This window comes from Phoxinus phoxinus (genome assembly GCF_949152265.1).
Source record: "Phoxinus phoxinus genome assembly, chromosome: 20".
Taxonomy (NCBI): Eukaryota; Metazoa; Chordata; class Actinopteri; order Cypriniformes; family Leuciscidae; genus Phoxinus; species Phoxinus phoxinus.
In genome coordinates this window covers 31,370,452-31,514,630 of record NC_136895.1, presented here as the reverse complement: position 1 = coordinate 31,514,630, position 144,179 = coordinate 31,370,452, and the positions used below count along the sequence as shown (strand labels likewise).

The 144,179-nt window shown below is 40.4% G+C and overlaps 4 protein-coding genes across 9 annotated transcripts in view; 3 read left to right on the top strand and 1 right to left on the bottom strand.

Moving 5' to 3' along the window:
• The first annotated feature begins 499 nt into the window (after nt 1-499).
• On the top strand, nt 500-35,421 carry LOC306988521 (uncharacterized protein). The gene is made up of 7 exons (XM_079593573.1): nt 500-678; nt 1,231-1,311; nt 10,597-11,253; nt 14,686-15,300; nt 15,515-16,120; nt 30,090-31,352; nt 32,680-35,421. Exons 2-7 carry the CDS (start codon nt 1,296-1,298, stop codon nt 34,290-34,292), a joined length of 4,770 nt encoding a protein of 1,589 aa, XP_079449699.1. The 5' UTR covers nt 500-678; nt 1,231-1,295; the 3' UTR covers nt 34,293-35,421.
• A 4,288-nt stretch (nt 35,422-39,709) lies between these two features.
• On the top strand, nt 39,710-49,301 carry LOC306988522 (guanylyl cyclase-activating protein 1-like). The gene is made up of 5 exons (XM_079593574.1): nt 39,710-39,942; nt 45,091-45,418; nt 46,823-46,972; nt 47,060-47,150; nt 48,109-49,301. Exons 2-5 carry the CDS (start codon nt 45,221-45,223, stop codon nt 48,246-48,248), a joined length of 579 nt encoding a protein of 192 aa, XP_079449700.1. The 5' UTR covers nt 39,710-39,942; nt 45,091-45,220; the 3' UTR covers nt 48,249-49,301.
• A 4,244-nt stretch (nt 49,302-53,545) lies between these two features.
• On the top strand, nt 53,546-91,474 carry LOC306988520 (uncharacterized protein). The gene is made up of 7 exons (XM_079593572.1): nt 53,546-53,587; nt 66,438-67,124; nt 75,670-75,711; nt 75,859-76,533; nt 83,091-83,723; nt 83,896-85,116; nt 88,454-91,474. The coding sequence occupies exons 1-7, from the start codon at nt 53,572-53,574 to the stop codon at nt 90,238-90,240; spliced, it is 5,061 nt and encodes a 1,686-aa protein (XP_079449698.1). The 5' UTR covers nt 53,546-53,571; the 3' UTR covers nt 90,241-91,474.
• A 27,145-nt stretch (nt 91,475-118,619) lies between these two features.
• LOC306988307 (uncharacterized protein) overlaps nt 118,620-144,179 on the bottom strand; it is a 45,385-nt gene continuing 19,825 nt past the window's right edge. For 4 of the 6 annotated variants that reach the window (XM_079593192.1, XM_079593191.1, XM_079593193.1 and 1 more), the window contains 5 exons: nt 138,835-139,506; nt 135,754-136,413; nt 123,770-124,402; nt 122,158-123,561; nt 118,620-121,922 (listed from right to left, as the gene is read on the bottom strand). In XM_079593192.1, the coding sequence (XP_079449318.1) occupies nt 120,040-121,922; nt 122,158-123,561; nt 123,770-124,402; nt 135,754-136,413; nt 138,835-139,506 (5,252 nt within the window). In that variant the 3' untranslated portion in view covers nt 118,620-120,039. The remainder of the gene's footprint in view (nt 121,923-122,157; nt 123,562-123,769; nt 124,403-135,753; nt 136,414-138,834; nt 139,507-144,179) is intronic. The other 2 variants (XM_079593195.1, XM_079593196.1) reach the window with 1 other exon arrangement.

Here is a 144,179-nt window from a genome sequence, read left to right as displayed (position 1 = left end):
ATCTAACTTTCATCAACAATGCCTTCTCTCGTGGAAATTGTGTTTTGTCCATAGCTTTTCTCCCCACAATGTTCTCCTTTGGAACAACGCGGATATAACTGTTAGAAATAAATATCTCTTTTTTCCTAGATGGTTCAACAATAACTTTAATTGCATTCTATCTGTCTTTGGTAATATTCTAACTTAAGCAATTTTTGAATCTCCATAACTTTCCTGTTCCACCAAAGGAATATAATACATTGATAAAAGCTATCCCAACAGGCTTAATCCAATTCATTAAAAATCATCTTAACTTCACGTGCATCTTAACTGCATTTTCCTGCAGTTCCTGGATGTCAATGTTGAATTTACTGTCGAATTTGAAGGATTTTAATTGTGACAAGATGATTGACAGGGCAGTTTACTGACAGGATGCACACGACAGGGCTGTCCGTTAAAGATGAGGAAGTAGTATGTCCCAAAGCTTGCCTACACTTTTGCTACACACTCAAAAGTATGTACTTTTTCTTCACAAAAGGAGTACATACTTTTAGGGCGTAGTATAAGAGGCGAATTGGGATGTTTCGTCTTGCACTGGTTTACAGACGAAGGGCGTGGCTCAGATGAGCTATTGTCTTTAAGCGCTTTTCTTTCGGATTTGATTTAAAGTTGTTTGTGTTGAAATGGCGTCGAGTTCAGGTAAGAATTAAATTACATTCAAATATCAGCAGCATAGTTTCTTCAATTATTTATGCAAATATAAGTCAAATATTTATGAAATATTAGTCAACAGCAGCCTAGGCAAGTAATTACTTTGTTTAGTTTATTATTTAACTGCTCTCTTACATTTGTTTGGCATGAACAACCAAGAAACAACATTTTTTTATATAAAACTTTTAATTGCACATCAAATCTGTTATCTAGGCTACGTTTGTTTATTTATTTCACATTTGTTATTTAAAAAATGTTTTAGAATTTTGCTAAAAATTTCAGTTTCGTTTTTATTAGTTCCATTAATAATGTTGTTCTTATATTATGCCTCACCTTTATGGCCAGGAGCCGCTACTGTATTTATATAGGCTTATTAAAACAAGTTGCATATCATTTCTAGGATTTGTAATGAAATAAGAATTTTGAATAATGAAAATGAGTTTGTATATGCTTATTATATTCATCAGAATAATAAAAAAATGGGTGCAAAATCTAATTCACTCAAATAAATACCGAATCACATTTTTCCACCGTCTGCAGGCGTTGCACAGATGAACTCGTGACTTTCAGCATTTTACTTTCGGGGTTGATATCAAGCTGTTGAAATGGCGGGGTATTCAGGTAAGAATCAACAGACACAAATATTTGCAGCAAAATTCTCAATGATTAAGTATTTATAAAAAATATTAGCCATCAGTAGGCAATTGTTTAATGGTTTAATTGTTTAGTTAATTGTAATTGTTTTAGATAGCCATTTTTACATATAAAATGTTTCAATAGCTACTCATCAAATCTGTTGTTTATGATTTCCACTTTACTCTTTTACTTTCTCAAAATAACAAATTACTTCAAACAAAACACTTCAACAAATTATTATAAGAGATCCACTGCTCCAAAGACTCAGTTTAACACCCCTATAGATTATTACGTATGAGTTTACGTGCAATTTTGACATACAGAAGGTAAGTAAGTAAGAAAGAAAGGAATAGCCTATCACTAAGTATTTTCAAAATGTTACATAGCAAGGTGACCGATACAATGCAGAGTTTTAATCCAAACCATAATTGTGTTTGATATTGGCATTTCAATGTTTAAAGTATGTTGGTTCAGCATTGAAATGTTATTGAACGACAACATGGGTGGAGACCGTGAAAATGAACTGAAATCACGTTGTAACGGTAATTCAATGCAATTAGTGCTGATGCATCATCATTGACTTAACATTGCTTCAATGATTGCTTGCTATCTGGGAAATGTTGTTGTAATTAATGTAAAACGGCTAAACCACCTGTTTTCTCTCTGCCTCTTTGTTTGTATGTGTGTGTCTGTGTGATTTTTTGCTAGCATCGGCACATAGTTGTCCAGAATATGATCGTGTGCATTTAGTTTCCATGCTTATTGTGTTTCCACAACAATGTTAGTGAGTACACTCTAAAAAATGCTGGGTTGTATTAACCCAAGTTTGGGTCAAATATGGACAAACCCAGCCGTTGGGTCCAATTTTTAAATAGCATTTTTAATACAATGTTTGGGTTTGTCCATATTTGACCCAAAATTGGGTTAAAACAGCTGAGCATTTTTAATGCCGAAATAATCGTCAATAATCGCACAACGTATTAGTTATTCTATAATAAAATCTAATCGAATATTCGAAAATCGTGACTCATCCCTAGTGCAAACCAGTACAGAAGTAATCAATAAATGATCAGGGAGGGTCATGCGTTTTTTCACAATCATTTTGGAGGGTCATATAAAAATGTATTGCTGGCGAAGGGAGGCTCAAGTCTACTTTGACTATAGATCTCAAAACTCCTCCGGTGGCCCCTTACCCTTAACCCTTAAATAAAAAACTAACAGTCCCTTAGTAAATGAAATCACTGACAGTGATATTAAGCGGTCAACTTGAAACATTTGTTTTCTATTTTTATAAAACAATATGTATAAATCTCTGAAAAGGTCAGTGAATATTATGATTACAAAATATTCAGGTTTTTTTCAGTTAAAGTATTTTTTTAGTTACTTTCATGATGTTGTAAAATCAAACTGCTGTTTTTCATATTACAAAATGGATATTGATATTATTAATAAAAATAATATTAATCAACTTGAACATACAACTATTATGGTTATCAGGGAAAAGGAGAAGCGAGAATCTAATCGCAAACAGTATTTATTCCACAAACACACAAAGGCTTTCAGACTGCCAACATACATGTATCAAAAGACAACCAGAGGGAACTTGTTTTTCACCCCGTCTGGTTTCCGTTCCTTAATACTATGATCCCTCTGGGGTCTGAGGTGTTTTTGGGGCCCTTGAGATGTTTTGACATGCCCTGATATTTGTGCTTATCTCAGCTACTTACAACATTGGCCAACATGTAGTTATGCTGTATTCAGCACAAACTCTGCTACAATAGCAAAATGGAAGTTACATGTTTGCATTTTATAGAAAAAAATAATAATGCGTGGTTAGTAAGTTTTGGGGGAAGATATTGTCACCGCAATAAGGCCATATAACACATACTGAATAGTTGTCCACAAGACTTTTGAGTTACCATTCTTGTAGGCTAGAATATTTACTACAAAATGATGTGAAAATCATTTAAACTTTAAACTTTGTAAGTCAGTTTTTGTGCCAGCACTGCTTTATGCGTAGGGGTGTTGATGGCCATGAATATGAATGAGGGGAGACAATAGACACTCCCCCATCCATGGCTAATGCCCCCATCAAGTGCTGTGAGGCAGAGAGGAGAATCTGAGAATGAGAGGACATTCAAAGGTTTTGTTTTTTAATCTGTTTTTATTGTAATTCCTCTATGTGGAGGAACTAAATGTTGTGCCTCACAAGACCACAGTGCTACCGTACATATATAAACATATAGTACCAGTCAAACGTTTGGACACATTACCATTTTTAATATTTTTGGAAGAAGGCTGCATTTATTTGATCAAAAATACAGAAACAACAGTAATATTGTGAAATATTATTACAATTTAAAATAATGATTTTCTATTTTAATATACTTTAAAATATTATTTATTCCTGTGATCAAAGCTGAATTTTCTGCATCATTACTCCAGTCTTCAGTGTCACATGATCCTTCAGAAATCAGTATAATATGATGATTTGATAATCAGGTATTATCAATGTTGGAAACAGTTGTGCTGACAAATCTCACGAGAATCACGACTTGCTTTACGGCACGACGTCAGATACATCAACAACATATGAATCAGCCTCTATGGAAGACACTAGCACGCATTTCAGAAGTGAATCATGGCAGGGTCGACGAAGAAAACGCGATCAGAAGAAAAAAAGAAAACTCTCCTTGGTTTCAAACGGATTACATAAATTGAGAATATATATTTTTTTATATATATAAATTACTTCATTTAAAATAAGAGAATTCAAGCTTCATAAAGAAGTATCACTCGGACAAGTATTCACTGAGTTAAAGTTCATTTTCAGACGTGTTTCTGAATGGATTTCACTGACAGAGAGAAGGCAGAACTTGCATTATGTTTATTTTTCTTTATTTGGCAAAAAGCACAACACTTTGTTTTTATTGTGAGTATACACAAAATTGACATAACAGGATCGAATGATATATAACACTTATATGTAAGATCAAACTCAACAGTACAGTTGTTATTTTTTAGCCTGATAAGTTAATGGCTTCTGCAATGTTCAATTCAATACAGCAAACTTTGTTGATATTGTGATGCTTGATCCAATTTTGCGTTAAAGGGCTGTTAATCTTCGTGTATGACCGTGAATTGGACTCAAAGTATTTTGAGTCTCTTTTGCACTGATAAGAAAAAAAGCGAGCTGGTCACGCCGGCGTGATCGCCGACCCCAGAGGGTTAAGGAATTAATTTATCTGAAAAAGACTTTAACTTACCTGTGAGATTCTAGAACTATGTAAGCAACCTACTGTCGAATGAAAATCCTTTTGCCAGGGTATCTACTAATGACCTTGGGGGAATACATTTAAAAGCTGATGAGAAACCCACAAATACAATTTTAACATGAGTCTTTGGTTTCTCCAAATGTGAATACAGCAGATGTAATACAGTTAAAATGGTGTCATCTACCCCCCTAGAGAACTGGTATGCAAATAGCAGAGGATCTATGAGATTCTCTGTTCCAGATACAATGTACTTTTTTACTAAACGCTCAAAACATTTCATCACTAGAGATGTTAGTGCTATTGGTCGAAAATCATGTAATCCTAAAGGTCTGGAAACTTTTGCCACTGGAACTATTGTAGAAGTTTTCCATAAGGCAGGAACAATACCAGTATTATAAGATACTCTAGAAATCTCAGTAAAAACTGGCACTAACTGAGTCGCACAGTATTTTACAACATTACCGCATATCTTATCTGGACCTGGGCTTTTTCGAGGATTACATTTTAAAGATCTGTCTAACCACTATTTCATTGTAATAAAAACCAGCAGAAGATGTAGTCATAGGTGGTGGCGGCATCACTGAGACAGCATTACCGTCTCCCCTATCAAAACAACAGAAATATGAGTTGAGCTGATTGGCCATCTCTAGCTCCACCACAGGTAGTTTACCCTTATGGGGTACATTTGTCATATTCTTGGCCAGGCATATCGTGAATTGTCACATGTCAGAGATGCCTACATTTTTTGTTTGTACTTGTGCTTATTAGTATTTGTCTTTGAATCTGCTTCTGTATGCACCTCTGAGTTACCACATCCTGTTTTTTGTATGACTTCCTGCATATCTTGCACGCCACTCTCACCCACACTGACAGCAAGAACGGGAATTATGTAAGGCTGCTTTTTACAGACAATAGCTCAGCCTTCAACACTACAGTTCCCCACAGACCCCTCTGTGATTGGGTTCTGGACTTTCCCTCATGCAAACCACAGGTAGCGTGAGTGGGTCAGACCATTTCCAACATCATCACCTTGAGTACTGGAACACTACAAGGATGTGTTTTGAGTCCCCTGCTCCCTCTATACACATGATGTCCTCTCACAGAATCACATTTGCGGATGATACAGTGGGAATGGGCCTCTTTTCTGACAATGAGGCTGCCAATCTGGATGAGGTGGAGAAACTAGCATCATGGTGTCTCTTTCTGAACGCCAGCAAAACCAAGGAGACGGTTGTTGACTTCAGAAGGAGGCAGCAGCGGCACTACACCCCACTCAAATACATCATGCACATCTCTGAGGAATTGACCTGGACTCATCACATTCAAGCAAGTAAAGAAAGCCAGGCAAAGGATTTACCATCTGAGACTATTGAGGACATTCAGGGTTTCCCCTTCAATCTTAAAAACGTTCTATACGGGGGCTATGACTCAATGCATCTCACTATGGTATGGGAACTATCATAAAGCGCAACAGAAAGTGGTGTGCGCAGCCAAGCGTATAACTAGAACCGCTCTCCCTTCTCTGCATGACATTCACATCAGACGATGCAAAGTCAGGGCAGTCAAGATCCTCACGGACACCGCAGTCTAATGGCTAAAATGGAGAGGCTTACGAGGAGATTCTTTCCTCAGGCCATCAAACTACTCAACTCGCACATGAAAAACATTGCACTTTGAATTATTAAGTACACTGAACTGCACTTTATTTATACCTTGGTTATTTTAATACTATTTTAATATTGTTGTATCCTTTATATAATGTATTTTGTATATTTTTATTGCACAGTCCACAAATGAATGCTTATCTATTTGTATTTGTCTTTGAATCTGCTTCTGTATGCACCTCTGAGTTACCAGATCCTGTTTTTTGTATGACTTCCTGCATATCTTGCATATCTCGCACTCTCACCCACACTGACAGCAAGAACGGGAATTATGTAAGGCTGCTTCTTACAGACAATAGCTCAGCCTTCAACACTACAGTTCCCCACAGACCCCTCTGTGATTGGGTTCTGGACTTTCCCTCATGCAAACCACAGGTAGCGTGAGTGGGTCAGACCATTTCCAACATCATCACCTTGAGTACTGGAACACTACAAGCCGGCACGGCACCAGGATTCCAGTTTTGGATGGGCCAGACCAATTGTGGGTGGGCCTTAAATTAAAAACATTATCAAATCACTGTGTAACCTAATAAAAATGACTGACTAATATACTGTTATTATCTGTGCTTACATAATAGAGATTTTAATAGCTTGATGCTCTTTAGATATTTTGTTGCATTGTAAAAGTTTCGGTGCATAGGACGGACCTATCCGCGATCGCTCTCCTTGGTTCTGACCAAAGAAGAGCGCTTTGGAATCTCCATTACGCACCATTTCCTGGCTGTGCTTTAGCGCATCTCTCTATAGACCTAAGGCCTATAGACTCTAATATTTCCCCAAAACATAGTTTAGTTTTGCTCATATAACATGAGGCCAGAAATTTCACAATTCTGTTTTAATTGTTTTAAGTTTTCAACAATACAGATCAACAACACTACCCGACAGTTTCAATCAAATCTGGTCATAAGTGGCAATAGACCTGTTTGACGATTTCATACAACATTAATTTATTTAAATTTCATTAACAACAGTCTGAGCTTGGCTTATTATACAGAGAAAATGCATTAAAATGTAGCCTATAGGCTACTACGAGATAATAACAAATACAATAGGCCACCGCCAATTCACGGTCATACACTCTAAAAAATGCTGGCTTGTTTCAACCCAATTTTGGGTCAAATATGGACAAACCCAAACGTTGGGTTAAAAATTGTATTAAAAAATGTAACCCAACGGCTGGGTTTGTCCATATTTGACCCAAAATTGGGTTGAAACAACCCAGCATTTTTTAGAGTGTACACTAAGATTAACAGCCCTTTAACGCAAATTGAAACAAGCATCACAATATCAACAAAGTTTGCTGTATTGAAAAATCAAAAACATTTCAGAAGACATTAACTTATCAGGCTAAAAAATTACAACTGGGTAGGCTAAATGACACTCATATTTTTGCGCCAATAGGCAGGCTTAAAAGATTGGCAAACGTGAAAATAGATAGGCATGAGAAGAATATTCATTCATTGCAAATCAAATTGTTTAACAGAGTAGAAGGAAAAGGCATGCTAGGGCCTACCTATCTCTCCGAAAGTACAGGAGTAGTCGGGGGTTGCTCTTGAAAATGTCAATGATTTCATCCAAGTCGAGAGTTACTGTAAGCTTTCTCTCAAATGTCAACAGACAGAGGGACATAAGGCGAGAAGTAGAAGAGAAGAAATCTCTTCCTCTGAGTTCATCTTCTCCAACCCTCCTCTGCCAATAACGAACAGGAGTCTCAAACCTCTTCAGATCAGAAAAATAATTCCACACATCAACAGATTTTCCAAAGTTTACGTCCAAGAATTAATTAATTTAATCTAGTGAATAAACCTGCTCATAGCTTATTTGCTAAACATCTGACACGTCTGAGAAGTCAGACAATCCACCATCATTATCATCATCATCATCATCATCATCATCATCATCGTCATCATCAACCATTTCTGCCTGATCGACAACACATGTTTTAGAGCGGCATGTTTACAACCAAGTGAAACCGTTCTAATTTCACTGGCAAGCTTTCCAAAAGGAGAAAGCTCTCGCTCAATGTCGGCATCAGGAATAAAAGTCGGAACGTTAGAAACGGTCATTGAAACTAATGGTTGAACAGGAACAAATATGACACTTAACCAAATCCCGCTCTCGATCAAACTATGAACCAGATTTTCTTCCTTCAAAAATACCACTACGGCCTTGTTCATCCGAGACGATATTCTCATGGCCCACGCGCTCTGCCACATCCAGCAACACGTCCTCTACAGGCACACACCTAATCCCATTCCGGAGCGACAGGCCTGACGCCTGCAGAAATGGTTGATGACGATGATGATGATGATGACGACTGGCTACATCCGACACGAGACAACTCTCGTGGGAAAAGTTAGAGAGAGAGAGACCCAAGAAAGGGACCCAGAGAATAAGAAGAGCCAGAGCAACAGTTACAATCTTGTATTATCCTTACCCTGACCATGTGACTGACCCAAATGTGAGACATTCAGATAATTACAACTTCTCCCACTGTACTAAAGGTGTGACAATTAAATTCAATCTAAAGTACACACATCTTGGCCTGCAGGCCTAGATCCTTATCAGCACCTCTGTGACTTTGGGAACTCCAAATGGTCCTTGTGGTAGAAAGAGGGGATGGAAAACAGTAAAGCAAATGTCTTTGTTCATTTAAAATATCTTGGATTATTTTCAATACTACACTACATTGTGTTACCTTGTAAGATACATCGTTACAGTTTTGCACCCGTGAACGTCATGGCAACGTACAACACAAAGTACCTGGCAGGGGGAAACACTTAATTGTCACAAGACCACCCATGGGAAACCGGGATAGATCCAAAAGCAGTAATTTATATTTCAGGGTAATCCAAAATCGTAATCATCCAGGCAGGGGTCAAAATCCATATAATCAATCCAAACAAAACAAGAACAGGCTAGGAGACAGACCTCAGAAGTGGTGTGACAAATAACAACGACTCCGTGACAAACAATAACCAGACAGGGTATATATACACAGAAACTAACAATGTGACAGGGAACAGCTGAGTGCAGTGAACATTGATGAGTCCAGACAGGGATTGTGGGAAATGCAGTTCCAGAAGTAATGGTGACAGTATGGGGAAGAGACCTCTAGTGGACACCCGGGGAAACACAAACCAGACACTGTGACATAACCCCCCCCCCCCCCCCCCCCCCCCTCTACGAAACGGCTACCAGACGCTCCAAAACCCACACAAAACAAACCACGGCGTAGGCTCAGGAACAGACACCGGCTCAGGAGCAGGAACAGACACCGGCTCGGTGACCTGAACAGTCTCTGGATCGGCAGACGTGACCTGAAAAGTCTCTGGAGGGGTCACCAAACTCGGTCCTGGAGGGCCGCTGTCCTGCAGAGTTTAGACTAGGCATACTAGAAACTTTCAGGCAGGTGTGTTGGACCTGGTTGGAGCTAAACTCTGCAGGACAGCGGCCCTCCAGGACCGAGTTTGGTGACCCCTGCTGTAGAGCCTCAGTTTAAGCCGCTCGTGAACCGATCATCTCTTCCTTCTAGTTCATTTATAGCATCAAATAAACATGAATGAACATCAGAAGGAATGTTGTTTTAACCGCGGAAAGACGTCAGTACACTCCGCTTCTCAAGTTGGTAATCTCCAATGGTAATCTACTAACTCTCCTGACTGCTTTGTCCGACAAAATGGAAGATGGCGAAGTATCATTGGTCAGATCACCTGTCAATCAAGCTCCCTGCGAAGGGTCAATTCAGGATCTCGGGTATCTGAGCAGTGACATCGAGAAGACGAGCACCAGGAAAGCAGTGACTGCAGAAATGAATTATTTTAAAAATTATTGTCAATTAAACTATATTATCTGAGTTTTTATTAGTTATTTATCTGTAATTTCTTACTGTGTCTTTGTATAGTTTTATTGTATTAGCTTGTCTGGTAGAAACAGAATGATTAAGCTGATTAAGACTGCTTCCAAGGGTATTGGAGTTAAACAAGAAATTGCTTCAAGACATTTATCACATCCATTACACCAAGAGTTTGTCCTCCCATCAGGCCATAGACAAAGAGAAATTTGGGGGAGAACAAGGAGGTTTAAGAACTCATACCAGCTTGAACATGATAAATCGTCTGTAACCATGGGTAAAATGTTGATAACTACTTGAATTGATGGTTCCTGGCAAGCCACATGATTTCTGTAAAAGTGTGAAGTGTGGCTCTTAGGTTCCCGAGTGCTGGGTTACAGGCCAGAACACACAGTTTCTACAGTATAAAATCATTATATCTTTAGAAAGTACATAAAACGTTGAAACCCAATGTGTGTGCGTCTGTGCTCTTTTTCAGTGAGTGATCTGAGGATTGTTCTGCTGGGAAAGAATGTGTCAGAAAACAACCAAGTGGGAAACACTATACTGGGAACAGCAGTGTTTCACAGTGAAGCTCCATCCTATGAACAGCAGAAGAGTGTGAAGGTCAGTGTAACGGTGGAGAAGGGACAGATCACAGTCATCAACACTGCTCACCTGCTCCGGCCACAACTCTCACAGCATGAGACAATACAGAGAGTGAGAGAGTGTGTGTCTCTGTCTGCTCCAGGACCTCATGTGATCTTACTCGTCCTGCAGAATAATGACTTCAGAGAGGAGGACAGAAACAGAGTGATATATGTGCTGAACCTCTTCAGTGAGAAGGCCATTAAACACACTATAGTGCTGACTACTGATGAAGAGACACGCACATCCAAATGCACTTCTCTGGTAACGAATAACGTTATTCAAAATGTAATAAAGGAGTGTGGAGGAAGACATCAGTTTGATGCAAGAAACACAGGATGGCGCTCTGACATGTTCAGAAGGATAGAGAAGATACTCAAGGAAGAACATGAAGAATTTCTTGTCTGTGACATGTATGAGGCTGGAGGAACATCAGTGGATGATCCAGAGAATTCTGGAGGGGGTGGACAACCCTATCAGAGCGCAACAACAGGAAGTGATGGAGGAGGTTTGTCAAAGCCCCCCCCCCCCCCCCCAGAATAATACTAAGATTATGATAATTAACTATTTTTTGTCCTTTCATAGTTATAGTACAGTACAGACAGAAAAAATGACAAGGAGAAAAATTAGGAACTTGGGTCTCCCGCAGCACTACTGCATGACTTGACCTATTATTTATTCTCTTTTCTAATCTGTTCTCTTTCATAGGTTCACTCGACGCTGCATAGCGATGATGCAATGGGAACGCCCTCGGGGCGGTGCTGATTGTCTGAACCCGTATAGAATCACGCCAATTCATTGGCTGATGGCGCGGGCACCTCCTCAGCAGCGCTACATCACTCACTCTTAGACCGCATTTACACTGCAGGTCTTGATGCCCAATTCCGATTTTCTGACTATATCCGATTTTTTGAACGACCCGCTTACATCATCTTTTCCGATATTTGCATTTACACTATACACTGTCAAAACAACCAAATGTAGACGTTCTGCACCGGAAAATTAAGTAAAACAGCGCGATGTGCATTGGATGCAGAAGCAGACAAAATGATTATAGTGATGCGCGGATCGCGGTTATATCTGTGGGGGCTCTGCGGATAATCCGCGGATCTGGCGGTTCAAGTAGGCTAATTAAAATAACATTCTGATTAGGATTTGCGGGTGGGTCGCGGGTGGATATGATAAATCATTATTAACGAAAATATGAAATACATTCTCTAAAATATGAGCATGTTCCATTCCAGTTTACGTTTCAAGGGAGTAAAGCCTGTTTATGCCATTAAGAAAATGAAATTCTGTCAAATAAATTTTGTTTTAAAGAAATGTTTATTTCATTCATCATCGCTCATTCATCATTGTATTATGTTACCATTAGAGATGCGCGCATCAACCGTCACCGAGTCTGCTTTTGAAGGTGATGATCATCCATTTATCCTCACGAGTAACAACACATACGAATAATAGTAATTTGACCATCGGGTGAAGATACTTTTTTATTGGTGCGGGTGAGTGGCGGGTGGACAATTTGTTTTTGGCTGCGGATTCGGAGTTGAAGTTCATCCGCGCATCTCTAATTATCCAGTGTTTTGCTTTCTGCGCTATTTTCAAAGGTCAGCAAAACATTGCTCTCGTAAGGGGAGAAAAAATTACTCGGCTGTGTTCGTCCTCCATCGCGCCATTAATAAGTTATGTGATCACAGTTGGTGTCCACCTGAGTTGACGTCCCTTTTTTAATGGCGTACGACTCGCATTTACTGGGGAATATCCGATTTGTCTGCTTACATGGCAGACGCAAATGCACGTATCCGATTCATATCTGATTTATTTCCACGTATGAGTGAGGCCTGAAACCGATCTGAGAATATCGGAATCCATGTGCTTTTTTCCTGCTTACACGTTCGCCGGTCATATCCGATCTGTGCCACATGAGAGGAAAACATCGGAATTGGGTCAGTTGAACCATGCAGTGTAAATGGGGCCTTATACAGTGAACGCACCATCTGCTCCTGGCCCGTTCTAGTTAGCATACTTCATTCTGATTTTTCGTCTTTGTGCTTCAGCGATTGCATTCTGCGTCATTGCCAGCCTCTGTGCTTTCACTTCATTGCAAGCGACGACCCGCAAGATGAATCAGAGGATAGCTCACCGCGGCGTCTGATTCGGGGTGGCCAGGAAGCGCGTCCTTCTGCAGCCTACACTGAGCTTGCGGATGTGTTAACACGTGCTACTGAGAAACTTAGCATTGAGTGGCTGGATGAACCTCACGATTCTCAGTTTTCCAAGCTTGATGAGCGTTTTTTGAGTGGTCAATCCACTTCGTGGCTCTTTAGAAGAAAGCTGCCATTTTTCAGCGATCTTCACTGGGAGATTTCTAGGCCCTGGAAGCAGCCTTTCTCCATTCGGCTGCGGCTGCTGGCTTCACCAGCCTGGTTGGTTCTATGGGCTACAAGTGATCCACGTGTCAGAAGGGAGGGGCAGACCGCTGAAGCGTATCTGTTTCCCCTTGAGATGCTCTCCGGATCAAAATCTGTTATACCCCCGCCATGCACGCTTGGGGATACAGAGTCAGCCTGCCAAAACTATCTTCCTGTATTGATGGATGGAGGCTATCTCCCCTCAATACATCTTCTCGCTCCAGCTGTTTCACCCACTGAAGGTGACATATCTGGCTTTCTCCCCATGTTGAATGCCCCAGCCTCTATGCTAGAACCCCTCAGTGATCCCTGTGGGCCAATCTTCACAGTCAGAGCACGCCTCAGGCCATTCTCCAGCTGTTTTAGCTCTGTGCCCACCACCTCTCGCTGGCAGTCACACAGGGAGTCTGGTTCACCTCCTAGCAGCATGGAGACTTCTGCCAGGTGTATCGCGCTGGGTTCTTTGCACAATCCAATTCAGATACACTCTCCAGTTCCGCCGCAACCCTCCTTCGATGGGCTTCACCCCACTGTCACGAACAGTGCCCTAGAAGCTTCTGTTTTGAAGCAAGAAGTAACGTCCCTTCTACTGAAGGGAGTGATAGAGGAGGTATGACTCAGACCTGGTTATGTCCCCGAAGTTTTGTCCATGTCATTCCGCTCTCAAGTGGTCATGCTTCACTCTTTCTGTCCCCCTCCATTTTCCTTTGCTGAGGAGAAGAAGCATCATTTGCTTTGCCCTGTTTGGGCTTTAAAGGCATATGTGGAGCGTTCCGGCCAGTGGCTTAAGCCGTCTTAGTTGTTTTTATGCTTTGGGGCTAGCCGCCGAGGGCCCGCTGACTCTAAGCACGGGATCTCTCACTGGGTGATAGACACAATTTCTTTGGCTTATGAGGTGCGGAAACTTCCTTCACCTCTGGGCGTTAAAGCTCACTCTACTAGGAGTATCGCGTCTTCCCAGGCTCTTTTTAAGGGAATTTCTTTAGAAGATATTTGTGTGGCAGCAGGTTGGTCCTCTCTGCACACTTCCCGGGTTCTTTCCGTATGATTTTGTCGCTTAGGTCCTAGTTGAATTTGGTCTGACTTAAAAGTTAAAGAAGAGTTCCTTGTTGGACCAGATCCGGCAGCGCTTAGCTTGGTGTGTGTGGTATATCTTTCCCATTGCGTCATCGCTACACAGCGTCGAGTGAACCTATGAAAGAGAACGTCTTGGGTTACTTGCCCCAAAGGCGTTCCCATTGCGTCATCGCTATGCAGCGTCTCGTTCTATATTCAGAGATGTTTTGTTTTTGTTGAAAAACATATAAAAAGTTTGAAAATAAAAAAAATTATATTTTTGTAAGGAGTATTGAGACATTCACAGAAAGACAAGATATGCCGCTGAATACATTAATAATATTTGAGTAATAATGTGATTTTCTCCTAAAAAACATTTTACAATATAATAATTTGATGACGTTTAAGGAAATGTACCAAAAAAATTGTACCAAAGCTGAAGTGAGTCTACTGTCTCGAATTTGTTTTAGTGACTACTTCTGGAAAAACAAAGCTGAACATTGTGCTGTGTGGATATAATACAACACTCAAGAACTCTGTGTCTAAAATATTTAGAGGGGTAACGAGTAAACCTCATAAAGAGATGAGTAAAGTGTGTGTGAAGAAAGAGGAGAAGATTCATGGACGGCAGATCGCTGTAATAGAGCTTCCAGTTCTCACTCGGCTCTCAGAGGAGGAAGTGATGCGGGAGACTCTCCGCTGTGTGTCTCTCTGTGATCCTGGAGTTCATGTGTTCATCGTCGTTATTCCTGTCAGTCCACTTACTAATGAAGACAGAGCAGAAATGGAGAAGATTAAAAGAATATTTAACTCCAGTGAGCACTTCATGGTGCTCTTCACTACTGAACTCACTGTTAACAAGAGAGTGACAGATTTTGTAGCATCTGCAGAATCTCAGAAGGTTGTGAGGCTCTATGGGAGCTGGCACAGTGTGATGGTGTTAAAGGACAATAAAAACTCTGGACAGATCTCACAGATTCTGGGTTGTATAGAGAACATGAAGATTCAACCCTATTCACTTCAGATGTATATGAGAGCTCAAGAGAAAAGAATCAGAGATGAAGAGGAGAAACTGAGAGCAAAAGGTAAGTGCATGTTTACTTAAAAATAACAACAACAATAAAAAAAAACAATGTAGAAGGACACAAGAACATAATCACACCCATAAACACTTCCTCTAAATTACAGGAAAGTCATGATTTCATGACATGGTGTATAATTAATGTATAATACATAATGCATCATTAATCTGACTTTTACATTGAATCTTATTGTTAAACTACTCTATTCCTCTTTCAGAGGGTGTGAAGCTGAATCTGGTTCTGTGTGGGAATGACAGAAGATTAAAATCCTTCATATCAAATCTGATCCTGAACCCGGCAGACAGAAGACCCGAGCTCAGCTCTGAGTGTGTGAGGAGAGACGTGGAGCTTCATGGACGTCTGGTGTCTCTGGTGGAGCTTCCAGCTCTGATCAAAATCTCAGAGGAGGAAGTGATGCGTCAGACTCTCCGCTGTGTGTCTCTCTGTGATCCTGGAGTTCATGTTTTCATCCTCGTCATTCCTGATGGTCCACTTAATAATGAAGACAGAGCAGAAATGGAGAAGATCCAGAAGATATTCAGCTCAAGAATCAACAAACACATCATGATCCTCAAATACCAGGATTCAGAGGACAGGACAGCAGAACTAAATGAAGAAACACAGTCTGTCATTGACAGTTTTGGAGGACGACATCATCCAACATTAATTTGCCCCGACACACAAGTGTCTTTGTTGATGGGAAAACTGGAGCAGATGGTGGAAGAAAACAAACAAGAGTTTTTCTCTACAGAGACATTTCTGGAGGCACAGATGGAAAAAATGCTGCAATTTGAAGAAATGAAGAGAAGAATCCATTCACAAGGTAACGATCAGAAATCTGCATGGATTAAACACTTTTCATAACTGAAAAAGTCTATACTTGTGAGACAAAAAAATTACATTATATGCAAAATTCTGAAGAAATCATATGAGAAGCACATTATGCTTCAGTATAAATTATACGGAATATTCTCTTATCACCTACATGGCAATAGATGAAAAGGAGTGAGGGGTGACAAGGTAGCTAGCTTGAAGCCAATGGGGCTGTCGGCAAGATCAGGTTCAGTCTATTCACTCAGGTATCAAGGGTCTTTATTTCACCTCCAAGCAGGTATTGTAGTTGGGTGTATGTAGGTGTGTGTGTGTGTGTGTGTGTGTGTGTGTGTGTGTGTGTGTGTGTGTGTGTGTGTGTGTGTGTGTGTGTGTGTGTATGTGTGTGTGCGTGTGTGTGTGCGTATGGTTTCTACAAAAGAAAAGAGGAATACAGCATTTTTGTGTACAATAAACAATGCCAAATCAAATAAATGGTAACTGCCAATGTTACATTGAATTCACATGAAATAGAATATAAACAATACATGAGGCCATCTACTCATACTATAAGCTCAAACACATCTAAATAACTAAAGATAATGCCTAAGCTGGAAATATAACAAGCATAAAAATAAACACAGGGAAGGATGGTGTGATAACCAGAGCTCCGTTTGTTCTGACCTGGCTTCGGGAGGTAGGTCACAGATGACCTGAGGATCATTACTGGCCCATTGTCTGATTTCGAAGCCACCAGAGGAGAGGTTAGTGCGCAGGGTGTAATAGAGATCTCTGGCTTCCTCTGGGGTTGGTAGACTCTGTAAACAGTTATCCACGTAGAAGTGATTGTGTATGGAACGATGAATGCACTCATCTGCCTGAGCATCTTTGATGATCCTCTGGAGGATGTAAATGGCACAGCAAGGGCTTGAGGTTGTGCCAAAGGGGATAACTTGCCATTCATACACAGTTGGAGTGGCTTCACAGGAATCGCAGGAGATGTTTATCCTGGGGTAATAGGCGGTAAATGAATAATAAATCATTGATTTAATGTCTCCACTGATTGCAGTCTTGTGCTGGAGGGAAGGCCAGAGGATTGGTCTAGGAAGTAACTGTGAATTCAGGCACTGATTTCGGTAGGAGAAGGAACAATCAAACACAATGCAATCTTTACTATTGTGATGCACAATGTGGTGGGGTTTGAACCAGGACTCAGGGACATCTTCTTCTTCAGAGGATAACAACTTCTTAACATACCCAGCATTAACTAATTTCTGGACCTCTTTGGTATAGGTCTCTGCCTGTTGTGGGTTTTGAAGGAGTCGCCTTTCACAGCTACGGAGACGGGACATTACTGCCTTCTGGGGGGCCTTCAGTGGGGGCCAGAGGTGCCGCATATCGTAGGACGCCATCAACAGGTGTTCTGATGGTTTGGGTCTCAAGCTGGTGCATTGCCTCTTGATCCTGTTTGGAACGAAACACAGCTTTCATGCTTCTCTGAGGTAATGCATCCAGCTGCCACAGTTTCTGGACATGATGGTGGATGTCTTCAGGTGGGCATTTAAAGGAGATATAGTGAGAACAAGTAGAGGGAAAGCTAGAAAGATCTCTTGCAGGACCCTGCAGTGTCCAGCCGAGCAGGGTCTTGATTGCTACTGGGGCTCCAGGAGGGCCTAATTTGACAGGTTGTGTTGGGATGATAAGGCGTGTATGATCAGCCCCTAGAAGGAAGAGGGGTCTTACTTTATTAAGCTGTTTGAGATGGAGTTGACGGAGGTGTGAGTTTCGCCGCTGGAGGAAGTTCACAGAGTGAGAAGGTTCTGACAAGGATAGCTGGTTAGCAGTGAAGACTTGACTGATGACATAGGACCTATTAGTATGTGCTTTAGGAATAAGGGATAAGGAATAAGAGTCTGGACATCCTATCTCACAGTTCTCAGCTGTAGACTCTCAGATTCTCCTTTTAACTGAAGTGTTTGGGCAGCAGGGTGAAGGAGGATTGTTCTTTCAGACCCATCATCCAGTATGGCGTAAGTATCTAAGGATCTGTTTCCATTGCACAGGGACACTTCACACCTCAACTACCTTCAGTAGTACCTTATTGCTATCACTAGGGTGGTCAAGATATAGATTTTGCTCTTGCCTCTGGTTAATGTTGAATAGGATGTGTTGGAGTTGGAGGATGTCCCTTCAGGTCACATTGGGTTGCAAAGTGATCTCGTAAACATCGCCAACAACGTCTCTGTTCCTTGATCCAGTTAGGTTTCTGCTCTTTGGTGAGCTGGAGGAAATCACCACATTTACTGACATGATGTTGGGTAAAAGTACAGTAGGCACACACTGGATAGCATCCAGCTAAGGTGTTAAGAGGAGGTTAAATAACTTTAGGTGAGGGAACTTGGGCTCTGGAGGTCATATGAGGGGAAGTTTTGATGGTTGTACCTCTTAATGGGTAAGGAGGTGGAGGCCTCTGCCGGATAGGCTGACCGATAGGCTGATATGTTCTTTCTCTCCTGCTCCTGCTTCTCTCTAAAGATGTTGGGGTTGCGACTCAACGCCAAGAAGAGTGTGCTCCTCCCAGCTCAGAGGACCACTTTTCTAGGTGTGTTATAAAGATTTGCCGTAAATGGGGTAAAACTAGGCCAGTCCCTCACTGTGAAACAGTTTCAGACTGTTGGGTCTCATGGCAGCTGCTTCCAACGTAATTACTTTTGGCCTTCTGTACATGAGACCCCTGCAGTGGTGGCTCAGGACCAAGGGGTTTTCTCCGAGGGGAAATACGTTTTCGCATGATCAAGGCTATGCCTATGTGCCTCGGTCATGTGGAAGATCCTTGGTTCCTCGCCCAGGCCCAGTGTTGGGGGCTTCTTGTCGACACATAATGCTATCGATGGATGCTTCCCTCACAAGTAGGGGGTGATCATGAGTGGTCACTCGGCGAAGAGTCTTTGGCAGGACCATCTTCCTTTTTGCACATAATTGGCTAGAAGTGATGGCGGTATTCCGAGAATCTCAATACTTCCTGTCAGACCCGAGAGGTCACCATGTGCCTGTCCTTCCGGACAACACACTGATGGTCTCGTATATCAGAGCAGATATCCTGTTGAGGCAGGGGCTGAGGCCCGGGGAATGGACACTTCACCCCGAGGTGGTGGAGCTCCTTTGGGAGAACTTCTGTGAAAACTCAAGTCTACCTTTCGCATTGTTTTATACAACGCATTGCCCTATGTGGTTCTCCCAAGCGAGCTGGATGCGATGTATTAGGTGTGGTTGAGGCTACACCTGTACGCATTTCCCGATATCTTTGCTCCCGGGAGTTCTGGAGAGGGTTCACCGGGTAGGGGCTCATCTATTATTAGTAGCCCCATTCTGGCCGGGCCGAGTGTGTTTCTCAGACCTACTGTCCCTTCTAGATGGCTCTCCCTTGGAGATTCCGATAAGGAGGGACTTAGGGTGTACTCACACTAGGCACGGTTGCCATGAACCGGGCCCGAGTACGATTGTCCCCCCTCCCCACTCCCCCTCTGGCCTGCACTCACATAGGGTTTCAGCATTCGTGCCGGAGCACGCTTACGTCATTATGATGAGACGGTTTCGGGATAAACAGAGCGGCACTCTCTGAACACAATGGAGTCCATCGCTCTGTTTTCTTTGTGGATAATTTTGTGTCGTTTGGTCCACGGTGGTCCACAGCCCTCTCACAGCCTGTTGTTAAACAGATGTGTCGCCTTAAATTTTCACGTAATCGTGCTGCTCGTATGAGGAGGTTTGCAAGGTACCAGCTGAAGTGCAGCAAGGACTTTGCAGCTTTGATTACGGACTACAGTTCCCATTACACGCGTCCTGTTCCGTGCTCCAGCACGGTTAGCGCTCACACTGCATGCGAACCGCGCCCGAGTCCAACTGAACCGTGCTCTGGCCCACCTCTTCCAAGCGGGCCAGGGCCGGCTAATCGAGCCGCGCCCGGGCACGGTTCAGAGCACTCACACTAGTCAAACGAACCGCGCTTTGGTGGTCAAACGCACTCGGGCACGGTTCGAACTGGCTAGTGTGAGTACACCCTTAGTGTCCCAATCAGGGACACAATATTTCACCCTCTTCCGGAGTTATGGATACTGTGGGCTCGGCCTCTGAGGGGGCCCAGCTCATAGATTCAGGTCTCTCGACCGAGGTCATGGAGACCATACTCCAGTCTAGAGCTCCCTCCACGAGAATACTGAATATGCATTGAAATAGAAACTGTTCTCTGCCTGGTGCGGAGAACACCTTCTGAATCTTGCTATCTGCCCTGATGGTACAGTACTTGATTTCTGCAATGAATGTTTCTTTGCTGAGTTATCTCTGAGGAGAGATCCTTAATTCTGTTTTCTCCTTGGTAGATGAGGCTGAGGCCTGCACGTACTTGGATTTGCACCTGGTAGGGTTATATTTCTTCACCCCAGGCCGGGTTGTATTCCTAGGTCCCTACTAAATTTTCGGGTCATTTGTGCTGCAGGCCTTCTGTCCTCCACCTAATGCCCCAGATCAGGAAAAACGTCATCTGTTATGCCCTGTCCGGGCTTTGGATGTGTTGTGGTTTCAATCTTTTTATGAAATCACTTCTCAGAGATCTTTGATGCCAGAAATGTTAGACTTTATTCACAAACAAAGCCGAGCGCCCTTCTGCAGAAAAAGACGCTCCAGACATGTGGTCAGCTTCACATATATACCCACATCACTTCCAAAAATGGTAATACCTCCTATAGATATTTTTGGGCTGAAGTTTCACACCATGTGACACACTCAAATAGAATTATCTGCTGCACCAGCAGCTTGACCTTTCTTCAAGCCCCTAAAAGTACATCCAAAGTCACACACTCACAAAGTAAATAATAGTGTCTTAATATGTAGCTAAATTACTGATCTTCTAAATAATAAAATCTTCAACATTCCCTCCTCTGGGGCTTATCTAAGCCCCACTTTACTATCCCTTTCCCAGAGTGTAGTTTCACAATCCAGCCCTCTCAGTTATGCTACCTAGCAGTGGCGTAGGTTTGATTTTGAAATTGGTGGGGACGGGAACATATATTTTAAGGTTTGATCGAAATTATTGCTAGGGATATATGAGTGTCACTGGATATTGGTAGGGACACGTCCCTAGTGTCCCTACTAAATTCTACACCCCTGCTACCTAGTGAATCAATTAAGTCACTCAGTCACCTTTCCAATGACTAGGTTGTGCTACCACACTCTGGCGGAGTATTCGAGCCAAACATCTTTCTCCACATATTTTCTTTTCTTTCAGTTGTATTTTCTTTCTTTCAATGGAGAAAGTAAAAGACTTCGAATTCTCCCTATCAAAACAAAAAAGAGTAACACATTGTTATAAGCGTGAGCGTGTAGTTTGTTCTGCCTTGCCTGTGGTTGTCACAGTTATGTAGAATACATCAAAACATTAAACCATGCATTATACTATTAAAAGTTTTTCTTGTAGTGCAGAATTTCTCTTCGACCCAGACACTTTACGCATCGTAGAGGGTCACCCTTTGGGGAGAGGTTAGGCTAGCACATACACCCAGGGTCTGGCTCGTCAATCATCTTCTCCTTCCTCACTTGAATCATTGTCCAATGCTTGTAAAATCCAATTTGTTTGGCCTGGGTAATCCTTTGGGTAATGTACTTTTGTTGCCCTCTAAGTTTATCTTTCCATTCTCTTGATATTTTAGCACCTCCATTTGCTTAACCGTGATTTTAACAACTAATGATCTTACTATGGGAAGTACACAACAGAATAATAACCACCTTTCAATATTGCAACTTCAGAAAACATTCCTAATTTAGCAAACCATGTTCATACTTCTCCAAACTTCAAATCAAGTTTTTCTTAACTTTTTGCTCTTAAATTTTTTTTTTTTTTTTTTTACTTAATCCTGTATTCGCTAAATGTTCCTCCCTGTGTAGTATTATTTGGTAAACGTGCAACACTGATCTTCAAACATAAGTCCTTCTACTTTTCTCATGTAATTGTTTTCCTCCTAATGCAGACAAAGCATTACAGTAAATCTCTGCTGATTTATAATAAATAATTTATTCATTCTGCGTTTTTATTTTTCGTGATCCATATGAATTTTGATTTAAAATAGGGCTGGTTTAAATACCTATTTTTCTCATTTTCACTTGCTTCTTTTTATGAAGGAATATCAATTATTAAATTCGAAGAATCAATCTTTTAGTCAATCATTTTTAGTTGATGAACGAACAGAACATTGTAGTGCACCTTTTATCCTTTAAATCACTTTGTGCTTCGTTATAAAGTTTCATATTTTAAATTCAGTTTTATTACCAAAATGTAACAATAAATACCATTTAGACATTTTTAATCTTGCGTTATAGCTCCTCATTGGAGCTTCTCAGTTCAAGCGGTTCTTAACTGAATACCTTTTCTTCCTTTCTACTAATTTCTAAATAAACTATCATGAATAAACTAGTTATGTCCCATGTAATCACTCAAACTAAGAAAGCTTTAGAGCAATGTTACATTTACCTCATAAAAGTCATTCAATAAACTCATTAGACAATTAGAACAAATAACTCTAGAAAATAACTTTTCTACTACCTTACATATTGATTATATGTAGGCCTACATTTATTTTTTTCTGTAAATCTAATCCATAATTTTTATATCAACCATTTAAAACATAAAGCATTATAACTTAATTATTATTAAAACTTCCCTGTGTGCAATTTAAGTGTTCGTATACAATTCATTTTAATCTTCAATATTCTTGGAATAACTTGCTAACCCATTATCTGAATTTATTTCTGATAGCATTTCAAATCTAAGGAATACTTCTCTGTTAGAAATCTCATTTCTGCATCTGCCCTTCCTCTGCTAATAACATTGCCTTTGCCCGTCTATATCATGTCCACATAATCCATTATCAAGTATTTTAATAGTCCTTCTCGCCTATTTGTGTTGCTGTTCCTTTCTTAACTGTTTTTTGGCACAAATTTCACATGTGGACAGATTTGCCATTTAATTTTCATTTTTTCCTTATTCTTAATCTCTCCTTATTCCCCCCTTGCGCACTGGTCAAAACCATTGCGCATCTGGATTGAAAATATTCAAAGGTGATGTTGGTGTAACAATCTGTCCTTCATGTGAATGTCAAATATCTGTTTTTACCCTCCTCTGTTACCATAGATTGTTCTTAAAATCCTGCTTGTTATTGAATTCGATTAACTTCCAATTAACTTGAGTTTGTCGTCCTATTAGCACTACTTAATATTTTATTTAGTCAATAGAATATTGAATTATAACATAATCTTATGAATTAAAATTAAAATCGAATATTTGTTAATAGCCAGTCTTAATACTTGTTTTAATTTCAACTGTAGCCTTAAACTAATTAGGTATACCCCATGTATTGACAAGTTGCATCTAAGTACCCTTTTGGATCTTTTTTAAATGTCTTTTAGTTCTTTTTTTTTTTTTTCCTTTATGAATTGCCTTAATTCCCATTATTCTATGTAAATTTCTTGAATTAGTCGTTAACATTCATTTTATCATCATACCATACATTATATCTCTCTTCAATCAATTTTTTCTGGTGGGGTTATTATTTAGTTGCTACTAAGTCTATTCAAGGGCTTTAACATTACATTTTTAGAAAAGTTTGGTTGATGTTGAGTATTGTCTGAACTTGTACTCATCTCTTTTACTCTGTTGCTTCTCTTCTTTGCACAACTCCTTGTGAATCTCCCACTTTCTGCAACTTTTCATTCCTGTGAATTTGGTTAAGTTTGTCTCCTTTTTCCATTCATGTTGATCTTTGTGAGTTGTTGCAATGGGTTGTTTCCTCTCATTTGCCAGGGAAGATCATTGATCCCTCACTTTCAGTTGTCGAGGGGGTTGAGGCTTGTTGGTGTATTTTAAGTTGAGAGGCATGGCACGAGCCTCTTTTGAGCCTCTTCTGAGATTACAATGCACAGTCACTGGTTCTTTGTTAGAATCATCCCAGTCCCAGAAAGCTTCCTGGAAGTGAGCTACTATCATCTGTGAATGAAATCTTAATTATTTCTGTTAGTGACAACAATATATATTAAATAATCTGCTCATCTGGCCCATTGTCCTCCTCGATGTTACCTGTAGAATGGTCATGTGGGCTGAGCGGTTTCCTTTCATTAGCAGCAGGGCTTGAACCCATATATTCCCTTTTTTTTTTTTTTAATAAATTTGGCTTTTTATCTTCATATTTGCACCCTCTTTACATTTTTCTCACATTCAATTTCAAATGTACTTTTTACAATTCGTCAATTCAAAACGTATCTCATTGTTTTGAGTCCCACTATCAGCACACTATTCATCTTGGACAACACTCAACCCACTTTACAAGACAAAAGTTACAAGACATTATTTCATACTTTTGACAAATAATCAGCTCCATCATGATATTCTGAAAGGAAAGTAAGATGTGTTATGCGCTGCGCAAAATGTGGCACTGTTTTTTCCCAATTTTTTCTATTGCCACTACAGTTTCAACCAGGACATTTAACCAAATTCATCCATGGTCATTATTTTATTGGGCAGAGTTTGCCCTGTGGGCCCACATATTCAATTTTCAATACAGCTGTATTGGCAAAATAATTGATTTGCCTCTGTGTCTCTTCAAACACAATCTCTCACACCATTCATACCCAGTCACACCCATTGGCCAACACACACACTCCTGTGACTGCTGCAGCAGGTTCTGCTCTAAATGCAGAACTTATAATTTTAGCTGTGGAATGCCACAAGGTCTGATCAGGTCAACACAACTATGTCCAATCACTATTGAGAAGTTTCCATGATCATAAGGTTTCCGTTTAACACCGGTTGTACAACACCTTTTTTTCTTTTTATAAACTCTAATATCCTCTATATTTTAGAATAATAGGCCTAGTTGGTCTAATTTTTCTTTCATATTATTTTTGTCTTTGCTCATGAGCTGCTTTTAAGAAGAAATTTGGAGATCTCTGCATAATCTTGGATTCTTGGCCAGTAACATTTCCATTTCATTATCCCAGTTTTGACGTTTGTGACTTCATAATTTTGGACTTTTGGAGTAACTTTTCCCTCCAATCTATCTCTAGAATTTACCAAAACAAGATGGAGTGACCAGTATCATTGCTTTGTCAACAATAATAATCAATAATAATCATGCTTTTACAATAATAATCATGCTTTGACATTTTGTCTATCTTTTTCTTTGCCAGAGAATAATTCTATCATGCTTTTAGCCCTATAGTTGTTTAATCTAATAGCCCTCACTATACCAAATCCAGCCTCCGTTCTAATTATTTGGTGAGTTTGAGCACCCACTTCTGTCTGTCAACATATTTTCTTTTTCTTATAGGGCTGGACTTGTACCTACTGAAAAAGCAGAGAGGGTTAGTTTAGCAGAGAATATAAAGAATTGCTATGAGACCAGTGAATAATCAAAATGAATAAAGTTAATATAATAATTAACCAACTTTGAAGCAGTCTCTGGTGATCATTGAGGAGTCCACACCTGTGGTGCCCCGTAAGGGTCAGTTCTTCTGTTTTTAGATCATCAGTCCGTTGAAGCTTCTTGGCTGTGGCTCTGCATGTGTCGTCAGCCGATGCTGTCACTCAAAGGCCTGGTGTTAGCCTCTGCTGTTTCTCTGCCTCTTCTCAGTTTGGGCTTTGAGGTTGATCCTGCCTGAGTTTTGCATCTCAGGATTTTATCTTTGTCCTTAGGAAAAGTCTCAAGTGAACGTTTCACCTTTTCCATCATTAAATCAGTCTTTCTCCTTGCTGAGCTTTCCAGAAAGTCAATTTCAGGAGGGGAGCAGAAAGCCCCTCACCCACTTCTGTCTTCTTTCTGCAGTCTTTTTGACCTTTGGCCTCTTGTTGCTTTCATTCGAAACTGTCATTGAAGCCATCTGAAATTTGAAAACTCAGAGATCTGCATGAATCAAATTTAACTTTTAAAAATACTAGGCCCAATTGTGCCTGAGCTATTAGCTCTTTATCTAAATTTCACTTTTTAACCATCCTTTTTACTAGTTCTTCTATATAAAAATCTCACTGGTTGACAACAGCAGTTCTTCCATTCTATTTTTAGTAAAGCAAGTTCTTCATTGCAGGAAAAAGCAAGCTATTTCTGTTTTTCAATATCAGCAATAATCTAACTTTGATAATCTAAGTATAATTAACTTTTCCCTATCATAAAATCAGCTTTCAATCTTTATTCTATTTTTACATGCGGTGTTCAAATAATCTAGCATGGTGAATAACATTTTTCTCAACCAACATCAAGGAATTCCTCTTATCTTTTCTTTTCAATTATTGAATCAACAATATTTACTACAATTCTAAGATTCCTAATGTTTATGAAACTTAGTCACCCAATCTTGATCACCTAACACTGCACAACTTATTTTTTCTTAACACAAACTTAATAATTCGCAATGGAATAATTTTCCACTCTGTCTTCAGGGATAATGAGATACAAATTTTAGACGTCTTCAGATATATCATATAATATATTATGCACGTGCAATCTTATTTATATTGATCTATTAATATATATATATTATTAGGCTACATTTATTGATTAAATACTTCTTTTTTTTCTTTCTTTTTTTTCATACTGCAATAATCTGCAGAGTTAATATCTTGAAACAATTGTCTTCCTTTACTTTTTGTTAATACACCATTTATTTCATGTCTCTAAATCTCATTCACACATTCTTTGTCCCTTTTCAAGTGACCAGGGTCAGGGGGTCACTATTTTTACCCACAGGCACAGTCAAGCAAGACACAGGATCCCACACACACTTTTTTTTTTTTTAAACACTACATTAAATATTCACTGATTCACTTCCTCAACACAGCAAAAACAATACCTCTTTAACTAAGATTCACTGATTCACTTCCTCCAACACAGTGATACTTTTAAAACGATAACTATACTATAGGATTTAGCCTATCCGAGCAGACCCTTGTTAAACCCATAACAAGGCGGTAACCATAGGCTAAAACTATCCTATTCTACAAGATCAAGCCTACCTGAGCAGTCCCTTGTTTAACCTAACAAGGCGGTAACCATAGGCTAATCTTAATCTGTGTGCATGCTATATATCTATCATGGCCCTTTTGATAAATAAAACACAGATCACCCACTGATATCCTTATCAGTAAATACAAATCCTTTCGTACGTACGATAAAACCTTAGCGCAAAACTAATAGTACCAGTGCCCATACAATCCAAATAGGATTGCATAAGAACTGGCAAGTATTACCAGGAGCTCCCCCGCGCTATTTCAAATTTCTTGATATCCTCAAGCCCTTGATATTAGAAATCACAATGCATGCAATCATTTCTGGAATCAAAGACCCTTTTTTTTTTTCTTTTTTTTTTCAAAACATTATCTTAGTTCTTTGAATTTGAAGAAGCTTTTTTAAGTGTCTTACCGTAACGAGCAAATATCTGGGCGAACCACACAAACTTATAAGCAAAAACTGCTTACCTGTGGCCACTTTTAGTTTGTGTCGCTCGTCCAGTCGAGCCCGTCACGGCTTTGCCACCAGCTTCTAACGGAGCCCCACGTTGGGCGCCAAATGTTGTGGTTTCAATCTTTTTATGAAATCACTTCTCAGAGATCTTTGATGCCAGAAATGTTAGACTTTATTCACAAACAAAGCCGAGCGCCCTTCTGCAGAAAAAGACGCTCCAGACATGTGGTCAGCTTCACATATATACCCACATCACTTCCAAAAATGGTAATACCTCCTATAGATATTTTTGGGCTGAAGTTTCACACCATGTGACACACTCAAATAGAATTATCTGCTGCACCAGCAGCTTGACCTTTCTTCAAGCCCCTAAAAGTACATCCAAAGTCACACACTCACAAAGTAAATAATAGTGTCTTAATATGTAGCTAAATTACTGATCTTCTAAATAATAAAATCTTCAACAGATGCTTATGTCCACAGAGCTGCCCTGTGGCGTATAAGAGCAATTATTTGTCTGCTTTGGGTTACCTAAGTTAGGTTGCCCTGCATCTAATCAGATAATGAGCAAGTGAGTAGTTGAGGCTATCTCACTTGCTTATGAAGCGGCCAGACAGCCTTCACCTTTGGCTGTCCGGGCCCATTCTACGAGGAGTATTGCTGCCTCTATGGCTCTAATTTCGGGAGTTTCCCTTCACGACGTTTGTGATGCGGCAGGCTGGTCATCGCCGCATACATTTGTCAAATTTTATGACTTAGACCTCTCCACTCCTGGGGCTAGGTTGCTTACTTCTCAGTGTGCGCAAGGACTTCACACAGAACGGCACTTGTCATTATGGCGTAGTGGGTACGGGGTTCCCACAAGCGTAAAACAGGGCGGGAGTTCCCTTGATAGGGAACGTCTCTGGTTACGTATGTAACCTTAGTTCCCTGAGAGGGAACGAAACGCTGCGTTCGCCTGCCATACTTCCTGCCATCGACTTGCTTCAGGCTTATCAGAAGCTGTCACGCACTGTGTACAGGGGTGCTTTATAGTTTCCTGGTCTATGATGTCACCCGCCTATGACGTCTCGCTCTTTCATTGGACTGATTATACACGTGCTTCATGACGCAACACTCAGAGGTGTTCCCACAAGTGTAAAACGCAGCGTTTCGTTCCCTCTCAGGGAACTAAGGTTACATACGTAACCAGAGACGTTTCTTAATTTAATGTTGAGCTCTTTGGTAACATTTGGGCATTTCAGGTTATAAATATCTAGGTGTTTTCTGGGCTGTTTCTGTTTAGCTGCTTTCTGCAGTTTAAGTTTGATGGAGGCAATAAGTAGGTAGTGGTCACTGTTGGCATCAGCAACACGAAAAACTCAGACAACTTAAAGAGACCATCCCCACTTGCCATTGATTATAATGTGGTCTATCTATCTGGTTGATGGTGATATTATCAGGTGATTTCCATGTTATCTTATGAATGGTACCCCCAATTCACACAATTATTGTCAATGCTAAAGTCAGAACACAAAGACACTGCACGCCAATTTTCAAGTCAGTCGGACTAAAGGTTGCGTGATTATAGCCATTTCCCTGTTGATTTCCTGTTATAGTGCCAACAAGTAGCCAAACTCCAATTTTTTTACTGTAACATCAGATTGACATCTTGCATATGTGTACCAAGTTTGGTGAAAATATCTCATTCCAGTCAAAAGTTATAATCATTTTAGTAAAAGTGGCTGCACCCACTTTGAATGTTTTGGTGCCCCTAAGTGATGGTGAGTCAAAAAATTCAACTTTTGTTTAATAATTACTAGTAATCAAAAAAAAAAAAATCAGATTTCAAAGAATATTTCTGTACTGGTTTGGTTCTGATCAGGCGAAAAATTCTAGGACTAAATAGCCGACAAGTTGTCTGTGACAGACAGTTTAGGAGTTATGAGCAATTTCATACTTTTGAACACTGCTATGCCACCATTGGGCCGATTTGGGCGAGTCTTGGTGACGTTGTAGACAGGGTGGGTACTACCATCCCTCAAAGTTTCAAGACTTGACAACTTACGGTTTGGTCTGCCCGATCACGTTTAGGGCAGAATGTTGATCTTTGAAAGTCCTAATAAAACAATAGCTACGTGCGCTTGAAGCCCTCATAAAATGAAAACAGTTTGATTGTTCCTCTGGCAGTTACTAGAACAGCATTCTGCTCCTCATTCCTCACAGCCAGCGCTGACAATCACCTCGCTCAGATAATGAGCACATAACAATTAAAGATGATGCACATATTAAGGTATAATGTGAGACTAAATAAACAGTTTTAAATATTGAAGTTTATTGTTCAGTTCAACTAAATAATTTAAATTTTCCATTGACAGTAATGCAGAAGGAAAATTATTTTCGCTACTAATCGCAGCTGGATGTGACAGACTGTGATAAAGTCCTATCTTCAATTGAAATTTTGCATATTGTTTTATAAATTATCATTTGATCTATCTTTAGATTCAAGAAAAAGAGCAGATGAACTGAGGATTGTGCTGCTGGGTAAAACTGGAGTTGGGAAGAGTGCAACTGGAAACACCATCTTGGGAAGAGGAGCATTTACAGCAGAATCATCTCAACAGTCTATTACTAAAGAGTGTAAGAGAGAATCAGCTGAAATCAATGGCAGACACATTACTGTGATCGACACTCCAGGACTGTTTGATACTAAACTTACTAATGAGGAAATCCAGAGAGAAATCAAGAACTGCATCTCCATGATCCTGCCTGGACCACATGTGTTTCTCTTACTTTTACCAGTGGGACGATTCACTGAAGAGGAGGAGAAATCAGTGAAGATCATCCAAGAGACCTTTGGTGAAAACTCTTTACTGTTCACTATTGTACTCTTCACCAGAGGAGACGATCTGGATAGTAAAACCATTAAACAGTACCTAAAATCTCCTGAATCTCCCGAATCTCCTGAATCTCCTGAATCTCCTGAATCTCCTTTGATGAAGCTGATTGAAGCGTGTGGTAACAGATTCCATGTGTTCAATAATAAGACTGGAGACCGAACACAAGTGTCTGATCTACTGCAGAAGATAGACGACATGGTGAAAGCAAACGGAGAGAGTTACTACTCATGCAAGATGTTCAGAGAGATGGAAAGACAAATACAAGAGAAAGACAATGAGACGCTCTTGATTAAACATGAAGAAGAAAAAGAGAAGTTGAAGACAATAATAGAGAAATATAGAAAGAGAAAAGAACAATATAAAACGGAGATAAAAGAAAGCGAGGAACAAGAGAGAAAGATGCGAGAGGAGATGAAGAGAGAACGAGAGGAATGGGAGAGACAGAAACAAGAGGAAAAACAAAGAAGAAATGAAGAGGATGACAAAAGGAGAGAGAAAGAACAAGCACTGAGGGATAAATACAATCAGAGACTCGATCAAGAGAGCGAAAGAAGACTGAGAGAGAGAGAAGATTTTCAGTTGAAATATGAAGAAGAGAAAGGGAAAAATAAGATAATGATAGAGGAACAAAGACAGAATCGCGATAAAGAGAGAAAGAGGAAAGAAAAGGAATTTAGAGAGAGAGACAAACAATATAAAGGAGAAATGAAAGACATAGAGGATCGTGAGACAGAGATACGAAAGGAGATGAAGACAGACCGAGAGGAATGGGAGAAACAGAAGGAAAGACAAAGAAGAGAAGAGGAGAAAGTAAAAAGAAAATCTGATGAACTTAAGAGAACTCCAGAGGGTCAGCTCACAAACAGTAAGTCAAAATAAAAAACAGCTAATTTTGAAATAAGAGGATTACAGGTAAAAGTCTGTTATCTGTTAGGGTTTAAAGCTCTATTATTTTGGAGTTTTAAATGTTTTCTGGTATGTGTGTGTTTTTGGGGTCATTGTGCTGCGGAGTCGAGCCTGTGGTTCAGTTGATGATTGGCCGATTGACTATAATTACTATATTTAATAAAGTAATGGCTGTGCTCTCCTCAGCACAGTGATAGTCTCTCGGTTAAATACATGCAGGTGTGCTTGTGCTTTTGTTGACTAGCTTGAAAATATGAAACATTTATAATGTAAATATAAAAAAAAAAATATTACATTATGTAGTACATATAGACATATAGTACATATAGACATTATATAAGACATATAGTACATTATACATTTCTCTGTATTATATATGTGTGTTTATTCAACCCGGTCTCACCCCAAAACGTCATATACTGACGGGTCTTGACCATGCGTCAACATACGACGAAAAGGGTACCCCTATAACGTCAATATGAGACGCAGACATAAACGCACCAGCAGCGCCTCCTAGCGGTACCCTAACGCATACCTAAACCTACCCATAACCCGAATCGTCACACATGGACGTTATAGGGGTACCCTTTTCGTCATATGTTGACGTATGGTCAAGACCCGTCAGTATGTGACGTTTTGGGGTGAGACTGTGTTAGTTTATTAAGCATGAGTAAATATGATACTGCATGTGTAATATATTGCAGATATATCTGATCACATATACATCTATATTATGAAGTGTATTATTGAATATAAAATTACATACATTATGATATATTAGTAAATATATTGTCTCATATTTTTCAATATATGAAAAGTGGCAATTCCTTATGAATTATTCAACATCACAATATATGATCCTGTATATTTTCAAATATACGGTTAAACCATTTAATACACTGATCATTCATATATGGGAAATATATTTTCGTTCCGTAAGGGTGGACTGTTGTAAATAATTTACTTTACTTTTACTTTACTTTACTTTATTGTCCACGTAGTGGAAATTTGTCTCTGTCTTCACATACATCAATACAACAATACATAACACACAAAAAATAAACAAAGCACACATCAATCATTACCATTTAAAATCTTGACAGCATTTGGCACAAAGGATAATTGGTAAACCTTCCTAATTACTCGTGGTTGCCTATAACGTCTTCCAGATGGCAGCAATTGAAACTTGCTATGTAGAGGATGAGAAACAATTTTAACTTTAAGTTCAACACTTGTTTGTGGTCTCAAAGTAGTTGTTAATCTCTAAACCATATTGTCATTTTCAGATGATGAAGATTCATCATCAGATCCAGGATGTTTGAGAATCGTGCTGTTTGGGGGGACAGGAAATGGAAAGAGTGCCACAGGAAACACAGAGTTTCCCAGTGAAGCCAGTTCAGATCCAGTGACCACTCTCTGTGAGAAAGCAGTTGTTGAAGTTGATGGTAAATCAATAACTGTTGTGGATACTCCAGGACTCTTTGACACCTCACTGACAAATGAACAAGTGGTTGAAGAAATGATGAAGTGTATTTCACTGTCCGCACCTGGACCTCATGTGTTCATCATTGTGTTGAGTTTGGGAGAAATCACTCAAGAGGAGAGAGACACTTTAGACATGATAAAGATGATCTTTGGTCCAAAAGCAGCAGAGTTCAGCATTGTTCTCTTCACTAAAGGATATGCTCTTAAAAAACAAACAATAGAACAATATGTAGAGAAAACTAAAAATGAGGAACTCAAGAAACTGATCAGAGATTGTGGAAACAGATTCCTGGCTTTTAACACAGAAACTCAAGATCGGACGCAAGTTACTGCGCTGTTAAAGAAGATAGAAGAGGTGAAGAAATCTAATGAGGGCCGATACTTCACTAATGAGATGTTTGAGGAGGCAGCGATCTCCATTGAAAACAGAAGAGAAAAGCTACAAGAGAATAAAATAAAAAATCAGGATCAAGTTGAAGAATTAGAAGCCAAGCATGTCCTGGAAGTCAAACGAATGACAAAGAGACTGGAGGAGAAGAAACAAAAGATAGATGAGGAGAGAGTGAGTCTGGAGAACAAGTTCAGAGGAAAAGAGGAAACACTGAGGAGAGAGTTTGAGGAGAAAGAAAAATCAGACCAGAAGAAACAAGAGAAGGAGGATAAGAAGCGATCAGAAGAGGAAGAACAGCGAAGAGCTGAATATGATCAAAGAATAGATGAGATGGAGAGAGAGATTGAAAATCAGAGATTACAGTATGAAAAACAGCTAAAAGAAAGTGATAAGGAGAAGAAAAAGAGAGAAGAAGAATATAAACAAGATCAAGAAAAGATGAAAACTGAGCAGGAACACATCATGGCAGAGTTAAGAAGAAAACAGGAAGAGGAGATAAAAAAGAGAGATTTAGAGGAACAAACGAGGAAGGAACAAGAAGAGAAAGTGAGAGAAGAATGGAAGAGAAAAATAAAAGAGGCTGAAGATGAAGAGATTCAAGAGGAAATTAAACGACAGCAGAGAGAATGGGAGGAAGAGAAGAAACAACAGATGAAAGAACGAGAGGAAGAGGAAAGAGAGATAAAAGAGAAACACAAGGAACAACTGAGGGAAAAACAAGAAGAACTGGAGAAAATGGGAGATACATTTGAAAGAGACAGAGAAGAAGAGGAACAAATGATTAAAGGGGAGAGACAGAAAAAGAAAAGAGAGAGAGAAGAAAAAGAGAGAGAATTTAAAGAAAAGAAAGCTGAAATGAAAAGCCGTTATGATCAGCTGGAGCGAGAGAGAAAAGAGGAGTGGAAGTGGAGAAAACGAGAGGATGAAGAGAGACGAGAGGAGAAGAGGAAGAGATGGGAGAAAATGATGGAAGATCTGAAACAGGAGCAAGAAGAAGAGAAAGAGAGGAGAGAGAAGGAATAGAAAGAGAAGAAAAGGAGTGTAATAGAATGAAACAGAAACATGAAAAGGAAATACAGAAGATGAAGAAGAAACATCAAGATGAAGCCAGAAAACAAGAAGAAGAACTGAAGGACTTCGAAGAGAGAAAAAAGAAGCATATTGAGGAGTTCAAGGGGAGGCTTGAAGAAGAACTAGATAAAGTGAAAAAGTTAAGAGAGGAGCTTAAAGAGAAATGGTCATGTCTTGTGATGTGAACCTGTTTAAAACCTTGATGAGCCAGGTAAATGACACGTGTCTTTTGTAGTGAAGGGTTTTCTGTATTTCTCTTTCTTTCTAGCATAAGTGAGCCACTGTATCTATATTTACATTATGAAGACTCTTCAGATCCGCTCCTGTAACCCTGAAGATTACACACTCACACATACTCACACACACTGACACACTCACACACTCACACACACTCACACACTCACACACACTCACACACCTGACGCTCATGAAGACCTCTATGAAGCTGTTTGATTAGAGCAGGAGCAGACCTTTACTAAACCAATCATACAAAATTAATTTTCTCTTGGTAGATTTTGATGAAACAACATGATTTATAACAGACCTTAAAAAAAAAAAAAAAAGAAAGAAAAAAAAAGGAAATAAAGAAAGATTCTGAAACTGAGAATGCCAGAAAGAACTGAACCAATAAACTGAAAATGCCTGATTCTGGGATTCCTTTTAAGTGTAATCTGATGTTTTTTAATCCATTATGCCGTTTTAAGATGAATGTTAAAATCTGTTTCTATTGTTTTCTCTGTTTATTCAGTATATTTGATCAGATCAGTTATTAAATGAGAGCAAACATTAGTAATGGACTTCTATGACAGCTGTCCTCACATCCATAAATATAGTAAATATCCCGGTGGACATGTGTCTGAACGAGGCTCTTCTGCTCACCCAGCCGGCATTTATTTGATCAAAAATACAGTAACAGATTAGAGTTTGTTTTAAAGGAAGTTTTTCATTTACTTGATGTTGTTTTCATTTAATTATTTTTTAACATGATTATTGTAATCTGAACGTTATTCTAAAATTACACTGTACTTTCACATGTTCAGTTATGTACTGGTGACAAATAAAAATAAATAAAAGTCCTCATTAACACAGATCGTCTAATGCTGTAAGTCCTTCATTGAGATTCGGAAGTAAATGTACAACAGTAACAATAAATAATGCATTTAAACCATTTAAATGATTTAAATCATGACAGGACAGAGATGAAGTTAGAAGCGACCAAACACCTCCACGTTTTCCCTATTTAAAAAATATTTTCATGATTTGTTATCTTTTGTCAAATCAACTTGATAACTAATGTAGTGAAGATAACATACATTTTTGAGTTAATACAATGAAGAGGAATGGTTTAATAAACAGAAACTCAAAATAGTAAGTACAGCAAACTCAAAATTTTAAGGCAAAAAGGTAACTTGTTTTTTTTTAAGTTAAAAATGTGAATTTTTTTTACAGTGCAGTTACTCGAGTAGTTACACGACTAAGTATGGTGACACAAAATAAAACGTGGTGTTTTTCTAAGCGGGAAAAATGGAGAACTATAATGTATGGCGGAATAGCACTAGCAGCACTTCGACTCGGAGCAGTGATATCATCACTCAGGAGCAGTATGTATTTAAATAGGGAAAACGTGGAGGTGTTTGGTCGCTTCTAACTTCATCTCTGTCTGGATCCTAATGAATGAACTGGGCTAAGTTAAGTGCTATCAAAGTGTCGCCGAGCACCAGAGCGATTGAGTGCACGCACTGAGACGAGAGAGGGATGCATCAACTCGTATTAGTTAAAGGGAATAATAGTTTAATATGAAAAAACGGTGGAGTGTTCCTTTAACAGATATGTACAGGTTGCACATGACTGAAAACACTAAAAAGCATTCATAAATTTGACAAAGAAGTGGAAATTGGTCTGTCCAGGCTCCATAGGCGAAAGGCGTCTGGCAGATTTGTCATGGCTTATCTTTCCTTTTTGTCTGAGTGCAAACAAAGCAGCCTGAACATTGGTCTGAACTCTCGGTACCATGGGGATCAAGGACCAGGTGCGTCGGGACAGGAGACGGTGCGCTGGAGAAGGCATGCCATCCCTGGGTGTGTTGCACAGGTTGAGCAAGGCTGCATGCATGTCAGAACCATCACAGGCACACTTCTCTAGGAGGTGCTTTGCAGACCTGACACCCCGTCCCACCAGACCATTGGACCTAGGGTAATTGGGACTGCTCGTGACATGCTGAAAGTCCCACTGGTGAGCAAAGTTCTTAAATTCCCTGCTTGAAAATGATCTTGCATTGCCAGTCATCAACTGGTAGGGGATCCCATGTACAGCCAATTGCCGTTTCAGTTGCCTGATCACAGTATTGCTGGAAAGGTTCGGAAGAGTATCATACTCCCACCAACCGGAGTAAGTCTTGCATGACCACTCGAATATGTCAGCTGCTGTGACGGACCATGGACTGTGTGGTATCTGATGAAGTTGAAAAGGTTCTCTCATCTGGTGCTGCTTTAGAGCATTGCACTGAGCACATCTGGAGACCTCCCTTTCAATGCCACTGTATATTGTAGGCCAGAACATGGTCTCGCATGCCCGTCGCTAGGTGGACTGAATGCCAGGATGACCTCGGTGAAGCAGTGTTAGGTAGTGTTTCTGGGGCGAGGGGGGGATTACATACCTCTGACCACGAAGAATCAAACCATGATCCACTGTCAATTCATCCCTCATAGCGTCAAACGGGCGGATGTCATGTGGAACTTCCTTATATGAGCCAGGCCAGCCAGTGAGAATCGTGTCTGCGAGGCGTTTGCAGACTTCTTCTGCCTGAAGTTCTTATCCTTCTAGATGACAACACCCTTTCCAGAGCTAGCACATCATAGTCCTCGATGGTCAGTGGTGGGGAGGTGTGCACGTGATAAACAGCCTCGTTTATAAATCACATTCGATAACGCTGAAGTTTGAGAATCATTCGCTGGATGCGCACTGACGCTGTGTGCAGAGTAGGGGTGTGAACCTACACTGGTTTCACGGTTCGGTTCGGTTACGATTATCATGTCATCGATTCAGTTCAATTCGATATCACGATGCGTTGACGATGCATTGATGATGCACTGCATCCTCATTTTTCTATTTTACTTTACCCCCTGCATATGTTATTTTTGAGTGATATGATTTACACACAGTGTGTGTCTTCAGGTCGTGCTTACCAGGTTGTGCCGAAATGCCGAAATGTGCCCAGTTAATTATAATAATATTTTTAATATTATATTTATTATATACGGGCGCAGGCGGTAATGCACTTGTGTGTGTGCGGTTGCAGGAGAATAAAATGATTTGCGGGACTCCCGCAAAATAGAAATATCTATGAATAAAACATCTAAAAACTAATAAATTGTTATTCATTTGTTGCACAAAAGCTACAAGAACTACTAAAACAAAATAGAAACGATTCAGAGTTTCTATTTGAACATGCGTGCAGCTTGAACAATGTAGCCAATCACAGACATATGTCTTGATTTCTTGAACGCCATGGCCAATCAGAAGAATTTAAGATAGAAAAAGACTTTGTTCAGTGCTGAATTCTGCATGCTGGCAAATCCTCTGATTATAACAAACAAAGAGTAGATATTATGAAAGATTCATTGTCGCGATGAACTGAGATGTCAGCTTTTTATGAATTATTAGGGAGCGTGCCAAAACCATGCATGCAGTCGCAGCTTTTATGTTAAATAAATGCTTGTGAATGTTAATGCTTTAATAACAAATTATGTTTTATTAACAAAGTTCGGGAGGAGCACGTTCAGATAATTAAACCTAATTAAACACATGTGGCGCACATTCAGACAATCAAACCTAATGAGACACGAGTGGACCACACCCTGTTCATCAACGAGGTAAGAGAGGTGTATATAAACTGCAAACTTACCTCCGTTCGTTGACAGTTTAACAGCATCCCTCCACCACCCCATCTCCTCACTTCTAGTCCTAAATACTCTTACAATAACGGGGGCGTACTCTGGGTTCGGGCAAAATTTCCCTCCTCCGGACAGCACGCCAAATACGCATAATCTTTACTAATCTTTAATTGATGTAAGGGTGAACTCGTGAAATACTTTCTCGGGAGCATTTATGCTGATGTGTAGGTGGTGGCGACACGTAGGCTAACTTGAAAGTATTTAATGGAGGTAGGCTACAGAAAAAAAAAGTAGACTTTTTTGCAGGCGGGAGTGGGACTAAACATGAATGTTGCGGCCGAGCGGGAGAAGGTAACTTTTGCGGGCGGGAGCATCCGTACCGCGCAGGTCTCTAGTTGGAACAATTTTAATTACTCGCACTGGCGTCTCGCCTCCCTCTGCCATTATATGCTACCACGACAAAGCACGTCCGTAAAATGTCGTCAGAAGGTGTCAGTAAGGCCTACATTATAATCGGTTATGGTCTATTACTGAACCGATACCGAATCGTCCTCGTCTGCTTCGCGATGCACCGTAGAAACGATTAATTTCGACACCCCTAGTGCAGAGGCTTTCTCAGAATAGTTATGAGGGGTTGATGATCCGTCTCCACAGTCACTGGGCGACCATAGATATAATCATGGAATTTTACACAGGCAAAGACTAGTTTTTTCTCCATCTGTGCATAGCGCGCCTCAGTGTCAGTGAGAGATCTCGATGCAAATGCAATAGGCCTGCCATCCTGAAGACAGACTGCTCCGAGACCATGCTGGGAGGCATCAGCAGATAATGTCACCGGCTTGTGCACATCAAAATACTGTAGGACGGGTGGACTTGTCAGTTGTTCTTTGAGTGTGTCTGCAGCAGCGCCATGTTGTTCAGTCCAACACCATTGTGCATCTTGGTGCAGGAGCTGATGAAGGGGAGCCTTTATCTCGCTAAAAATATATTTTCAGTTATTTTCATTTTAAAGTGAACTACTGCTTTAATGTCAAAACATTAAAGGAGGACATAAGGAGTTTAAGGAGTACAGTAAACCAGTAGGCTTCTTCCCATTATATTGATCATTATTGATCTAGAAGGGATATATGTGGGATTGGTTTTTCCTCTGGCAGATGCCACAGCAAAATCAGCAGTGTTACTTAAACACTCCTGGGTTTAATACAGATCCACCCACCGGTGTACATACTAACATTGAAACTCAATATCTCATGACAGGATGCTTAAATTAACTGTAAACAGTGTTGCCATAATCACTTATTAAAAGCAAGTTTGGGTGTTAAAGTTGTTCATGTAGAGTTTGAAATGTGTAATGTCTTTAGTAGTATGCAATAGTGTTGTAGTAGATTAGCATGTATTGCCTCCTGTTGTGTTGTGTGAATGATTGTGATACTGAGTGTAATCGCTAGAGGGCAGTATAACCCAATGAGAGGATCTAGTGAGGCGATGAAGAAGTTGAGTGGCTGATGTCCTGTTTAAACAATGCTTCCTACTGTAGAGACAGACTTTTGGATTTAGCTTTTGTTCTTGTACATCTTACAACATCACAAACTGGAGACGAGGAAACCCCGCTCTGCACAGTGAACTGGTTTGCTTAGTGCTGGTTTGAATGGACTTAAGGATTCTTAAAGGCCCAAGTGCATATCAGTCAAGAACTCAGTCAAGAACTGGTAATGTAAACTGCATGTTCAATTCGTTCTGAAACTGTTGGTTTGCACCACAAATGAGTTGCACCCCAAAATAACTGAATTTTAATGACATTTTTGAATGAACTGATTTATTTTTATTGATAGATTTGGTCATGCTAAATGAGGCCCAGAATTGGGAATTGAGTATTTTGAATTTCTGGGATATTTGTATTTTTTTTTGTGTGTGAGTGTATTTTTTTTCTTGTTTTGTTGTTTTTTGTAGAACTTTTAATTTGTGAACAGTTTCTATGAATTGAGCTCTGCTGTTTGCGTATTAATACTTCATCCACATATTAAGGGTTCCTACTTTGTGAATCCGTTGTATGGTTGACGGACTCAAAGAAGTTTATTGGTTTAATCGCCTGCTTGGCCTCCCGATTAATTAGGTCAATCCGTGACATTGTTTTGCTGTTACTTTCAGAATGTCTGTTAATCCCAGCGATGCCTCTTGACATGTGGCTGCGTACGTTTGACAAATACTTGCTAGTGATTAATTTGGCGGGCGATGTGTAGCCAGACGTCCTCAGAAGTGCCACGTTAGTTTGGGGACGGAGGGACAGCGGATATTGCACACTATCAGGAACGGGTGAAGCTTACGCCTCTGCTGTCTGTGCTACAGAAACATTACTCCAAAAGTCAACGATGTTGTTGAACGCTATGCATTCAGAAGGCGAGCTTCATTTCCACAGATTATTGCGCACTATGTCGTTGCCTTGCAGCCACCTGTGGTTTTGACAACAAATCTGATTACGTGATCAACTACTGGAACGCTTGTGGACTAACAGTATTAGAGAAAGGTTGTTACTGGACTCAGACCTAACATTGGACATACAGTCAAAACAAAGATTATCCAGACACCAGATATCATTTTACTAGTGTGTGCAGGACACTATAGTTCATTTCTGTAAGTGAGGAGAGCTAAATAAAGTAAACTGTGAGATATTATACCCAATAACGCTTCATACAGTGACTACCAGTAACATTTATACAAATTTGGGACCAAAACTGATTCACACACGTTGAGCTGGTCATGTTCTGCTGAAGTGTTTGTCTGTAATTGCTAATGCTCTTTTCACACACACACTGAACACAATGAAGCATTGCTTGGTCACTGGTTGAGCTAAACTGGTATTATCTAATTGTGTAGTTAAATTTACCAGCTGACAGATATTCAACATAATTCATGTGTGAGACAGTCTAACAGAAGGATGGACAAAACCTGTCAAATATCAACTGTCATATTTTATCACCATTTTCTAAACTATAGTGAATAAACTGATAATGTGAGACATGTTGAAGTGTCTGAATACATGTTGGTTTGACTGTAGCTGTAACTCTTGCAACGCAGATGGGAGATGATGCTAATCAAGCCAAACGGAGGTGTTTTGGACATGGGATTTCAAAGTAAAGTACACTTTAAATCGCACAAAACTACAAACTAACAGCCCCAGACACAAGCTGCGAAACTGATGCTCAATCAGGGAAATATAGGCACTTGCATGTGTGTGGGCCATAGAAAAGTGTTGCACGTATTTGTGGAGCCGACGCTTTACTTTGCAAAAGTGGAAGCTGAACCTGTAGATCTGATTTCTTCCACACTGAGTTTCCTTCCAGTCTCTGACTTTGACAGTGCTTGTCCCTTATGCTAGCTCTTCGTGAACAGATTAGCCGTGGCTGGCCTTCATCCATACGGCCTGTTGCCCAGAATCTAATGTCCTACTACAAAGTGAGGGATGAGCTCTCAGTTCAGGTCTATTACATCTTCCGTGGTCCAGATTACTGGTGCCTGTCTCGTTGCGTCACACTGATCAGCCGGGCCCATGAAACACCGGGGGAGTGTGTGCACTAAACAGCGTCTGCGTGACTTTTACTGGTGTCCTCGATTGGACTCTCAGGTTCAGACCTGCACATCTGTCTGTGCCCTTTATCAGTCTGACGACAAAACCACTATCCCTCATCCAGCGCCGCTATGACCTGATCCACCTGGCGGGCCCTGGACGAAATTACGCCTCGATATTGTTGAGACTGCCATTCCTATGCTGTGACATTGACCGACTATACTATTCAAAGTGTCCTGAACTTGCCTTTTGCCCATTCGCCACAACCGACAGTGTCCTAGACTTACTGACCACTGTTTTCAGCCATCATGGAAATCCGGAAAGTATTGTCACTGATAACGGGACGCAGTTCACATCAGCTGCTGAATTTTTTAAGACCCGGGGTATAGACCAATTTCGAGCCGACATCACAGTTACGGCGCTAGCCATGAGGCAAAACAAAGTATTGGCGGCCAATACAAACCAGCACAGAGCTTAAATAATAATAAGGAGCTTAAATTATTATTATTATTATTAAATGTCATCTTGTTGTGTTGTTGGGTACAAGAATCGACGGAGTACAGGCTCCAATTTGAAATTTTATCGCTTAATGTTTTCTAATGCACATCATTAAAATTGCACCGTAATGTCACTCTTTACATTGTCGTCTTCTGACCTTGGCGCTGGCTATTGGCGATGGCCATTCAGCACATAGTTATTGGCATCTAAAGATTTATATGCCCTCAGTTTCTCTTTAACGTTAATCCTGTCAGATCGTCCATCATTGAGTGAGCGTGTACGAGTCGGCCAATCTGGTTCCGTCCGTTAAAATTAACTTTTGTAAATAACAATCGTGGTCCTGGACAGTGAGTGACCTTGCACATTAAGATAAAATCTGATTTTCTCCAGTCATTGTTAAAAACAACCATGTTTACTAACTGAAAAGGGGTCTATACACCATAACAAGACATCTTTGCAGAACCCTGCAGCCAATAATGCGATTGAGATGTTCCACCGTTCTCTGCAGACAGCCATCTTGAAGTTCTGTCAGGACCACTATCGTCAAATACGATTGAAAATTAGCATACAGTTTGGATTGGCGGTCTGGTTCTGTTCTGGGCAACATAGCATGGATAAGAGCAGCAATAACCCCCCTTAGGGTTAACAGAACTGAACCAACATGAATGTATTGCAGATATCATCAATTCAATATTTTAAAGTACAACATAAAATCGAGAATTTATTCTAATTCAAGGGGAATCAGAAGCCCAAATCCTGACTGACGAGAGGAGGAGCTGGGGAGGGAGGAGGGTAATGCGCTCCTGAGAAACGCGATAGCTGCTGATAATACTGAAGGATCTTATATATGTATACAGTGATATTCCTATAGGTAGAGGATCAGCTGAGAGTCACTGATGCGAGCTTGACTAACGTGACCTGCCAGAACTAACGTTACGCTTGATTTACAGCCTTGGAAGGAAGCTGTGACTTACTGGCTTCAAGTGTATCACGCTACGCCTCATGCCAATACCTCAACCTCACCTTATGAACTGCTCTACGGACAGGAATGGAAACAAGCCCAGATGAAACCGTACACTGACATTAAGCGGCATGCACATACCCCGTTTTGTGATACCCCTCAGTTCAGTTCATTGAGCTCTGATCCACTGCCCTAAAGCACACTTCAGATTCTCTGCTCCGCTAACATCGGAAAAGCTTGTGAGTCCAAACACCTTCCTGATCAGTGATGGGAAGAGTTGGCATGTTACACACTTGGCTTGTTCTAATTCTGAGTCCGAAAGTGGTCAAGATGGTACACCAACTTGCACACCACCCAATTACGGTACTTGTCCGAAACCGCCACGTATCAGATTCAAACCGAAGTGGCACAAAGACTATGCCACTGATTGAGATTTTAAGGGTTAAGAACTATCTTTGGTTGAACCATTCTGTAAAAGAAACAAACATTAAAAAGTGTTCTGAGTTTCATTCATGTGAAATCATTTAATTTCAGTGCATTTAATTAGTTGTTAATACAGACTTCCCCTTCTTTTGTAACTACTGTTGCTGCCTTTATTGCAATCCTTTAGTTATATGGAAAGTGTTCTTAACAGAGAGGGAAGATGTGTTGTTCTGTGAATCATTGTGAGACGGAGTATAATCTCTAGAGGGCAGTACAACCTAATAAGAGGATCTACTGAGGTGATGAAGAAGTTGAGTTGTTGAGTTGCTGATGTCCTGTTTAAACAATGCTTCCGACATTAAAGACATTCGTCTGGATTTAGCTTTTGTTTTTGTTCTTCTACATGTTACAACATCACACCATCACCAGAACGGTCACACATAGACATCAGAAACTCAGAAATGGCGGCAATCAACAAAACAAAACATTCATGCCGCAGTGCATGCTGGGTACCAGCATAGTGGCAAACTCAGATAAATGGATAGACAGGTTTTTTGTTATAACAATAAAACCTAAAAATAACCATTAGACTGTGTTCTTACTAGATTGTCACCAAAACCTCCCTTCAATGTTTGGAGAATGTTAGTTTATGCTTACAAAGATAACCTTTTTATTCCCTAGAACGTTGGGAACTGGTTCACAAAAAATAACCCAACTTTGACAGACAGAAAGACAGACAGACAGATAGATAGATAAACAGACAGACAGATAGACGGATAGATAGACGGATAGATAGATGGATAGATAGACGGATAGATAGACGGATAGATAGACGGATAGATAGACAGACAGACAGACAGACAGATAGACGGATAGATAGACGGATAGATAGACAGATAGATAGACGGATAGATAGACAGACAGACAGACAGACAGATAGACGGATAGATAGACGGATAGATAGACAGACAGACAGACAGACAGACAGATAGATAGATAGACGGATAGATAGACAGACAGACAGATAGATAGACGGATAGACGGATAGACAGACAGACAGATAGATAGATAGATAGACAGATAGACAGACAGACAGATAGATAGACGGATAGATAGACAGACAGATAGATAGACAGACAGACAGATAGATAGACGGATAGACAGACAGACAGATAGATAGATAGATAGACAGATAGACAGACAGACAGATAGATAGACGGATAGACAGACAGACAGATAGATAGACATATAGACAGATAGATAGACATATAGACAGATAGATAGACAGATAGATAGATAGACGGATAGATAGATAGCTAAGTAGAGGTCATGATCTCAGGTCAGTGGGTCGTTCTGACACACTCAGCTCGGATTCCCTGTAAGTAGGCATTAATTCACGGTAATTTCCAGAGCGGAAAAGAACAGCCCAGCGAGTGACGTCAGCGGTAATTGGTCGGGATACACTCGCCCCGTCCTGCACGCTGAGCTGGTGTCTCAGTGTGTGTTGGCGTGAGGAACCGATGAGCGATCTGTCCTGATCATGGGGAACCAGCCCGGCATGTCTGTGCAGGAGCTGACCGCCTGCCACTCGCACAAGTGGTACCGCAAGTTCATGACCGAGTGTCCGTCCGGCCAGCTCACGTTCTACGAGTTCAAGAAGTTCTTCGGGCTGAAGAATCTGTCCGAGTCCTCCAACGACTACGTGGAGACCATGTTCAAGACCTTCGACATAAACGACGTAAGACAATCTGCTTTATTCATTTATTATTTACAGTTCTGCTTATATGTTATCATTGGTTGTATTATCCTTTTTTTCTGAAAGTGTGTTGAATTGAAGTTCTCATGAAATGAATAAATGTCATTAAGTAGGCTATAAACCTGATTCGGGAACACTTTACAATAAGGTGCATTAGTTAACATGAACTAAGAATGAACAATACTTCTACAGCATTAATCAATCTTAGTCATTATTAACTTCAACATTTACTAATGCATTATTAAAATCAAAGGTTTGTTGACATCAGTTAATGCACTGTGAACTAACATGAACTAGCAATGAACAGCTGTATTTTTATTAACTAACATTAACAACTGTATTGCTCATTGTTAGTTCATGTTACATTAACTACTGAATCTTATTGTAAAGTGTTACTCCTGATTCTTCAAAGTACCAAGAGCCCAAACTAGACTAGAGATATACAGAGACGCTGGAGTTGAACTCGTTGGTCAGCGATGGCCTCGCGTCCCTCTTGCCTGGTTTCTGTTGATGATGGCGGGTAATGAGATCTGTGTTAAGACAGTAAACTCAGATCAAACCGCAGCACTGCACGAGATCAGAGGTCTCCACTAAGACCCATTAAAGCCGGTAATCTGGTTAACAGGAGTGTGTATACTCCTCATTGACTGCTCTACTTTGACTAATCATGGCTTTCATTCACGTCACAACACTTTCCACGAACGTCTCTAAAGTCGTTTTATTGACCTCTTCGAGTAAAACCTTCAAACTTAAAGCTTTTCAAAGTTATTTCAAACTTTCGTACAAGACTTCAATGCAAGCAAGAACAGCTGAGTGCATTCTACAAGTGGAACGACACATATTATATCATAATATTATAATTTGATACGTATAGACCTTATGTGGCCCCGCCCCCTTTTCAGCGCTGCGCTCGTTGTCTTTTGTCTTCCGGTCTGTATTTCCACAGTGATCTTGCGTAATTATGAATGAACTGCCCGTTTTAAAGTCTTCCCGGTCTACTGTCATTTGTTAAGATTCTGCTTTAAACGTTACAATCCTCATGATAACTTTCGTTAACTTTACTTTAAGTAAATCCACTTCACCAGCTAATTACTCTTCGACAATGATGCCATACACTCTAAAAAAATGCTGGGTTGTTTCAACCCAAATTTGGGTCAAATATGGACGAACCCAACCGTTGGGTTAACATTTTAATTAAAAAAAATTAACCCAACGGCTGGGTTTGTCCATATTTGACCCAAATTTGGGTTGAAACAACCCAGCATTTTTTAGAGTGTAGAGAGCGACCGCAAAACCGGAAGTTCAAAGACAATATTCTAAGATGGCTTGTTTCTCTGGTGCATAAGGTCCACATGGTGCTGTGTGTGTGTGTGTGTGTGTGGTCAGGACGGCTTTATAGACTTCATGGAGTACGTGGCCGCTCTGAGTCTGGTCCTGAAGGGAGGCGTTCAGCAGAAGTTACGCTGGTACTTCAAACTCTTCGACATGGACGGCAGCGGATGCATCGACCGCGACGAGCTGCACCTGATCTTCAAGGTCTGATGATGTTTAATGCAGTGGCATTGAGTTTCTCTTCAGCGCCTCCTGCTGGCTCACTCTCGTCTCATTGTTTTTCTGCTCCAGGCTGTTCATGCCATTAATGGAGAAGACCAGGAGATTACTGCCGAGGAGTTGGCCGACATGGTGTTCAACAAGATTGACATTAATGGAGACGGTAATCTATCTATCTATCTATCTATCTATCTATCTATCTATCTATCTATCTATCTATCTATCTATCTATCTATCTATCTATCTATCTATCTATCTATCTATCTATCTATCTACCTATCCATAAATCTATCCATCCATCCATCCATCCATCCATCCATCCATCCATCCATCCATCCATCCATCCATCTATCTATCTATCTATCTATCTATCTATCTATCTATCTATCTATCTATCTATCTATCTATCTATCTATCTCTTTGTCTACTTATCTATCTATCTATCTATCTATCTATCTATCTATCTATCTATCTATCTATCTATCTATCTATCTATCTATCTATCTATCTATCTATCTATCTGTCTATCTATCTATCTCTTTGTCTACCTATCTATCTATCTATCTATCTATCTATCTATCTATCTATCTATCTATCTATCTATCTATCTATCTATCTATCTATCTATCTATCATCTATCTATCTATCTATCTATCTATCTATCTATCTATCTATCTATCTATCTATCTATCTATCTGTCTATCTATCTATCTCTTTGTCTACCTATCTATCTATCTATCTATCTATCTATCTATCTATCTATCTATCTATCTATCTATCTATCTATCTATCTGTCTATCTATCTATCTATCTCTTTGTCTACTTATCTATCTATCTATCTATCTATCTACTTATCTATCTACCCATCTTTCTATCTACTTTATCTATCTATCTATCTATCCATCCATCCATCCATCCATCCATCCATCCATCCATCCATCCATCCATCCATCCATCCATCCATCCATCCATCCATCCATCCATCCATCCATCCATCCATCCATCCATCCATCCATCCATCCATCCATCCATCCATTCATCCATCCATCTATCTATCTCTTTATCTATTTAAATATGTAAATAAAGCAGTGTGATTTACGTATGTAACTGTGTGTGTTCAGGTGAGCTGACTCTGGATGAGTTCATGGAGGGCATCGAGGCGGACGAGGTTCTCACTGTGATGTTAACCCAGAGTTTGGATCTGACTCATATTGCCAGTAATATCCACAGCGAGACTGACTCTGAACAGCAGGTTGACTGACCCCAGACCAGCTTGAGTTGCCAAACATGATGATGAGGGGAGAAGGGGCGTCTGGACCGTTCCTGAACTCTGAACTAAGCACTGACTGAAGAGCTTTAAACCCTTAACACATCAGATATGATCAGTATTAACAGAATAGTGCACTGCATTTCACAAGCCTGATTATCCCCCTGTAATCTCACAGAATAACTGAGACTAGATCAAAATGCTTTATTTAAGTGCACTTATGCATGTCGAATCGAGATTTAATTTCTATTGAATAAAACCTGTAAAATGCAACATTTCTTTGGTCCTTTGATGTACATCAGGCAAATAATCTATCATGCAAGAACTGGGCTGTAAGGGCTCATCACTGGACTGCTAGTGACCCTATTCATTAGCCTCCTAGCACTAACACTCACGCATCCTCCAGATCAGCAGGGGGCGCCACTCTTCAGACTCCTGTGAACACCATTCATTAAGCCTGATTTGTTACACCTGTTTTTTGCCCTATATTAGTGCGTTTGTATCATGCCAGTGGCTGCGTCTGGAATCGCATGCTCTCATTTTGAATAATTCATAACTTTGTGACCGCTAATAAAAGTATGTGGAATACATATGGTATGAATGTAATCTGGACGTACTACAGTGGCCATGTTGCTATTATCATGTGACCTACCAGTAGATTCCTTCGCTTTACTGTATGCACACTTCAGAATCTCGCCGGAAGTAGTACACTGTAAAATAAAAAATCCTGTAAAAAAATGGTAAACTCCTGTCAGCTGTGGTTACCAGCATAATACCGTAAAAATATATAGCTGTTAAATTACAGTTTTATATTGTTGCTGACAAAACTGTATTTAGCTGTTAATTTCAAAAACAGTAACACGCCGTATTTTTACGGTATGATGCTGGCAACCACAGCTGCCAGTAGTTTACTGTTTTTTAGGGGATAATTTTTTACCGTGTAGGTCATCCGAGTACTTCTTGTGCATGACTACATCACATGTTTTCACCCTTGTGGTCACCGCATGAAAATACTACTTTATATTAAAAATCTTTGAAATAACTGATTGTGTGGGTTTGAGTTACTCACTGTTTAAAGCTGCCGTCGGCAGCTTTTTTGATCATATTCACTGAAACCGAAGCTATGCTCCGACAGAACAACATAAATCAGCCAGTTAAAAAAAAAAAAAACGCACTTCTACCTCCACCTGGAGCCTGTTATTTGTTTTGCAAAAATCCACCGCTCCCGGTTCTTCTGGTCCAGTCAGCACAGGGGGGGGTGTGAGATATGACTGTCAATCACAGTTCGTGCACACGCCACAGATCCCCCCTCCCCCCTCGCGCACGTTACAATATCACATGCACACGCCTGAAGTTCGCAGGTGTGTTGGATTGTGCGAAGCGTGATGGCGGAGAGAAAATCAACTAACAAGCTTCCAATTCCTCGGTTAACAACCAGAGCTAGGAGGTCCAAAACAACCAAGGAAAAGAAAACATGGTAAGGACCCCATGTTGGTCGATGCTGAAGAGACGGGCGCGCGTTCACAGTAAATCGGGTGCACGCGCACTGACGAGCACACACTCGATGGGGGGGTGCTCGGTGGTAGTGGGGGAGGGTATGAGAGTTGTAAACATTCAAAACTTTGGCCAAGTCCACTCAATCTGCCAGACCTGCCGACTGCAGCTTTAACATTATGTGATTACATTACAACAAACCTAAAGTAAACACAATACCTTTATCTCTAAAATATTTTTCTTTTTTTGTTGTCTTGCATCACATAGTGAATTTAGACAAGCTCAGTACCAATTCATTTTATGCTAATTCTTTGTGAATTGGAATGTGTGCAAAGGGTTGTGGGTGTTTGGAGGACGCTAAGGATGCACTCGATGCATCCTTCGTAACCGGATGCGTAACAGTGAAGGATGCGTAACAGTGAAGGATGCGTAACAGTGAAGGATGCGAAACGAAGGCTGTCTTCAAAGGAACCTATAATTTGAGATGGTTTGAGATGGCATGGCAAGATGTTTATTACATAAAGTAAGACAGAAACTTTTTCCTCAACTGTAGGCAAAGGCAAGCGTGTTTCAAATCAGCTTCTGCCGGGAGACTAGCACTAAATTAATCCCCTATTTTAGCGCCATCTGCTGTTTTAGAAGAGAACGTTACTCAACTGCATTTGTGAGAAAATCGAGCCGAGAGATCTCATAAAAAGTCAAGTGTCTCACAATCGTAACAGACAGATATGCATTTGTATGCACTAGATTTGGTATTTATTCAAAGGTTACATGCAATTTGTAGGATAGTTTGAATTTATTTGTGAAATATTATCAAGGCTCATTTATTTATAAAACACAATATTGGTTACACCACTGCGTTTTCACTCAAATTGACCTTTGTATTTGAACACTGCTCTCTGTTTGTTTGCGAGTCGAGTTTTCCTTTGCAAAGCAGATCGAGTTTGTTTGCAAAATGCTGGATTTGTTTGTTTAATTATGGCACATATTTCGCTCCATACTAAATCTCCAACCTCCGGGGAATCACCCGCTTTAAACAAGCACCGCACAGAGGAGAGTCTGCTGGAGTGAAGAGAATGAGACACAGCGCGTAATAAAACAAGAATCAACATCCGCTTGGCTTTTCGGAGATGGCGGAAACTTAAGCAGCTGATTCCTGTGGACACTGGACAGCATCATGTCGAGGAGACGCTGTGCTCTACAATGTGACGGTAAAGACTTTTTTTTTTCACTGCCCAAAAACGAGCATGTGAAGAATCTGTGGTTAAAATGAATCTTTACCAGATACCACAGCAGTATAATCCTAAACTATTCCTGTTACTTTTATTTTACTGTCGACTGCTTCTCAAATATCGGAGTTCAATGCTCTTGAAAGACGGTGTTCAAAATACTAGTTTTGAGTTTTACATTGTGTAGGTCTCCTGCTAACTGGCTAACTCTTGTTAGTCTTCCTGAAATACTTCTGCTGATCAGCTGTGGGCCACTATTACATAAAACTGTCTATTAATGCAGATTGTCTGTCGGTTGATGGACATGCACTTGTTAATGCTGATGGTGAGGAATTGCAACATCTCATAATGTTCCTCAAACTGAGTAGCGTATCACTGAGACGTCCTGCTCGAGTCGTCCTGGCGATGGAGGTTCGGGTTGAATAACTAGTTCTTCTAGCGTTTCATCAGCGGATTCGCGCTCGCATTGATATGGTTAAAATCGACATCATTGTTTACTGTCTTTAGTTTACGGTGTAGGAAGCCTCAGGACACGCAGAGCTGTCGCTGTTATGGCAATGGGAGTTTTTGTTTTCGACGCACGCGCTGTACGCGGTAAACCAATCACAGCAGACTGAGCCGTCTGGCCAATCAGAGCAGAGTAGCTCACGGAAAGGAGGGATTTAGAGAGATTGATTCATTTAGCGAGTCGTTTGAGAATCATTGAAAATGTGGTGATGTGCAAATGTGTATTATGAGAAAATTAAACCGTTTTTTTTTCCCTTTGATGCATGTAAACCTGTTGTAGGAGACTCCAAAACAACATTAGGAAACTTTAAAATATCATAATAAGGGTCTTTAAATAAGATAAAAGACAAATCTAATATAACCAATTACATTTATTTTCATATTAAATATCACAATATATATATATATATAATTTACTATCAAATATGATATTAATATTCATTTATAATTTATACTAATTTTATATTATAAATACAGATCGATGTAACTATTAGGCTATATACACATGTACATTTAGTTAATTCAAGTGTCGATGACATTTCAGGTTGATACGCATTTTACAGTGAACTTCGAGTTTGAAACTAAAATAGGCCTATATAAAAATGGAAATGTGTTCACAAAATAAAAACTAAAACTAATAAAATCATTAATTAAACTAATAAAAACTAAGCTCTTTGAAACTTTGAAACCGATATCAAAATAAAAACCCTAAAAAAAAGAGTTAAAAAATAGATTTGTGGTGAAATTGATTGAAAAGTTTTTTATGTTATATGTGTAGTATTTTCCGTATAGGTTTAATGCCACTTTTAAACATGTAAGAGCGCAGTGAAATAGCCTATCATTTAATAAATTTAAACCAAGTAAACCATTGCCTATACTGTTGGCTAATATTTCATAAATACATCACAAATCATTGAGGAAACGTTGCTGCATATTTCTATGTAATTTGATTCTTACCTGAACTTGATACCATTTACCAGGAAATACATTTATTTTTTACGAAATAAAAAGACTTACGCCAGATAAAAATGTAGAAATTTCACCATAAAACCATATAATTAATCTCTACTGTGTTTCACAGTCAACGCATGACTTTTTGCCCATGAGGTAAAGCAAGGAAAACTACACCTTACCTCAACAAGACGACATAATGGATGGCGCTCGTCTCTTCGTGGAGCTGGAAAAACAAGTTCTCAATGAACCGCAGGATTTAAAGGTTTAAATGTGAACAAAAAAAGTACATGTTTAGGCTACATATTTTGCAACTTGCTTGAGCAACTTAATATATAAATCTATATAGACGTAGCTAATGCGTTGACTAATTTACATTTAGTGTGTTTAAACGTGAATACATGAAAGATTGTATAACTGTACTTTGTAAGAGAATCAGAATGCTGACAAATCACTTTCAGCAACAAATTTTGGATTTGTTTAGATTTGAATTACTAAATTTGGCTTTGTGAATATGAAATTTCCCTAAAATTATCAATAGATTAATTAGGTAGCCTAATAGATTATTAGGGGGTTTGGATGGTACGACCGTTTGATTGACGCACTTACTGTCCAATGATTCTAGGTGGTCTTGGAAATGATTGGCTGGAGTTTTTCGAGTCCTGCCCGTTCCACAGATGATTAAATTGCTTATTTTCATTTCAGTGCTTCTAACTGCTGTAAGTGGGTTAGGAATAGGATTTTAAGTGATTTTGAAAAAATGGACAACAAAGAGCCATTTAAATGCCGTTTTCTCAAATGTGCTCTACCTTTATGGCCAGAAGCCGCTGCATTAGCTAATATATTATAATATATATAATAATATTACGTATAAGGTTGTATATAATTTCTATAATATTTAATGTAGCAAGTAATACAAGTTTTTAATATTGAAATAGGTGTGTAGCTGCTTATATTCATCAAAACAATTTAAGAAGAAAAAGCATCTTTCAAATTTAATTTCTTGTTTAAAAAAGGAAAAATGATCGCAAATGGACGCACATGTAGGCTGCATTTAATTGGTCCAATTCTGCGGGTGTGGCAGAGAGCAGATCGTCTTTCATCGTTTTTCTTTCGATATTGATTTCAAGGTTGAAATGGCATCGAGTTCAGGTAAGATTTCTATATTTCTCTATTTCTATAAACGAATTATACAAATATATACAGTAACGTTTTCTGAATGATTTATGACGTAGGCCTATTATGAAACATTAGCCAAAGGTTTACTTCGTTTATAGATGTTTTTCCCCACCCACTGCTGTTTTAAACTGGTATATGAACACCAGGAACAAACTAATAATCGAAGTAAAAGGCTACATGTTTCAACCATTATTTTATACAACTTTTCCATACACATCAAAACTGTCATCTAGGCCAACGTTATTTTAGTTTTGCATTTTTAAAATCGTTTTTATTTTAATATCGTTTTCCAATTTTAATTCTGTTTTTTTAATATATTTTTTTATTTATAATTTTGTTAGTTTTAGTTTCGTTTTTAGTTTGAGAGCTCTATTTATTATTTATATAGGCTAGTTTTATGTTTAGTAATTAAAGTTTGGCAGAATGTATACATTTTTAATCTTCCTGGACCGTTCAGAGTGGCGCACAACACATATATTCTACATGGTTATTGCTCTCATTCTTCTTCAAAATCATTCTGTAGACATCGTGAACATTCATATCCAGCTTATGAGCAATATCCAAAACTCATTTACCAGATTTTGCCGTTTTAACAATATCCTCCTTGGTTGCAGAGGACAGCTCCCATTTTCACTAAAACCCACAGAATAAGATGTATTCAATGTGTTTACATAATTTCTATAATTTTTTTAATTAAAATTAAAATGACAGTTTTTAATATTGAAAATGTTGTAGCTGCTTATATTCATGAAAACAATGAAAGAAGAAAAGTGCCAAAAATGACGTCCATACAAAAAGGTATGTTTCATTGCGTCATGAAAATTTAGTAATCTTGACAAACTAGATGTTCTTAACATGAAAAAGACATTTCAGAGGAATATCCCAAAGTAATTGGTTATCTGTGTTTTATCGGGACACCATGTTCTGATTAGTTATTGCAAACATTGTGAAGTCACAGCTTTTCAGTACACAAATGTTATAATTAATTCTAATCTCTCTCTCTCTCTCTCTCTCTCTCTCTCTCTCTCTCTCTCTCTCTCTCTCTCTCTGTGTGTGTGTGTGTGGGGGGGAGATGTTTAGATGACTAATAAAGAGTTGACATTCACTTTTATAGCAAATATTTAGCTATTATATCTATTTAAATGCTTCAATTTGTTTCGTTTGGTTGATGGGTGTTAATGTCAAGCCCTAACAATGATGTTAACTCTTTCCCCACCAGCATTTAAAATAAAAAAAGTTGCCAGCCACCGCCAGCATTTTTGACAATTCTCTCAAAAGTTCAATGGCCCCCAGAATATTTGTTTGTATGAACATCTGAATGTGCTATATATCAAAAGAAAGAACAGACCCTCTGTCTTTAAAACAACATTTTATTCTAGCTTCATGCATTTTTTTTAATCAACACTTGAAAATGGGCAAGTTTTATAAAAAAAAAACATTTTGAGCAATAAGCTGAGAAAATCATGTTTTTGTCAAAAACTATATCTTGATAGGATTCAGAACGATGATCAAAACACAGATGGAGTAGATCGAGTCCATCAAGACTCTCAAAGCTTCACAGTCCTGTAGCTTGTCCTGGGTTGACATTTCATTCTGTAACATTATTACGCAGTTTTGATTTATATGCTGTTTAATATTGATGATCACATTATTTTACATATGCATATGAGATGGCTTGTTTCTGCTTCTTTTTTTGCCTGTGTTTTGATCCAGAGATTCAATACTCTTTCAGAAGATGTCTCATAGCCACCTTCCATCACTGGAAAGAGTTAAGATGTGTCAAATTGAAACATTTGTGTTTCTTTTATGAAACATTATGGGTAAATCTCTTACATAATAAAAAATGTAAGTGCAATAAAATAATCATTGCACAATATTCAGAGTTGCATTAGTTAAAGTAGTAGTTCACCCCAGAAGTGAAAATTCTGCTTTCATTTGCTCACTAAAATCGTATGACTTTTTCTTTTGTGCTACACAAAAATCCAAACTGCTGCTTTTCATATTGCAAAAATGGAAGATGATTCTATGATTAAAATGCATACAAGTTTTTCCCCAAAAATTAAAGCAACGGCATAAAATCCATTATCCACTGAATGTGAGTTGACTGAAACTAAGTGCGGCTTTATTTAGCCAACATAATCACAGAGAAAATAAACAAAGACTTGAACTAAAACCATAAGATGCACACAACAGTAAACATACACAAAGCAATGACACATGAGGGCTATAAATACAAAAGGACTAAAGACTTGAAAGAAATCTGAACACAGTTAACCAATCAAAACATGACACATGAGACAAGGAACCTATTGTGAAGATCACATGAGGGCAAATCACATCACAACCAGGAAATATAACTATGAGACAAAACAATGGTATGTTGGATTTACTTGTTTATATGTAACTGGGTTACACACTGCATTTATGTAACATTATTTATTTTTAAAAAACTGAAATTAATTACATAAGCCGTTTAGTTCAATAAGGTTAACAATCTTAGTTTTGAAAAACAAAACTATTGTTCAATTATCATAAAATAATTTTTTTACCTTCAACTAAAACCAATAATCCAGTTTCATTGCTGAGTTTATTCAATAAATGCATTCAAGAACAATTTCTACAGTTTAAAAAAAAAAAAAATCTAATTATTTTCCAACAAGAACATCATGTACAAAATTTTTACTCCGCCTTCACTTTTCAAGCTCCAAAATAATGCGTTAAAAAGTGAAAGGATTTGTATGTTCTCCAAAAAAGCAGCAAACAATGCATTGGTTGTTAAAACAAGATAAAAAATTCAAAGTAATGTAACATCAATATTGAAAGAAATGTAGCCTACTGTAACAGCCAACAGTGCAACATTATAGAAACAGAGTTTGTTTTTCAGCAACTGAACCTTGTAGTCATGGCAGATAAACTCAAGACCCAGTTACGAATTGTAAGACTGGAGAAACTGGAAGAACTGGAAGAGAGCGCTACTCTCTGATAAAACAAAGGAAATTAACATTTGAAATCTCTTGCTATATCACGATCACACTTGAGTTGATCACCTCCCAATTTGCACATCATTCCCTTCACCCTAAATTCACTCAAGAACCTATATAGTTTAATATGAACAATTATCATACAGTTTTATACAAGTTTGGTATCATTTGAAATCTCTCAGTGCGACTGGTACCATTACCAAGGTCTCATTCCCACAGAAGTAAAACCAAAAAGGTAATAAGGTGTGGAGAGTTTAAAGATATCCAGTTAACTGTTGTGGGTGTCCCCCTATGTAAATCAACGTCTGTCCTCAGTAAGTCGTGGACGGTGATTAAGGCAAATTCCCATTGTGAGCTCATGTTTACAATTGCCCTGGTCCCCAGTATTTAGGGAGGTGCTGAAGAAGGCCCGTGGCGATTTGTAACTTAAATTAGCCCGTTATGCGTAGTGTACGCAGGCCCTCCGCATCACGTATTTTATAATGTCAGGTTTGCATCTTTTCTCTTTATTCCAAAGCATTTGATGTTTTGTATTTATTATCTTTGAACTGATTATGAAATTGGCATGATATATTTACCTGACATAATAAATTGTTAGATTTGATTTTATTCCGACTGACTCTAAAAAAAAAATTTCCCAAGTAGATTAAATGGATTCGTATGTTACCGCAAGTCTGCTTTTAAGATTTTACGACCTTTGTGTTCTAGCAGGGCATTTGAATATGTAATTTGATTGGGTGTTTCAGAAAACAATCTTCAAGATTCTTATAATACTAATGCATCACAAAGTTAGCAAAATGTAACGTAAATTAACAAATGGGGGAAGAAGATTGGATTTTATAGAGACTAAACATGCTACACATATGATTTAGGTTAACCATAGTATGCAAGTCTGAAACCCCAAAAGCGTACATAGCCCAAACCACATAAAAGAAAAATCATGAGATGGGTAAATTAGATACATGTTTATACATTTCTCAAGTGGTTATATATAAAATATATAGGATATATATACACTATCTCCAACAATTCTGGATCGACTCTGGGAATTTCATATTTGATTCTGAGCTTAGTTTTTAACCGCAGATGAACGATGATGCTGAGTGTGCTTTAGAAACACACGTATTCAGCTTGCTTCCATTTTAAAGGGGTGGTAAAATGCCCTTTTCACGTGTGTGTGTGTGAAGTTTTAGCTCAAAACATTCCACAGATATTTGTATATAACGTGTTAAAGTTGATACTTTTTGAGTGTTAGCAAAAACGCACTGTTTTGTGTCTGGCCCTTTAAATGCAAATGAGCTGCTGCTCCCGACACAGAGGGCGGAGTTTCAAGAGCTTGTGTGTGTGTGTGTGTGTGTGTTAGCAGCTGCAATTACGCAGACACACTAAAATGACAGAAACTGTTCTGCCTTTAATGTTAAACCGGAGTCAGACAAAGATGGAGAGACTCAGGAAGAAGAGACAACATGTAGAAGCAACAGGACGTCTCTGAATGGTTAGTTGATGAGTTTATGTTGCTGATGTGGCGTTAACTATCTTCAATTAGCATATTCTGTCATGATAATCTATAAACCGCTCGTATAGGAACTGTTGTGAGATGCACACAGAGTGACTTTCTATTGCATGTGAAAAGACGGATGCTAAAGTTTGAGCTGACTCACAAATGTGCTCGACTACAGCAACTCTTCCTCTTCTCAACATGGACTGTGTGTTCAGGGGGCGGGGCTTATGTAAATTTTAGGGTTGGTGATGTCACTAGCCTGTGAGGAATGTCGTGCAGTTCCTACCAGCCATTTGTTGTAGTCCTTAAACTATTTATTTTAAAGCAAATATCTCCCTTTGCTCTGAACTTTGAGCGTTGTAACTTTGCAGATGTTGTTTATGATCAAACACAACATTACACACTAACTACAGTTAGAAAACACAACATTACACACTAACTACAGTTAGACAACACAACATTACACACTAACTACAGTTAGAAAACACAACATTACACACTAACTACAGTTAGACAACACAACATTACACACTAACTACAGTTAGAAAACACAACATTACACACTAACTACAGTTAGAAAACACAACATTACACACTAACTACAGTTAGAAAACACAACATTACACACTAACTACAGTTAGAAAACACAACATTACACACTAACTACAGTTAGAAAACACAACATTACACACTCACTACAGTTAGAAAACACAACATTACACACTAACTACAGTTAGAAAACACAACATTACACACTAACTACAGTTAGAAAACACAACATTACACACTCACTACAGTTAGAAAACACAACATTACACACTAACTACAGTTAGAAAACACAACATTACACACTAACTACAGTTAGAAAACACAACATTACACACTAACTACAGTTAGAAAACACAACATTACACACTAACTACAGTTAGAAAACACAACATTACACACTAACTACAGTTAGAAAACACAACATTACACACTAACTACAGTTAGAAAACACAACATTACACACTAACTACAGTTAGACAACACAACATTACACACTCACTACAGTTAGAAAACACAACATTACACACTAACTACAGTTAGAAAACACAACATTACACACTAACTACAGTTAGAAAACACAACATTACACACTCACTACAGTTAGAAAACACAACATTACACACTAACTACAGTTAGAAAACACAACATTACACACTAACTACAGTTAGAAAACACAACATTACACACTAACTACAGTTAGAAAACACAACATTACACACTAACTACAGCTAGAAAACACAACATTACACACTAACTACAGTTAGAAAACACAACATTACACACTAACTACAGTTAGAAAACACAACATTACACACTAACTACAGTTAGACAACACAACATTACACACTAACTACAGTTAGAAAACACAACATTACACACTAACTACAGTTAGAAAACACAACATTACACACTAACTACAGTTAGACAACACAACATTACACACTAACTACAGTTAGAAAACACAACATTACACACTCACTACAGTTAGAAAACACAACATTACACACTAACTACAGTTAGAAAACACATTACACACTCACTACAGTTAGAAAACACAACATTACACACTCACTACAGTTAGAAAACACAACATTACACACTAACTACAGTTAGAAAACACAACATTACACACTAACTACAGTTAGAAAACACATTACACACTCACTACAGTTAGAAAACACAACATTACACACTCACTACAGTTAGAAAACACAACATTACACACTAACTACAGTTAGAAAACACAACATTACACACTAACTACAGTTAGAAAACACAACATTACACACTAACTACAGTTAGAAAACACATTACACACTCACTACAGTTAGAAAACACAACATTACACACTCACTACAGTTAGAAAACACAACATTACACACTAACTACAGTTAGAAAACACAACATTACACACTAACTACAGTTAGAAAACACAACACTACACACTAACTACAGTTAGAAAACACAACATTACACACTAACTACAGTTAGAAAACACAACATTACACACTAACTACAGTTAGAAAACACAACATTACACACTAACTACAGTTAGAAAACACAACATTACACACTCACTACAGTTAGAAAACACAACATTACACACTAACTACAGTTAGAAAACACAACATTACACACTCACTACAGTTAGAAAACACAACATTACACACTAACTACAGTTAGAAAACACAACATTACACACTAACTACAGTTAGAAAACACAACATTACACACTAACTACAGTTAGAAAACACAACATTACACACTCACTACAGTTAGAAAACGTCTCTGGTTACTTACGTAACCTATGTTCTCTGAATAGGGAACGAGACGCTGCGGATAGCGCAGTGGGATATTCTCTGAATGTGCCGATTGTCTGAAGCCTTATGGAATCACGCCAATTCATTGGCTGATGGCGTCCGCGCGACATGGCTCCGCCCCGACGCACTCACGTCGCGTCATCACATTCGCGCGCGCGCCATCTGCTCCTCAGATTTCTCTGCCGAAAAGAAAACTGTCAGCAGCGTGAGGAGCTTGGCCGCTAACGCAGCGTCTCGTTCCCTATTCAGAGAACATAGGTTACGTAAGTAACCAGAGACGTTCTCTTTCATAGGTTCACTCAACGCTGCGGATAGCGCAGTGGGAACGGACTACCAAACTCGCCAAGCTAGAACGCTTTATGACTGGTAAACAAGAGACAACGACCAAGAAGAGTTCAAACAGAAAGAACCTGGGAACCCGGGGTCATGTCAAGATCCAAACTATAGAATCGTACAAAAGTGTGCGGAGAGGACCAACCTGCCGCAACACAAATGTCCTCCAAAAGTGCTCCTCTAAAAAGCGCTTGAGAAGATGCCACACTTCTGGTGGAATGAGCTCTAATGCTGAGGGGTGAAGGTAAGCCACGCACCCCGTAAGCCAACGAGATAGCCTCTGTAACCCAGTGGGAAATCCTCTGCTTCGATGCAGCAAGCCCACGGCGGCTAGCACCAAAGCAAACCAAAAGCTGGTTAGATTTCCTCCAACCGCCTGAGCGGTCTACATAAATCTTAAGAGAACGAACTGGGCAGAGCAAGTTAAGCTTCCTATCTTCCTCAGAAGAAAATGGAGGAGGGTGGAAAGCGTTAAGGTTAACTACCTGCGAGCGAAAAGTTGAGGAGAGAACCTTGGGGACATACCCTGGTCTCGGCCTCAAGGAAACTTTGACCAGGCCAGGGGCAAAGTCCAGGCAAGACTCGCTAACAGACAGGGCTTGCAAGTCTCCCATCCGCTTTAATGAGGACAACGCTAGCAAAAGAGAAACCTTGAGAGTCAGGATCCTTTCCGGAGCTGACTCTAAGGGCTCAAAGGGGGCCATCGTCAAACCCTCTAGGACAACAGAAAGGTCCCATGAGGGAACTCTAGGGGAGCGAGCCGGTTTCAGGCGCTTCACCCCACGCATAAAAGCAGAAACTAATCTTAATTTACCCAGGGGAATCTCATCTGATTCCCTATGTGCTGCAATAGCTGCGACATAAACTCTGAGAGTGGTAGCAGCCGCCCCGGCAGCAAACTTCTCCTGCAGGAATTCCAGTACTGAACCAACAGGGCAGTTAACTGGGTTCCTATCATGCGCTAAGCACCAATTCTTAAAAACCTTCCATTTGGAAGAATACAGTCGCCTTGTAGAAGGGGCTCTGGCACTCGCAATGGTCTCCTGAACGTCAGTTGGGAGACCAGAGCTTAATGTTAACGGCCTTTGATCGGCCAAACATATAGCTTCCATATGTCTGGGCGAGGATGCCATATCTTGCCCTGCAGCTGTGACAGCAGATCTTCCCTGACTGGGATCCTCCAGGGGGAAGATTCCAGTAGAGGAATTAGCTCCGAAAACCATGGCTGAGATGGCCAGAACGGAGCCACTAAGAGGAGGCGGACTCCGCTCTCTCTCACTCTGGCCAAGACCGCCTGGATCAGTTTGATGGGCGGGAAGGCATAGAGTTTCTGCGTTGGCCAAGGGTGAGCGAACGCATCTATCCCCAATGGGGCCGGGGGACTCAGGGAGAACCAAAGCGGGCATTGGGACGACTCTTGAGATGCAAAGAGGTCCACCTCCGCCTCCCCGAAAACCTCCCAGATCAGGGCCACCGTCTGGCGGTTCAACATCCATTCCCCCGATCTGAGTTTCTGTCTCGACAGAAAATCTGCTGCGAGGTTCAGAACCCCTGGGACATGAACCGCTCTTAGAGAAAGGAACTTGCTCTGAGACCACAGGAGAAGGTGACGCGCATGCCGGTCTAGGGTGCGCGACCGAGACCCTCCCTGCCGGTTCACATGTGACACCACTGCCATGTTGTCTGTTCTGACAATGACATGGTGCCCCTCCAGGAGAGGGAGGAATTGCTGCAGAGCCAGAAAAACGGCTCTTAACTCCAGGCAGTTTATGTGCCAAGAGAGAGCCTCTCCAGTCCAGACCCCACACGCTGGTCTGCCCTCGAAAACTGCTCCCCAGCCGGTGAGAGAGGCATCCGTCGTAACCATCTGGCGACGAAATACCGCACCCATGCTGACCCCTTTCCGAAGAAAAAGAGGGTCCCGCCATACTGACAGGGCTCGAAAGCAACTGTGCGATACCTTCAGTAGGCGAAGGGTTGACCCGGAGGGTCGAACCCCTGAGAGCTTCACCCACCACATGAAGGGTCTCATGTGGAGTAGGCCCAGCGGTAGTACAGAGGAGGCCGCAGCCATAAGACCCAGCATCCTGCGGCAGGTGCCCACAGACACATGATGGCCTAGTGAAAAACGAGCCAAGCATGTCGTCAGGCTGGAAATCCGTGCAGGGGCCAAGCGGGCCTGCATGAGAACGGAATCCATGTTCACCCCCAAGAAAACGGTGCTTTGAGCCGGAGCAAGAACACTCTTCTCCGAGTTCAACCTCAAACCGAGAGACTGGATGTGACTCAGAACAATGTCTCTGTGGTGGGCCACTAGCTCCCTGGACTGGGCTAAAATAAGCCAATCGTCCAGGTAATTTAGAACACGGATGCCCTGGAGCCGCAATGGGGCCAGAGCTGCATCTATGCACTTTGTGAACGTCCTCGGGGCCAAAGAGAGGCCGAAGGGAAGGACCCTGTACTGGAACGCCCTTTCTCCAACGGCGAACCTGAGGAACTGCCTGTGTCGCCGAACAACCTGGATGTGAAAATAGGCATCCTTTAGGTCTATCGTCACGAACCAATCCCCTGGCCGAATCTGAGATATGATAGCTTTCAGCGTCAACATCTTGAATTTCCCTTTGTAAAGGGCGAAGTTCAGTCGGCGGAGGTCCAGTATGGGACGCAACCCGCCGCCCTTCTTCGGGACCAGGAAATAACGGCTGTAGAAGCCCCTCTCGGATTCCCCTGGAGGGATCTCCTCTATTGCCCCTTTGAGAAGGAGGGAAGAGATTTCCTGTTGCAGTACAGAAGCCTGAGTGGCGCTGTCTACTACAGTCGGAAAGACCCCGTTGAAACAGGGGGGATTGCGGCAAAACTGAAGAGTGTAGCCGAACCGAATTGTGCGAAGAACCCAAGACGATACCCCTGGTAAGCGCTCCCATTCTGGAAGGAAATGAGATAGAGGAAGAGGAATGTTGTAGTGCAGACGACATACCTGAGTGAGGGTGCCGTGTTGACGTTCCTGGGGTGAAGAGGTTGACTGTGCAGGAAGGCCGTTGGCGTCCTGGCACGTGACGGGAGGCATCGATGCTGGGGTCATGGTGACCCGGTCCGCCTGCTCCGGAGGAAAAAGGAAAGTGCCTCCGAGGGTGCGGCTGGCAGTTATAGAGAGTGTGCGGGGTGAGGGGAGAAAGCAGAAAACGTCTCCTTCCTCCCGCACTGGACTGAGTCGATATGGTGAAATATGGCCTGCACTTCGAGACACTCTGAGTGGCGAAGGTGACAGGGCAAGGAAAGGAGAGCTGGGGGGTGGGCAGAAACGCTTGTGCGGTCTGACCCAACCCTGAGAAGGCAGCGGAGCTCTCCTTTTTCCGACCGGAAGGTCAGGAACGGCTCTGGGCCGCCGAAGCGGTCGGTTTGTCGGACCGCTTTAATTGGAGGCGTTTGTGAGGCCGTTGACGGGGAAATGGGCGACCGCGGGCTCCCCAAACCGTGGTAGGTGGGGGATGTCCCTGTTCGCTCCTCCTGGAAGAGAACTCCGGTCTAGGAGAGGGACGTTCTCTGGGTCGCACCGGGGGTGGAGCAGAAGGTTCCCTAGCCCTCCTGGGCATGAACTGCCTGAACGCGGCCGACTGGGATTTGGAGGAGCGGAATTTCTCAACCACTGTGTTGACCGCCTCACCAAACAACCCCGTCTGAGAGATTGGGGCGTCCAAGAGGAAAACCTTCTCTTTGTCCCGTATTTCCGTGAGATTAAGCCACAAGTGGCGCTCCACCGCCACGGAGCCGGCCATAGAGCGACCTAAAGCTCGTGCGGTATGCTTGGTGGCCCTTAAGGCTAGATCAGTAGCCTTACGAAGCTCCTTGACCGCTTCAGGGGTCACGCCGTCACCCTCGTCCATTTCTTTCAGGACGTCCGCCTGGTAGGCCTGGAGAATGGCCATAGTGTGCAGAGTCATGCCTGCCTGCCCAGCCGCCATATAGGATTTTCCAATAAGAGAGGAAGTAGTCCTACACGCTTTAGAGGGGAGGAGGGGGCGCGACTTCCAGGACGGCGCAGACGACGGAGCAAGATGGTCGGCTAGAGTCTCCTCAATCGCCGGAATGGCGGAATAGCCCTGTTCCACAGAACCGACTAGGTTGGTGAAATCAGCAGCTGCCGCATTAGTGAGGCGCGAAGAGAAAGGCTGCTTCCAGGATCTGGAGATCTCATGATGCAGATCACTGAAAAATGGTAGCTTCCTCCGTTGCGGCCTAGAATTAGGGCCGCTGAGAAGCCTCTCGTCGAGTTTAGAAGATTGAGACTCACGTGGCTCGTCGGGCCAATCAATAGTGAGCTTCTCCGTAGCGCGCGAAAGCACGTCCACGAGCTCCGCGTAGGCCGCAGTAGGCCGCGCTTCCTGGCCGCTCGGCGGGATAACCTCGTCGGCGAGAGTAGGCCCGAAATCCTCTGAGTCGGATGCCTCGGTAAAAAGTATATCCTCCAGCCCAAAAGAAACCGCGTCGCGTGCTCCCGGGCTGGGGCGCAAATAATCATGTGAAAATTCGACTGGCATGCCACGTGCGTGCCGAGGGGAGGGAGGGAGAGAAAGAGCGGGGCTCGTCTGCTCGAACTCCACGTCCTCAAGCTCTACATCCGAACCCCAAGCCGCGGATCCTCGAGAGGCCTCGGGAGCGCGGCAGGGGGAGACGAATGATTCTCTCTCAAAGACCGCGAGCCGCGATTTGAGGGTTTTGAGCAACAAATTTTCACAGAATTTGCATTTAGAAGATCCTATAATAGCCTCACGCGCATGTGAAAAACCCAAACATTTAACGCACTTACTGTGTGGGTCGTCGTTAGCGATGTAACGAGCACATGGCGGAGTACAGCGTCTGTAATCCATGGCAGCTTCACCGTAAGGAGAAACAGAGTTCCGCTTAAACAGTCGCAGAAGCGCCGAGAATAATCCTAGTAATAGTTGTTAGCTTTCAGAAAAACCACGAGCGAAGGGCAAACGTGACCGCTTCGTTCTGAAGGTAGAGAAATCTGAGGAGCAGATGGCGCGCGCGCGAATGTGATGACGCGACGTGAGTGCGTCGGGGCGGAGCCATGTCGCGCGGACGCCATCAGCCAATGAATTGGCGTGATTCCATAAGGCTTCAGACAATCGGCACATTCAGAGAATATCCCACTGCGCTATCCGCAGCGTTGAGTGAACCTATGAAAGAGAACACAACATTACACACTAACTACAGTTAGAAAACACAACATTACACACTAACTACAGTTAGAAAACACAACATTACACACTAACTACAGTTAGAAAACACAACATTACACACTAACTACAGTTAGAAAACACAACATTACACACTAACTACAGTTAGAAAACACAACACTACACACTAACTACAGTTAGAAAACACAACATTACACACTAACTACAGTTAGAAAAGTCAAATCATAATCAAACACCCCTTTAAGTTATGTTCCTAGTCACCCTGCTGTACAATTTTTTTTTTACTATGAATGGGATTATACTTTAGAGATATGTGTGTGTGTGTGTGTGGGTCCCCCCCCCCCCCATACCCACACACACACTTTAAATTGTTTTACTTCTAAGTAAATCCCCATAAAACATGGAAACCTAACATCCGTATGTGTTCTTTTTCAGTGAGTGATCTGAGGATTGTTCTGCTGGGAAAGAATGTATCAGAGAACAACAAGGTGGGAAACACTATACTGGATACAGATGCATTTAACTGTGAAGCTCCGTCCTTTTTACATCAGCCCAGTCAGAGAATCAGTGGAGAGGTGGAAGAGAGACACATCACAGTCATCAACACTTACCTGCTCCAGCCACATCTCCCAAACAATCAGATAATACAGGGAGTGAGAGAGTGTGTGTCTCAATCTGCTCCAGGACCTCATGCGATCTTACTCGTCCTGCAGTTTAATGACTTCATTGATGAGGACCTGAAAAGAGTGATATATGTGCTGAACCTCTTCAGTGTGAAGGCCATTAAACACACTATAGTGGTGACTACTGATGAAGAGTCACGCACATCAAAATGGACTTCTCTGGTAATGAATAATACTATTAAAAATGTAATAAAGGAGTGTGGAGAAAGACATCTTCAGTTTGATACAGAGAATCCAGGATGGCGCTTTGAGATGTTCAGAAGGATAGAGAAGATACTCAAGGACGAGCATGAAGAATTTCTCGTCTGTAACATGTATGAGGATGGAGGACATGGAACATCAGTGGATGAAGATCCGATTAAATCTGGAGTTTCAGTTCGAGTAGACAACGAGGATGGAAAACTCAATGAGAGCACAAAAACAGGAAGTGATGGAGGAGGTTTGTCAAAGTATTTTTCCCCCAGATAATAGGCATAAGAATATGCTCATTAACTACTTTTTTTGTGCTTTAATAGTAACAGTGTAGTAGAGACGGGGAATGACAGGGAGAAAATAAGAGGAGCACTACTGCATGACTTATATTTAGTGATTTTACTCATCTGTTTTGTTTTGGTTGAAAGGCTTCTAAAAACAATACATTTTTAATAGAGCATGAGACATTGAAAAAGTCAGTATGCGGCTGAATATTGTTACGGAAGCAGACTCAAGAGATGGACAATGAAGTTAACAGGACTTTATTAACAACACTGAGTGGAGACAGAATACAGGTAAGTGATATGAACAATGATACTTTGGAGAGCAGTGAGATGCTGGAGAAGGAGATGATGAAGACGCTGGAGTGGAGACTGGAGAATGGTCATTGGAGAATCAAGGTTAGCGATAGCATGGTAAGTAGTCCTCTTCGTATGAACGAGACCGGACAGTGAGCAGAGGTGAAGAGTGTGTCTTTATAGTGGTGGTGATGGTGATATTGGTGCAGGATCTGCGTTCGTAGATCGACTGGTAGAGGCTGTTTTTCTAACATGGCTTCTGCCTGTATACGCAAAGTTGACTGTATGTATAAAATATCTTCTTATTAAACTGTCTGGACAATGTCAAAGTTCTCAATGCTTCGGTTTGAAGGTAGGGACCCTCATTATGCTACCGTGTTAGTGTGGGGCTATTTTGAGCCTTGTTAGTGGTATTAACAAGCGATTTTTATTTATCATTACACTATGCCCAATATACTAGCGTTATACTAGCGTTATAGGCTAAACTGTTTTTAGAGATAAAACTATTTACATTCGATAATCATGAAAACAAATCTCAGATAACGGTTGACTAGGTAACAATGTGTAATTAGACCAAAGGTTCATTTTGCGCCGGAGTTCTCCTTTAACGCATTATAGTCCTTCACGTCTATTGCAAACTCAAAATTCCGCCCAGTTAATGATACCTAGAATATCAAAATCGACTGCTGGCGGTAGATCCTTTTCCTATTTAGCACCAAAACTCTGGAACAGTCTTCCTACCATTGTCCGGGAAGCAGACACACTCTGTCAGTTCAAAGCCAGATTAAAGACACATCTCTTCGGCCTAGCATACTTGGATTTCGTTGATCGGGTGAGCAGGGTACGCTGGCGCGCTGTGGCTGCCGCTCCTCTCTCTCTCCGTTGTGATGCGGTGCGCTTTCTTCATGGTTGCCGGGAAATAGTTTTTCTTGGTGTTGGCCTGGTTGCTTTTTAACGGCTCTGTGGACTCACAGATTGGCTTATTGGGAGCTGGTGCAGACGAGGCTTTAACGAACATGGCCTTACAGTACACCTCTCGTCAGCTCTTATCTCTGAAGCGGAACTACTATCTGTCGGGGGACACCTATGACCACTGTGACAGGGCTGGATTACTGCGGCCCAAGCGGTATATTCATCGGAGCACAGGACGAAGTTACATCTCTTCCTCGTCGTCCTCCATCCCAGTTTTGAACTGCCGGCGAAGGATTACAAGACTGTCTTCCTCCGGGGTTGATCTTACTAACTTTTCTGCTCTGCCGTATGAGCGGCATTACTGTGATGCGGCGTCTACAAGCCCTTTAAAAGCCGCGCTACTAAACGCGCGCTCTGTAAACAACAAAGCTCTATTGCTGGCGGATTTTATCATGGACAAGAAGCTGGACTTGTTTTTCATCACGGAAACATGGCACAAACAGGACGATGGTTTTCTTTTTAATCAGCTGACTCCAGCGGGCTTCGGACTCATTGACGTTTCACGAACTACAGGTAGAGGTGGTGGTATTATAGTTCTTTACAAACTGCAATACAAGATTCACCCTGTGTCCGTTCCTCCTTTTAAAACTTTTGAATGTCTTGTTCTAAATGTGTCTGATACTCACTCTGCTCTCCATTCTGCCATGGTCACTATCTATCGACCTCCTAAACTGAATAAGGACTTTCTGTCCGAGTTTGCTGATCTTCTTTCTATATTGTCCGTCAGATTTAAGAGAATTTTGATTCTGGGTGATTTTAACTTACATGTAGATCAGAAAGCCTGTCTCTTGGCCAAGGATTTTCTATCACTCTTGGACTGCTTTAATTTTTCTCAGTTTGTAAATGTCCCCACTCACTGTAAAGGACACACACTAGATTTAATTATTGCAAATGACTCATCTCTTTCTAATCTCTCAGTTGTGGATGCTGGTCTTTCTGATCATCTAGCTATCCTTTTTAATATCGAGACATTTCACTCTAGTAGAAAGACTTCACGAACTATTTCTTTCCGTAAATGGCAATCAATTGATCATGCTACCTTTGCAAACTCGATTGTCTCTTCTTTAGTTGACATGTCTTCTGCTCCTCTTGAGGATAAAATTTCAGTATTTAATAATGTCCTTACAGCCAACTTGGACATCTTTGCACCCATAAAAACACGTAATGTTTCTTATGCACAGTCAGCCCCCTGGTATAATGGTGACTTGCGTATACAGAAGGCTATGTGTCGGAAATTAGAGCGAAAATGGCGGCACTCTGGTTTAAATGTGTTCCACCAGGCCTGGATAGATTGCTTGTCAAACTACAGAGTAGCCATTGGAACTGCAAGATCTGCCTATTTCTCAAACATTATTGATAATAATCATAGCAATCCCAGGAAGCTCTTTCATACAATTAATAGTCTGCTTAAAGCAGATAGTGTCAGTTTTCTGACTCCATCTGACTGGCTGTGCAATGAGTTTCTCAAATCTTTCAGTGAGAAAATTTACAATATTCGCACAAATATCCATTCCTTGCAGTCTGCCGATCTTACAGTTAATACTCCTAGGTTCTCTGGCATTCCTTTATCCAAATTTACTTTGCTAAAACCTGAGATGCTCTGCAACCAGGTTTCTAGTATGAAAGCTACCACTTGCATACTTGATCCCGTGCCTGGTGGCCTGTTTAAATCCTGCTTTGGTCCTTTATGTCCCTCAGTCCTTGCTATAATAAATGACTCTCTGTCAACTGGGGAGGTGCCAGCAGCACTTAAAACTGCTGCGGTTACTCCCGTTTTAAAAAAGCAAAATTCTGATGTGAGTAATCTGTTAAATTATCGGCCAATCTCAAATCTATCGTTTCTGTCTAAAATCCTGGAGGGTGTGGTTGCAGCTCAATTAAACAAACACTTAATCGAAAATAAACTATTTGAGCCACACCAATCAGGATTTCGAAAATTACATAGCACTGAGACTGCGTTGGTGAAGGTCGCAAATGACTTACTGATTGCCTCCGACTCCGGCTCCACGTCCATTCTCATTCTTTTGGATCTCAGCTCAGCCTTCGACACTATTGACCATGCCCTACTACTAAATCGCCTCGAACATGTATTTGGCTTGTCAGAGACTGTTCTTGACTGGTTTAAGTCCTATTTCACTGACCGCAGTCAATTTGTTTTTATGGGTGGTTATAGGTCCAAAGTTGGTTCTGTTCATACGGGTGTTCCACAAGGGTCAGTCTTGGGTCCCATACTCTTTAGTTTGTACATCTATCCACTTGGTCAATTACTACAATCGCTCAACCTTAACTATCACTTTTATGCTGATGATACACAGATTTATATACATACTAGACCGGGTCAGCAAGTGAACGTTGGGCATCTTTCTAACTGTATTGCTGAGATAAAGATTTGGATGTCCAATAATTTTCTGTCTCTAAATGGCTCAAAAACAGAAGTTATGCTCCTTGGAACTCCACATCAACTGCGAAAGGTTGGGTCTCCTACTTTGTCTGTTGATGGTGTTGCACTGGAGTTTAAGACCAAATTAAAAAATCTGGGTGTCATATTTGACGCCACACTGTCATTTGAGCCTTTTGTCCAGAACACAGTTAAGACATCTTTTTATCACCTCAGAAATATAGCCCGGCTACGTCCTATGTTGTCCTTTTCGGTAGCTGAGAAGTTGATAAACTCTTTTGTCTTCTCGCGCATTGACTACTGCAATGGTCTTCTAGCTGGGGTATCTAAATCATCACTGGATAAATTGCAATATCTTCAAAATTCAGCTGCTAGAGTACTATCTGGGGTCAGGGCCAGGGACCATATAACCCCGGTCTTGGAGTCCCTGCACTGGCTACCTGTTAGGTACCGTATTGATTTTAAAATCCTTTTGCTGGCCTATAAATCTCTGCACAATCTGGCACCCCAGTATTTGACTAACTTATTAATCCCCTACACACCACGTCGCAATCTGCGCTCCTCACAGAGTGGTCTTTTGGTTGTTCCGAAGACACGGCTTCATACGTGGGGTGACCGAGCATTTTCCGTCTATGCTCCTAAGCTCTGGAATTCTCTCCCGGCCAACATCAGGGAAGCAAATACACTAGTGACTTTTAAATCTCGTCTTAAAACTCTTTATTTTAGGATTGCTTTTACCTGAACTTGATTTTATGTGTTTATTTTTTTTTATTCTATTTTATTTTTTATTGTATCTTCATTGTGTTTATTCAATTGTTGTTATGCTTGTCTGTAAAGCGCTTTGAGAAAGCTACTTTTAAAGGCGCTATACAAAATAAATATATTATTATTATTATTATACACATAACACATTATAGACTTCTATAACTCAATGTTAGGCTGCATAGTTTAGATCAACTGGAACCGGGAACACTCCCCATAAATCCTGATGTACTTGTTACATCATAAGAAGGATGGCGTCTACGCTAATATTAGTCTCTCTGTTTATCCAGAGGTTTACCGCAGTCTGCCGGATCCAGGCCGTATCCAGATCTGATGAAGGGCCAGCGACTGGACACGACGACACTGCGGTCCTGAAGTGTTACTAGTCTCTCCCCTGTGAAGGCCTCCTTTCCCTTCCCTTTACCTCTGTACAGATAAAACGTTGTCAGGATAATTCACGCGACAAAAATGTCTTTATTATACATTTTTAAGGCCTAACAAGTAGTTTCTTGACGGTTGATTTGTGAAGGAGATGTGCCGGAGCACGTTAAGGGTTTTCTGTTAGAACAGTGACGTGTTAGCGGCCCCTAAGTTAATAACTAATGATCTTCATAACTTTGCTGTTACGGTAAATTCTATTATCACTGTAAAGCTGCTTTGAAACAATCCATACTGTTAAAAGCGCCATATAAATGAAGGTGACCACCAAATACTCGAGGATGCCGGGAGTCCAAGATCTCCTGCACCTGATAAGTTGCGCCGTCCTCGAGGATTGATGGAAGGGTTCTCTGCCTGGCCAGGCTCTGTGGAAACAGAAACAGAAGGGTGGTGAGGTTTAGTGAAACATGGAAAGCTGGGTGATCTCTATAATGTGCTGGGAGTCGGAGGAGGTACGTGACCTGGTTGATTTGCCTGATGATGGTGAAGGGGCCAATAAATCTGGGACTGAGCTTTTTGCAGGACAGCCAGACCTTCTGACCTGGTTGGAAGGAAGGAGTTTCGGACCATCTAAGTTTGGCTGTCATCATGCACCTGCGTACTGCCTGTTGGAGCTGATGATGAGCTGCGTCCCAGACCCTCCCGCTCTCTCGGAACTAATGGTCGACCGCTGGAACATAAGGTGGTTCCCCAGACCACGGTAACAGGTTGAGTTGGTGGCAGAGGCTTCTGGAGATTAGATTCTCGGCTGACCCAGAGTCAAGGAGGGCGTGAACTGGGAGAGATACATTAGCAGCAGTAAGAGTCACAGTGGTGGTGAGAGGTTTTAAATTTGTAATGGGGTTCTTAAATACACTCACCAGAGGACATGGAGGACGAATGGGGCATGCAGAGATGATATGCCACCCAGCACAGACACAGCCCCTGGGTCAGCCGCTTCTGCCGCGCTGTAAACGGTAGCTGTGTAGAGTCGATCTGCATGGGTTCATAACCAAGTGTTCTTCTAGACATGACTGCATACGATTGGTGACGTGGGTAGATAGTTTGATGAAGCGTTCAAGTCCGATGGAGTCATTGTATGCAGCTGCACTTGGGGATCTAATCCCTGGCGGTAGGTGGTGAGGAGCGAGTGCTCATTCCAACAGCTAGCTGCTGCAAGGTTCCTAAACTTGAGTGAATAATCATGAATTGACATTTTCCCTTGACGAAGATGACAAAGCTGCTCACCCACTGACGAATTTCCCACAGGCTTGCCGAAGACACAGCGGAAATGCACGATGAAATCTGTCAGGGACTGGGTTACCGTACCAGCCTGGCTCCAGATGGTTTCGGCCCATTAGAGCGCTCGCCCCGTCAGCAGGGAGATGATAAATGCGATCTTCATTATATAAATCACGATACCCGATTGTGGTATAGAGATGCGGCTGCATCTCCAGGGTCAGTGAACACTGCAATAGGAATCCACTGCAGAGCCAGAGTAGGGCGCTGGTTTAGCAATGGGACTGCCGATCGTCAAAGAAGTGGTCGAGGTGATGACGGCAGTGGTGACAGCTGGTGTGATGGGAACTGGATCTTCCGGGATTGGTTCTGATGTGCTCATGATGTTGTCTTTCTGTAGAAGGTCCGGTCTTCTGTTATGGAAGTAGACTCAAGAGATGGATAATAAAGCAGGTAAGTGATATGAACAATGATACTTTGGAGAGCGGTGTGCAGGCGATGAGTGGAATGGTTCTTCTTACAGGTATGGAGACTGATTATGGGTGAGATGGATGGCTGGAACAAAGAACACTGAAGACGCTGGAGGCACAAGAGAAGAGAAGAGATGCTGGAGATGGAGATGATGGAGACGCTGGAGGCACAAGAGAAGAGAAGAGATGCTGGAGAAGGAGATGATGAAGACGCTGGAGTGGAGACTGGAGAATGGTCATTGGAGAATCAAGGTTAGCGATAGCATGGTAAGTAGTCCTCTTCGTATGAACGAGACCGGACAGTGAGCAGAGGTGAAGAGTGTGTCTTTATAGTGGTGGTGATGGTGATATTGGTGCAGGTGTGTGTGATTAGAACTCAGGTGAGGGAGTGCGCTGTGATTGGCTGGTGTGAGCCTGACTGATCTGTAACAAATATAGTCTTGAGGCACTTTGTTTTTTTTGTATCACTGATACTGTTGTTAGATTGTTACTTTTGCCCAAAAAATTATAATTCTGCTCTCTTCTTCTTCGAGTCCTTTGCAACTTCAGATGTCGTTCTACCAGTATCTGGCGCAGGCCACAGCTGATGGGGTCGGAAAATTATAATTCTGCTCTCATTACAATTTTATGATATCCCAAACCTGGGTATATTTTCTTTGCTCTGTGGAAACCAAAAAGAGTTGTTTAACTGAACATACAGGTGTTTTGTTTTGTATGAACAAAAGTGGGAAATCACTTTTCCCGTCAAGGTCCATTTGACAGTAGGTCAGTTGACACCCTTTATTTTGATGACAGTTGAATGAGACAAAAGTTGGGGGATGAGGAGGTGGGAATGGGATTGGGATATGACCCAGGGTACAGTATATTTGAATCGGGTCCTCGTGATTCAACAAGTAGCTTTGTGTAAAGCTCAAAAAGTAAGCTTTTGTTCAAATCATGATACATGTAAGAACTCCTTTGTTTGTATATAGCCAGAAGGCCACCACAGTGTCAAGTTGTGCTGAGGAATGCAAGGTAAGATGACCGTTTGAGGCAGAGCTGTTGAAGGTGGAGACCCAGGTGGAGCTAAAGAGACCGAGAGACACCAAAGGTCCTGGAGATGAGGACAAGCCAAGGTGAAGCCAGGGTGCTGGATGAATTAGGCGGAACCAATGCAACTGAAGACTCAGGTGAAGCTCAATGGAGCCAAAGGGTGGTGGGGACGATTCACAGATAAAGGTCAAGAGTTCATGGCGAAGGCAGAGCAACAAATGGCCAATGCTGATATGGAGGGACAAGGAAGCCCAGTGGAGCTGGAAGGACAATAGTCCCAGGTGGAGCTAAGGGAGCGATGAGCCAAGGTGGAAGCAGAAGGTCGACACAAAAGGGCGGAGAAGTTGAACAGCATAGGAGAACCTGAAGGGATGAATGGAGCCAGCAGAGATAGGGCCAAAAAAATGGGTATCACAGGCAATGGATCAAGAGATGGCCTCCTAGGCCGTGACAAGACAGGCAGAGAGTTAAAAAAAAACAGCCTCCTTGACAGACACGGGACAGGCAGAGAGTTAAAAAAACATAATAAAAAAAAAACAAATGAAGGAACTGATGACAAACAAACTAGAACGTAGTGAGTAACCTAGGAGACAATGAATGAAATGATGGGAAACTGAGAAAAAAAGGGGACAGGTGACAAGATAAACAAACTAAGAGTCCATTAAAGCGAAACTAACTGAACATAAATGTGACCAAAAAAAAAAACATTCCACTTCTGTAGTGTGGTAAAAGCAGCCTGGACTTCTGCTAAAAAAGCCCCTTTTGTATTCAGTAGAAAAAAGACACTAATATGTGTTCGTATCAATTTGTGGGTATATGATGATAGAATTGTCAGTTTTGGATGAACTATTCCTGTAAAGGCTGTATTGTGAGTGCACACAGTCTGTTTGTACACTATCATAGATCCATACTTTCTTTTTACAGTCGGTACAAGAGAGCAAATTCCAGACTGTATTCACCCAAAAAGTAAGTCATAAACTATTGCAATGAAGCCTTCAGTTGATAATAGAATGTTTTTCAATTTTACAATATAATATTTTTGTCGTTGTTTAAGGAAGTGTACATTTGGTACCAAGGCTGAACTGAATCTACTGTCTCTAAATATTGTTTCAGTGACTACTTCTGGAAAAACAAAGCTGAACATTGTGCTGTGTGGATATAATACAACACTCAAGAACACGGTGTCTAAAATATTTAGAGGGACAATAAATAAACAAAAGAAACCTTTCCATCAGAAAGAAAAGAGCAGTGTGTGTGTGAAGAAAGAGGAGAAGATTCATGGACGGCAGATCGCTGTAATAGAGCTTCCAGCTCTCACTCGGCTCTCAGAGGAGGAAGTGATGCGGGAGACTCTCCGCTGTGTGTCTCTCTGTGATCCTGGAGTTCATGCTTTCTTCCTCGTTACTCCTGTTGGTCCACTTACTAATGAAGAAAAAGAAGAAATGGAGAAGATTAAAAGAATATTTAACTCCAGTGAGCACTTCATGGTGCTCTTCACTGCTGATCTCACTGTTGACCAAAGAGCGGCAGATTTTGTAGCATCTGCAGAATCTCAGAGCATCGTGAGTCTCTATGGGAGCTGGTACAGTGTGATGGTGTTAAAGGACCATAGAAACTCCGGACAGGTCTCAAAGATGCTGGATTGTATAGACCCCATTAAGACTGAACCCTATTCACTTCAGATGTATATGAGAGCTCAAGAGAAGAGAGTCAGACTTGAACTAGAGGAGAAACTCAGTGTGAGAGAAAATGTAATCAAAGAGTTGCAGGAGAAGATCAAGACACTGGGTGAGTGGATTCCTTTACTTTTCTGAATAAAGCATATTTGTGAGAATACAGTAATAAGCTTATAAGTCAAGTCACCTTCATTTATATAGCACTTTTAACAGTATGGATTGTTTCAAAGCAGCTTTACAATGATAATAGAATTTACCGTAACAGCAAAGTTATGAAGATCATTAGTTATTAACTTAGGGGCCGCTAACATGACACCGTTCTAACAGAAAACCCTTAACGCGCTCCGGCTGCCCATCCACACAAAAAAAGTGCCTGGTGTCTCGAGAACGCACTCCTTGAAATAGGTTCGAAGGTGCAAACGATTATCCTTTTTCTCTGCGCAAACCTCAGAAACGCAAACCTGCGAAAATATGTTATTTAATATATATGTGCGCAGTCGTGTAGTCCTTCTTCACAAATCAACCCTCAACAAACTACTTGTTTGGCCTTAAAAATGTATAATTAAAAAAAAAAAATAATAATTTGTTGCATCTGCGTAGCCATGCGAACCGAAATTTTCCCGACAACGGTTTATCTGTACAGAGGTAAAAGAAAGGAGGCCTTCACAGGGGAGAGACTAGTTGGCGCAGGTCCTTCATCAGATCTGGATACGGCCTGGATCCGGCGGAGTGCGGTAAACCTCGGGATAAACAGAGAGACTAATATTAGCGTAGACGCCATCCTTCTTATGATGTAACAAGTACATCAGGATTTATGGGAAGTGTTCCCAGTTCCAGTTGACCTAAGCTATGCAGCCTAACATTGAGTTATAGAAGTCTATAATGTGTTATGTGTATGCTAGGCCGAAGAGATGTGTTTTTAGTCTAGCTTTGAACTGGCAGAGTGTGTCTGCTTCCCGGACAATGGTAGGAAGACTGTTCCAGAGTTTTGGTGCTAAGTAGGAAAAGGATCTACCGCCAGCAGTCGATTTTGATATTCTAGGTATTATTAACTGGCCGGAATTTTGTGATCGCAATAAACGTGAAGGACTATAGTGTGTTATGAGCTCACTCAAGTACTGCGGAGCTAAACCATTTAGTGCTTTGTAAGTGATCAGCAATATTTTAAAATGTATACGATGTTTAATAGGCAGCCAATGCAGTGTTGACAGAACGGGGCTAATATGGTCATACTTCCTGGTTCTAGTAAGAACTCGAGCTGCTGCGTTTTGAACTAGCTGTAGTTTGTTTATTAAGCGTGCAGGGCAACCACCCAGTAGAGCATTACAATAATCTAGCCTTGAGGTCATAAACGCATGAACTAATTGTTCTGCATTATTCATTGAGAGCATATGACGTAATTTAGATACATTTTTAAGATGAAAAAATGTGGTTTTACATTTACTAGACACGTGACTTTCAAATGAAAGATTGATATCAAAGAGCACACCCAGGTTCCTAACCGACGACAAAGACTTAACAGAGGAGCCATTAATTGTTAGACAGTATTCTAGGTTATTACGTGAGGACGTTTTTTTGTCCAATAATTAGAATCTCTATTTTTTCAGAATTAAGTAGTAGGAAATTGCAAGTGGTCCAGTTTTTTATATCTGCTATGCATTCCGTTAGTTTTGTGAATTGGTAAGTTTCACCAGGGCGTGAAGAAATATAGAGCTGAGGATCATCAGCATAACAGTGAAAACTAATGCCATGCTTCCTAATGATATCTTCTAAGGGTAGCATGTACAGAGTGAACAGCAGCGGTCCTAGTACTGAGCCTTGTGGTACGCCATACTGAACTTGTGATTGATAAGACATCTCTTCATTTACTGCTACAAACTGATAACGGTCAGATAAGTATGATTTAAACCATGCTAGTGCAATTCCACTAATGCCAACATAATTTTCAAGTCTATTTAAAAGGATGTTGTGGTTGATAGTGTCAAATGCAGCACTAAGATTGAGTAACACTAATAGAGAGATACAACCACGATCGGATGATAAGAGCAAATCATTTGTGACTCTAACGAGAGCTGTCTCGGTACTATGGTACGGTCTTAATCCGGACTGAAAATCCTCGCAGATATCATTTCTTTCAAGAAAGGAACACAGTTGTGAGGATACTGCTTTTTCTAATATCTTTGACAGAAAAGGCAGATTAGAGATCGGCCTGTAATTGACTAATTTTGTAGGATCAAGTTGCAGTTTTTTAACAAGCGGTTTAATGATAGCCAGCTTAAAGGTTTTTGGTACGTATCCTAGAGACAAAGATGAATTAATGACATTAAGAAGAGGATCTATGACATCTGGAAGCATCTCTTTCAGCAGCTTAGTCGATATAGGGTCTAACAAACACATTGTCGATTTAGATGATTTGACGAGTTTGCAAAATTCTTCCTCTCCTATAGCAACAAATGAATAAAAATTTTCCTCAGGGAGACTACAATGCACTTCCTGATGCGATACTGTATTTGACGGTTGCATAGTTATAATTTTGCCCCTGATATTATCGATCTTATAAGTGAAGAAGTTCATAAAGTCATTACTGCTGTGCTGCTTGGAAACTTCTGGGCTTGAAGCTTTCTTTTTCGTTAGTTTAGCCACTGTTTCAAATAAATACCTAGGATTATGTTTATTTTCTTCTAATAGGGTTGAAAAATAAGCAGATCTAGCAGCTTTTAAAGCCTCTCTGTAAGCAATCGAGCTCTCCTTCCATGAAATCCGAAACACCTCTAGTTTTGTTTTCTTCCAGTTGCGCTCCATTTTTCTGGCTGCTCTCTTAAGGGCCGAGTGTGTGTGTGTGAGTGTGTGTGTGTGAGTGTGCTCGTTGTGCCACGGCGTTGGACTATGTTCTTTTATCTTCTTTAAGCGCAGCGGAGCAACTGTGTCTAAAGTGCTGCAAAAGAGAGAGTTAAAAGTTTCTGTTGCAATATCAAGTTCTTTTAAGCTATCCGGGATGCTGAGATGATGAAACTGATTAGGAAGATTATTGATAAAGCAATCTTTAGTGGCAGAAGTGATCGGTCTAACATATTTATAACACGGAGTCGGCTTTGCAGCCTTGGCTGAATGTAATTTACACGAGACTAGATAATGATCTGAGATGTCATCGCTCTGCTGCAGTATTTCAACGGCATCAACATCTATTCCATGTGATAGTATTAGATCTAGAGTATGATTACGACAATGAGTCGGTCCTGACACGTGTTGTCTAACTCCAACTGAGTTTATAATGTCTTTAAATGCCAATCCCAATGCATCTTTTTCATTATCTATGTGTATATTAAAATCACCAACAATTAGTACTTTATCTGCAGCCAATACTAATTCTGATAGAAAGTCCGCAAATTCTTTGATAAAGTCTGTATGGTGCCCTGGTGGCCTGTATACAGTAGCCAGCAGAATTTTCAAACGTGATTTATCGTTTACACTATATATTTTTACATTAAGCACCAACACTTCAAAATAATTATATTTACAACTAGATTTCTTAGTGGTTTTGAAAATATTACTATAAATTACAGCAACACCTCCTCCTCTGCGTTTCAGACGAGGTTCATGTTTATAACCGTAATCTTGTGGGGTTGACTCATTTAAAGCAATGTAATCGTTTGGTTTTAGCCAGGTTTCTGTTAAACACAGCACATCTAGGTTATAATCTGTAATCATATCATTAACTATTAGCGCTTTTGAAGTAAGAGATTGAATATTCAGCAACCCAAGCTTTATCATTTGCTCATCCGTATTATATCTGTTTTTTATTTGTTGAACATCAATTACATTTTTAACCTTAGATGGGTTTGGAATTTTTTTTGTTTCCTAATTCGGGGAACAGACACAGTCTCTATATGATGATATCTTGGTGAAAGAGGCTCTATGTGATGATATCTTGGTGAAAGAGGCTCTATATGATGATATCTTGGTGAAAGAGGCTCTATGTGATGATATATGATGATATCTAGGTGAAAGAGTCTCTATATGATGATATCTAGGTGAAAGAGTCTCTATATGATGATATCTAGGTGAAAGAGGCTCTATGTGATGATATCTAGGTGAAAGAGGCTCTATGTGATGATATCTAGGTGAAAGAGGCTCTATGTGATGATATCTAGGTGAAAGAGGCTCTATATGATGATATCTAGGTGAAAGAGGCTCTATGTGATGGGATTTATCTGACCTTGGTGACGTGAGGCCGCTAGCAGACGGTCGGTTAAGCCAGTCTGTCTGCTTCCTGACCTGAGGCCCAGATTGTCATGTTTTATCTCTAAGACTATGAGCCAAATTACTAGAGAGAAGAGCAGCACCATCCCAGGAGGGATGAATACCATCTCTGGTCAACAGGTCAGGTTTGCCCCAAAAACTTTTCCAATTGTCTATGAATTCTATATTATTTCGTGGACACCACCCAGACAGCCAGCCATTGAGTGAACACAATCTACTAACTATCTCATCACTCCGGCGAACAGGAAGGGGGCCAGAGCAAATTACAGTGCTTGACATCGTACTTGCAAGTTCACACACCTCTTTAACATTAATTTTGGTGATCTCCGACTGGCGGAGTCGAACATCATTAGTGCCGACGTGAATAATAATCTTAGAGAATTTACGTTTAGCATTAGCCAGCACTTTTCAATTTGCTTTGATGTCAGGCGCTCTGGCTCCCGGCAAACATGTGACTATGGTGGCTGGTGTCTCTATTTTCACGTTCTGTGTGATCGAATCACCAATAACTAGGGCACAATCAGAATAATTCTCAGTGGGTGTTTCACTGAGCGGGGCAAATCGATTTGTTATCGGAACGGAAAAGTGTTTTTTTGATCCGCGACTAGAGCGATCTCTCACTGTCACCCATCTGCCCTGCTGCACGGGCTCTACTTCAGCCGGAACCGACTCATGTAAAGAGTTCACTAGGCTAGGCGCATCCAAAATAGTATCTAAAGCTCTAGCACTCTTCTTACTATTCTCGATTAAAGTTTGGATGCGTGTCTCTAGTTCTGAAATCTTCTCCGTCAGCCTGACTGTCTCCTTGCATTTATCACATATAAATCCTATATTACCGACAGAGAAGGCTATGGTAAACATGTGACATGAAGTGCAGGTGACAATAACAGGAGAAGACATTACTCACCGTGTTTGTTGACTGATTCTTACTCACCTGGGCTTTTATGAACTCAAAGGCGCGGGCGCGCAAGTGAAAAATAAATAACTGAGCGCACGGGTGGTGCGTTAACAGGCTAGCGAGTTACTAGCGTGTTGTGCTAACTATAACGGAAGCTAGCAATGTCAGGTTAATCTGAGATGTTGGGTAAGCTGTATTTAGTAGCATAAACAACTAGAAATGATAGTAAATGATGGTTCAAAGCAGAAAGAAATACGAAGCTAATACGAGGCTTAGATGGAGCTTACAGCGTCGAAGCAAACAAACTCACAGCAGCAGCAGACAGTCACAGTGAGGCAGACAGGAGCGGCACAGCTCGCCCACTGCGTCAGGGGAGAGACCCTGCCCCTGATCCAAATCCTTCAGCAGGTCGGCTTGGTATGCCATAGCCCCATAACACCCAACAGCTCATCATACGCGGGGCAGGTGAGAAAAAATATTTCTCAATAGTTCTGCTATTTTGAACACAATTTAGAATGGAATTATAATGCACCAAGCAATCTTCACTGTAGTCAAAACATTAAAACATAGCATGCCACAGGAAGTGTGTTCAAAAGCAGCGCATCCCCCACAAATATTTCTGTTTAAATTCCTAAAGAAAATTGTAACGTCTGGACAATTTTAATGAAATTCAATGTTTAACTCCATTAATGAGAGTGGCAAATTAAATGTAAATGTGTATATCACGTATATCACAAGAATTGTTCTGTTTATTTAATTACTTTGCTTACTCCAGTAAAAGAGTGCGTACGCATGGTCTGGAGTGTCCGTATGGTGCGCACATATTTACGCCTAGTTGACTTTTTTATAAATTGGGTGCACTAATTTCTATGCCCATTTTGTGCGTATGCAACGTTTATACATCAGGCCCCAGATATTTGCTTCTGTCACTTGTTTCTGCTCCTCCTTGCCTGTGTTTTGAACCAGAGGTTACATTCTGATTCAGAATATAATATTGTAATAGCGCCCTCTACAGTGAGAACATGGATAGCTGGATCATTCCATTTTTGGTGGGGAAGTGTTGTGTCATTAATGACAAAACTGTCTGTCAATGGCAGGGAAAGAGTGAAGCTGCATGTTCGGTCTCATTGTCCAACTGCTTTGCATTGTCCAATATTTCGTATGGGGGTTGTTCTTCTCCAAGTAGTTCACCAAGCCTTTTGTTTTTACTCACTTTGTTACTCATTGATACAATAAATGGCGTGCTGCTGTATCTACCACAACTTGGACCATTGCATTGGACTGAGATTCAAAATTCAATGTGCTGCATAACTAAATCATATCAACAGAAATGGTTACTGTGCCAATATTTACAGTAGCATGCAAAAGTTTGGGCACCCCATGTCAAAATTTCTGTTTCTGTCAATTACATTACAGTTATGATTACGGTAATTACGACATGATGCAAATGCAGAATTAATCTAACTTTAAAGCTGAAACCACATTGTTAACCTAGTTTATTCCTTTGACAGTTCCAGAGGGTGTGAAGCTGAATCTGGCTCTGTGTGGGAGTGACAGAAGATTAAAATCCTTCATATCAAACCTGATCCTGAACCCGGCAGACAGAAGACCTGAGCTCAGCTCAGAGTGTGTGAGGAGAGACGTGGAGCTTCATGGACGTCTGGTGTCTCTGGTGGAGCTTCCAGCGCTGATCAACACTCAGATCTCAGAGGAGGAAGTGATGCGTCAGACTCTCCGCTGTGTGTCTCTCTGTGATCCTGGAGTTCATGTTTTCATCCTCGTCATTCCTGATGGTCCACTTAATAATGAAGACAGAGCAGAAATGGACACAATCCAGAAGATATTCAGCTCAAGAATCAACAAACACACCATGATCTTCGTATACCAGGATTCAGAGGACAGGACAGCAGAGCTTAATGAAGAAACACAGTCTGTCATTGAGAGTTTTGGAGGACGACATCATGTCATTGGCCCCGACACACAAGTGTCCGTGTTAATGGAGAAACTAGAGCAGACGGTTGAGGCAAATAATGGTGATTGTTTCTCCTCAGAGACATTGATGGATGCACAGATGGAAAAACTGCAGAAATTCGAAGAAATGAAGAAGAGAATCCATTCATTACAGACATGGTTTCAGTTAAAAGGTAATGATCAGAAAATCTGCTTAATTTTCACTTTTTATGATTGCAAAAGTCTACACAGATTTGTGAGAAAAAAAACATATGCAGAGTTCAGAAAAAATAATATAATTAGCACATTTTCTTGGCAATCTTCCCTTGAAATTCAATATATTGTTTTTATGTGATCTATCTTTAGATTCAAGAGAAAGTGAGGATGAAGTGAGGATTGTGCTGCTGGGAAAAACTGGAGTTGGGAAAAGTGCAACTGGAAACACCATCTTAGGAAGAGACGAGTTTAGAGCAGTAACTGCTCATGAATCAGTTACTAAAGAGTGTGAGAAAGTAACGTGTAAAATCAACGTCAGACATGTTACTGTGATCGACACTCCAGGAGTGTTTGACACTGAACTTACTAATGAGGAAATCCAGAGAGAAATCAGCAACTGCATCCCCATGATCCTGCCTGGACCACATGTGTTCATCATTGTGCTCAGTCTAGCACAACGATTCACTCAAGAAGAAGCAACATCAGTGAAGATCATCCAACAGACGTTTGGTGAAAACTCTTTAATGTACACCATGGTGCTCTTCACCGGAGGAGATCGTTTGAATAACATTACCATTGAAGAGTTTCTGGGAAAACCTGGATCTCCTTTGATGAAGCTGATTGAAGCGTGTGGAAACAGATATCATGTGTTTAATAATAATCAGACTGGAGACCGAACACAAGTGTCTAAACTACTGGAGAAAATAGACAACATGGTGAAAGTAAATGGAGACAGTTACTACTCATGTAAGATGTTCAGAGAGATGGAAACAAAGAAAAGAGAAGAGGAATTTAGAGAGAGAGAAGAACAATATAAAAGATCCATTAAAGAAAGAGAGGAACGAGAAAGAGAAATGCAAGAGAAGATTAAGACAGAACGAGAGGACTGGGAGAAACAGAAACAACATGAAAAACAAATGAGAGAAGAAGAGGATGAGAGAAGGAGAAAGAAAGAACAGTCAATGTGGGATGAATATAGTCAGAGAGAAGAACGATATAAAACCGAGATGAAAAGAGAACGACAGGAATGGGAGAGACAAAAACAAGAAGAGAATGTGAGAAGGAGAAAGATAGATCAGGAAACATGGGATGAATATTATGAGAAACTTAAACAAGAGATAGACAGAAGACATGCAGAGAGAGAAGTTCTTCAGTCCAAATATGAAGAAGAGAAAAAGAGAATGAAGATGATGATGGAGGAAGAAAGGCAATACATAGAAGATCAAGAAAGAGAGATGCGAGAGGAGATGAAGAGAGAACGAGAGGAATGGGAGAGACAGAAACAAGAGGAAAGAAAAGATGAAGAGGAGAACAAAACAAATAGATTGAATCAACTTTATATGGGAACTCCAGAGGGTCAGGACACAAATAGTAAGTCAAAATGATAACCAGCAGTTTTGAAATTATTATGCCAAAATATAAATATTTGGGTTTAAACAATACTCTGCTAATCACTATGATTTGCTTCTCAACAGTTTATATGTTTGCTATATTGTTGAGTAAATATTTCACTGTTGGCACATCAAGAATCATTCATCAGTCACAACAAAGAGCAATTAGAAGTCTATGTCAGATTATTTTACAGTGTAGCCACCATCATCTAAAAAAAATAAAGTAAGTTTGGGAGCAGTGGCGGCAGGTCAATAGGAGACTCTGGGGAGCCACTTCTCCAAGTTAGCCAGAGAAGCCAGCCATGTTTTGGAGTTCACCCCGGTGAACAAGAGGGTCGCTTCCCTGTGCCTTCGGGTCGGGGACAGAGTCTCTGGGAGGGGTGCTGGAAAGTGCTCCGACTGGGGACTCCGTCGTTCTACTGGGGGACTTCAACGCCCATGTGGGCAGCGACAGTGACACCTGGAGGGGAGTGATTGGGAGGAACGGCCCCCCTGATCTGAACCCGAGCGGTGTTCAGTTGTTGGACTTCTGTGCCAGTTACGGTTTGTCCATATCGAACACCATGTTCAAGCATAAGGGTGTCCATCAGTGCATGTGGCACCAGGACACCCTAGGCCGTAGGTCGATGATCGACTTTGTGGTCTTTTTATCTGACCTCCGGCCGTATGTCTTGGACACTCGGGTGAAGAGAGGGGCGGAGCTGTCAACTGATCACCACCTGGTGGTGAGTTGGATCCGATGGCGGAAGAGGAAGCTGAACAGACTCGGCAGACCCAAGCGTACTGTAAGGGTCTGCTGGGAACGTTTGGCCGAGTCTCCTGTCAGAGAGATCTTCAATTCCCACCTCCGGCGGAGCTTCGACCGGATCCCGAGGGAGGTTGGAGATATTGAGTCCAAGTGGACCATGTTCTCCACCTCCATTGTCGAAGCGGCCGCTCGGAGCTGTGGCCGTAAGGTCTCCGGTGCCTGACGAGGCGGCAATCCCCGAACCCGGTGGTAGACACCGGAAGTAAGGGATGGCGTCAGGCTGAAGAAGGAGTCCTATCGGGCCTGGCTGGCTTGTGGGACTCCTGAGGCAGCTGACGGGTACCGGCAGGCCAAGCGAACTGCAGCCCGGGTGGTTGTGGAGGCAAAAAAATCGCGCCTGGGAGGAGTTCGGTGAGGCCATGGAGAAGGCGGAGGGAAGCAGTGCCCTATCAATACTGTCTACAGTGGAGGTGGGCAGCTGTTGACCTCAACTGAGGATGTCGTCGGACGGTGGTAGGAATACTTTGAGGATCTCCTCAATCCCACCGACACGTCTTCCATTGAGGAAGTTGAGGCTGAGGGCTCAGAGGTGGACTCGTCCATCACCCAAGCTGAAGTCACGAGGTTGTCAAGAAACTCCTCTGTGGCAAGGCACCGGGGGTGGATGAGATCCGCCCTGAGTACCTGGATGTTGTGGATGTCTCTGGATGTTGTGGGGCTGTCTTGTCTGACACGAATCTGCAGCATCGCGTGGCGGTCGGGGACAGTACCTCTGGGATGGCAGACCGGGGTGGTGGTCCCTCTTTTTAAGAAGGGGGACCGGAGGGTGTATTCCAACTACAGGGGGATCACACTTCTCAGCCTCCCTTGGGAAAGTCTATGCTAGGGTACTGGAGAGGAGAATTTGGCCGATAGTAGAACCTCGGATTCAGGAGGAACAGAATTTGGACAGAATTTTTAGGCGCAGCACGGGGCCGGAGGGTATCAGGTTTGGAGACCACACAATTGATGAGCTTTCTCCGCAGGGTGGCTGGGCGATCCCTTAGAGATAGGGTGAGGAGCTCGGTCACTCGGGAGGAGCTCAGAGTAGAGCCGCTGCTCCTCCACATCGAGAGGGGTCAGCTGAGGTGGCTCGGGCATCTGTTCCGGATGCCTTCCTGGGGAGGTGTTCCGGGCACGTCCCACCAGGAGGAGACCCCGGGGAAGACCTAGGACACGCTGGGGGGATTATATCTTCCGGCTGGCCTGGGAACGGAAGAGCTGGAGGATGTGTCTAGGGAGAGGAAAGTCTGGGCGTCTCTGCTTAGACTGCTGCCCTTGCGGGCCCAGCCCCGGATAAGCTGAAGAAGATGGATGATATCACTGTTCTTGGGATGATTTAAAAAATCTATCAAGACCATTTAATTGAAATGACCCATTCCAAATTTCGTAATGATACGCTAATGCATTTATAAAATACAGCATTTTACAACAAAATTCAAACTGCCCAAAATGGCTGTAATGTTCAACTTGGTATGCCACCCACAGATGTGGCCTGGATCTTCGTTGACACTATGGCTACATTCACACTGTCACTCCAAATCTGATTATTTGTATATCCAATTGGAATCTGAATCTCAAATTATTGACATTCGCAACTGTTCAGATCCGATATGTGTGTCCATGCATGTCTTTCGTTTTCTGGATGGAGAAAACACGGAGGGGTTTGCAATCGAGATGTGGTCTTATTACATTTTACAACATTACAATGTGTAGCACCCTTGTTGGTTTAATACGTCTTCTGAGGCAGCAGCAGAACCCTAGGAGGCTGGTATGTGTGACTGTCGTCTCCATCAGTTTACAAACATGTCTCCATTATATTGTCATTTTCTGCTCATCCGGCACTTTGGAAAAACGCAGCCTGGTTTTGGTAGCAACTTTCAGCATATTTCCTATAACAACGTCTGACGTTTACATTTTACGTGGCATGAGAAATTCACAAAAACCATGCAAAATCCCATCAGAGCGGTCAGACTGAAACGGATTTCCAGAAATTCTATTTGAATAATCGAATACTCTTTCATTATCTTGAATCGCCATAAGGAATTTTATTTCTAGCCCTCATGGTTCAAAAGTTATTAGCATAAATGATTGAAACTTTGGATAGTTGGTGGCACTAGAGAGATTGAGTTAGAGACTCACAATTTGCTGTGGTTAATATTTGGATTGTCCTCTGTATGTGATTGTGTACCTAATTTCATAAATCTTTACTATACAGTTCTATGGGTTGCCATAGAGTCATTGGTAGAAGAGGAAGAAAAATAATGTATACAATAGGTGCCTACTCAGTGCTTGGCCCCTAATAATAATAATCAACATTAATATTCAGGGAAGACAGTACATTTTATCTACTGGTGGTGGTAAGGGACCTGGATAACGGATTGGGGTGATGACCCAAAAAACATTGAGGACCACTGAGATAAACTGTTGCAAATTGTTTCAATTTTAGGTTAGAGTTTAACATGTTGCTCAGGGTCCCAAATGTAATTAATTGTTGTTAATCTCTAAACTCTATCATTGTCATTTTCAGATGAAGAAGATCCAGGATGTTTGAGAATCGTGCTGTTTGGGAGGACAGGAAATGGAAAGAGTGCCACAGGAAACACTATCCTCGGAAACAATGAGTTTTGCAGTAAAGACAGTAAAGCTTTGGTGACCACACTGGGAGTTGTTGAAGTTGATGGTAAATCCGTAGCTGTTGTTGATACTCCAGGACTCTTTGACATGACACTGTCAAAAGAACAAGTGGAGGCAGAAATAATGGAGTGTATTTCACTGTCCGCACCTGGGCCTCATGTGTTCATCATTGTGTTGAGTTTGGGAGAAATCACTCAAGAGGAGAGAGACACTTTAGACATGATAAAGATGATCTTTGGTCCAAAAGCAGCAAAGTTCAGCATTGTTCTCTTCACTAAAGGAGATGCTCTGAAAAAACAAACAATTGAACAATATGTTGAGAAAACTAAAAATGAGGAACTCAAGAAACTGATCACAGAATGTGGAGACAGATTCCTGGCTTTTAACAACAGAGAAACTCAAGATCGGACGCAAGTTACTGCGCTGTTAAACATGATAGAAGAGGTGAAGGAATCTAATGAGGGCCGATACTTCACTAATGAGATGTTTGAGGAGGCAGCGATCTCCATTGAAAACAGAAGAGAAATGCTACAAGAGATTGAAAAAGAAAATCAGGATATAGTTGAAGAATTAGAAGCCAAGCATGACCTGGAAGTCAAACGAATGACAAAGAGACTGGAGGAAAAGAAACAAAAGATAGATGATGTGAGAGTGAGTCTGGAGAACAAGTTCAGAAGAAAAGAGGAAACACTGAGGAGAGAGTTTGAGGAGAAAGAAAAATCTGAACAGGAGAAACGAGAGGAGGAGGAGGATCGGGAACGATCAGAAGAGGAAGAACAGCGAAGAGCTGAATATGATCAAAAAATAGATGAGATGAAGAGAGAGATTAAAAAGCAGAGATTACAGTATGAAAAACAGCTAAAAGAAAGTGATAAGGAGAAGAAAAAGAGAGAAGAAGATTATAAACAAGATCAAGAAAAGATGAAAACTGAGCAGGAAAACATCATGGCAGAGTTAAGAAGAAAACAGGATGAGGAGATAAATAAGAGAGATTTAGAGAAACAAACGAGGAAGGAACAAGAAGAGAAAGAGAGAGAAGAATGGAAGAGAAAAATAAGAGAGGCTGAAGATGACAAAAAATCAATAAAGATTCAAGAGGAAATTAAACGACAGCAGAGAGAATGGGAGAAAGAGAAGGAACTACAGATGAGAGAACGAGAGGAAGAGGAAAGAGAGATAAAAGAGAAACACGAGGAACAACTGAGAGAAAAACAGGAAAAACTGGAGAAAATGAGAAAGAGATTTGAAACTGAAAGAGAAGAAGAAAGACATAGTATAGAGGAGGAGAAACAGAAACTGAGAAAAGTGAAAGATCAGATAGAGAACGAATACAAAGAAGAGAGAAATGAAATGAAAAGCCATTATGAGCAGCTGGAGCAAGAGAGAAAAGAGGAGTGGAAGAGGAGAAAACAAGAGGATAAAGAGAGACGAGAGGAGAAGAGGAAGAGATGGGAGAAAATGATGGAAGATCTGAAACAAGAGCTAGAGGTGGAGATCAGGAGAAGACAAGAAAAAGAGTGTGATGAAATGAAACAGAAACATGAAGAGGAAGACAGAAAAATAGAGCAATTGAATGATTTCAGAAAGAGAAAAGATCAGTTCAAGGAAAAGCTTGAACAACTATATGAAGTGAAAAGGTTACAAAAGGAGCTGAAAGAAAAATGGTGTCTTGTCATGTAATGTTTTGAACATTATGGATGAGCCAGATATTACGGCACTTGTCTTTTGAAGTATGTGAAGGGGTGCTACAGTAGCAGATTTGAATTCCTGAACTAAAGTAATCATACAAAATTAGTTTTCTACTGGCACATTTTAAAACATGATGGGCCTCATTTATGAAATGAACGTATGACGGGCAAAACTTGTCATTTATCAATATGGACGTGAGCGGTGGCTAAAAGATCAGATCTTACGTCAGGGGCCTCATGTATAAAACCTTACATAGATTTCACCCTAAAAGTGTGTGTACACACAAAAGCTAGATTTTGCTTTGCATACAGTCTAATCTAAAACAGTTTTCAGATTTAAAATAAAAAACAGATCCTGCGCAAAATTTCCTTTATAAAACCCAGTCAGCTGAAGATGTGCGTACCTGAATCTCCACACCGTCTCCTCTCCGTGAAAAACATATATGGAGCTTACAACGCATACTATTACTGTGCATAACGTGATATCATGTTCAACATAAGGCATTAGGAAAAAAATGTGCCGTCACATTACATTGCCAAAAAATCTATATGTTTTCTTGTTTTTTATTTGAATAAATAAATAAAGATTGTATCAAAAATATTACAGAGAAACATTTTCAGGGAAGAGTTATTCTCAACCTTTTCCACTGACCAAATTGTATTTTTAATTGCTTTGAGCAAATCAAATTTATGCAGTTTTGCCTATAATGTAAACATATATTTTAGGATGTTTATATGTTTTTAATGGAAACGTTTTTAAAATAAAACGTGCGTATTTTACCGTTTCCTCCAAACTCTGTCTTTCAAATACAGTGGTATCATAATATTGGGAAGACCATGAAAGGGGTGATCAGTAGGCTACTGTCTGTCTGTCTGTACACAACTCACATAGCACACCTGCGTACACTAGAGTTTGTACAGTACTGTAATGTCATTGGACCGATTCAAACCAGCCAATGGAGCGTTCGATCAGCCAGTGTCTGTCATTATTATACCATCTATGTTGCTGCTAGCTCATCTGCTTGGATGGAGTCAAGTGTGCATCACTGATCATTGTTCTCATGAGAAAATATTTTTTTAGAACATGAGTTCTGCTATTTTGAACACAATTAGAGTTGAATAATCATGTGCAATCTTCAGTGTAGTCAAAACATTAAAACACAGCATGCCACAGGAAGTGTGTTCAAAAGCAGCGCATCCACTACAAATATTTGTTTAAATTAGCCTAATATAAAAAAAATTGTAAACAGAGTTTAAATTACTCTGCTTACTTCACATCACTTCGTTCACTCCAGTAAAAGAGTGTGTACGCATGCAGCAGAAGATGTCCGTATGGTGCGCACATATTTATGCCTAGTTTATTTTTTATAAATCCCGATATGTGCATGGAAAATTGCAATACATTTTCATGCCTTTTTTGTGCGTACACAACGTTTATACATCAGGCCCCAGGGGCCTCATTTATAACCGCACGTCGCACAGAACCGTACGCATCTTCACATGCATACGTTATGATTTATAAAAACAAACTTGCCGGGAGAATGTGTAAGTACATCTGTAAGTCACTCTGATCCTGCGTACGAACATCACCGATGTTGATCTGAGGGACTGATGAAGGAAAACCACTTTTCATACAATTATATTAAGTCCTAAATACAGTCAGTGATATTCACAATAAAAGAATTTAAATACATTTTTTTTAAATATATAAAAGAATGATTTAAACTATATATACATTTAGATTATATGCCATTCTCATTAATAGAGTTAAGTACTTAAGTTACATGAAATCATTACAGAGAAGTAAAAAATTTGAATAAATAGACATTTAAGTGGATGCGATGCTTTTAACACTTTTCCTGTGGCATGTTTTAATGTTAGCTCAGCACATGATAATAGCAGAACTCGTGATCTGAGGAAATATTTTTGCTCAAGTAATGATCAATGATGCACAACAAGGTCTATTTGTTTCCATTAAAAATATAAAGCAATTAAAAATACTATTTGGCCAGTGGAAAAGATAAAGAAAAACTTTCTCTGAAATGTATTTTATACTTTTTGATTTATTTATTCAAAAACAAGGCAAGGATCGGCTACTAAATTATTTTTATCAATGTAATGTGACGGCACATCCGACTCTCATATTCTCCTAATGTCTTGTACCGTTAAACATGGGAACACGTGGATGAATATGCGTATGCAAATGATATGCAGATGAGGATATGCATAGTAAAAGGAGGCGTTGTCAGCTCATATATGGTTATTTCGGGGAGGAGACGCATGTTCACAATCTTCCTGTGACTGGGGTTATAAAGGGGATTCTGCGCAGGTTTTTTTGGCTTTCTGGCACACGTACACTTTTAGTAAGGATCGTAGGCTACTCTCAGTTTTATAAATGAGACTCGGCTCTCAGCTCACTACTATTCAAGTTTTAGGACCTAGCGTTGCGTGCAGCATAGTAGGCTAAATCTAGTGGAGATTTGTAATGAGAGCATTTTGTTCATTTAGATAATTTTCCTGACCGACAGTCGAAGCTCATTCATCGATCATTAACCGTTAAGAATTAAATTTAAAAGAAAAAAGAAGAGTATAAATAAACCATAGTGCCCAGCGCCCATACACATTTTTGCTCTAGTTAAGGATACTGTTTTACGCGGATATTGGAACACGAGTGTAATACAAAGCCTTTTACATAATAAATAATTTAGCAACCAAACGTAATGGGACAAATATGGAAACATATTTGGATTCTTGACTTGCCGAATGAGAGAAATGAGCCCAGTGCCGTAGGCTACATTTTCACTTTTAAAGGGGTGTTTGATTATGATTTGACTTTTCTAACTGTAGTTAGTGTGTAATGTTGTGTTTTCTAACTGTAGTTAGTGTGTAATGTTGTGTTTTCTAACTGTAGTTAGTGTGTAATGTTGTGTTTTCTAACTGTAGTTAGTGTGTAATGTTGTGTTTTCTAACTGTAGTTAGTGTGTAATGTTGTGTTTTCTAACTGTAGTTAGTGTGTAATGTTGTGTTTTCTAACTGTAGTTAGTGTGTAATGTTGTGTTTTCTAACTGTAGTTAGTGTGTAATGTTGTGTTTGATCATAAACAACATCTGCAAAGTTACAACGCTCAAAGTTCAGAGCAAAGGGAGATATTTGCTTTTAAAGAAATATTTTTTTAAGAACTCGTAGGAACTACACGACATTCCTCCCAGATTAGTGACAGCAGCAGCTAATTTGCATTTAAAGGGACACGCACAAAAACGGTGTGTTTTTGCTCACCCTCAAAAAGTGACACTTTAACATGCTGTATAAAAATATCTGTGGGGTATTTAGAGCTAAAACACACACACACTCTGAGGACATCAGAGTCTTACATCTTGTGAAAAGAGCATTATACCACCGCTTTAAATGAATTAATTTTGGCTTGATGTTTGTATGTTGTTTATAATGAATGCCACTAGCATGATTTGTGTTTTATTTTATAGTTTAATGTTTCATTTATAGCTACTTATTTTTAATTCTTGTTCTGTTCTGAACCGTTAAATTTAAAGGATTTATTGAGTGAGGGGGAAAATAGCTTTTGACTTTTGAACCATGAACTTTTAGGGGCGTGATATTCAAATGATGATTGTTTTTAAGATGAATGTTATTGTCTTCCTTTTTTTTATTTTTTTATTCTTCAGCATATTTGGTGGATAGGATATGACAGCTTTCCTCAGATCCTTAAATACAATAGATATACACAGCTGGCCATGTTTGTGAAAATGCTTGCGAAAGAAGTTTTGGTAGCACTTTACAATAAGGTAACATTAGTTAACTACATTAGTTAACATTGACTAATAATTAACTGCACTTATACAATATTTGTTCATCTTTGTTAATGTTAATTTCAACATTACTAATATTAACATTAGTTAATGCACCGTGAACTAACATGAACAACTGTATTTTTATTAACTAATGTTACCAAAGATTACCCAAAACAGTAACAAATGTATTGCTCATGGTTAGTTCATGTTAGTTAGGCTAATACATTAATTAATGTTTAATAAATTAACCTTATTGTAAAGTGTTACCGGAGTTTCTTATGCTCACCCAGGCTATGGATGTTGTTTTCATTTAATTATTTGTAATGATCATTGTAATCGGAACATTATTCTGAAATCCTTTCACATATTCATTTATTTACTGGTGACAAATAAAAATATAAATTCCATATTCACACAGATCATGATGCTGTAAGTCCTTCATTGAGATTCTGAAGAAAATGTACAACATTAACAAAATAATACATCTTACAAATTATTTTAAACTATTTCAATCATGACAACTCTCAGAATAGTTTTAGCATGATACTGAATATGCCGATGTTAATGTATTTGGTCTCGACATATGGTGCTTTATTGATCTAGAAGAAAATAGCGTCATTATCCAAGCTTAAGTAAGTTCAGTAATGGTTCATTTTTGTTGTACAAAAAGTTATTAATTTAGTTCATTTATATATGTAGCCGCTCTGGAGAAAACAGGGATTTCATCGTCCAGCTCAGTTCATTTAGTATTATTTCTGAATGAGCCATACGTTAACCGATTGTTGCCGCAATTGACCCTTCGCAGGGAGATTGATTGACAGGTGATCTGACCAATCATACTTCGCCATCCGCCATTTTGTCCGACAAAGCAGTCAGGAGAGTTAGTAGATTAACATGGAGGATTTGAGCTTGAGAAGCGGAGTGTACTGACGTCTTTCCGCGGTTAAAACAACATTCCTTCTGATGTTCATTCATGTTTATTTGATGCTATAAATGAACTAGAAGGAAGAGATGATCGGTTCACGAGCGGCTTTAACTGAGGCGACACAGCGATCTGACACACACATTAAAGAGACACAAAACGCTATTTATTGTTTACATTTCTTTTAAAAAATGACCAAATTTGAAAGGTGAGACTGTTTAATATCAAAAGTAACCAAAAGTAAGCTGGTCTCACGCCACACCATGTTCTCAAGCAGTGAAAAATACATCGCGGAGCAGAGAGACACTGACAACACACTGAGACAGGACACACGGTCAGTGTGTTGTCAGTGTCCTCCTCTCTGCTCCGCGATATATTTTTCACTGCGTGAGAACCAAGCGGCAACCTCCCTGTCTCTCCAGGGTTCGAATTACAAAGTGGCTTTCGGGGGAGCCCTATTTTCCGATCCTCCCTGACCCTGGAGAGTAAACCTATTGTTTACTTAGTAAACCGTTTACTTCAAAACGCAAACGTCAGTCAGTGTTGTCAGTGTTAGGGCAAACAGCTCTGTTCACGGTTCTGAATCAACCGCGCTTAGGCCTACATCATGCAAATCATGATAAAAACAGAATTCTTCACTCACTCCATTGCTTTGTTTTCCAGTTGAAAGGTGTTGCATTATCGCCTGGTTTCTGGCGTGCAAGTCTCGCTATCCTCGGTGCTGGTGCTGTCACTAGCAGCAACTTTTAGCCGCCGGCGGTAACTTCGGCAAGCTAGTTGTAGCTGGTGCGCTGTTATCACTCCTCTTCGTTTGTTTTGTAAATCCAAATTGACTGAGGTTTGGCTGCTTTCTTTTTGACATTCTTATTAGTATCCACAGAGTGTTCCAAAAAAAACGAATACAGTATGTTTTGAACTTGAAGCTAAGCTAACATTCAAATACCAACTCAGTGAGAAGTTCAAGTGGTGACGTAAACGTAGGGGTGACGTCACGGACACTACGTCCATATTTTTTTACAGTCTATGATTCCCCCCAGAGACGCTGAGCGTCCGTGGGCGGGACATAATCGCAGCATTTATCCAATGACCGTCTAGTTTCGCAGCACTGAAAAAAACTGTTCAAAGCAGCCCCATTGAAGTCAATGGACGCTCGGCTTCAACAGAAAAATGCACTGTGACGCTACGGAATGAATGAGAAGGAAATCGAGTCAGCTGACCAGCTGCTAATTCTGAACGAACTCGTCTTCAAGATGAACGTGTTCTAAAGCATTTTTAGTCAATAAAATGTTAACAAAATAGTACATATATTTGACCATTAATTGTTGACATTATAGGGGAAGCCGAGCTTCCCTTGCAGTCTTAAAGTCGGCATGAAATCAAAATTGACTCTATTTACTTTGTTAGCGGATATTACTAGTCTCGTGGTGAACAATTAATCCGTGCAAGTTAATACACGGAAAAAAATAGTTTGCCGAAGTTATCTTTAATCAAAGTCTGAGAAGTTACTTCCGGGTCTGGAATGAGTCTTTTTCTGATGACATAGGCTTGACGACTTGGGTTGTTAATCGCTTAGCCACTCCCTCGAACCGTTACTCTGCTGTGGGCGAGCGATGAGAGGAGGAGCGCTGTAGTAAAGCCCTCTGTTCAATATTCCCTTTCACTCGGAAATGCGTCACAACACTTGAGAAAAGTCGTTTGCAACTTCCGGTTCACGCGGACTTTAAAGAAATCGCCACTGGTGCAAATGTATATTATGAGAAAATGAAACTGTTTTTTTTTCTTCTTTGATGCATGTAAACCTGTTGTAGGAGACTCCAAAACAACATTAGGAAACTTTAAAATATCATGATAGGGGCCCTTTAAACATGAATATGTTTATGAAAATGAAGAGAATCGCAATGCTGACAAAACACTTTCAGTAACAACTTTTGGATTTTAAATAAAAATCATTAATAAAAGAGGTTTAGTGTCCTTGTGTAAAGTCAGAATTAACTTTAATTCTACAGTTTGTGTTGTTATGTAACTGTGTCTTTAAGGCGAGACTACAGACAAAAACAGTTTTTGCATATCTGTCAATTTTGGGATTTTGGGCTTTTAGTAAAGTTTTTTTTTTTCCAGACTAGTGGAAAGAAAACATCCTAAATACTCTTTTAAGTGTATCTTTTATAGCGCTTTATCTATTTGCGTCTGTAGATTTCAATTACATATAGGCTATGTTTAAAGGCTGTTTTCTCAAAATGACTTTTTCTCTCCACTTCAGCAGCACTGACATATACCAAACTTTATTCCTATCAATATTCTGAAGGTTTTTACACAGGGGTTTGTTCATATATAATTTACCTGATTTTATTCAACATTTTATTACAAATTATTAATTTTTTTTGACAGTATTTTCTGATATATGGAGTGATAAAAAGAGAAATCCAAAATCCCCCTGTAAAAACCTTTGACTTTAATGTCACAAAAAAAATGAAACAAGAATTTTGTTTTAGAAATGTATGCAAATTTGTGAGATAACGCTTCATTTACTGAGTCATTCTACGAAACGGGTGCCATTTCCATGTTGCAATTTTCCAAATTTTCATTAAGAACAAACTTTTTTTTTTTTTTTTAACTTACAGCTTTAAAGATATGTTAATCCTCCAAAAAAACATGTTTTCGCACCTCAGGCACAAAATCCTTAATAATGGCCTATTATCCTTTTTATTCAGGCAAGGGAGTCTTTCTTGTACCACCCGTCACAGACAATATGTATGCCAGTAGAGTAGTAAAACGATAAATTATTTTTTTTAATCTAATGTTTTCCTAATAGTAAAATGTCCCATTTTTGGAAACCATCAATAGAAAGTCTGTAATTTAATCAAATTTGTTTATTCTTCTTAGTACTACATATTTAAACATAAAATTTCCGAAAACTTGTAATACAAATTTTTTGTGTGCAATTTTAATGTAATCAAGCAACTGTCTATTTTTGTTTACCTTGCTCGGGTGTCTTGCCTTAATAGTGTAAAACCTTTTTATAATGTATATGCAAATATGGGTGAGTGAAGCATTTCCTATCTGATTGGCTAATATAGTAATGGTCCCGCCTTCCGTACTGCAAAGAGGATTCTTATTGGATAGTTAATTGTCATTTGGGCGAAGCTGCGGAGGAGAAGGTCAGTCACACACGTATTCCTCAGTTGAAAACTCTTAAGTTTTAGATTGTGTATTGAGTGGTTTCGACAAGAAATTCACTCCGTGAGTGTTTAAAAAAAGTATTTTAACTTCGTTTCGTTATTTATTTTGAGTTTGTGTGACATAAAGTGGTGCGATACTGTCTGTTTACATTTGAATGGAAAGTTCGTTAATTCCGTTTAACGGCGAATGAACTGCAACAGTGATTAGTTGAAGATTTATTCGGCGGAGGACATCGCTGGAGGACATACCCGCAGAGAACTCTGATTTCCCCGCGATCGAGAGTTCCTCTGGCACCGAGAGAAAGAGTACGATATTATCCAGATAGCGCGCTGAATTCCCGCGTGATTCAGATTTCCTCTGACGCTGAGGAAGAGACGACAGCGCGTCAGAAGCATTTCAGCGTCGGAATGAGTGAGAACCTGAGACTCGAGGACGCTCGTGATGGTTGACTGTATTAACTCCGAGAATTGAGGTAGCCTACTATTTTTAGGGCCCAAGCCTTGAAAAGGCGAAGGCCCTATTGTTTTCCAAAGGATTATTCTTCTTAACTATTATTATTATTATTTATTATTATTATATTACTACCTTTTGGGCACTTTTGGGGGCCTTAACGTGCTCAAAAACTCTTGAAACTTTGCACAAATGTCAGAACCCGAGGCCATTAGAGCCGGACTGAAGCTGGGACCCGGGCGTGGCAGGGGGGCTCGACAGCGCCCCCTGGAACGCGGTCCGAAAACTTGGTCCATAAATCAAACACGCTTGCGTGTAATAATATGAAACTCGGTACACTTATAGATCTCATCGGTTCATATATCCTTCGTGCTCTGACTTTTTACCCCAGCCCAACAGGAAGTCGGCTATTTGGCGTAGTTTAAAAAACACATGCAATGGAATTTAAAATACTCCTCCTAGAAAATTCAACCAATCACCACGAAACTCGGTGTGCATGAAGTCAAGACATGGAGGATGAAAAATTGCGAGGGGATTTTTGATATCTCGAACGGTTTGGCCGTGGCGAGGAAACGAATTTATGGCGAATATTGGAAACAGGAAGTGTGTTATAACATCCTCATACATTAATTGATCTTGATGAAACTTCAGCAGTGTGTTCGCTGTAAGAGGCCGATCACATGGATGTGACTATTGTGAGTCAAAGTTATAGCGCCACCAACTGGCAGCAGGAAGTGTGTCACTTTCAAAATGCTTTAAAATCACCCTCTTATTTTTACCCGATTTGCTTCAAACTTCATCTGTATAATGTAAACACACGGCAGATGTAGACCTGTGAAAGGATTATTGATATCTTAAATACTGTTGCCATGGCAACGCATCAAACTTTAATATTCTTTTTTAAAGTTTTTGAGACTCTTAGCATACTTGAAATTGCATGAAACCTGACAGACACTTTACATTTATTGCCTAGTACACTTGTGCACAGTTTCAGAAACGGGCGTGGTAAGGGGCTCAGTAGCGCCACCTTTAGTCAAAAATGGGGTATTAGTTTTACCTACAGTAACAAAAATCGGTATCTATATTTATCTCCACGAGCCGGACAACTTTCTAATTTACAGTCATTAGCTCCGACCAACAGGAAGTCAGATATTTTGGTTTGAATGTGATTTGATGGGAATTTTGCCAGTCTCTCTCAGTGTCTGTGTGTGTGAGAGAGAAGGGGGGCTTTATTTTAACCCTTTCTCTGCTGTGTGGGACTTCTCGGGCACTTTTGGGGCCCTTAACGTGCTCAAAAACTCTTGAAACTTTGCACGAATGTCAGAACCCGCGGCCATCAGGGCCCGACTGAAGCTGGTACCCGGGCGTGGCAGGGGGGCTCGGCAGCGCCCCCTGGAATGGGATTCAAAAACATGTCCATATATCAAACACGCTTGCATGTAATAATATGAAACTCGGTACACATATAGATCTCATCGGGCCGAACAACTTTCGTGCTCTAAGTTTTACGCCAGTCCAACAGGAAGTCGGCTATTATGGGCTGTATGGAAACGCATGTTCTGGCATTTGAAACACTTCTCCCAGAGAATTCATCCGATGACCACGAAACTCGGTGTGCATGAAGTCAAGACATGGAGGATGCTAAATTGCGGACGGATTTTTGATATCTCGAACGGTTTGGCCGTGGCGAGGAAACGAATTTATGATTAAAAAAGGATGCATAAAGTGTGTTATAACTTAGTTATAGTTTTACCTACAGTTACAAAACTCAGCGTGTATATTGATCTTATCAAGCCGAACAACTTTCTAATTTACAGTCATTAGCTCCGACCAACAGAAAGTCAGATATTTTGGTTTGAATGTGATTTTTAATATATTTTAGACTCCGAGTTTTTAGCGGTGGTTGATTTTATTCACACCAAACTTTTCCAACATGATGAAAATACATTAAAGATGCTAAATTATGAACGGATATTAAATATCTCAAATGGTTTTGCTATGGTGAAGGATTAAAGTAATGTCCACAAAGGAAACACTAAAAGCCTCATATCTTCTAAAAATGTAATTATACACCATTTATTTCTATATAAAAGTATACAAATATCAGAACTAAACCCATTTTGTTCTTTTTTTCAATTTAAGAATTATGTATAAGTTAAAAACAGCCAGAATGCGCTATTTAGTAAAAAAATAAGTCATACATAGGGCAATACTGCCCTCTTGTGTTCGAAATCAGGTAGGCCCATTGTATATTGTATTTATATATAAATATATTAGTGACTGTGAGAATATTTTCCTACCGGTTAATCGATGTGTGATTAAAGCGGGGGCTTTTAAATCGCTAACTTAAAAGCCAAAGTAGTACTGGACGTCCAGTATGAATGAACTAAAACACATTCACTCTGTTCTGCTCGTTCCTCGCCGTGAACGCGTTATTGCCCGTGCATCCGTGAGCATTTAGTTTCATTTTAAACATAGCGCCATTTCGGGGATGGGATTGCTTGAATTGCGTGTTCAATTCCGTCATCATCTTTTCAGTCAGCTGTCCACCCATGATTAATGAAATTGGACTCCTTGTGCTGATCTTTGCTGCGACTCTCATTCAGCTCACGATTTATTAAGCGGACACGTTCAGGTTTTAATTGTAGGTTAGTGCCCGTTCTCTAACTGAACTAAATTATTTTAACACGCACACACACACACACACACCAAATCGACGGTGGAGCGCGATGATATATTTCATATATCTGTATATTTGAATTGAATATCTGTATATTTTTCCCACCGGTTAACCAACGTGTGACACCAGCGAGGGCTTTTAAATCGCTAATATAAAAGTGAAAGTAAGTATGATTATGGTGGCGCTCGCAGTGCGCTCGAATGAATTCCTATGAAAGTAGAAATTAACTAAAAAACGTTCGCTCTGTTCTGCTCACTCCTCGCGTTGGACGCGCACGCGCACCGTTATGAATGTCTGTGCAGCCGTGAGCTTTTTTAGTTTAATTTTAAAATTAGCGCCATTTAAGGGGCGGGTAGGCTATAGCTTGAATTTATTTTACAAAAACACGTGCTATATTTCAGATCAATATATTTGTTTTTCAGATGAATATATTTGTTTTCCTTAAAATTATTCTCATCTGAATTACAAATAATTTATTTCTGTATAAAATAATACTATGACTAAAAACTCATTTGATGTTTCTTTTTTAATCAATAACTTAAAAATAAACAGATTAGTGCTCTGTTTGAGGACTAGAAATGAAAACCTTTGCAATATGATGAATGTCCAAAAGATGGCACCGACAGACTGTTTTAAACGAGGTTGGATAAATATTTATTGCTTTTAAACATTGTACGTGTGCGGGTGTGTATGTGTGTGTGTGTGTGCGTGTGCGTGTGCGTGTGCGTGCAATCAGTCCCAGGTAAGAGGCATGAATGATGGGAATTGGACTTCTGGAAGTGAGGTTAATATTCCGGAGACGGTTCCCTCAGGTTGTGAAAAGGAGGCGGCGCGGGAGTCCCAATAGTAACCAACTGCAGAACCCCAGAACCATACGTCGTAGCAGTGTGATCACGACAGCGCCAGCCGTCTGATGCCAGAAGTGGGCGTGGCCAGGCATTGCGCTACTTCTGTGTTTCAAAGTTTAAAACAATGCTGATATAATTTTTTGGGAACGATTTCATTACAAATGTTTATTTAATATATATATATATATATAAAATATAATAACTATGTTTTGTCCTATTAACAAATGTTAATAGTTTTTTAAAAGTTAAAATGATACTTTATGCATTTGTTTAGTGTCAAATGATTAACAATATAAATTGAACACAGTTTAAAACAAACAAAATAATAAAACGAAAACAAAGCTTGAACATTTGATTTAATTGAAAAGCATTTTTTAAATAAAATGTGTTTTTTTTCCTCTGAAATAGCAAAAGCATCGCACACTAGCTGTACCTGCTCTAAATAAATAATAGTCATTAAATAAAAATACAAAATTGAAATAAATAAATTATATTTAGGGCCCAAGCCTTGAAAAGGCGAAGGCCCTATTGTTTTTCTAAGGATTATTCTTCTTCTTCTTATTAGGGCCCAAGCCTTGAAAAGGCGAAGGCCCTATTGTTTTTCTTCGGATTATTATTTATTATTATTATTATTATTATTATTATTTTACTACCTTTTGGGCACTTTTGGGGGCCTTAACGTGCTCAAAAACTCTTGAAACTTTGCACAAATGTCAGAACCCGCGGCCATCAGGGCCCGACTGAAGCTGGGACCCGGGCGTGGCAGGGGGGCTCGCCAGCGCCCCCTGGAATGGGATTCAAAAACATGTCCATATCTCAAACACGCTTGCATGTAATAATATGAAACTCGGTACACATATAGATCTCATCGGGCCGAACAACTTTCGTGCTCTAAGTTTTACGCCAGTCCAACAGGAAGTCGGTTATTATGGGCTGGATGGAAACGCATGTTCTGGCATTTGAAACACTTGTCCTAGAGAATTCATCGGATGACCACGAAACTCGGTGTGCATGAAGTCAAGACATGGAGGATGCTAAATTGCGAGGGGATTTTTGATATCTCGAACGGTTTGGCCGTGGCGAGGAAACGAATTTATGGCGAATATTGGAAACAGGAAGTGTGTTATAACATCCTCATACATTAACTGATCTTGATGAAACTTCAGCAGTGTGTTTGTTGTAAGAGGCCGATCACATGGATGTGACTATTGTGAGTCAAAGTTATAGCGCCACCAACTGGCAGCAGGAAGTGTGTCACTTTCAAAATGCTTTGAAATCACCCTCTTATTTTTACCCGATTTGCTTCAAACTTCATCTGTATAATGTAAACACACGGCAGATGTAGACCTGTGAAAGGATTATTGATATCTTAAATACTGTTGCCATGGCAACGCATCAAACTTTAATATTCTTTTTGGGTGCATTTGAGGCTCTTAACATGCTTCAAATTGCATGAAACTCAACATGCATATCAGATTTATTAGGTACTAGGCATGTGTGAAGTTTCAGAAACGGGCGCGGTGGAGGGGCTCAGTAGCGCCACCTTTAGTCAAAAATGGGCTATTAGTTTTACCTACAGTAACAAAAATCGGTATTTATATTTATCTCCCCGAGCCGGACAACTTTCTAATTTACAGTCATTAGCTCCGACCAACAGGAAGTCAGATATTTTGGTTTGAATGTGATTTGATGGGAATTTTGCCAGTCTCTCTCAGTGTCTGTGTGTGTGAGAGAGGAGGGGGGCTTTATTTTAACCCTTTCTCTGCTGTGTGGGACTTCTCGGGCACTTTTGGGGCCCTTAACGTGCTCGAAAACTCTTGAAACTTTGCACACAGGTCAGAACCTGCGGCCATCAGGGCTGGGCTGAAGCTGGTACCCGGGCGTGGCAGGGGAGCTCAACAGCGCCCCCTTGAACGTGGTCCGAAAAACTTGGTCCATATATCAAACACGTTTGCATGTAATAATATGAAACTCGGTACACATATAGATTTAATCGGGCCGAACAACTTTCGTGTTCTAAGTTTTACGCCAGTCCAACAGGAAGTCGGCTATTATGGGCTGTATGAAAATGCATGCCCCTGGAATTTGATATACTCATCCAAGAAAAATTATCCTATCGCCACCAAACTCGGTCAGCATGAAGTCAAGACATTGAGGACGCTAAATTGCGGACGGATTTTTGATATCTCGAACGGTTTGGCCGTGGCGAGGAAACGAAGTTATGGCGAGAAAAGAAAAACACAATGTGTTATAACGTCTTCATACATTTATTGATCTTGATGAAACTTCAGCAGTGTGTTTGTTGTAAGAGGGCGATCACATGGATGTGACTATTGTGAGTCAAAGTTATAGCGCCACCAACTGGCAGCAGGAAGTGTGTTACTTTCAAGATACTTTTGACTAAAGTGGGTGGGTTATTTTTACCTACAGTCACAAAACTCGGTCTGTATATTGTGCTTATCGATCCGGACAACTTTCTCATTTACAGTCATTAGCTCCGACCAACAGGAAGTCAGATATTTTGGTTTGAATGTGGTTTTGTCTCTCTCTGACAGAGTTCCCCCTGCCATTCTCTGTGTGTGTGTGTGTGTGGGGGGGGGGGGAGGGAGGGAGGGAGGGAGGGAGGGCACACACACAGACAGCCCCCCCCTTTTCTGTGTGTGTTTGGAGGGGAGCAGAAAGACTCACACTGATGCAAGCTCTAAAGCAGACTTCTTCTCGACAGTCAAAGCAGGGTTACGTTATTGCCCGTCGTGCACAGGAACCCGAAAGGCAACGGGGTGGCGGCTTTTTATATATATATATATATATATATATATATATATATATATATATATATATATATATATATATATATAAATAAATATAGCTGCAAGCAGCGATTACGGGCCCAAGCCGGTGGCAGCGCCAGCCCGGTGCCTTTAGTGTAACTAAAGGCACCAGGGTGGCGGTGCCACCGGCTTGGGCCCGTAATCGCTGCTTGCAGCTATATTTTTTTTTTTTTTGGCTCTAGAGAGTAAAGAGGCCTATCTAGAGGTGAGTATCGTTAATAACTTTAATATTTTTGTCGTGAGACACATGTTTCTAGAACCCAACTGAAATTTTGGGAGAAGAACACACACACACACACACACACTCTCTGTTACATGTCTCTATAGATTTAGCAGCACAGTACTGGAAAAAGTACTGTAGGTTTTTACAGAAAAATACCACATTTCTACATTACAGGAAAATACGGTAATTTACTATGCATTCTGGGTCATTTTGATTGAGCAGGAATGTTTTACAGTATATCTTAGTCTTGCTGTAACCTGGCTGTAGTATGCCAAGCAATAACACCGCCGGTTTGCTGTAAATTGCGCGCCACCTGACGTCACATCACACTGACAGAACACTACTGATGGTGACTGGAGAAGCAGAACGGTGGATTTCTGGAACATTGGTAAGTTAATGTTATTATTAGTTTTTAACGTTATAGTGTACTTGTCTTTAGTGTGGAATGAAACTGCAAATTTAGCCAGTGAAAATAATAATAATAATAATACATTTTATTTGGCCGACACCTTTCTAAATACTCAAGGACATCTTACATGTTTCAGAGGACATAAAAGAAGATAGTACTTAAAAATACATTGAATTCACAGTAATACATGTTACAAGTAGGACAAATCCAAATGAAAGTGCTGAGCGTCAAAAGAAAACAAATAAAAGTATCAGGAGGGTTACTATGGCAAATTACTGCTAAAATATCTAAAGATTAAAAGCTTTCTTAAAAAGATAGGTCTTTAGCAATTTTATAAATAAATTTACTGTGTCTGCCTGTCGAATGTGGGAAGGAAGGGCATTCCAAAGTCTTGGTGCAGCGCAACTGAAGGCCCTATAGCCCCCATGGTGGAGAGGCGGAATTTGGGGGTAACAAGGAGGCCAGTCGAAGATGAGCGGAGTGAGCGTGCAGGAACATATTCTGATAGAAGATCAGAGATGTAGCTGGGTACGAGATTATGGAGTGCTTTGTAAGTGATGAGAAGGGTCTTAAAATCAATACGGAAGTGAACAGGGAGCCAGTGTAAAGTGATAAGGATAGGTGTGATGTGTTCAAATGATCTGGTACCAGTGAGGATTCTGGCGGCAGAGTTCTGAATAAGTTGGAGTCTATTTATCAGTTTAGCAGGGAGACCAATAAAAAGGGAATTGCAATAATCCAGACGTGACGTGACAAGGGCATGGATTAGGGTTTCAGTGCTGGCTTTTGTCAATGATGGTCTAAGCCTGGAGATATTTCGGAGGTGAAAGAATGAGGTCCGTGTAAGTGATTTAATCTGTGATTTGAATGATAGGGAACTGTCCAAAATAACACCGAGGCTTTTGACTTGAGTTGAAAAGGGGGCCGAGATATCATTGATGTTTATATTGAGGTTTTGCTGTTGTGAGAGAGTGGATTTGGAGCCGATAAGCAGGATTTCTGTTTTATTTGGATTGAGTTTCAAAAAGTTTCTGTTCATCCAAATTTGAATGTCTTGAAGACAGTTGGTGAGGGAGGTGGGTGGAAAGGGAGATGAAGGTTTAGATGAAATATAAAGCTGGGTGTCGTCAGCATAACAGTGGAAGCTTATTTTATGGTGTCTCAAGATCTTACCCAGGGGAAGTAGATATATGATAAAGAGGAGTGGACCCAATACTGACCCCTGGGGGACACCCTGAGACAAGAACGCACAGGCCGATTTAAAGTGTTTGATTTGTACAAACTGTTGACGATCCGTGAGGTATGAGCAGAACCAGGAGAGGGCATCCCCCATGATACCAATACTGGCCAGACGCTCAATGAGGAGAGGATGCGAGATGGTGTCAAAGGCGGCGCTCAAGTCGAGCAAGATCAGTATGGACAATAGACCAGCATCAGCAGCACAGAGTAGGTCGTTGGTAATTTTTACCAATGCTGTTTCCGTGCTATGTTTAGCACGGAAACCAGACTGAAAAGTTTCATACAAGTCGTTGTGGTTGAGATGGTGATGTAATTGATGAGCCACGACCCGCTCCAGAATCTTCGATACAAAAGGAAGATTAGAGATGGGACGGTAGTTGTTCAGGTTATCGGGATCAGCATTGGGCTTTTTGAGAACCGGAGTGACAGCAGCAGTCAAAGTTGCAATCTCTTCCCTCGCCCAGTAATTCCTGGTCAAAAATATTGTTACAGAGTTAGATTGTCTGATTCATATCGCTGCTCTCCTGACATTTTCAAATCGAGATAAAATTCCTTTATGTCTCTGGATTCTGTGGGTTGAGGAGATTTGATAAACGGCCATTTGTGTTTAAACAAAAAGGATCTTCAGGGAACTACACTAACCTTTTCCACTGGTGGCACTTGCGCTACTAACTTTTTCAGTTACTGGCGCAAAACATGATTTGGTCGCACAAATTATTTATAGTAAGCCGCTCTGGATAATAATGAACAATAATGAAACTATTGCATACAGATGTGCTTTTTATTTTACTTGCCATCTTTTAAACCACATGCCTTCTTGTTTTCTTTAACATTGGTTGGGATAGATTTACTGCAATAGAAAATACAGTACACAATTAAGTGCACAATTAATTTATTTTGGATTTCAACATGCTATGGTTGGCACAGATGGGCAGACTCCTGAACTCTTAAGGAAAAATAAAATAAATATAATCCATTAAATAATAATATAATAATATAATTTCAGCAGCTATTGACTTTTACACTTCACATCCTTCATACTGTCATAGCTAAGTTTACATGGACACCTTTTGGTTCAATCTGAATTAAATCAATACGATTGATGAATTGGAACATGGTGTTTACATGAGCGATAAATAAAGTAATCGGGTTGATGTGCGCGTTTCTATGTAACAAGTTTCAAATCGGAATTGATTTTTTGACATGCGCACACTGCACAAATATACGCTGTTCACGCATAACTATTCTCCTCTATTGGCTCTTTATTTGTTTTAAACAGCAGACGTAATATTAATCTTTCTCTGGTCATGATTTGGAGACAATGGCCCTCATTTATGAAAAGTGCGTACACCAAATTTCCAGCGTACACCCGGCGTACACCCAAAACCACGGTGACTTTGCGATTTATCAATATGGACGTTGGCGTACGGCACGCTCAAATCCTACGCCAGCTCAGGAGGTGGTGTACATGTACGCACGTTTTGAGTTAGTGCTGAAATGCGCAAAAAAACAATTCCTAACACCACAAAATTCACTGACAAACTAAAGATATGATATATTATGACCCACTGTAAAATAAACAACAACATAGAAATGATTAACTTCAGTGTTTATTTTTGTGAGTTAAGCCCGGCAGGTGCGCACGGACTGGGTTCAGGAATGAAAGGCTTTCAATGACCAAAAAATTATTCAGACTGACAAAATAATTAAAATGACATTATTCTTCTTTTAAATAATAATACTAATACAAATAATAATAATAACAACGACAATCTTCTTCTAAATAACAATAAGCGTCATTAATAATCAAAATCATGATACTAATAAGAAGAATATTACAAATTGTCATGCAATTATTCACATCATCATTGTACACCCCATTACATGTGACGTCATGCGAAATTCAACGCTAATAGTTTCAAAACACGTGCTGTAAAATAATGCATTGTGATAGGTAATTTGCTCATCCAACCAGCGATTTAAACTGGATTTCCACCGGAGAAGTTTCTCCTCTTTGCCGTCTTCCGCGTGTCCATGGCGTAAAATGAGGGCGTGGGGGAGGCGGAGACGTGAATATATAGGGGCGTGTTAATCTAATGACGATCGTTTTCAGCCGCCGCATTTATCAAGAGGCAGGTGTTGCGTACACCTGAATATCAAAGGTACACACAGCTTCATAAATCAGGCGGTGAGAGGAGTGTACGCATAATCTTACGCCAACATATACGCCCGTTTCGACGCAAGATTGATAAATGAGGGCCACTGAGCATTGAACCGTTTTGCCGTGCTGCGTTTTGCTGTTTTATCACGCAGTAAAAATGCCCCTCACCGCGGCCAAAACCAGTCGTCTGTGGATGAGAATCCAAAACAAGGACTGGGACGTTGTCCGGCTTCATTTCACAGAGGCTGAGTGAAATGAGAATTTTAGAATGACGGGTCACGGTACACTTATTTATATGACACTTTATTCATTCAACAGGAAGAATTTATTTTTTATTTTTTATATATATTAAAAAAATATATATTTATATTTATATTAAACATCATTATATCACTAAGCCATGATGACATATTAGGTGGATTGTGTGATTTCCACTCTAGGATAATTCTTCTAGGCTTTCTAACACAATGTTTAGGTTTGACTAATCATAATGCAAAAACTAACACTTTAAATCACTATTTCTAAAAAATATATATATCTAAAACTTGATAAGAAATAGTTTTTGAGATTGTTTAAATATATATTCAAATCCTCAAAAAAAAAAAAAAGTAAATGTGTCCATTAAACAGCTGGGGAAGTCACATGCCTCTCCATAGAGTGCTGTTTATGCCATCTAGTGGTTACAACATGGTTCTACGCTTTCTCTCCATACTCTCACCAGATGGCGCTAATCTGCTTCAACCATTTTTTTTGTGAAGGCCTAGACTCTATATTAAACTAAAATACTGCATAAAAAAAATAAAAAATAAATAAAATTAAAACATTTTGTATTATTTTCAATGGCAAAAATAGACCATAAATATTGCATAAATATTAATAAATTCAATCAAATTCTCTCAAAATACAAAATTAAAAAGAAAAAATATTATAGAACAAAAATAAATTGCATTGGTTTTACTGGGATGGAGGAAATTGAATTTTTAGGTGTCCAGTCACTTCTGACCGGGAAGGCCCAGGAGGTGACTCCGAAACGAAGACCGTCTGAGGGTTAAGACTGAGCCACTGTAGTCACTTGGACTATATTAACGATCTATTTAATAACTTTTCTGGGCCAGCAAGTTTCAATCCCTTAAGAAGCCTATGGAGAAGTGATCCAGCACTCAGATTTAATCAAAAATATCTTAATTTGTGTTCCGAAGATGAACGAAGGTCTTACGCGGTTGGAACAACATGTGGGTGAGTAATTACTGACAGAATTTTCATTTTTGGGTGAACTAACCCTTTAATTCAGAGATTGTGTGACAGATAAGACAAATATGCACAATCCTTATCAATTTGTTCTGATTACATTCCCACATCAAAAGTAGCCAATAAAAATTCACAATCATGTTATTATCCCACTATAAGATGTACACATGGGGACTTTACCCAAACGTCTGGATTATATTCATTATAATTAGTATAAAACCTAATGAAGCTTCTTTCCATCCTTATATGTGCATCGTGATTATATCATTATTATACTATTCAACACCTTTTACATAAATTTGTGCATTTAAATGCCTTTTCCACTTATAATTTAGTTTGTCACACCACAGGACATTTCGTCACACCATTGGACAACAAAAAGTACAAAGTGCCCCTGTTTTGTACTAGTCACATTTATTATTTCTTGTTCAAATCATTAAAAAAATTCATTAAAATAAAGTTACAACTTCAGGTTCAAATGTGTTTTGTACAATAAAGTCAGAAGAAAGAAGAAGAAACCAACATTCCCATAAAAAAGACCTGGGAGCCATCGTAACATTTAGCAAATTAACATGAACGTAAACAAAATTGACCTGGCTTATTACTTTTTTTGTTAAAATTTATTTAAAAATTCACTAAAATAAAAAGATACGTTTTAAGTTAAAAGTTATAAGGGTTAAAAAGTTAAAACTACTGTTCTCTGTTTTTAATTCAGTCATATTTTTAGTACAACTCAAGTCACTAAAATCACTCTAACCCTAACCGTGCATTTACACCGGACGCAAATAGCACGACCATAGGTGAGAGTAGGAACGTAGATTGAGTTTTGGGTCATGACCGAAAGGACAAGATCCCGTATACAGGCGGCCGAAATGAGCTTTCTCCGCAGGGTGGCTGGGCGATCCCTTAGAGATCGGGTGAGGAGCTCGGTCACTCGGGAGGAGCTCAGAGTAGAGCCGCTGCTCCTCCACATCGAGAGGGGTCAGCTGAGGTGGCTCGGGCATCTGTTCCGGATGCCTCCTGAACGCCTTCCTGGGAAGGTGTTCCGGGCACGTCCCACCGGGAGGAGACCCCGAGGAAGACCTAGGACACGCTGGAGGGACTATGTCTCCCGGCTGGCCTGGGAACGCCTCGGTGTCCCCCCGGAAGAGCTGGAGGAAGTGTCTAGGGAGAGGGAAGTCTGGGCATCTCTGCTTAGACTGCTGCCCCCGCGACCCGGCCCCGGATAAGCGGAAGAAGATGGATGGATGGATGGCAAATAGCACGTAAAATTCGCGTCTACCGCGCCTAGTTTGCTGCTTGAACATTTTTAATGCATTCGCGCGTCCAAAGCGGAATTGACGCGCGTCCGAGGCGAAATCCGCTTCTTGTGAGGGGCGAGTGCTAGGCGGTTGTCTGTTTGCAAGAAAGGCCGCGAAATTTAAAAATACTACTGTTATTGTGTCACGAAATGTAGTTTTAAGAGTCAGGAATGTAGTTGTTTAAAGCTCAAAACTGTGGTTTATTTATAAAGATAGCGCCTATTTAAAAAATGTATCTGACGTTTTCGGAGTTGTAAGATCCAGGCGATCACCGGGCGCTCGAGCTCATGTAACCCGCCGGGAACAGCCTTACCTCAGCTAGTCCTCCTGACGTTTGCCGCTAGTAAACGAGAAATTTTTAAATTCACAGTCTATAGCTTCGGTTCTATTATATTAAACATAAATTAAAAGACATTAATGACTCGTTATAACATAGGTCAAACGACTTTTTTAATTATGCAAGTTTAATTCTCATTCAGAAATGTGTGACTTCAAGTGTTCAGTGTCACATTCATAGTTAACATATAGCTGAACAATGTCATTCCTTCTTTCACGTGGGCATTTAGTCATATTACAAAATAATTTATTGAGGCCAAACATAAAATAATTTATTGAGGCCAAACATATAAAATGACATTATAAACTGAAAAGCGGGCCTGCCCCCATTTACACGTCACTTCACCACGTGACAGCAGCAAGCAGGCTCCTCCTGATTGGTTAACGCGGCACGAATTGACGCCAAAGTTCTGATTTTTCAACTCGGGCGGCAGACGCGAATTCACGTCAAACGCGTGAATGCACAAAAAGCACTACATAAAATCATTTTAAAATCAATCTTTATGTTTGATTACATAAAATCGAACTTGACGTGCAAATGAGGCGTATTCGCGTCTACCGCGCCGCACTCTTCGCTTCATTCGCGCCGCAGGAATTTTTTACACGCATAACGCGTCTTTGCATTGACTTAACATTGAAATCACTCGCGCCAGAAGCTCTATTCGCGTTTGGTGTGAACGCAGCATAACCCTAACCCATTAAAATGTGTGATCTCAAGAGCTTAAAACAGCTAACTGAGCTAGCGATTACTCTCCTCTTCCTGATTCGCGTCAGCTATGACATCAGTGTGATATGATCAGTGTTGGGCAAGTTACTTTTAAAAAGTAATTAGTTACAGTTACTAGTTACTTCTTCCAAAAAGTAACTAAATTAGTTACTCAGTTACAAATTTTAAAAGCAACTAGTTACTTAAGAAAGTAACTATTGCGTTACTTTCAAGTAAAATTAAATTTTAAATGCTCAAATGTGACCCCACCTCTACCCCTCTTTAACGGAACTTAAAATACATGTGCATGTTCAATTATTTATGATAAATCTGAATATTATAATGAAATGGACACTTAATACAATACATTATTAACAGAAACATGAAACATTGTACACACATCTAAAAAAAAAAATGTTGCTGTGGGGAACTACTTGGATTATTTGGGCTCGTCGCCATACCTGTCTCTCGTTGACTGATTGGCTTGTGTTGTTCCTTGTGTGTCCTGTCCTGTCCGACTATGCGTTATGATTGGTCGTTCGCAATTCATGAGCGTTAGTGATAATGGGTCGTTCGCGAATGAGCGTTAGTGATGATGGATCGACTCGTTCGCGAATGAGCTTTTGATGGGTCATTCGCGATTCGGGAGCTGGCTCGCATATCTGAAGAGCCGACTCTATTTTTTACAAATTTAGCCTATAGAAATTAAATAATTATGTAATAAAAATGTAAATATTATAGTCAAAGTCATTTAAAGAGCCGTTTGTGAGCCAAAAGAGCCGGATGCCCATCACTACTATGTGTGCTTTCGAACACCCGCCCAACTCTACCTCTGATTGGCTTACAATGAAATTTTACTCTACCTCAGCCAATCGTCAGCATTTATGCGCTTGTCTCGTGCTCTGCCCACTAACCAAGGAACAACAGTAAAAAAAAGTATTTGCCTCGCGCTCAGAGATCTAGTTGGTCTGATGAAAAAAAAACAGCTTCATCAGTTATAGTAACGCGCCGCATTTTTTGGCAGTAACGGTAACGGCGTTATTAAGATGAGAAGAGTAATCAATTAGATTACTCGTTTCTGGAAAAAGTAATGCCGTTAGTAACGGCGTTATTTATAATAACGAATAACGGGAAAACCGGCGTTATATTTATTTATAACGCCGTTATTCCCATCACTGTATATGATTAGTTTCTAAAGCTTAGTTTCGTCTCACGTGAACCAACCAGACCTTAAGGCTGTTCTAATGCAATGACGCTGTCTGTGTATAGTTCCTCATTATGAGCTACAAACACAACTAAACACATCTCTTCATCTGATTCAAGAAGCTAATAAATGCAGGATTCAAATATAACTGGTTTGTGTGTGTGATTTCTTCCCGATTTTGGTTATTTTATAGGAAAAAAGAATGTTTACATCCACTGGTGTGACAGCCATTTCCACCAGTGTGACGCTGATTTCATGTCACACTACAGGACAGTGCTGTCGCACCAGTGGACATTTTCAAGATCAAGGCCAGTTTGCGGCCTAACTATATGAGAGACAGTCTTCAATCCTGACTAACAGTGTTAAGATTTACATTATTTTCAATAGTCAATCAATAAAAATTTATAAAAATTTTCAGATCAATACTTAGATTATGTCACACCAAAGGACTGCATAATGGATACCATTTCCAACAGTGCACGGATATAGCAATATTATGAAAATATTTGAAACAGAACAGTCCATGTACTCCAGTGAGGTCTACTGTACTTGCTGGATAAAGAAGGGCCCCTCTCAGTAATAGGGTGCCCAAATTAATGCCCGTTTTATATCTACAGAATGGCGTCACACCAGGTGAACACCAGTTTTGCAGACAAAATGTAATGTGTCACAATTATTCTAAATGGGGACCTTATGACTTATAACCTTTAGTTTAATTAAGTAAACACCGCTATAACATCTATTCAAGTATTTGAATGTATTTAGACTTATTTTTAATTTAATTACCGTAGTTTTAACATAAGAAACGCTACCCCGGACAGTCACGCCAGTGGACAAATGTCATGTTTAAAACTAAATATTTACATATTTGAATTATAATACTCATTAATTACAGATGTATTAGTTCTGGAAGATTAAACTGTATAAAACAACAGATATTTTAATGAAATATTATACATTTTTATTTATATTTGTCACCATGAACACAAAAATGTAGCGTCACGTCAACCACCCACATACAGAAGTTTTCCTTGCAAAGTTGGGTGGTTTGGGGTCAGAGAGACTGGCTATTGGTACCAGGTTATTACTGCAATTTTTTGGGTGGAAGACACAGTTCTGTAGCATGATAATTGTAACAACAAAAATGACTGCTAAGTAAGGGATAATATACACCCAGCCAGTTGTTATCTAAGAATAAACACAGATCAGAGGGTCTTGCATCAGCCTGAAGGGGTTTATTCTGAGATAACACACACACACACCTGAAGGGGTTTATTCTGAGATAACAACCGGCTGGATGAACATTATCCCGCTTATTACAAGGCTACTTGCCACATTAGTAAATAATTAGACACGAAATATTGATCTGAGTCGAAATATTTTATTAGGTCTTTAAATGCAAAGCTTCCGTGGAGAGAGCAGTTTCAGCCGTATCGATTATCATGTCATCAATTCAGTTCAATTCGATATCACAATGCATTGACGTTGCATTTGCACATTTGCCGGCCACTCAACAGTGCCTGTGTCTCAAGATCGCAAAATATATATAAAAAATACATCCTCAACAAGTAACGCATCACTGAATCAAATTTATTTTAATTTCTTTCAGATCCACTTGTCTTTGCACCCTGGGAAGGGCATTGCTGTCACAAGGTGGGTTATTAGTTTTTTTGTTGTTGTAAGTATTAGGCATAATAATACAGCTTTTTAACTTGTAAAATTGGTCGCATTTTGTTTTGCTATATAATTTTTTTTCACCATTTCTCCCTTAGGCTGTCTGTACATCTTTATTGGTGCTGTGGATAACAGATTTTGTTATACATGTCTGTGTGTGTGTGCCATGACTTACAGTTGTTACAGTTTCACAATTGATGAGAAGAAACCTACTGCCAGACGGGGATTGAGCAGAAGATCAGGACGGTGGTGCTTTGTAAGTAAGTAAGTAAGTAAGCTTTATTTATATAGCACCTTTCACAGGTATAAGGCCACAAAGTGCTTCACAATAAAGTGCTTCACAAAGTGCTTTGGTCCATAATGGTGTTTTAAGGGAAGATACACTGAGGGTCAGTGGCCTGTTTGCCATCAACCACATGCCCTTTAGTTATGGGTGAAGGTTGGAGGACACTTGTTATTTTTGCCTACTTGTAGAATTTTTAAGATACGTAAAGTCTTGTCTAGTATATAATTTTTTTTGATGACGTAGTTAGGCAGGCGTTTGCTGCTTCGGCAGCCGCCTTAGTTTCAAAGTGCTGCGGGAAACCCTGATGTTATATTTCATCTGCAACAACAGTGTGAACTTTTCTAAAGATCTGTTTGGCCATTAACTTGAAAATGCATCATTATACGAGAGTTCTTCTCATGAAACACCCAAAACTACATGAAATATGGAGGATGTTAACTGTGATGATAGGCCAGTTCACGGTGACTGATGCGCGAGTAACGCAATTTAATGACATGATAGCTTGTCCCAAAACTTGTCTACTCTTCTGCTGCACACTTAAAAGTATGTACTTTTTCCTCCACAAATAGAGTAGGCTAATTGCATCAGCCGATCTAAACCCCTTCTTTCCACGTGTTGGACCAGTTCGAACGAAAAGACAAAAGGCTGAGGTGGAGAATATCAATGTTCTTTATTGTCGATGAGTATCAGTAGAGAGAACAGAGTAGAAGAAGAAAAGAAGCAATGAGAGCTTCAACATCTTGTGTCCTTTTACCTCACACATGATCACAGTATACTCACTACAAAAAACTAGACTACACCACTGATTGAGACCACACGATCATAATAAACAACTAAAAACAAGCATTGCTTGAAAAATAAGTAATATTATAAATGATTAGATGTTTAAAATGTATGATAAGGGATTATATGATTTTATTGAATAATTAAAGGTGTAATCTGTAATTTTTTCACCCCTAGAGGTCACATTTTCAAAACAATAAGATATGAGGAACACTCCACTTTTTTGGAAATAGGCTCATTTTCCAGTTCCCCTAGAGTTAAACAGTTTTACCGTTTTCGAACCCATTCAGCCGATCTCCGGGTCTGGCGGTAGCACTTTTAGCATAGCTTAGCATAGATCATTGAATCTGATTAGACCGTTAGCATCTCTCTCAAAAAAAATGACTAGGAACTATACTCTCATTCCTGTGTAATAATCAAGGAACTGCAGCCATACCAGCAGGAGCAATGATATTACACAGCGCCTGAAAGTAGTCCCCAGCTCGATAACTTCCAACGTGACCGGCACTAAGTGTGTAATATCACTGCGCTGCTGGTACGGCAGCAGTTCCTGGATTATTACGCAGGAATGAAAGAATAGTTCCAAGTAATTTTTTTTGAGAGAGATGCTAACGGTCTAATCATATTCAATGATCTATGCTAAGCTATGCTAAAAGTGCTACCACCAGACCCGGAGATCGGCTGAATGGATTCGAAAACGGTAAGACTGTTTAAGAGCGGGAAAATTAGCCTATTTCCAAAAGAAGTGGAGTGTTTCTTTAAATGCTGAATTTTCAATTTTTAGCTACGCAGTAATTATACATTATTATCACTGTTAAATGTTGTTTAACACTTAGCCTACAGTCAGTCCTGTATTAATAATTCAGTTTGTCTTACACGCACTTCCTAGGGTGACCAGATGTCCCGAAAAATTTGGGACAGTCCCGAAATCTAAGCTGTTGTCCCGAATCCCGAATCCAGCCCTAATTGTCCTGAAAATTATACTAAAGCAAAATCTTGAGTAGTTATTGTCTGATAAAACATTAAGAACTGTCCGTGGAGGTTGAGTCGTCCTATAGCCAGCCCCCGCCGGCTGCTCATTGGCTGCAGCATCTTTTTAGTTTCTTTTTTTGAAGTTCTACAAAGATACCGTATGCGCGAATTTAGATATGCATTGATAAGCTAATTTCTATTCATTTGTGTCGTTGACATGGCTGGTGTACCGGAACCCCAACCGAATTGTAATGTTGTTTTTTGTGGCAGACTAAAGACTAATGACAGACTGTTGATCTCTGAATAAAAATATGTTTGGTTCAGGTTTGAAATTCGTTATGTTTTATTATAGTCTCCCCCAACCCATCCGAACACCGTCCCGAATTTCAGCCAATCTCATCTTGTCACCCTAGTACTTTCCCAGAAAAGTGAGTGATTTTCCCCAAATTGGCTAGTGATTTGACAGTGTTTCCCACTAAAGTTGAGTTTTAAATGCATTTGGCAGGTGTTCATTTCAAACCCTGCACGTAACATATACCTCAGGAAGCCATTTAATGACCACAACGTAGCTAGAAAAATTAACTATAGACAGGAGTATTTTGCTAAATTTTTACTGATATAATTTAAATGATTATGCTATTATTATAAAAACCACATTATATGAGTTGGCTATTTTAACCTTTAATAATAATAGGCTACCAGCTCCCTGTATGTTTACAGCATTAGTGAGGGATTTATCTATGTAGCCTACTGTACCTGATATTTATTCAAATTAACTGATGTAAAGGTTTTCACAAAAATCTCAAAAAAAAAAAAAAAAAAGCTCTTATATCTGACCTCTCAAAGTGCACTAGATTGCTGCATTTAACTTTAAAATGTAGAAACTTTTCTTGCCCCCGGATCTCCCTAGAGAAACTGAAGTCCACCCTCATAGTCTCACAAGATCATGTGGAAAACACTGGATCCATTAATGAGCAAACAGTGATCGTTGGACGTCACTAGTGGTAATAGGTATTACAATCTGATTGGACCAGTCGTTTCGAGTGCTGTTGCTACTAAAATTTGGTTTGACCAGTAAAAAAAAGTAAATCTGTAATTTCCAGTATACACTCTGCTTAATAGCCTTTTTTATTTGAAGGTGCATTTTTTACAGTTGTTAAAAAACGGTAGAGTGAAGGGTGCAAGTTCTTACAGGTCAAACTGTAAATGATAAGTTTGCTAAAACATACTCTATTGCTCTCTCTAGGCTCATTTTGTGGGATCATTTAGATTAGAATTTAGGCCAAAAAAAAAATAGGCAATGTTTTAAAATTTAGTCTCACTTCAACTAAAGTTATGTTGTGATTAATAAATCGTTAATTTTCCAATACCTTTTACGCAAAGAGAGAAGCTCAATGAGTGATCCAAATAAATGTAATTTTAAACAGGATGGGACAATAATTCTATAAGAGGTTTTGGGGCCTTCATATTCACATATGGCCAAACAGTAACAGAAGTTACAGGGAGCCCTCATAGTTCAAGAGCTTTGTTTAAAATGCCATGTATAGGCTATGGGACACATATATTTATATTACAGCAATAAGGACCCAATTGGGTCCCACTTTACACATTAAGTGGTACTATGCACTTACATTGAAATTCATAATTTGATACAATGGACTTGTGTACATGCATATTTTGAAAATGCCTACATGTAATTGAAGCTGTAATTAATGTATGTAATTACATTTGTAATTACACTGTTGACACTAACCTCACCTGTATCACTCCTCAACAGCAGCACAAGTGTTTTACAATACAGCATCAACACAATAAGCACATTGTAACTATTTTTCAATGTAAGTACATGGTACTTAAAGCCACTAAATATAAAGTGGGACCCACATTTGTTTTCATTGTTAATTGGTTTTCTGAACCAAACTGGATCTCGTGGCCTTAAACCCCATGCAGTTTCTCTTGGCGAGCTAAAAGACGTAAATTACATTTGTATGTATTCTAAATAAAAGATATAGGTTGTACTGAACGTCAGCTTGCTTATTTTGCTCAACATCAGGATTTATTGAGTCCACATGTCATGCAAACTAGAAACTAGAGCCGTCGTTACACACAACTGTGCGATGCTGTTTGAGAATGTTCGTTGGAGCGATGGTTTCGGGAAACACAGACTCGCTAAACTGCTGAAAACGACACATATTGAGACCATAGTTGGTCGTTTCACAAATATATTAAGTGTATTGTAAAAAAAAATTGTTTGTCAAATACTAAATTAACATTTGGATTAATTATTGTTGTATGTTCAACTCAAACCATCAAGTAAATGATATTCAAAGACTTTATTAAGTTAATTAAGTTAAATAATACCGTTTTACTTACTAAGCCACTGAATTATTTTTTAGAGTGCTACAACAAAGTGTGTGTGTGTGTGTGTGTACAAACATGCATTAAGTGTTATTTAACCCTTTCACTTCTGTATGTGTTTGTGTGTTAAGCATGTTCTCCATCGTGATTGTGTTAGCTCAATTTGGGTAATTTTTAGTGCCAAAATATTTTCCAAACGCCTTTAATAATAAGATTGAACCCTGATCTATTTTTCTCTTTATATAGTTGTTCAAGCCTCTCTTTGAGCTCCTGAACCTGCTGCTCTTTTCTCTCACTGAAGTCCTTCAGTTCTTCTTCTTGTTTTCTGGCTTCATCTTGATGTTTCTTCTTCAACTTCTGTATTTCCTCTTCATGTTTCTGTTTCATTTCATCAAACTCTTTTTCTTCTCTTTCTATTCTGTCTCTTTCTTCTCCTTCTCTTCTCTTGATCTCTTCTTCTTGCTCTCGTTTAAGATCTTCAATAATTTTCTTCCATCTCTTCCTCTTCTCCGTTCTTCTCTTTTCATCCTCTTGTTTTCTCCTCTCCCACTCCTCTTTCCTCTCTCGCTCCAGCTGCTCATAATGGCTTTTCATTTCATTTTTCTCTTCTTCCTCATATTCTTTCTCTTTTTCTTCTCTCTCTCTTTTCTGTTTTTCTCTGTCCTCTATCATCTGTTGTTCTTTTTCTCTTTCGGCTTCAAATTTCATTCTCATTTTCTCCAGTTCTTCCTGTTTTTCCCTGTGTTTCTCTTTTATCTTTATTTCCTCTTTCTCTCGTTCTCTCATCTGTCTTTTCTTCTCTTCCTCCCAGTCTCTCTGCTGTCGTTTAATTTCCTCTTGAATCTCTTCATCATCTTCATCATCTTCTGCCTCTTTTATTTTTCTCTTCCATTCTTCTCTCTCTTTCTCTTCTTGTTCCTTCCTCGTTTGTTCCTCTAAATCTCTCTCTTTTATTTCCTCTTCCTGTGTTCTTCTTAACTCCGTCATGATGTGTTCCTGCTCCGTTTTCATCTTTTCTTGATCTTGTTTATATTCTTCTTCTCTCTTTTTCTTCTCCTTATCACTTTCTTTTAGCTGTTTTTCATACTGTAATCTCTGATTTTCAATCTCTCTCTCCATCTCATCTATTCTTTGATCATATTCAGCTCTTCGCTGTTCTTCCTCTTCTGATCGCTTCTTATCCTCCTTCTCTCGTTTCTTCTGGTCTGATTTTTCTTTCTCCTCAAACTCTCTCCTCAGTGTTTCCTCTTTTCCTCTGAACTTGTTCTCCACCCTCGCTCTCTCCTCATCTATCTTTTGTTTCTTCTCCTTCAGTCTCTTTGTCATTCGTTTGACTTCCATCTCATATTTGGTTTCTAATTCTTCAACTTGATCCTGATTTTTTCTTTTATTCTCTTGTAGCTTTTCCCTTCTCTTTTCAATGGAGATCGCTGCCTCCTCAAACATCTCATTAGTGAAGTATCGGCCCTCATTAGATTTCTTCACCTCTTCTATCTTCTTTAACAGCTCTTTAACTTGCGTACGATCTTGAGTTTCTCTGTTGTTAAAAGCCAGGAATCTGTCTCCACAGTCACTGATCAGTTTCTTGAGTTCAGCATTTGTACTTGCCTCTACATATTGTTTTATTGTCTGTCCTCTCAGATCATCTCCTTTAGTGAAGAGAACAATGCTGAAATCTGCTGCTTTTGAGCCGAAGATCATCTTTATTATGTCTAAAGTGTCTCTCTCCTCTTGAGTGATTCTTCCCAAACTCAACACAATGATGAACACATGAGGTCCAGGTGCGGACAGTGAAACACACTTCATCATTTCTTCCTGCACTTGTTCTTTTGTCAGTGAGGTGTCAAAGAGTCCTGGAGTATCCACAACAGTTACTGATTTACCATCAACTTCAACAACTCCTTTCTCACAGAGAGTGGTCACCAAACGCTTATGATCTTCCCTGGGAAACTCCTTTTTCCCGAGGATAGTGTTTCCTGTGGCACTCTTTCCATTCCCTCGCCTCCCAAACAGCACGATTCTCAAACATTCTGGATCTGATGATGAATCTTCCTCATCTGAAAATGACAATAATAGGGTTTAGAGATTAATGACAACTTATTAAATTTGAGACCCTGAGCAACAAGTGTTGAACTTAAACCTAAAATTTTTACTATTTAAACCCCCCACTCAATTCATTATCCAGGTCTCTTATCAACCTATTAAATAAAGTCTAGGTTACTCTGTTCCCTGAATATTCCCTGTTTATAAACAATGCATATTTATTTTCACAGCCATATTTATAATTCTGACCTTGAGGGTGTGTGTCTGTGTCTGTATTATCTGTTTCTTCTCTTCTTTGTCTCTCCTGTTGTTTCTGTTTGTCCCATTCCTCTCGCTCTCTCTTCATCTCCTCTCGCATCTCTCTCTCTTGAACCTCTATGCCTTTAATATCTCTTCTATATTGTTTGTCTCTCTCTATATATTCCTCTTCTCTTCTCTTTCTCTCTTCATCATGATTCTGTCTTACTTCCTCCATCTTCATCTTCACTCTCTTCATCACTTTATCATGTTTGAACTGAATATCTTCTATCTCTCTCTCTCTTCTTTTTCTCTCTCTTCTAAGTTTCTCATAATATTCATCCCATGTTTCCTTGTCTAATTTTTTCCTTCTCTCATCCTCTTTATCTCTTCTCTTTATTTCTTCCTCCATCATCATCTTCATTCTCTCTTTCTCTTGATTATGTTCATCCCTCATTGCCTTTTCTTTGTTTCTCCTTCTCTCATCCTCTTCATTTCTTCTTTGTCTCTCCTGTTGTTTCTGTTTCTCCCATTCCTCTCGTTCACTCTTCATCTCCTCTCGCATCTTTCTCACTTCTTCCTCGCTTTCTTTAATGTCTCTCTTATACTGTTCTTCTCTCTTTCTAAACTCCTCTTCTCTTGTCTTTCCCTCTTTGTAACTTTTTTGTATTTCTTCCTCCATCATCATATTTGTCCTCTTTTTTTCTTCTTCATGTTTCTTCATCAGTTCTTCTCTCTCACTCTTCAGTTGCTCCAGTGTCTCCGTCAGCGTCTTCTTTTCTTTTTCTTGTATTTCTCTTTCCATCTCTCTGAACCTCTTGCATGAGTAGTAACTCTCTCCGTTTTCTTTCACCATGTCGTCTATCTTCTGCAGTAGATCAGACACTTGTGTTCGGTCTCCAGTCTGATTATTATTGAACACATGGAATCTGTTTCCACACGCTTCAATCAGGTTTCTGATCACAGATCCAGGTTTTCCAAGCCAGTTTTCAATGGGTTTGTTCTTCAGTTCATCTCCTCTGGTGAAGAGTACAATAGTGAACATTAAAGAGTTTTCACCAAATGTCTCTTGGATGATCTTCACAGATTTCTCCTCCTCTTGAGTGAATCGTCCCACTGGTATCAGTAAGAGAAGCACATGTGGTCCAGGCAGGATCATGGAGATGCAGTTGCTGATTTCTCTCTGGATCTCCTCATTAGTCAGATTAGTATCAAACAGTCCTGGAGTGTCGATCACAGTAACATGTCGGCCGTTGATTTCAGATCTTTCTCTCTGACACACTTTAGTAACTGATTCATGAGATGTGTCCGATATAAATGCTCCTTTTCCTAAGATGGTGTTTCCAGTTGCACTCTTCCCAACTCCAGTTTTACCCAGCAGCACAATCCTCAGATCATCTGCTCTCTCTCTTGAATCTAAAGATAGATCAAATAAAAATGTAAAACAGTATATTGAATTTTTAGTGAAGATTGTCAATCTTACAGGACATCAGAGAATATTGTGTATAATTTATACTGAATCATCATGTACTTATCAAATTATTTTCTCTGAACTAAGCATGTAACTTCCACACATGTTTTTCTCACATATCTTTGTAAACTTTTGCAGCCATGAAAACATTACCTTTTGACTGAAACCATGCCTCTAATGAATGGATTTTTGTCTTCATTTCTTCAAATTTCTGCAGTTTTTCCATCTGTGCATCCAACAATGTCTCTGTGGAGAAACAAACACCATTATTTGCCTCAACCGTCTGCTCTAGTTTCTTCATTAACTCGGACACTTGTGTGTCGGGGCCAATGACATGATGTCGTCCTCCAAAACTCTCAATGACAGACTGTGTTTCTTCATTTAGTTCTGCTGTCCTGTCTTCTGAATTCTGCATTTTGAGGATCATGATGTGTTTGTTGATTCTTGAGCTGAATATCTTCTGGATCTTCTCCATTTCTGCTCTGTCTTCATTATTAAGTGGACCATCAGGAATGACGAGGATGAAAACATGAACTCCAGGATCACAGAGAGACACACAGCGGAGCGTCTGACGCATCACTTTCTCCTCTGAGATCCGAGTGTTGATCAGCGCTGGAAGCTCCACCAGAGACACCAGACGTCCATGAAGCTCCACGTCTCTCCTCACACACTCTGAGCTGAGCTCGGGTCTTCTGTCTCCCGGGTTCAGGATCAGGTTTGATATGAAGGATTTTAATCTTCTGTCACTCCCACACAGAGCCAGATTCAGCTTCACACCCTCTGGAACTGTCAAAGGAATAAACTAGGTTAACATTTGTGGTTTTAACTTTTTTGAAAACCTTTCATGTCTTAGCTGAACTGAACTTAGTCCTGTGGAAACACTGAAGAGAAAGCTCTAACCTCTCCCATGTGATCGTTGTGAAATCAAGTAAAAACAGGTAAAATGGTTGTGGCTTTGACAGGGAGTTCAGTAGGGCTGTTTTCGACTAATGATTTTCATAGTCGAATCTAATTCGTTAGATTTTGCCGTAGTCGACTGATAGTCGAACTTTTTTTTTTTTTTTTTTTTTTTAGATTGCAGCTAGATTTTTTCCATTTCAAACAAAAGAGCTAAAAAAAACTAAAAGAAAAACATGGTGTGTAACAAATACCTTTTGTTCATTTAAAGCCAGATGAACAAAACATATCACACATCAAACATCAGAAAAGTTCACATACCACAACAACACCGTGCCAAAATATGCCTTTATTTCTCACTTAGGAACCTATTTCTTGGCTTTTAATTCACAGTTCACACTCGGGAATCGGGATAAAATAAATAAATAAAATGAAACTTAGCGCAACAGCCTGGCACTAGTCCAAAATGTCATAAACATTTTTCAAAATACAATAAGCCTGCCTGAATAAATAAAAACGATTACACAACAACGAAAATAAACATAGGCCTAATATAAGTTATAATCGAATGGGCTTCAGAAAGTGCACATGCAGCAAAAAAAGAAAAAGGAAAGGATGTCTTCGTTGCTGAGACGCTTCGCGCGCAGCCTTCAGCTTGCACTTAACTTTCTTTGGGTCATCTTTAACGTTCTCGAAATACTTCCACACTTTTGATGATTTTTTAGAAGCCATTGTGAGCCAATTAATCCGTAAATGCTAACAAATGCGGTCCGGACGTTAGGCATGTAGTGTGCTGCTGCTCATTGGTTACATAACACTCAGCGCCGCCGCTCCCACCACGCTCATCACGCGCTGTGCCCAAGAGCTGAGGTGAGGGGGCACCAAAAAAATAGCCTAATGAAAAATCAATAAATATAATGCTGATATTATTTCAGTATAGAAATACAGACATCCCAAAGGAAGTTCCGGGAGTCTCCCGCATACTGATAGCGGCTCACTGATGCCCGCGAATTAGTTGAAATCTCCGGAATCTAGAGCGAGCGCGCCCGCGAGACAGAGACTGTGCTCCAAATCGCGCAGCGCGTGCACGGCAGAGAGGGAGAGAGAGCAAGTCCGCGCGCGTGTTCCTCATGAAGACGAAGTTTCTCAGGGTAGGGGGCATCATAAATAAATTATGCAATTATGCTTAGGGCACCAAAATGGCTAGCAGCGGCACTGATAACACTTCCCTACTATTCGACCATGAGGTTCATAGTCGAATCAGACCTCTCCGAATCGAATCCTCGACTATTAGAAGTCAGCCCTAGAGTTCAGCAATCTTCATTTGAGATTTTCTACCTAAATTAACCCTCTGGGGTCGGCAAACGCGCGGGCGTTATTTGTATAAAACCAACAAGATATCTAGTTTCTCTAACCCTTGCTCATTAGTTTTAATGTGACCACACGCACAAAACGTATAGAGATGCAAATCGTCCATACGTCCCCTCAACAAGAAAGCGCCGCCAAACTTTATCAGTCCTCTGCTGTTCGTCGAGTTTGGAAGACACGCTGTGAGATTATTGGATTTACATCAGAAGAAGAATGCGATTTGAAGACAAGAACGATTTTAAGGTAAGAAATAATTCTAAATTATATTAGTTAGTGTTATTGTTGCATAAACTTCACATTGCCTAACTGTTGCTCGATGCTTCAGTGAATGTTCTCTGCACGCGCTGTGAGAGTTTGAGTTAGTCGCGCGGTGTGCATTTGAAAAGCAAAACGCACCATGATTTTACTCCAATCTCATTTCATAACGTCATATCGATTGTAAACATTTGAAGTAACATGATAATCAATGTTTTTCTCTAGTGTAGTGTTACTGAAGTGTTCCTTTTTAACGATGCCTGCTATACTATTGTTATTATTATTTTATTCAGCGGCTGCAGGTATATGCCTACAAGGCACAACAAATATATGTATATATGTGTGTGTGTTTGTGTCTGTGTATTTTGTACATTTTAAAAAGGAATTTTAACCAGAACAAATCTAAAATGTATTCCCAAAATCATGCAGCCCTAGTTTCTCTTGATATCAGCATGTTCACAGGTTTTTTATATATATTTTTTTTTAGGTATAGTCCTGCTGACTTCAACATGAGGAGGTAAAGTGAAAATAAAACACATTGGAAATGACAGGTATGTACTATGTTTCAGGAATGGCACAAAGGTGTGTGACTGGTTAAGTCTCTGTCTTTAGTTCAGTGTGTTAAATAAGGTGCTTTTGCCATTTGTTGTGTATCTTTGGATTATGTTGTGTTGTAAATACATCCATCCATCCATCTTCTTCCGCTTATCCGGGGCCGGGTCGCGGGGGCAGCAGTCTAAGCAGAGAAGCCCAGACTTCCCTTTCCCTAGCCACTTCCTCTAGCTCTTCCGGGGGGACACCGAGGTGTTCCCAGGCCTGCCGAGAGACATAGTCTCTCCAGCGTGTCCTAGGTCTTCCCCGGGGTCTCCTCCTGGTGGGACGTGCCCGGAACGCCTTCCCGGGAAGGCGTCCAGGAGGCATCCGGAACAGATGCCCGAGCCACCTCAGCTGACCCCTCTCGATGTGGAGGAGCAGCGGCTCTACTCTGAGCTCCTCCTGAGTGACCGAGCTCCTCACCCTATCTCTAAGGGATCGCCCAGCCACCCTAAGGAGAAAGCTCATTTCGGCCGCCTGTATCCGGGATCTTGTCCTTTCGGTCATGATCCAAAGCTCATGACCATAGGTGAGAGTAGGAACGTAGATTGACCTTCGCCTTGCGGCTCAGCTCTTTCTTCACCACGACAGACCGGTACATGGACCGCATTACTGCGGAAGCTGCACCGATCCGTCTGTCAATCTCCCGTTCCATCCTTCCCTCACTCGTGAACAAGACCCCAAGATACTTGAACTCCTCCACTTGAGGCAGGAACTCTCCACCAACCTGAAGTAGGCAAGCCACCTTTTTCCGACTGAGGACCATGGCCTCGGATTTGGAGGCGCTGATTCTCATCCCAGCCGCTTCACACTCGGCTGCAAACCGTCCCAGTGCATGCTGAAGGTCCTGGTCTGATGGGGTCAACACGACAACATCATCTGCAAAGAGCAGAGATGAAATCGTGTTGTTGTTCCCAAACCAGACACCCTCCGGCCCCTGGCTGCGCCTAGAAATTCTGTCCATAAAAATTATGAACAGAACCGGCGACAAAGGGCAGCCCTGCCGGAGTCCAACATGCACCGGGAAGAAGTCTGACTTACTGCCGGCAATGCGAACCAAGCTCCTGCTTCAATCGTACAGGGACCGTACAGCCCTTAGCAAAGGACCCCGGACCCCATACTCCCGGAGCACCCTCCACAGGCCGCCACGAGGGACACAGTCAAATGCCTTCTCCAAATCCACAAAGCACATGTGGATTGGTTGGGCAAACTCCCATGAACCCTCCAGCACCCTGTAGAGGGTATAGAGCTGGTCCAGTGTTCCACGGCCCGGACGAAAACCGCACTGTTCCTCCTGAATCCGAGGTTCTACTATCGGCCGTATTCTCCTCTCCAGTACCCTGGCATAGACTTTCCCAGGGAGGCTGAGACTTTCCTGTCTCAAGTGGAGGAGTTCAAGTATCTTGGGGTCTTGTTCACGAGTGAGGGAAGGATGGAACGGGAGATTGTACTGCAGTACAATCTGCAGTAATGCGGTCGATGTACCGGTCTGTTGTGGTGAAGAAAGAGCTGAGCCGCAAGGCGAAGCTCTCGATTTATCGGTCAATCTACGTTCCTACTCTCACCTATGGTCATGAGCTTTGGGTCAAGGACAAGATCCCGGATACAGGCGGCCGAAATTAGCTTTCTCCGCAGGGTGGCTGGGCGATCCCTTAGAGATAGGGTGAGAAGCTCGGTCACTCGGGAGGAGCTCAGAGTAGAGCCTCCTGGGAAGGTGTTCTGGGCACGTCCTACCGGGAAGGGAACCCCGGGGAAGACCTAAGACACGCTGGAGGGACTATGTCTTCCGGCTGGCCTGGGAACGCCTCGGTGTCCCCCCGGAAGAGCTAGAGGAAGTGGCTAGGGAGAGGGAAGTCTGGGCATCTCTGCTTAGACTGCTGCCCCCGCGACCTGGCCCCGGATAAGCGGAAGAAGATTTATTATTTATTATTATTAAGAATTTTTTTTTTTTTTTTTCATGCCTTAAAAATAGCTTGAATGCCACTTTGCATTCATTGCGTTTCAATGCAACCCTTGCCTCATTTATATAGTATACATGGTTCTATGAATATGCAAATTAGCCCCGCCTCCACTCACTCACACTGGCTTCGAGATCCACTCGTTGATGGTCACACGTTGACCTGATTGGTTACAAGGTAGTGTGTGACGTCAGAAACACCAGCGATTTCAAACCGCGTTTTTGAGACGGTCTTTGGTTCACTGCAATTTTAAGGAGAAAATACTCAGCAATGGTGCTGACTTATGAATTTGGATATGGCTTGTCTTAAAGCATATTAAAAACACCACATAGACATCTAAACAACATTAAAAGCTGGATTTTTACCACAGGAGGACTTTAACCCTCTGGCTCTGTTTGATTTTTTTTTTAAACTTGGTGAATTTTATAGCACTTGCTATGTGAACACACACGCACACACACTTGTAGCCTATATGGTTTACGGGGACACTCTATAGGCGCAATGATTTTTATACTGAGCTAATAAAAATTTTCATCCCCTTACCATAAACCTACTTTAAATCTAATCATCACTTTTGACTAATCAAACTTTTGGCCTTTTGGAACTCTGTTTAGTATGTTTTTAAGCCATTTGCAGTCAGATTTACTAGCAGCGTGCACTGTTTAAACCGTCTTTTGGCGTTAAAAACCACTGTCAGGATTTCCTAAAGACACGCAGTGAAAAGGTGTGGACAGGGTTATTTTTGTGGCTGATGTTATTGCATGTGCATTTGTTGGAGTTTCCCTTCAGACACAATATTTATGGGAGTATTTAAATGAATCATGCAAGGTGATTTATTACGGTTTGCGCTAGTCAATTTACTGGTGTTTGTGCCATTATTTACCACCCAAAAAAAGCAGGTCTTAAACCAGACACTACTTGGTAGATTGTGTTGGTTATCATGGAAATGATCCGGCTGCATCTGTTCTTTAATTTGCACGTCATCAGTAGATCACACACAGAACTTAGTTTCCACTCCCATCGGTGCTTTTTTGGAATTGCGCTCTCATGCTAATTTGCCCAGTTTAGCCCACTTCCTGTTACTTCCAAATATTATTGAACTATAATGTAGTACATTCATTTAATTAAAAAAACTGTTACGTTTATTGTCTTCGGTCTGTTTTGACCGACAAACAGTATAAGTGTACTATTTATTTATTATTATTATTATTAAGAAGATAACAGTTTGTAAAGCTGAGGCATTGCACTGTCCAACTCCATGTCTTTGAGGAACACCAAGTAATCACACAGCTTTCCCCTGTTACCCTGCAAGTCCTGATCTGAATACAGGACTTGAAGTTCAGACCTCAGTCTCCCTGAATCAAAGTGATGGCCATAACTTTTCAGGACACTTTGGAAGGCCTCCTCTGGAAATTCTTGTCTCATGTCATCAAATTTCCCTGGATTGACTAATTCTAAGAAGAGCATATTTTCCAAATTTTAAAAAAGTTGAGGATTCTGCTCCAAGATGTTATCAAGGATGGCCATGTACAGATATCTGTAGCGCTCCAGGGGATCCTGCAATTGGGTCAGACGGCGCTTTCTCATGGGCTCATCTCGTGGGTCTGATGTGAGATCTGCTGTTTTGGCATAAACAGCTTGGAAAGCCCCCTCTGACCTTTTCTCTTTGACAAATGCAAGAAGAGACTCAATTATTTTCTTGCAGTAAAAAACATCCATCGCCCTCTGTTGGACAACATCAAAGACCACATCAGTCTCAGAGAAGATTTGTTCATATGTGTACAACATGAACACAAACTCAAATTCCTCCAGTTTCCTCAGAAAGCCTTTGGCACAATCCAGTGTATCATCATCCATTGTCGTATCTGCAATGATGTTTTCAAATGTCTGAAGGAGACCATCATAATTGTTTGCCACAGTGCTCACTATCCGTGATGTGAAATTCCATCGAGTAGGAGCGTTTCTGGAATACAGAAAAGACGACCTCTTTGTGGATTTTGAAAAAAAATGTGCCAAAAATTCTGCACTCAGGCAAGCATTTAGCCCCCTTGTGACAGCACCAGATTCAGTCTGTGTGCATGGCAATGCACAAACATTGCACTGGGGGCTATTGCTTTCACTTTGGCCTGCAGACCACTGAGAGCTGAAGCCATGACAGCAGCCCCATCATAGGTCTGTGCCACAAGCTTATCCTTAAAATTGTAAGCCTGCATGTTCTCATTTAAAACATCAAAAATGGACTGAGCATCTCGCCCTCCAGAAACATCAAAAACTCCTGAATTTTACCTGCACTATCCACATAGCGAACAATGACAGAGAGTTGGGCACGGCAGGATATATCAGTTGTTTCATCCACCTGCCATCCAAAAAAGGGAGCATCCTGAATTTCATCTCTGATCTGATCAGAAATTGTGGCTGCAAGAGCAGAGATCAAGTCATTTTGAATAGTATGGGACATACCAGAAAACACATTTGAGGACTCAAATTGTGTGGACAGGACAGAGTCATATTTAGATAATGTTTCTCATCATCAGTGTTTGGAATAACGGCGTTTAAATTAACGGCGTTAGGTAACGACGTTATTTTTTCAGTAACGGGGTAATCTAACTAATTACTTTTCCCGTCGTTACAACGCCGTTACCGTTACTGGACGTTAAATGCGGTGCGTTATATGCATTGATTGAATAAACTGTGTAATCCGATTCCGAACGCGCACCCCTGGCTCACAGCTAGTGAGGAGGTGGGCTAATAACGATGTAAGCGATTATGATTGGCTAAGGCAGAGTCATGTTTCATGGTAGCCAATCAGAGCCAGTGTTTTTACACACATGCCAGCACACGCGCCAGGTGCCACACACACACACACACACACACAACCGCTAAACAGACGGAGCAGCAGAGATGGCGAGTCAGGAGCAATCCGATGAAAAGTTGGTGGAGATATAAGCACTACTTAAAATTCATTGTGGTCAAAGGCAAGAACGTGCATGTAATGTGTAATGTCCAGGAGCGAAGACTTGACTCAAATTGACACGCGCATATACAAAGCTAGTGGCAAAAAACACCGATACGTCCTCCACCACAGATGCTAGTTCGCCAGTTGTCTCTGGTTGAGAGAGTTTGATTTAATTTGCTAGAGTTATGCACTTAATATGGTGTAACCGTTTACTTTTCTTACAAAGATAAATTAATACTTGAAGTGCAGGTTAAACCTCTTGCTGTCTGTCGACGTGCAATAAATATTGAAAGTTATGTACAAACACCCGTCTGTTCTACTCATTTCAACTGACTCGTGAAAACTGCTCACAAAACTCCAAATTCTTTGGATTATAGCAACTTTTTTTTTAAACAGTAACGCAAATGGTTACTTTCCCTGGTAACGAGTTACTTTTATTATATGGTAATTCAGTTACTAACTCAGTTACTTTTTGGAACAAGTAGTGAGTAACTATAACTAATTACTTTTTTAAAGTAACGTTCCCAACACTGCTCATCATGTCCCCTAAATGACAGCTCCTGTCGGCCAAGCAAGGATGTTACATCAAGAAGGCGGTTTAGAAAGGCCCTGTTTTGTTTGACTGTTTCATTATGTTTAGCCACTAGAATGCGAGCACCTTCATTGATTGCATGCTCAACCCTGATCCTGCCCATACAACTTAATCTTGCACATGCACTCACATGTTCATTGCTCTTTTCATGTCTTTTATGTGCCCTGTCAAAGACAGATCTCCAAACCCCACCTTTGACCAAACAACACATCCGTGAGATGGTTTCATCAAGAGGCATGGCCAGCAGTACATTTTATTTGTCACAGCACTTCCAGTCAGCCAGCTAACTTTTTCATACCAGGAGAGCTGAAAAGACCTGTTATTTGTCCCTATCTTTTGCACTAAATCAATCTTAGGTGTTGATCTGCCCTGCTGTTTAATTCAAATTGTTTCCTCGTAAGGAAGACTTTCAAATGGCTTCGCCAAAATAAGGTTGACAATATTAGCACTGTCTGCCATCGTGCGCAGTTTCACCCGTATGACGCTAGCCTAGCCTAACGTACTGTATATTAATAAATGAATGAACGAATGAGCGAACAATCTAAAATATATATATTAAACTTGGTAAAACTGAAACAAGGAATGTGGTGTATAAATGTGTGAAATGTATGATGCAAATTGGCTAGCAATTTTGCCAAACAAATATCAAGAAATAGGTTGCAGCAGTTTGTCTTTCGACTACACTTGAGAAATCCGCGATGGGACTGAGCGCGCAAAATATCTTGAGCGACTTCTTATTGTACAGATCGCTGTCAGTCAAAAGGAGATGCAGTCTTTCGACAGATCCTCCAATCATCACGCGGAAGCCCGGAGTCCGGGCCAGCCCACTCCTCATTCACCCCCAGAGACGCTGAGCATCCGTGGGCGGGACATAATCGCAGCATTTATCCAATCACCATCTAGTTTCGGAGCACTGAAAAAAACTGTTCAAAGCAGCCCCATTGAAGTCAATGGACACTCAGCTTCAACAGGGAAATGCACTGTGACGCTGCGGGAATGTATGAGAAGGAGATCGAGTCAGTCGAGCTACTATATGAAGCTGTTTGTGAAAGAACTCGTCTTCGAGATGAACGTGTTCTAACGCATTTTTAGTCAATAAAATGTTTACACAATAGTACATATTTGACCATTATTTTCTGTGAAAGCGCTATATAAATGCAGTCCATTTACCATTTTTACTTACAAAATTACTTTTTATTACCTTAGAATGAGCCATTTCTATCTACACACACTGCGGGTCCCCTTACACGTTAAGTCACCATTTTGTGCCGCCACGTTTCTACAATAGCCCTAAATGATCAAACTACTCTACAGGAAGAGCGCGTATCGTCACTCTGTTGTTTTTCTTCTTCTTCGTTAGTGTTTTTAGAGGCAACTTGCACCGTCACTACGTTGAATACGCACAATGAAGTAGTAGTAACGTCAGTAGTGAAATTTTAACAAATAGAGGACCAGATGTAGTAATTTGCACAAGAGCCGACAGAGCGTCAATCTTCGTCGGCAAAGAAAAGAAAACATGATGCAGCCAGATGAAGTCGGGACAGACGACTGCAGAAATCCCGGATTAACATCGATGTGGCTTTTTCCAGATGGAAGATGCTGATGCTGGAGAAATGTTTTAAAAACGACGGCGAAGTTGCCTGTTTTCTGTTGGACAGGTAAATTAGTCCAACTTTAGCAATGTAACGTTAAGTGAAAACTTTCTTTGGCTACAAAATGGGCAAATAATTACCGTGAGAAGTACTGGGATCACTTCAGGGAGCCCTATAATCTTCGAGTATCTACAGAACAAGCCAATGAACTTTGGCGTGTGTGAATCGCGCCATGTGCCCCGCAGCGAGGGTATAAACACGGAAGCGGGCGAACGCACCTTTGTCTTTCACTTCGGAGCCGAGCTTTCTGTTTGCCGCTGAGTTTAAACAGACTGCCTTTGACGTTGAAGACTTTTCAAACCTCTCCTCTTCAGTGTTGGTGTGAAGGTGCGATCAGCGAGTGGCCGTGAGCAGTATAGCTCAATCAACTGCTGTTTTCACAGCATCAAATTTCTGTCGGTTTCGGTGGGCGTTACCCGTGAGAGTGTACAGCGGTCTGCACTACCACTGCTGTACACTGCGGCCATTCCTCAAAAAAAGAGCAACACAGGCGTTTCAGGATGCCTTTCCGCCTGTGCGTTTCTGGGTGCAGTCATTCCCTGGTGCTAGCAGACGGCCACAATAGTTGCCTCTCGTGTTTGGCCGTTAAGCACATGAATAGTTCATGTTCTCAGTGCGGGAACATGACTATTGCTGTGCTAAGATCGAGACTTTCTTACCTCAAGGGAGGTGCAGTCCCAATAAACCCAATAAACATCGTTAGCAAGCGTTTTTAACTACTCCTTGTTAATTTTGTGGGGGAAAATCTCACATTAAATAATGATACATTCATACATTAAATATTGATCTGAGTTTAAATGATTTTATCAGCTTTCTTGTGCATAAGCTTAAAGGTTCCGCAAACTGGCTGTGTTGATGTGAGAAATGACCAAGATCATGGAGTGATACGAGATGTGAGAGCAGCCCCACTAGTGTATACACAAAACAATGAGTCATGACCAAGCGGCATCCTTCCAATCTCTCTTGAAACCAACACGGAAGTGACTTAAACTGCAGTTCATCGACTGTCTGAAGAAAAAGTACATACTTTTGAGTGTGTAGCAGAAGAGTAGGCAAACTATTACTTCATTAAATTTCGTCTTTAACAGATGCTCTTTGTCACATAGTTATGTGCATCCTGTCACCGTAAACTGACCTGTCAATCATCTTGTCAAGATTAACATCCTCCACATTTCATCTAGTTTAATTTCCTACCATAGTCGCGGGTCTTTCATGCGGAGACATATTTTTGATTAATGTTGCATTTAAAATTCAATGGCCAAAAGGATCTTTATAAAAGTTCACATTGTTGTTGCAGATTAATTAAAACATGGATAGTCAGTTAAACGTTGATTATTATTCACTCAAATTCCTTATTCTAAACGTCTCTACTTAATCTCTACTCTCTAGTAACCGTCAGTCAGGTCACGCACATCTGCCATGTTTGTGGTTTTATAAACACTTAACTCGTGTTTGAAGTTCTGAACCAAATGCTTCAAAGCGCAGTGTGTTGTGGGTAATATTAGCCATTATAGTGAGCACGGATCCACACTTCCAAAATCTACTGGAAATAGACAGTAGACCATCCCGGGACTTCTGGCATACTCTTTTCAACACACTATGCTATAAAACACATTTTTCTAATCTCACATATGATGGATAGTATGGACATTGGGATGCAGGGTCAGTGACTGTTATTCTGAAAGAGTCCCTGAATTATTGCCTTAATCAATTCATTTAGATTATATTTTTTTAGTCCTTTTTTCTCTCCTTGAAATTGGTAACAGTGTTTATCAATGTATGGTACTGTACTGTAATAACATGTAAGCTTATTACTGTATTCTCACAAATATGCTTTATTCAGAAAAGTAAATGAATCCACTCACCCAGTGTCTTGATCTTCTCCTGTAACTCTTTGATTTCATTATCTCTGGCACTCAGTTTCTCCTCTAGTTCATCTCTGACTCTCTTCTCTTGAGCTCTCATATACATCTGAAGTGAATAGGGTTCAGTCTTCATGTTCTCTATATAATCCAGAATTTTTGAGATCTGTACAGAGTTTCTATCATCCTTTAACACCATCACACTGTACCAGCTCCCATAGAGACTCACAGCCTTCTGAGATTCTGCAGATGCTACAAAATCTTTCACACTCTTGTTAACAGTGAGTTCAGCAGTGAAGAGCACCATGAAGTGCTCACTAGAGTTAAATATTCTTTTAATCTTCTCCATTTCTGCTCTGTCTTCATTAGTAAGTGGACTGACAGGAGTAACGAAGATGAAAAGATGAACTCCAGGATCACAGAGAGACACACAGCGGAGAGTCTCCCGCATCACTTCCTCCTCTGGGATCTGAGTGAGAACTGGAAGCTCTATTACCGTAATCTGCCGTCCATGAATCGTTCCCTCTTTCTTCACACACACTTTACTCATCTCTTTACGATGTTTTCTCGTTACCCCTCTAAACATTTTAGACACCGAGATCTTGAGTGTTGTATTATATCCACACAGCACAATGTTCAGCTTTGCTTTTCCAGAAGTAGTCCCTGAAACAATATTTAGAGACAGTAGACTCAGTTTAGCTTTGGTATCAAATGTACACTTCTTAAACAACAACAAAAATATTATATATAATTTTACATTATATTGGAATAGTTCACTCAAAACAGACAATTCTATCATCATATACCCACGTGGTGTAAGAAACATGATTCACCATTTTTTCTATTTAACACAAAAGGGGCTTTTTAGCAGAATTTCAAGTCTGCTTTTTCACAATACAAGAGTGGAAAGGTGTTGTCGAATGTTTCTGCATGCGTGATATTCCCAGTGCTTCAAGCCTAGCTCTGCCATATTCAGCTCAGCATTTCCGTGCCGTGCCTGTATTTTCCCCTACGGTGTATACAGGGCCGGAGCCAAGAGGGGCATTTGCTGGCCATGCTCCCCAAACAAGTTACTGTGCCACTCCCCTCCTCCCGAGAGAGTGAAAGCGCAAATCTAGCATGCATTTGAAAGCGTTTACAAATGCGTGAGATACACACACCCTGATTTATACTCCCTGGCGCTGGCTCTGGGTGTATAGTCATTTTTGTTCATTTTTTTGTTTTGTTTGACATTTAATAAAAGCCCTACTCTTCCATCAACACCGGCACTATGATGTTGAATGTGGTGTGCTTCTGGCAATATACAAACAAGGAATGTTCATTTTGTGGTGAACAGTGACAGTCTAACAACAGTAACAGTATTACTCAAACTGTGTTATTAATACATTTCATAAAAAAGCTAAATTTTGGACAAAAAGCTGGAGTATCATGTTTTGTCAAAATATACAAACATGCATTAGCAATGCTTCTATCACGTGTTTCTGCTTCTTTGCCAGTTTTTTGATCGGGAGATTCAGTACTCTTTCAGAAGATGTGTAATAGCTATGGAAGCCCGTTTCCGCCACAGTTGAGTAAAAAAATATAATTCTGTAAGTCATTATATTGAGAAAGTTTCTCATAATAATGACTTAGCATCTCGTAATAATGAGAAAGTTTCTCATAATAATGACTTAGTATCTCATAATAATGACTTAAAACATCTCGTAATAATGACTTAATATCTCATAATAATGACTTAAAACATCTCGTAATAATGAGAAACTTTCTCATAATTATGACTTAGTATCTCATTATATTGAGAAAGTTTCTCATAATAATGACTTAGCATCTCGTAATAATGAGAAAGTTTCTCATAATAATGACTTAGTATCTCATAATAATGACTTAAAACATCTCGTAATAATGACTTAATATCTCATAATAATGACTTAAAACATCTCGTAATAATGAGAAACTTTCTCATAATTATGACTTAGTATCTCATTATATTGAGAAAGTTTCTCATAATAATGACTTAACATCTCGTAATAATGACTTAACATCTCGTAATAATGAGAAACTTTCTCATAATAATGACTTAACATCTCGTAATAATGACTTAACATCTCGTAATAATGACTTAACATCTCGTAATAATGAGAAACTTTCTCATAATAATGACTTAACATCTCGTAATAATGACTTAACAACTCGTAATAATGAGAAACTTTCTCATAATAATGACTTAACATCTCGTAATAATGACTTAACAACTCGTAATAATGAGAAACTTTCTCATAATAATGACTTAACATCTCGTAATAATGACTTAACATCTCGTAATAATGACTTAACATCTCGTAATAATGACTTAACATCTCGTAATAATGACTTAACATCTCGTAATAATGAGAAACTTTCTCATAATAATGACTTAACATCTCGTAATAATGACTTAACATCTCGTAATAATGAGAAACTTTCTCATAATAATGACTTAACATCTCGTAATAATGACTTAACATCTCGTAATAATGACTTAACATCTCGTAATAATGACTTAACATCTCGTAATAATGACTTAACATCTCGTAATAATGACTTAACATCTCGTAATAATGACTTAACATCTCGTAATAATGACTTAACAACTCGTAATAATGAGAAACTTTCTCATAATAATGACTTAACATCTCGTAATAATGACTTAACATCTCGTAATAATGACTTAACATCTCGTAATAATGACTTAACATCTCGTAATAATGACTTAACATCTCGTAATAATGAGAAACTTTCTCATAATTATGACTTAATAAAGCGCATTCCAGGAGAATGTCATTATTACGAGATGTTAAGTCATTATTAAGAGAAAGTTTCTCAATATAATGAGATACTAAGTCATAATTATGAGAAACTTTCTCATTATTATGACTTACAGAATTTTTTTTTTTACTCAACTGTGGCGGAAACGGGCTTCCATAAATAGCACCCCCTACTGTATGACAGTGAAAATACGGAAGGTGTAGAATGGCGGGGGAAAAGTTAGAGGACAAAATTTTTTGTTCATGAGGTATTATTCTGGAAAAAAAGACTTTGACAAACCTCCTCCATTACCTCCTCTTTTTGCGCTCTGATAGAGTTGTCCACCCCCTTTATGATCAGAACCCTCTGGATCTCCATCCACTGAATCTCCTCCAGACTCATACATGTTACAGAAGAGAAATTCTTCATGCTCGTCCTTGAGTATCTTCTCTATCCTTCTGATCATCTCAGAGCGCCATCCTGGGTTTCTTGCATCAAACTGAAGATGTCTTCCTCCACAGTCCTTTATTACATTATGAATAGCATTATTTACAGTCTTATAAGACATATACATGAATGAGCGAGTCTCTTCATCAGTAGTCAGCACTATAGTGTGTTTAATGGCCTTCACACTGAAGAGCTTCAGCACATATATCACTCTACTCATGTCATCATCTCTGAAGTCATTATACTGCAGGACGAGTAAGATCACATGAGGTCCTGGAGCAGACAGAGACACACACTCTCTCACTCTCTGTATTGTCTCATGCTGTGAGAGATGTGGCTGGAACAGGTGAGGAGTGTTGATGACTGTGATGTGTCTCTCCTCCACCGTTCCACTGACTCTCACACTGTTCTGCTGTACATAGGATGAAGCTTCACTTCGAAACGCTGTTGTTCCCAGTATAATGTTTCCCACTCGGCAATTTTCTGACACATTCTTTCCTAGCAGAACAATCCTCAGATCTCTCACTGAAAAAGAGAGACACACACACAATGGGCCTCATTCATGAAACATTCGTAAATATACGAGAAAATATGTGAGTGATTTGCGCGTAAAGAGACCTTCCCGAAAACTCTTCTCCTGATTCACAAATACTTCGTAAACGTCAGATGTGATAGTGAAATGTGTGTGTGTGTTAATGAATTCCAATCAGTCGTAAATGGGACGCGCGTGCACGCTCATTCTCGATTACCATAAATCCCGCCCATTAAATCCGACTGACAACTATATATGGGCATCATATTACGACACCAAACGAAGGATTTCAACATGTCTTCTCAAAAGCGAATGAAAAAGAACAATTTCTCAGATGCAGAAATTGAAGTTTTATTATCAGATGTTCATTAAAAACGCCACATTTTATTTTCAAGTGTAGCCTGGCGTATCAGGTCCTAAAAAAAGGAAGCTTGGCAGATATTACAGACGCAGTTAATGGAGTTTCATCTGTTAATCGAACAGTCCCAGAAGTGAAAAGAAAATGGTTCAACATGAAGCGACTGCAAAAAACGAATTAGTTCACTTCGAAAAAATATAGCCCAGCCCTATTGAAAGCAATTAATTATTTTATTAAAGTGTACCGTTTGCAGATGCTATTACTGGCTCTCATAATAAAAGTAAAAAGAAAAACCGTATGTAATTACTATATATAATAATATTTTTTCAAAATGCTGTGTAAATATGTAGCCTACCCGATTAAGGTGAATTAAAATGCAGCCTTATTAATGAGCAAAACGTTCGGATGTTAAACGCACTATTTACGCGTGGCTGGGAGCAGGTGTAGATTTCTTTCGTACCAACTAACATTTGGAAAATACGAACATTTTAATGAATCCGAAAATTTACGCCAGAACCACTTTACACTAGCCTGGGAAAACCCAGACCACTCTCAGTTGTAACTGAGTAAGGGTCTGGCAAAGCTCCATAGACAATTCATTTCCACAGGGGCGTCACCAACGGACGTCGGATAGATCTAAAACCAATCAGAGCGATGAATGACATGACGTATGCAGAGCGACGGAGAAACATCTCGAGACTCTCAGCAATTCTCTGTTTGTGTTAACGAAAATGACAATTTTAAATCGCTTGAAACAGACACGATAGCTGATTCGAACGAGTGATGTTGTGATGTTCCACGGCGGCATCCATCTTTGTAATGTGCAAAATCTGCGTCAGTCACCGTGGCGTCTCTGCTCTGTCGTCATCGTGTAAAGCCCGCCCCAACGTTTCTGATTGGTGCCGCGATTTCGACGGATTGGAAATGGGTTTCAATGGGCTCTTTGCCAGACCCACTTGCAGAGCAAATCTAAATTTGCCGGAAGTGGTCTGGGTTTTCCCAGGCTAACTTTACACACGATTTACACAAAAATTCGTTCTGCTCGTGTTTCATGAATGAGACCCATTGGGTTTCAATGTTTTATGTACTTTCTAAAGATATAATGATTTTATACTGAGAAAACTGTGTATTCAAGTCCTTAACCCAGCACTACACTAAGAGCCACACCTCGCACTTTTATAGAAAGCAGGTGGCTTGCCAGATCTTAGCTTAGTTCAGTTTATTCATCACTTCGAAAATTTGGTTTGCACAGGTGCCACACATCACATTAACACAGTCTAAAGTCTCCCACATAAACATTCAAAGCAAAGAAATAATGTTGGCTAGTAGAAGGCGAATTTGCCGGTTGATAACAGACCCACTACAGAGCGTCCGGTGAGAGTCTTTTACCAGAGATGATCAGGTATTCGGGAATAACCCATTTATTGTCACCACAACTGATTTGCATGTGTGTGTGGTTTTCTATAAATAAAGATATAAGAAAAATAGATAAGTACGAATAACAATAACAAAATATATCTGCAAGCAGCAATCACTGGGGCCAAGCGCAAAGAAGACGACAAGACATGCCAACATGGCTGGGAGTGTCAGACCAACTGCAGCAAGGAGCAATTAAAGACATTTCACGAGTTCACACTTACAAATAAGTTAGATAGAATAAATGGTATGCATATTTGGCGTGCTGTCTGAGGAGAGGGCTCGGTATTCGGCCCGAACCCAGAGTACTCCCCCTGTATTGCTGGTTTAGGAAGTAACCAGCCGAGTGTGAGGAGACGGGGTGGTAGAGGGATGCTGAAAAACTGTCGAGGAACGTTGTTGAGTCAAATGAGTATGTATATAGGTCTGCACTCATGCTGATTGGATAGAAATGTTGATTATGATTGTTGACAGCTGGTTGGAATGATGTGATAATTGGATCAATTATTTGAACGTGCTCCTCCCGAACTTTGTTAATAAAACATCATTTAAAGATGAATTTCGGCGAAATGGCTGAAAAATCACATAAATTAACTAAAAATATGATTTAACGGATTCTCGACCAATAGGTGGCGCAGTTACGAAACTGATGTGATGTGGTCAGAGTGAAGTGACAATGACACATACAAAGTTTGGTGTCAATATGTCAAGGCATTGCAGATATAAACCCTGAATAGTCATTTTGGCATCATGCCTCAACTTTGCTTGTGCGGTATACAAAAACGGTTTTGTCTATCGACACGACATCCATAACTTTTACTCGGCACGGTCTGGAGATGACACGATCCGATTTTGGTGAAAATCGGACGTTCGGTCTAGGAGGAGTTTGAAAAAGTAGGTTTAAAAGGGAAATAAAGATGGCGGACAGGAAATTTGGCTGACTATGGCATAATTGGTATCTATGTTTTCAACATAACCCAAGGAATATATTAGGATCAGTGTCATTATAATAGGCAAATGTAGTCAAAAGTTATTAGCAATTTTGTCAATTTAATTACAACTTTTGACCTAAAGGTGGCGCTGTCTCGTAATCTGTTGAGTACCTTCAGGGCATTGTACTGATGACCCATACCGAGTTTCGTAACGATACGTTCATGTGTTCATAAAATACAGCATGTTAGCACATAATCCAAAATGGCCGATCTGGGAAAATTGTCAGTCAACTCAGCATGACGCCCTGAATTTAACGAGACCACTTTTATGATTTTTGGACAAACGGTTCAGAGGTTGTGAGCAAAAACAGCCATTTTTCATATCTCCGGACCAGTAGGTGGATTGGGTGCACAGGTGTGCCTATCGATAAGAGCTTCCTGTTTGGCGTCCTCTGGGCGCGTTCCTTCTTGTCACATCGATCCCTGGCCAGGACCGACGTGTTGATCGGCGTTGCAGCGTATTAGTAGAGTTTGGAGATAGACTTTGTTGTGAAGAATGTGCAATAAAGAGAGTATTGTAATCACCAAAAACACTTCCTCCTCCTGCATTGTTGCTCCCTAATAAGGGCGTAACAATTGGGGGCTCATCGAACTAGATTTGTGTTTGAATTCGTGCGAATGATTTAGAAAAATTAAAAAAATTATTTGAAGGAGGATAAGGTAGGATATTGGAATGGAGTACTATATTGTCCGCCTATTTGTAAATTGGTATAGTTGGAACGCTCCATTAGTTGTTAAGCTCTATAACATTAATGTGTTGGGAGTATTTGGAGAACAAACCTTCCGGGTAGGGTTAGTACGTGTCTTTGGACACTTAGTTTTTTTTTTTTTTTTTTACAGGTGGCTGGGACTGCCTCGAAGCCTGAGCAGCATCGCTCTATATGGGCAGAACAACAAGCTGAAGCTTCCCATGAGCAGCCTGAGCGAGGAGTTCATGGTGACGCGGTCCAGGAAGGTCCTACAGTATCGGGATTCCAGTGATCCAAAGGTTGCCCAGGCTGGGATTGAGGTCAGGACAGGGCGGAAGTGGAGGGCGGCCGTGGCAGTGGACGACGCAGAGTCAAGGCTACGGCAAAGGGTGTTGGTGGGCTCAGTGGCACAGGGGAAAGCTGGCCTGGGCAGCAGAAGAACTCCTCACTACGACAAGGCAGAAGGGAAAGAGAGGAGGTCCCTGATCCTGGAGGAGGTGCGTGCAGGAGTTGAGGAGAAGCGAGCTTGCCAGATGGCTGGGATCTGGCAAGGGCGCCTGGACAAGATGGGAGCGAAGAGCGGAGCACAAAGTCACATGGACTGAGCTATGGCGGTCTATGACGTGTTGCCAAGTCCATCTAACCTCTTCTCTTGGGGAAAGGTGGAGACACCAGCATGCCCCCTCTGCCAGAGGAGAGGAACGTTGGAACACATCCTGAGCTGCTGTCCAAAAGCCCTGGGCGAAGGGCGTTACCACTGTCGGCATGACCAGGTCCTAAAAGCCGTAGCGGATTCTATCTGCAGTGGAATTAGCCACAGCAAGAGCCTTCGCCCAGTGAAGACCATAGCCTTTGTCAGAGCTGGGGAGAAGTCAACACCAGCTGCCTGGGGCACCTCCTCTGGCCTGTTGGCAACGGCGTGCGACTGGGAGCTGGCAGTTGATCTGGGCAAGCAGCTGAAGTTCCCTGAAGCAGTTGCCATAACAACATTAAGGCCTGACATTGTGCTCACCTCAGAGGCCTCCAAGCAGGTAATTCTCTTGGAGTTAACAGTGCCTTGGGAGGACCGTATGGAGGAGGCCAATGAAAGAAAGAGGGCAAAGTACTCCCAGCTTGTGGAGGGTTGTCGGAGCAATGGGTGGCGGGCAATATGCCAACCTGTCGAAGTGGGATGTCGAGGTTTTGTGGGCCATTCCCTTTGCAGGGCCTAC

Bases quoted from the DNA above. Each gene is read 5' to 3' on its own strand.
- LOC306988521 (XM_079593573.1), top strand. The intron at 11,254-14,685 runs GTTTGTCAAAGC...AATTTGTTTTAG, and splicing joins AACAGGAAGTGATGGAGGAG to TGACTACTTCTGGAAAAACA. The intron at 15,301-15,514 runs GTAAGTGCATGT...TTCCTCTTTCAG, and splicing joins GGAGAAACTGAGAGCAAAAG to AGGGTGTGAAGCTGAATCTG.
- LOC306988522 (XM_079593574.1), top strand. From the start codon at position 45,221: ATGGGGAACCAGCCCGGCATGTCTGTGCAGGAGCTGACCGCCTGCCAC. The intron at 45,419-46,822 runs GTAAGACAATCT...GTGTGTGGTCAG, and splicing joins AGACCTTCGACATAAACGAC to GACGGCTTTATAGACTTCAT. The intron at 46,973-47,059 runs GTCTGATGATGT...TTTCTGCTCCAG, and splicing joins AGCTGCACCTGATCTTCAAG to GCTGTTCATGCCATTAATGG.
- LOC306988520 (XM_079593572.1), top strand. The intron at 76,534-83,090 runs GTGAGTGGATTC...TTCCTTTGACAG, and splicing joins GGAGAAGATCAAGACACTGG to TTCCAGAGGGTGTGAAGCTG. The intron at 83,724-83,895 runs GTAATGATCAGA...ATCTATCTTTAG, and splicing joins GACATGGTTTCAGTTAAAAG to ATTCAAGAGAAAGTGAGGAT.